The sequence below is a fragment of the Eutrigla gurnardus genome (assembly GCF_963514095.1).
Source record: "Eutrigla gurnardus genome assembly, chromosome: 2".
NCBI classification, from domain to species: domain Eukaryota; kingdom Metazoa; phylum Chordata; class Actinopteri; order Perciformes; family Triglidae; genus Eutrigla; species Eutrigla gurnardus.
Window position 1 is genome coordinate 30,225,897 of NC_139916.1, and position 144,179 is coordinate 30,370,075.

A 144,179-nucleotide genomic window follows, 5' to 3' on the forward strand; every position below is an offset into this window, starting at 1 on the left:
CACACACATACATGTGGAAGGCATTATTTTTTCCCAGTATATTTGTATGTGTGTGTGTGTGTGTGTGTGTGTGTATGTGATATGTTTTATATATATATATATATATATATGTGTGTGTGTGTGTGTGTATGTGATATGTTTTAAAACTTGTTCCCGCGATGTTTTGGGTCACGTGATATGGTCGCGACCCTGTGACGTCTTTGCAGTCGGCTGCTAAGTCGGACACAATTCTAGCCATCATGCATCGCTTTCAACCCACAATACATCACGTTAGGTAGCGCGCTGCAGGCGGCTACATCAAGTCGAATTCGCCTAATACACCGGATCAATAAACACACATAAGATGACAATTTTGCATTTTTTTGCACGTTGTGATGTATTAATTAGAAAGATAAAGGTGACATTCCTGGGACGTTGGCTAGCATAAATGCCGGTTGGCCGTTAGCATCGTAACCTACCGCTATCTTAGCCAAACCACCCAATCAACAAACACCCATAAGATGACAATTTGTCCCATGTAAAATTAACCAACAATAACCATCATCAGCCATCACCCTGAGGACCGCAAAGCGTTGTCACACGTTGGGATGGATTAATTAGAAAGATAAAAGCGACATTAATGGGAAGTTAGCTAGCATAAATGCCGGTTGTTAGCAACGTAATAAACTTGCAAATTTGCTAGTTTTAAAGTCGCGAATTTGCCACCTTAAAACTAGCAAATGGGCCACTTTAAACTAGCAAATTTGCGACTTTTAATCTCAGAATATTGCCCACCTCTCTCGGCTCCGTTTTTTTTTTTTCGACAGTGGCACTAATACGCCGTCGTATTTAGGGTGGGAAGAAACGAGAAAGTAGATATATTGTCTAAACAAACATTAAAACGACAGGTAAGTGACATACATATACCATAAGACAGAGGATACAAATATTACAAAGGATGAAGGAAGGAATACATTACATATACATATACATTATTCAAAACATGGAGGCATTGGTGGAGAACCCAAGGGAAGAGATGGCCATTACCTGTCTGAGGGTAATGGCCATCAATGACACACAGGACTGAACCCAACATACACTCACACAGTTAGGGATATTTGGCTTTCGGGTGAAATTTATGGAAAATGTAAAGAGTTCACGCTAGAGTGATATGATATCAGGAAAGTAGGGCATTTAAGTAGAAGCATGCAATGGTGATTTCATCATCAAACTATTTATTGAAACAAAAGCGAGCAGCAGTGGTGGGTATACCACAACAAAAAATGTCAATAGGCGAATTCGACTTGATGTAGCCGCCTGCAGCGCGCTACCTAACGTGATGAATTGTGTCCAACTGCAAAGACGTCACAGGGTCGCGACCATATCACGTGACCCAAAACATCGCGGGAACAAGTTTTTAAGAGCCGCTTCTTGCAGCGCTTGGCAGCGCGGTCTACGACGGCTGCAACCGGCTTGTCCACACCTCCGCTACAGTGGAATGGTTCTCATTGGTTAAAAGTTCAATGACGTGTGTTCAGGTCCGCACTCGGCGGCCACCTTGTGGTGAAATTATACTTTTTATTTTGGTCGCATTGATCTCATGCCTTGATCTAAAGTTCTGTGCATTGTGTTGTGAGTAGGCCTATTATATGTGAGGTCTGGTTAATACAAACATAGAATGAAAATACAAATATACTGGAAAAAAAACACATCTCTTTGGTTTGCTGCTGTGTTCTATCGCTTGAGCACTATAGTCACGTTGATTTTGTTGTCCGACTTGACGGCGTTTGGCTGCCGTCTCTTTTAGAGCCCGCCCCCTCAGACACCTGCAGCTCTCGTCGGCGTGATAAGTCAAGTCAAGTCAAGCCAAGACCATCCCGAACAAGCCTAATGGGCGCGTTTTGGATCGCATGCATTTGTGCCGATGCATGCACGAGACTTGAGAGGATCCGCCGGAACTCGTCATAAACACGCCAAGTTCTCACCACGTCAAGTCGGACACAGGTGCACTTCACGGACCTTTTTTTATTTTTTTTTATTTAAACTTTATTAATAATTGTATACATAACAAAAACTATCGCGCCAGGGGAAACTTCACGGACTTTGCACAGAGAATATGGCCTGCCCAGTGGCGCTGGCTTTCTTCGTCGCTGACGAACTCGAGCCGAGGCATTTGAAGTCCCCTTGTTGACGGAGGCTGAGGAATTTTCTCACGTGGGAAATACCACGTGATAATTCTAACCAACTAGGGCAACGTTGAGGGGAGTGTCTTATGTCCGCACTTATTTCAGACCATCTGCAGAGAAAAGCATGCGAAGGGAGGTACCTGGAGATACCGCGAGTTTTTAAAGTCATGTGACATGTCGCAAAGGGAAGTTATCACCAGCATTTGTGACGTTTTTTTCCCAGAATGCCTTGTTTTGCGAGGCAAATGCATGCGCATGCTTGATTCGAAACAAGCCTAATGTCTTAATAACTTGTCATGTGACCAAAGGAGCTCCACTTCTCTGCTTTCTGGAACTCTTCCAGTCTCTGGGTGCAGTCGAATAGTCTTTTTTGCTTAGGAACTGAAGAAGTGACCCGGAAGTAAACAAGTGGCCGCCATGATAAGAGCTGTTCGAATTCTCTAAATGCAAAGGAAAGGAGCTCCAATGCTTCCTTTCAGAGCTCCTTTAGCATAGGATGCAACGGACCTTCCTATGCGAAAGGAAAGGAGATTACGCCGACCCACAATTCTTTGCGAGAGCAACATTTAAAGTGACGCACACCTCGGCCGTTCATGAAAACAAACGCGCATTTACATATTTAACAATGACTTTCATGCAGACATATAGTAATTGGAATTGTGTTGATAAATGTGTATGAACAGTGATAATAATTGAATGGTATTTTTTTCAATCATGTTACAAACTTGACAAAAACGAAACTAAAACCACAAATGAAACGTAAATAAAGCAACCGGTCAAACAGGAAGGAGGAGCTGCTGGACCTGAAGCCGGTCAGTGAACCAGCTGCTTATAAAACCATCATGTGGAGAAGTGGACGATGCGCTTTTTGTAGTCCATTATTGTAGTTTCTCCAGCGCAGACGCACGTCAATCGCAGGTGCCGATCATCAGCTGTCAATCATCAGCGGCCGCGTTATAATGACGTAGCTTAGTGAAAGTCCGGTCGGATTCTCTGAGCACCGCGGTCGACTATTCCTAAGTCCTTTTGTGTTCTCCTATCGCCTATCCTTAACCCTGTGACGTCCCCAGAGGTCAAGGAATAGGAGTTAGGACCTTATTTTTTGACTATTCGGGTGCAGTCGAATAGTCTTTTTTGCTTAGGAAGGTTCCTAACTGAAGAAGTGACCCGGAAGTAAACAAGTGGCCGCCATGATAAGAGCCATTCGAATTCTCTAAATGCAAAGGAAAGGAGCTCCAATGCTTCCTTTCAGAGCTCCTTTAGTTTAGGATGCAACGGACCTTCCTATGCGAAAGGAAAGGAGATTACGCCGACCCACAATTCTTAGCGAGAGCAACATTTAAAGTGCCGCACAACTCGGCCGTTCATGAAAACAAACGATATGTGTATTTGCATATTTAACAATGACTTTCATGCAGACATGTAGTAATTGGAATAGTGTTGATAAATGTGTGTGGACAGTGATAATAATTGAATGGTATTTTTTTATTTATTTCAATCATGTTACAAACTTGACAAAAACGAAACTAAAACCACAAATGAAATGTAAATAAAGCAAACGGTCAAACAGGAAGGAGGAGCTGCTGGACCTGAAGCCGGTCAGTGAACCAGCTGTTTATAAAACCAACATGTGGAGAAGTGGACGACGCGTTTTTTGTAGTCCATTATTGTAGTTTCTCCAGCGCAGACGCACGTCAATCGCCGGTGCCGATCATCAGCTGTCAATCATCAGCGGCCGCGATATAATGACGTAGTTTAGTGAAAGTCCGGTCGGATTCTCTGAACCCCGCGGTCGACTTTTCCTAAGTCCTTTTGAGTTCTCCTATCGCCTTTCCTTAACCCCGTGACGTTTTCTCCAGAGGTCAAGGAATAGGAGATAGGAATAGGAGTTAGGACCTTATTTTTTGACTATTCGACTGCACCCGCGGTATCTCCAGGTACCTCCCTTCGCATGCTTTTCTCTGCAGATGGTCTGAAATAAGTGCGGACATAAGACACTCCCCTCAACGTTGCCCTAGTTGGTTAGAATTATCACGTGGTATTTCCCACGTGAGAAAATTCCTCAGCCTCCGTCAACAACGGGACTTCAAATGCTTCGGCTCGAATTCATCAGCGACGAAGAAAGCCAGCGCCACTGGGCAGGCCATATTCTTTGTGCAAAGTCCGTGAAGTTTCCCCTGGCGCGATAGTTTGTGTCATGTATACAATTATTAATAAAGTTTAAATTAAAAAAAAAAAAAAAAAAAGTCCGTTAAGTGCACCTGTGTCCGACTTGACGTGGTGAGAACTTGGCGTGTTTATGACGAGTTCCGGCGGATCCTCTCAAGTCTCGTGCATGCATCGGCGCAAATGCATGCGATCCCAAACGCGCCCAGTGTCTCCGTAGCAACTTGCTGATGACACTCTGTGACTCTCTAAGCTCATTGGCCACTTCCCTCTGACAACATCCTGTTTGATGCCTCACATGTTAGGTGTCGTCTTGGTCTCATGATGATGAAGAGGACTGTTTAAATACCAATTATAACTGAACCAGGACATTGATTGGTCGATTCGAGGATCAAACAGTTTTTGTGAAATTTGCCGTTCAGCAAGTTGTGCAAAAAGTACTGAAACATTGAACAGTTAGACATTCAAAAGTTTAGAGAAGGTCAAATTAAGTTAACCTGAAAGGTTATAGTGCATTTTATTTTCATCCTGAAATTTCACCTGAAAGCCAAATATCCCTAACTTTTTGTGAGTAGTCTATATTAGGCGAGCACCCTACGGGATTATGCACGACTGTAATAAACCAGAAACTTTTATACATGTTCTTATCGAATAAAGCAGATACACTATATTGCCAAATGTATTCGCTCACTTGCCTTGATGTTGGACGGGAAGGCCTGCTCTCAGTCCAGTGGCGGCATGCTTTACACCACTGCATCAGACGCTTTGCATTGCACTTGCAGATATGGCTTGGATGCAGCTGCTCGGCTACAAAACGGCATGTAAACGTAAACGTGGATAAACTTATTTACAGGTGCTTAAACGCCATTTCCAAAATTCCAGAGGTGCGTAAACGTGCGTTTATGTGCATTTAGCCTCCACTACAGCCCTGATTTGTCCCACTTGAGAGCGCAAATTGCTCACCTTCGATGGTGTCTGACATTGTGGATAGAATAGTCCATGGTGGCGGTGGGGTTATGGTCTGGGCAGGCTGACCACAAACACAGGTGATCATTCTCAATAGGTGTGGATGTCGAATTGGGTATTTGTCTTCACTGGACTGAAATCATCCCAATGCCACAGAGTTACTCTAATTAACAGTGTATCACCAATACTACCTTCTATTCAGCAATTTATTGACTCAAATAATGAACATGTCTGGACAGGGTGCTTTGAAAATAACTTTATTGTCCATAAGAAATAACAGTGAAAAGAACAGGACATATAACTGCTTGCGATTCGGTTCTTATTTCTATCTCTCAAGGTTTTGCCGTGCTGAAACGTCTACAGGGATCAGCTGCTATACATACTGTGTAGCTATGTATCTCTAAATGTCACATGGGGTATATGGATATAGATTTGCTGTAGAGGTAATAAATGTTCTAACATTTAAGAGCAGTTATATTTGTAATACTTGACAGTTACTCGTGCACTCTTGACAAACCTGAAAACTGCAGTGAGAAGACAGCTTCAAAAGCTTCAACGTAACAGAAAGAAAAAACATTTTTTCCACCATTATTTAACAGTCAAAAACAAAGGGCGTTTTCTTGATCAACAGTGGAACTTCCTTTATAGCTTCCTCAAGCAGGATCTATTAGTAAGGTAGAAGCACTACCACACAGTCCTTCAGAATGATTAGGAATTTTAAATATCAAAGGCCAGCTATCCTTACGCAGAGAAAAACAGCAGCTTTGCAACAAAGTCACAGTTTTATTAAAGAAAGCCTACTCAAGACATACAAATCAAATTAAAGCACTTATTTATATATGGACACATGACAAATTCAAGCATAGCTACAGCACAGCTTTCCTCAGTGCCCGAGAAGCCCAGTGCCTGCAGTGAGGAACAGGAATTATTAGATCAAATAGCAAAACACACTTTCCTTCTACTAAATAACTCATAATGAGTAATCAGCTTTAACATCTGGTGCACTTTCAGTGCTTGTTTTATCAAAACTCTGGAACATGGAAACAGTTTGGTCAGCATTAAAAAAACTATTTGACTTCAATACCAAGTAGTACCAATTTAATCATTTCTCCAATAATGTTTGTGAATAAAAACCTCATATCCTAATTAGTAGTCCAACTATGTTTCTATAAATGAATACAGCTCATTTCTCGACTATATGTAAAATAGTTAATGTAAACGTGAAATGACAGTTGATAATAAACCGTCTGTCATTGTGAATGACAATGAATAAAATAAATGAAACACTCATTCCACCACCCCACCAAACGCTGGTCCGTAATTTAATTCTTTACACTTTCTTTAAATATTTATCAGTTGATTTTCCAAATATTTATTATCAGTGTCTTTTCTAAATAAGAGCACTTATTTAAAAAAGAAAATACCTCACTTTTAAAACTGGTTCAGCACCGTTGCCGTCATTGCTGACAAGCAATCTAGCATATAAAAGGCTGTTTTTCTTAAATGGAGTCTGGTGCAGCACTCACTCACGCAAAATTCACAGAGAACAGTGAGGATCTATTTCAACTGAATATTCGCTGGTCACTCAGATAAAAACACTGAATCTAAAGTCTAATGTCTAGTGTGTGTGTGTAAAATCTCCACCTCGCTTGGTGAAACGTGAGAGCAGATCATATGAATGATTGTGTGAAATGTTATCAGTGGTGCAGGGAGATAGATGAAAGTTCGGACCATGTGTTGAAATGTTTCTGATTGCTGATTGGTTGCTAGCAGGTTAATGTTTCTCTTGTTTTCTCTGCTTCGAAGGCTATGACACAACTATCGTGAAGCACTGACTTCTGGCACCTTAAAAAAATTAGATACTGGGTAGGACCGTTAAATTCGGTCAGTGCCATACACCAAGCCCTAAACATAAGGTCAAATCCTTCACAAAACTACATTATTATAAATTCTGTGATGAGAAAAAAGTAAGTAAATGTGCTCACCTTTAAATCCCTCTTCAGGCATTCTCACTGTAAAAGAAGAAGATGAGAAACATCAGAATTTAGCTTTTTTTCCCCCCAAACAAAGTAAATGCAATACAAAGCATGTACCAATACTGATACCAGTATCTAGTCTCATAATGTATTATTAAGTACTCCTATTAGAACTTGGTATCGCCAAGAACTAAAATGGAAGTTACTGTACTTGGTAGGGTTGGGCCGATTTCCGGTTTCACCGGTCTGGTTCGGTGTACGGGCTAAACCGGTTTAATTTATGCACAAACCGGTTGAACCGGCATTTGTCCTTATGACATGTTCTGGAAAATTAAAAACATCATTGACCTGTGCCGACGGCGTCACAGCACTACATCAACGTGTCTTTCATTCAAGCAAAGTTATTTATAAACGTACGATCGCGGCATATTTTTGACTCTCCCTTCTGTGATTACGCCACAATCTTCAGTGTAAAAAAACAAATGTATCACTCGGGAAGGTCTGCTGTGGCAAGTGCGATGCCTAGAGGGAAAGGTCGGTATCACCAGTTCAGTCTGGTCTTTGGCTTTGTATCGGACCGGTTTGAAGATGTTTAAACCGGCACAAGCCTAGTACTTGGTCTGAAAACAAGAGGTATCAGTACATCCCTAAAGGGTCGTGAAAATAATGCAACTTACCCTGATAGACATCATCCATTGCAGCGTAGTCTGCTATTGGCTCATCAGCCTGTAAGGAAACAGTTTTTTTAATTAAAAATGTCTTTATTCACCATCAAGATGGTCTGATGAGAGGTGAGATTTAAGCGGCAGTGATGAAGATTTCTATGTAAAAATCGAAGTACCTTTAGGCAGATGATACTTTCGGGGATGACGCCCAGACTACCCAGCGTGGCCGAGTCGTCTGTCAGACTTTTCCCATCGATGGAGAGGTTCTGGTCAAACGGAGCCACAGAGAAGGCGTGCATAATCTACAGGGTGGGAAGCACAGCAAAGTTAGATACAAGATGACTCATCACAAAACATCTATTACAAATAGTTCTGGTTGACCTTTTGTAGGATTACCCATACTACGAGAAACCTCACTCAGCCCATTCTCTTTCATTGGGAGCTCTCACCTGTATCTTCAGCTCTTTAAGCGTCTGATTGGCTGAAACTATGAGTGCTTTCTCTCCCCGGAGTTTCCTGTGCCTGGTGCTTCTCCTGATTCCACCCAGTTTGGTCATGTTGCTCACAGGAACCGCAGCTACCAAAGCTGAGCTGCAGTCATTCATCTTTAGCCGCTTGGCACCATCTTGTGACTGAAAGAAAGTATTATGATCTGTTGTTAAAAGCCGTTGGAGCTGACAACGTCTCTATTCCTCATCTTTCCAAACAAAGTGGCTAAACTATCAAGACAGTCCCAAGAAAGAAGTTTGACAAAAAGAAAGACAAAACGATCAAACTCAAGCGTGTCTGTGTGGATTGTGCTACTTTTACTTCTACTGCTTATTTCACTCCAACTCTTAATTACGGCTGGCTATCGTTAAGGAATTAAACATAAATGTAATAAAGCCCTGGTGCATTTCATGTGGAGTGAGCACTGTGCCGAACTCCTTTTTTAACAAATATTATACGCTCTACTGTGACTGTAGCTACAGTGTAGTAACGAACTTACCTGACTGAAGTCTGGGTCTTTCTCTCCATCCACCTTCGGTTGCTCTTCCTTCTCCTCCTCTGCCTCAGAGCTGCTGGCGTTCAGCTCCGGAGCCGCCTCCTTTATCATCTATGCAAAAGACAAACATTGTAATTCTGTGGATCACATTTTAGACTTTATGTGAAAATATACAGTTGTCACTGTTTGGACGACTTGCTTTCATACCCTCTGGTCTTCGACGACTTTGCGGATGTAGATGGTAGCTTGGGTATACTCTCTGAGGTCCCTTTGCTGCTGGAAGAGGAAGCTCTCTCTGCACTCCCAACAGATATCTGAACATATAAACACCCACCCACATCAAAACTGAGGGTGTTGACCAGCAAAAGGTCAAGCAGCCCTCCACCTAACACCTAACATATCAAACTGAAGAGGTGTTATGATCACACCAAACGTGAAGCAAATTTTAATGCTGCGTTGCTCACCCGAGTTTGACCACGGAATAATTTGCGTTAATTCGCGTCCACTAGCGCAAGACGTGCCAGAGAAGAGGCAGGGCTTACCTTCATGTAGACACAAACCAGGTTTCATCTATCACGGCTGAAATAACCACTAATGTTGCTCTGTGCATGTTGAAGTCCCAGATCCACCAGGAGTTCATGACATCACCCAGAGGTGCTCAGTGAATTCCACCAAGCTGGATTCACTGAATAGACACAGTGGTTTACCACAGCTGGATGAACCCAAAATAAACTATTAAGTTGTGATTTAATAGCAATAAATTGATTAAAAAAAAGGATGCTGAAAAAACAAAGCAAAATACTTTAAAAATGCTTGTTTTCTGAATGGAGTCTGGTTGATGGGTGCTGCTAGGCTATGCTAACATTGTAGCTGCTCCATCAACACTCCAAATAAGGTCATCTAGACATAAATACAGCAGAGACCTTGTTGTTTGGACCACAGACAGTCTCTGGTTTCTCCACATAGTCTGGTCTGGTCTCTGGACTAATGTGAGCTACTATCTAGACCTCTGGGGGACCACAGACAGTCTCTGGTTTCTCCACATGGTCTGGTCTGGTCTCTGGACTAATGTGAGCTACTATCTAGACCTCTGGGGGACCACAGACACAGGAGAAGACAACATCAAGATGACAGGAGGACAATCTCAACACTGATAGGCATTCAAGACACAACATGGTATGAATTTCTCTTGCATCATTTGTGCCACCCGTTGCAAATTTGCAACTAATTAACTAACGTCTTTGAAATTACTATGCAACCATGCCACATGAAAAATTTGCTTTGCGTTTGGTGTGAACACAGCATTACAAAATGAATAATTTGAATCCTTTAGAACAGCTGTGAACAGTGTTTGACATTCAAGTGTATGAACAAAAGTGCATTAGAATTAACATTTTAAAGCTGAGCAGATAATATGTGAGCTGTTTTCCCTAAATGTGTGCTCTTACCAGGCTGAGTAGTGTACTGCATGGTGGGCCCATTTAGTGTGGTCTGTTTGAAGCAGTGGATGGAGATTGGCTGGTCCACAATGAAGAGTCTGCTGATCACTTCCCATTCACTGGGCCAGAGCACAGCTACACTGTGCAGGACAAATAGCACAACATGAGACCACAGCAGTGTTCAATAAGCAACACAATGCTTCAGGATATCAGGGCTCCGTGTGTCGGTCCATGCGTCCTGGGAAAGTCGGGCCGTAGCCAGGTCTACACCTTTGTGTGTACAATATTTGTGAACTATCTTCCCTCACATATTTACACTGCTGTACGTGTCATGTCATCAGAGGCCTGGAAGTTAAACATGAGTCATGAATATAGACTTTTATTATCCATCCATCATCTGTAACCATCTATCCTCTTCAGGGTGGTGGGGGGCTGGAGCCGATCCCAGCTGACATAAGGTAAAAGCAGGATACACCTGGACAATCTCCAGACTATCACAGGGTCGACACAGACAAACAACTACCCACACTCACACCAACGGGACTTTAGTCATTAATTAACTGATAACAAGCATGTCTTTGGACTGTGGGAGAGAGCCAGAGTACCGTAGAGAAGCTGGGACCCTCTTGCTGTGAGGTGTTAGTGCTAACCATTACACCACACTTATTATTGTTTTTAATTTCCTCATATGTATTAAAAGGGGCAGGGGGAAGTGGCATGAAGGAGCATGGAGTGGGAGGACAGGTGAAGACTCTCCAACAAACAACTTGTGGATTATATGTTGGAAAACTACCGTGTACTACTGCAAGACAAGACCCACCATTTGCACACACCACAGTGTGATTGTGTGAGTTTAACAGCTTACTGAACAATAGCATCTGAATATTCTTTCACCTGTTGTTAATATTATTTTAACTAGAGACGATTGAGGTCGAATTCAGAAACTTTGCGGCTGATGAGACACTGGGCTTGGGGTCAAATGTGTGAATATTGAGTGGATACCTCCGTTCTAATTTGATTTATTTTAATATATGGACAGTGAAGTATAATTGCTGATCCAGTTATTCTTCATCTGGTCAAAAGTATAATTCTCACGGAAACACAATTTATCTGAAATGTTTTCAGGATTTTGTTTTTGTGGGTGGTATAAATAAGCAGAACTCACTGTTGTGCATCTCCGTTGATGAGGGAGTCGTAGGTGAACATGAAGCCTCCGTGTGGACAGAGGAGCAGAGTGTTTCCCACATTAGACACCGGAGAGGATTTAGTGGGTCTCCTACAAAAAGATCAGAGAAAAACTTACATTTGGCCGACTTGCCAAACCAAATCTCCTTTTTTTGTTACTGAGTGCATAGAGTCAAACATTATTTCAACAATATAATTTTGTTAATTTCATTTTTTTTTTTTAAATAAACATACCTGATGAATTTTCTCCACTCATCCACAAAAAATAGAGGGACTATGTAAAGTACATCGGAGTCCTGGAGAGCAGACGAGAGGACAGTTTATAATTATCTGCCATGATATTTGTATGATTTAATTTAACGTTCTCCCCAGAAGATCTTTGCGTCTACCTGAGGCCACTTGGCGAGTGTTGGCCGATTCTTCTCATGGAAGAGGTTGAGCAGTTGGTTCTTCTGGTCCAGGGCCATCATCTTACTCACCGCCTCATTGTCCTTTTCCTCCTGCTCTAATGTCTGGACACACAAGAAGGACGTTGAATTTCACAATTTTATTAAGATGCATCAACTAACTGTGGATGTCATGACGCGGTGTGCCTGCTGTTGGACTAAAGCTTTCATCAATTTGGGTTAGTGTTGTCACAATACCAAAGTTGTGACTTTGATACGATACCCTGCCTAAAAAATATCTCAATACAGATACTGAAACAACACCAAGGCAATAATCTAAAACATCAGGTAAAGCAGCAGAGTAATAAATGACACGGAACTTAAAATAGGGTCATTCCATGTGAAAACAGCCAATATAGGGGTACCATGTACATGGTACCTCTCAGATTTTGATGAAAAGCGGTGAAAATATGCCTTATGTTACCAAACGAGGGAATCTAAAGTTTCAGGTCAATATCTCAAACGGTTTGCCCATGGCGTCCATTTGAATTTCAAGTGCCACGCCCCTTTTTGACACATTGGAATTTCGCATTTCATTTTTTGGCATTTTATAGTCAAAGGTTTTATTTAATTAAAAGAAAGAACAAATATGTATCTTTATCTGGTATAAATCCCATTAGGATCATCAAGTGCCCACGTGGTCATTTGGGGGTCCAAATATGGGGCTCCAAAACATTCACCTCTTTTTTTAGGACTTTGGTGCCCCACCTCTCACCCAAACAGTAAGGAATAGTGATTCTGCCTTCAGAATTGTGAAACTTCAGATTTCCTTGTTTGGTAAGACGAGGCATATTTTCACCGCTTTTCAGCAAAATCTGAGAGGTACCATGTACATGGGTGGCTGAGTTGGCATCGAATGACCCAATACACTTTCCTATTCATTTAAAATATATGAATACAAAAATGTACATGGGCTGCAGTAATTTGATGTCCCCTATACTAAGTGACAGTTCAGGTGGAGAGTGGTACTACTAATCTGTTCTGAGATGCCCCTTATGTGCAGAACAGAAGGATACATGGGTCATTCCGTGTCATTTCATAAAATTTCTGAAAATCTTCCCACCTGACCATCTCAGAATGTCCTGAAAAAATTCAAGTACAAAGACACACTTGTTAATAGGACAAATCCAAAATATTAGGTATTTACGGTCAATAGTTTTCTCATGAAACATCATTGAATGAAGGGTAGTTTAGACGGTTTTTGGCATCATGCTCTGAAAAGCAATTTTTAAACAGCGATATCTGGAAAACTATCTCACCTGTGGCCTTCAAATTTTCTACAGTGTATAAAAGTCTTTTATCTGCAAAAATGGGAGCTCAGCCACTCTTCAAATGTACTACTTTATTTCAACAAGCCACATTTTAAGTACCTACCATACTATGTTATCATTGAGCTACATCCCTGATATTCCATGTCTGGAGGCTATTAGTAACGGATATACACTGTAGAAATTTTATAGGCCACAGGTGAGATAGTTTTCCAGATATTGCTGTTTAAAAATGGCTTTTCAGAGCATGATGCCAAAAACCGTGTAAACTACCCTTCATTCAATGATGTTTCATGAGAAAACTGTTGACAGTAGAGACCTAATATTTTGGATTTGTCCTATTAACAAGTGTGTCTTTGTACTTGAATTTTTTCAGGACATTCTGAGATGGTCAGGTGGGAGGCATTTGATGAAATGACACGGAATGACCCACATGTGCACACGCCAGCCCCGTCACACACACACACACACACACGCACGCACGCACGCACGCACGCACGCACGCACGCACGCACGCACGCACGCACGCACGCACGCACGCACGCACACACACACGCACACACACCTCCGTGACTCTGCATCACAGAGATTGGTTACCATACGACCCTATGTGAGAAAGTAATTGCTCCCTTGGTTGAACCAAATGACCAAATCTAATAATAATTGGGTTCAATTTCACAAGACACTCCCAGGAATGATTACTGCCAGACCTTAATCTGAACATCACTCAAATAGAACCTGTCTGGCGATGTGAAGCTAAAAGGTCTCAAACAGCAGAACATGATGCTGCGATCAAAAGTACAAATGAGGAAAGAAATCATTGCCATTCATCAGTCTGGAAAGAGTTACATTTCTAACGCTCTGGGACTCCAGCGAACCAGTGAGAGCCATTATTAATAGGGTTGAGCACCGGTTCCAACGTAAGCGGTAGTAACGAGATCGAATCAGAATGCAAATTTCGGTGCCTCATTTCGATGCCTGACTTTTTTAAACGCCCCCTGGTGTTGCGGCGTCAACTTGCGTGACGTCAGTGCCGCTACGCTGCACACTTCAGATCAGATCATCAGAACAGAACTGATAGTGAGAGGATCAATGAAGATGCCGAAGGCATAACGATCCAAGGTTTGTCTACATTTCACATCCAAGAATTCAGACTCTGCGATATGCAACAGATGCAATAAAAGTATATCGTGCAAAGGAGGTAATACGTCAAATTTAAGTAAACATCTGACGACTCATGGTATTTATTTAAAAGCCGACTCCCGGCCCTGCTGGTGTGGTGGTGGACATCAGAGAGGATGATGATGACGACAGTCAGAGCACTCACAGCAGCCTTTCCTCTTCGGCTAAGTCCAGTTATTTAATGCCAACCGCAAACCTTGCATATAATTAGGGTAGCAAACACCGTTGCCATTCAACAGCATGTGTGACAACTAGGGGTGTAACGGTACATGTATTTGTATTGAACCGTTTCGGTACGGGGTGCTCGGTTCGGAACGGAGGCGTACCGAACGAGTTTCCATACGGACATATTAAGTAGAGGACCGCATTTGTGGAGCGTGCTGCAGCCGCACATGCGCAGTTGCGCACACCGCGACACAATAAACAGCAGTCGTAGCGGACGTCATGGCTAATGCCGCTAGCGTTGGCAACACGCCAGAGTTGGAGGACCCTCCCGCGACATTAAGGTCTCCCGTTTGGGAACACTTCGGCAAAGCGGTTTGCCGACATTGTTCATGTGAGGTCGGGTATGTTTCTGGCAACACGTCAAACCTGTTGACGCATTTTAAACGGCACCACCCCCACGTGAACATCGCTACAACGAGGAGAAAGACGAGCGTAACGTTCAAACACAGCTCCCCACCGCATTTAAACAGCCTCTCCCTGCCCTGTTCAATTTTGCACATCAGATGGAGAAAAGATTTGTTTTTAAAAAAACAGTCTGAGCCTTATTCATGTTATTTAATCTGAGCAACAACTTGAAACTATTTAGTGTTGCAACTGTTCAATTTTGCACATCAGATGGAGAAAATAATAAAAATTTTTAAAGAAACAGTCTGTTATTTTTATTTATTTTTATTTTTTAAATAAATATTTTAAATACTTGTATTTATATTTTTGAGCAGCATTCTAGCTCCAGTGCATGTTCCTACTGTTAAAAGCACAAAAGTAATAAACAACTAGCACATTTATATTTTGCATTTTGTTTTCTTACTGTACCGAAAATGAACCGAACCGTGACCTCAAAACCGAGGTACGTACCGAACCGAGATTTTTGTGTACCGTTACACCCCTAGTGACAACGTGTGCTATGTCCTAAAACTAATGTTAAGTGTCCTCTCCAGTCACAAAAGCTTCTTTAAATGTGCAATACTGTTGTGCAATATTTGTGTTTCATATATGTTTCTATTTTAATATTAAAGGTGTTGCACTGTTAGTTTAGGTCATTAGGAGGAGAAAATGGAGATTAGATTACCCTGGTAGTAATCTCTATTAATCTCCAGTAGCTATATCTGATACAATATGGTTTTATTTGATATGACCTAAATGTGAATTCTTATTTTATATTGCTTTATTTATTATTACCACAATTACTTGTATTTATATTGTTTCAATATTTAAGGTAATATTGTGTTTAATTTGGCCCTGGAAATAAAGGGGTATTATTTTTTGCGGTTTCCTGGAACCGTTTAAAAAGTATCGAGTAGGCACAGGTATCGGATACAACCCAAATGATACCCAACCCTCATTATTAACAAATTGAGAAAACATGGAACAATGGTGAACCTTCCGACTGGCAACCAAATCTCTACCAAAATCACATCCGCAACTCATCCACGAGGTCCCAAAAGAGCCCAGAATAACATCTAAAGGACTGCAGGCCTCACTTGTCTCAGTTAAGGTCAGTGTTCATGATTTCACAAGGACACAGGGCAAAGATGGCACCCATGGGAGAGGCGTGAGATGAAAACCACTGCTGTCCATGAAGAACACAAAGGCTCGTCTCACATTTACAATAAACATCTTGGACTGATGAATCAAAGATGGAACCTTTTGGAAGACAAGACATGGGTCCCGTTACAGCATCATATCAACAGTAAAACATGCCGGTGGAAGTGTGATGGTCTGGGACTGCTTTGCTGCTTCAGGACCTGAACAACTTTTATATGATTATTGATGGAACCATGAATTCTGCTCTTCAAGAAAACTCTGAAAGAAAATATCCGTCCTCGGTTTGTGACCTGAAGCTCAAGTGCAGTTGAGTTCTGCAGCAGGATAATGATCAAAAGCACACATGCAAGTCCACCTCTGGATGGCTCAAAAAACATAAATGTGAACTGAAGGTTTTGGAATGGCCTTGTCAAAGTCTGGACTTAAATCCCACCGAGATGCTGCGGCGTGACCATAAAACGGTCGAATTGTCTGCAAAGAGGAATGGGCCAAAATTCCTCCACACCGATCTAAAACACTCATTGCTTGTTACTGCAAACGTTTGATTGCAGTTGTGGCTGCCGAGGGAGGTGCAAACAGCTGTTAGGTTAAAGGTACAATATGTAAGAAATCTAAAGCAACTGGCCGTAAAATCATCCTAATATGTCATAGAGACTCAGGAATAATGATTATATAACATAATGAACTCACCAACAACAACAGTACAGCCAAAATATTCGCATTTAAAAAAATCTTTTGCGGACCGCAAATCATGTTTATGTTTGGAAAACATGTTTTGGTACGTGGCGCCACCCACTGGCGTCTACAAATCATTGCAGTCAGTAGAGTCTCAGCTGCCGAGCAACCACGGGTTGCCAGTTTCGACTGAGCTACAATGGCGGAGGCAACGAAACCCAAAAGAGCTCGTTATGATTGACAAAAACGCCAAGATAAAAACCGAGGCAAAGCGAGGGTCTATATAGGGGATGCATTTGAACGGTGGAGACAGTTGAAAGTGGAGAGGAATTTGAAATCGGATGCAGAATTGGCTACACTTCTCCTAGACAGATAAGTCCCCCGCCCCCCATCAGCCTCCCCGCGGCATCCGAGCGCTCTTTCCCAGCCTTGCGCAGGTTGAAAATCTGGCTGCGCAATACTAGGAAGCAGGAAAGACTTACGCATTACGCTAATCATAACTCTACACTTTGTTAATTAATCGCTGTTGTTAGCAGGCTCCATGAGCTGGATACCGACTCACGGAGCGGCTCCCGGTCGTCAGAGCGCAGCCGACCCCGGCAGTCACACCGACGATCAACAGCTGAGTGGCGGCGGCGAAGAGGCGGAGGCTCCGCTTTTATGTCCTCGTCATAACGCTTTTGGTGTGTGTTTAAAACAGTAGGTTTACTTCAAAATGCGAGCGTCAGACGCTGTCAGAGCGTTTATGAACAGTGTTTCAGAGCTCCCCCTAAATGTCTCAGGTAGGCTTTCAGGTAATTTCGCGGCATAACACAGCGCCTTTCGGGTAAAAAAGACGTACGGCAAGAAAAATGGCACTGTTATTTCATCCCCGAATCCCATTCATAAACACAATATCTAATATCAGTTAACGAGTCGTTTTCCGTTTTTAAAACGAATAACGGGATACGAGTAATTTTTCCGTTTTTCGTTTTATTTTGAAGCGAAAAACGGGAAACGACTCGTTATCCGGCCGCCGTCCAGCTTGCTGACGGAGGATACGCCAACAGCTCTGGCAACCTCGAGTCTGGAGGGGAGGGGGTGGAGCGGGAGGCGGATACGACTCGCCGCAGTGTTTTGAATTTGAGTGTCATACCGTTTTTGGCCACATTCTTACATATGGCGCCTTTAAGGGGGTAATACCATTTTCACATGGGTGATATAGGTTTGGAATAACCCTTTACCTTCAATAAATGGAACAATCCTATAAAAACTGTCTCACATTGTCTTTGTCTTACCAGGCACTGCTGACAGGACTCTTGGATCTGGGTAAATTCTGGGGCTTTGGGGAAGTATTCCCTCAGCTTGGTCCACACTTCAGAGGACACCAGCTTCCGTTCAGTCTCCAAAATACTCAGAGCCCCTACAGAGGAACAAACAGATATTCAAGAGCCAACATATATAAGATTAAACTATAATAATGTGTTTGATAGGGATTGGACGATATAGGATACTATTACTTATCCGGATAAAAAACAAGAAGTCATAAATATGAATAAGTTGATTGTGGTGAATTTCCATCATCGAGATAATCCTAAATAGAGTCACAAGTGACTTGCAAAAGCTGTTTTGCTCACTATAATGATCGGGAAATGATAAATAGAGCCTAATTAAAAAAAATAAAGGATACAAAAATAAATAAATTGTAATAAATGGTATTGTTTATTTATGTAAGGATACCTAATTATTTATGATAATCCTTTTTAAGATTATTTGATTGCATTCCATTAAAAAGTACTTCACAAACAACATGTGAAGTGATCCCAGTATGTTTAAGCATATCTTAATAATTATGGGGATAATATCGTGAATCACAAGGATAATTAGGACATTTTCATATCATCCCATGTCTAAGTGAGGTTACAATTAATCTTAGTGATTTCTTTTCTTCAAAGTTGTACAATATCACTGTTAAAAACATGTCAAAAACATAATTCTGGATGCTAGGACAGTACCGTGACAGCAGACAATGTCTTCATTGAAAGTCTTCATCTCGTCCTCGTTGCCCTCTGACAGCTCTGGGCCAAACTCTACAATCAAACAACCAAGAATGTTCACCATCCATGTGAGTTGACTTAAGTAATAAAATAATCACCCAGCATTTAAATTAAGGCCAACTTAGCTCGCTAACGTTGAAAGTAGGTTATCTGGACCATTATTTCACAATAACTATAATTAGTTGTTAATTAATTAATGAATAATTAATTTATAATTATCAATAAGGAAGAAGGTTCATGGAAACACACACACATACACATACATACATACACATACTCAACATATGTCTGTATATATTTCCACATTTAAGCAAAGATCAATATAACCAGAGAGACTTCAAAAATCAAGCTGAAATGATGCTGGTTAAAGATGTTGTACTAGGCTAGGACAGATTAAAACAGAAACTAGAAGGCAGACACAGGAGGAGAAACAAGCTCCCGTCCATTACTCCTACCTTTGCTGTTGTTGTGTGGTCCCTGTCCATTGGTCTGGCCATTGCTATGTTTGGTTTCGTGTTCGTCCTCCTCCAGCTGTTCTAAAGCCAACTGCCTCCAGCTACGCAGAGATGCTTTGCCAACCCAGTAGCCTTCACCACTGAGAGAGACGAACAGTGTGAAATACCCACAATTATATTGGATTATAGGAAGTCTGTATTAGACCTCAAGGCCATTCCAGCATTTATTCATGAACAATATAGAAATATTTAAATAGAATTGCGCATCATGTTCATGACACCATGTCCTAACTGGTTGCGAGCGACAGCAATGTGGAGCACTTCTGACAGACGCCCTCTTTCTAGTTATTCCTGATGCTCCTGAACAACTGACTGGTGAAGTTCAAATGAGGAGTTATCATGATACCTCCTCATTTCATGACAAAAACCTAAATAATAAGGGAGATCTTCACCACACAGTTCCCTACTTGCTCTTGGCAAAATGATCTGTGACTTCAAGTTAAAGTATTCCAAGTTTCTGTTTTAAAGGTAGAGATGTCAGTACACAGCAGGTTCTACACACCCATCTGTATTGAAAGATAGCAGTAAAAAAAGCCTCTCTATGTCCCGCCCCTACCGGTGTCCTCCACGGGACAAGCTGGTGAGACAAATAATGTTTTTGATCCCATTTGAATGTACCATGAATATGTTTGTCCATTCAAAAGATCAGTTTTCAAGACCAGAATGTTGCAGTTTGTCGTAGTATTCTTTAGTGTTATGTGAAACCGCTCAATGACCTCCATGTCTCGGTTCACACAATGTACATCACCCACAGGGCTGTTAGCGTGGCTTGCTAGTTAGCTAGCTACGATGCATCACAAATGTAACAGTATATTCTCTCTCAACACAAGAGAAAGAAGGAGAGAGACCTGTTGTTATAGTAACGTTACATCCTGGTACCCAACATACAGGGAGACCTGTTGTTATAGTAACGTTACATCCTGGTACTGAACACACGGAGAGACCTGCTGTTATAGTAACGTTACATCCTGGTACCCAACATACAGGGAGACCTGTTGTTATAGTAACGTTACATCCTGGTACTGAACACACAGAGAGACCTGTTGTTATAGTAACGTTACATCCTGGTACCCAACATACAGGGAGACCTGTTGTTATAGTAACATTACATCCTGGTACCCAACACACAGACAGACCTGGGGCCTGTACTACGAAGCAGGATTTGTGCTTAGCGAGGTAACTTAAGCGTTAACTCTGGGTTTTCCGTCCTACGACGCTGGTTCACTTCTTACCGGGGTAGATCGCCATGGTAACTTACGCTGTGGAGCTAACCTGCTCCGGAGCAGGTTATGTTCCTGATAAGAGATCAACGTGGAGAAACACACCGCCTACTGACCAATCAGCTGTCTTGGTGCGCGGATATAAAAAAAAAAAGAAGCTTGGTGGATTGTGAGAGGGTCTCGTAGGTGAACTATAGAGTGTACAGAGACCGGCAAAACCCTTTTTCTGTCAATTGACAATGTTTTATATGAGAGATACAGATTTTCATCGGAGGGAAAGACTTTTCTTTGTCAGCGTACAGCCTACTTACCACTTTGAATTATGTTTTTATATTTATTTGATTTGCTCCCAAGTCCGTTTTACACCGCCGGGATTGCAGCTGAAAGAATGAGGCTGATATTGTCATAAACCACGTTATAAGAATACATCCAAGCAACACATTCACTGTTTTAAAGTTATATGTTTGGCCTTTTATTGCGGAAGGACATCATAAGAGTTAAAGGGACGAGAGAGAGCGAAGACATGATTTAAAAGACAGCCGAAGGGTGGATTCGAACCGGGGCCGCTGCAAGGAGCCTCGGTTCATGGGGCGGTAACGCTAACACTAAGCTATCAGGGAAGTTAAAGTGATCATGTAATCAGTCAGATCTAGTAGTGTCCTTATGATGGGGTAGTCCTATTATACTACTAATACTATTAATACGACTTCCGCATTCACACAGTGGGCGAGTTTTTGCCAGCTGTCCTGTATGATATGTTTAACTTCTTCGTATTTCTGACTGTAAGATTATGGTTTGCTCCTCGTACGTGAAATGCCGCTCCGCTGCCGTAGACTGATCCATGTTTGTGATTGGTCAAATGCTGCAAACGCCGCCTCTTTCATGTGCACGCGCTCATAGCTGGACAGGTAAACCCTGGGTTGAGTTAACGAGTTGATAACCAGCTTGTGACCGCTTATCTCCGATTGCCTTTGTTAGGGTTACTTAAGCAGGATCTCTGAAAGATACCCTGGGTATGTTGAACTTGCGTCGTAGTACAGGCCCATGTTGTTATAGTAACGTTACATCCTGGTACCCAACACACAGAGAGACCTGTTGTTATAGTAACGTTACATCCTGGTACCCAACACACAGAGAGACCTGTTGTTATAGTAACGTTACATCCTGGTACCCAACACACAGAGAGACCTGTTGTTATAGTAACGTTACATCCTGGTACCCAACACACAGAGAGACCTGTTGTTATAGTAACGTTACATCCTGGTACCCAACACACAGAGAGACCTGTTGTTATAGTAACGTTACATCCTGGTACCCAACACACAGAGAGACCTGTTGTTATAGTAACGTTACATCCTGGTACCCAACACACAGAGAGACCTGTTGTTATAGTAACGTTACATCCTGGTACCCAACACACAGAGAGACCTGTTGTTATAGTAACGTTACATCCTGGTACCCAACACACAGAGAGACCTGTTGTTATAGTAACGTTACATCCTGGTACCCAACACACAGAGAGACCTGTTGTTATAGTAACGTTACATCCTGGTACCCAACACACAGAGAGACCTGTTGTTATAGTAACGTTACATCCTGGTACCCAACACACAGAGAGACCTGTTGTTATAGTAACGTTACATCCTGGTACCCAACACACAGAGAGACCTGTTGATATAGTAACGTTACATCCTGGTACCCAACACACAGAGAGACCTGTTGTTATAGTAACGTTACATCCTGGTACCCAACACAAAGAGAGACCTGTTGTTATAGTAACGTTACATCCTGGTACCCAACACACAGAGAGACCTGTTGTTATAGTAACGTTACATCCTGGTACCCAACACACAGAGAGACCTGTTAGTGTGAGTGACGTTACATCCTGGTACCCAACACACAGAGAGACCTGTTAGTGTGAGTGACGTTACATCCTCCCAATTCAAATGGGATCAAAACTGTCTCTTGCCATTGATTACCATACACATTTGTTTGTTATAAGGTTCCATGGAGACCACCAGAAGGGTCGTGATTTGGTCTCTATATTGCTGCCATCATTTTACATAAAAGCCTTTTACCTGAGTGTGCGTTTGACTAGGTTGGTGACTTCCTTGTAGTCTTCACTGAGCTGGTTCTTCAGCCGCAACACTCTGCATCGCTGACCAACACATTCTCTACACAGAGAGGAGCCTGAAGAAAACACACAAATGGGATGCGTAAAAATGTTTCTATCTGAGTGCAAACATAAAAAAAGTATTTCCTAAAATGACAGAAATACAGGCAAGCAATTTTATCCACTAGCATGTTGTTTTTCATTGAGAAAAGGGATTTGTAGGCTTTGAATTAACTGGATAGGCTTTTAATAGTACTCAAACTTCAAGTGCAAGCAACCTGTTCTATTCAATGTTCCAAAACATGCAAAGTGCTATAATACAGGCTCACATAAGGATGTTTTCAAATCTAGTCCTTGTTTAAAGGACCCAACCTCAGTCCGCTTAAAGTGGACCAACAGAAAAGGGACTCAGTTTTATTTGTGATCACATTGTTGGATAATTTGAAACAGGACTCCATTTCAGTCACTTTTCTGTTCACACTAGTTCCTGTTTTTGTGATCTTCCACACAAAAAGCTGAGCTTTTTCTCATTCATTCCCTCTTAAATATCTACCGGTATTTAATACTAAATACTTCTAATACTTCTAATACTAAGTTTCTCTCTAAAAAAACCCCCCTAATTTTTCAAAACTACATTTGAACACATCATGATAATGGTATCGTTTTCACTAGGGTTGAACATCTCTTTGTGATAAACGGTTCGATATGCATCTAGATACACAGGTTACGATTCGATTCAAAAATGATATCCTTTTATTACAGACAGAGATTTGATTCGAATCGATTCCATACAGTGTAAGAATGATACGATTCGATTCTACGGTTAATATTTGTTGTAGATATTTTATAAAATAAAGAAGCCGATTCTATGAAAGTGACAGTACAATAGTTTCCTTTCAAATATGTAAAATACCACAAATCCCCAAGCATTGTGGCTGTATTGCACTGGCAAAAAAAAAAAAAACAGAACAACAAAATCACATGTCAATGTATTTATTTTTAGACATGGACCAAAAAAAGCCTGGCTGAATCGTTGGATGGCGGTCACAGGACAGTGTCGTGGACGCTACCCGTACTGCGGTCGCCTCTTGTGGCGCAAGTTGAGACACAAGCGATTGACATTCAAAGCCTTCCGTCTCTCACGTGCGGTCGTGGAGTGCCTGCGGTCACACGGCAGCGTCGCAGCCGCCTACCTGTGCTGCGCCCGCCTCTCCACCTCCACCTCCTCCATGTTCCGTGTTGTCCCTTGTTTATAACTCATACCAGCTAGCCAGCTACGGCGTTTCACGGGTAGCTTCAGCTCTTGCGTTGTTTTAGAGACGCTGGTGTAATGCCGCCAACCGCTTCAAAGTCTCGCGATACCCGATGCATGACTCTGTAACCGATTCATCTAGGAATTCATTGATAATTTGTATCGATTGAGGAGGCTGCTACCGATGCAGCCGTATCTCTCACTTGTTGAACCAAAAATCCGGTCGCATCGGTTTATCGTTTACAACCCTAGTTTTCACCCAGTCCTACTTGGTACTCAATAGAGCCTGAACATATCAAAATATAAAATACTAAAATACCTAATAATAACGGCAGAGGGCAAATAAAACCCGGAGCACGTTTTGTTCACTCGGAGCACCTTCCAAGTAGGAGAAGTCTCAAGCACACCTCATACAACTACAGTGCATTCAGGGTGTTTTCACATATAGTCCTCTTTAAACAAACCAAACTGAGTCCTCTTAGGGTGTTTTCACACTTGGTCCGTTTCAGCTCAACAAGCCTTTTCTCATTCATTACCTCAAAAATAATTATTTTATATTTACGTGAAAACATCTCCTTCGAACAACTGGGTTCATCTTTGCCACAAACTTCATTTTAGTGTGAAAACACCTTCAGAAAGTATTCAGACCCCTTCACTTTGTTTCCCATTTTGTTATGTTGCAGCAGTATGTTTTAATCATTTACATTCATTTCAAGTGTCATAGCAAAGGGTCTGAATACTTATGTCAATGTATATATTTATATATACATTGACATAAGTATAATATATAATATTTTAGTTTTTTCTTTTGAATTAATTTGTCTAAAATTCTGTTTCCACTTTGTCATTATGGTGTATTGAGTGTTGCTTGATGAGGGGGGACAATTTATTTAAACTATTTTAGCATAAGGATAAGGATGCAACATAACAAAATGTGGAAAAAAGTGAAGCGGTATAAATACTTTCTAAATGCACTGTATGAGCATGTTTAAAACTACGCAAAATTGATTACACGTACATATTTGGTTAGAAAGGTTTAGAGTTTAAGAATAGATATCAGTGTGATAACTACTGAGTAACTAATGAACTGGAAGCACTAACAGTCTTGATGATTTGAGATGAGACTTACCGTCCATCCTTGGCCCTCCACTGTAGCGCTCATAGAGGAGCTCAGCAGCTTGCAGGGAAACCCTCTTGGAATCTCCCACCTTGTCTGGATGCAGTTTGCCATGAGAACAAAGGAAGAGAGAGTTGTCTATCTCTTTTGTGGCAGTGGAGTCTTCTAGCCACTTCTTCAACCAGTCTAGGGGGATAAACTCATACGGTTCACCTGGGGAAAGAAAGCAGAGAAACACGTCAAACATGGGATTTATTAAATGCAGACTCAATCTGTGACAACATCTGACTTTCTGTGTATTATATCTCACATATCCATACATACAAATATGTTGAGTAAGGAATCAAAACCCAACTATTTATTTTGCAACTAACACAGGAGAAATGAAGACACATCCTTTTGGCAAACGTCCCAAATGGTCCTGGTTCAAAGTGCTGTATTGTACTTACTACATACTGCAGTATTACAGACAGCGGAGTTGCTGTACACTTTGACTGTTTAGCTTCATACTGCAGCTGGAGATAAATGATGGATTTAACATAGTTGTACATCATTATTGTTGCAGCTGGGTGGATTATTAGGCTCAGCTGATGAGAGGTGAACATCACGGTGCTGCAGTGGTGTCGGGTGTGGATGTTTCAGAGTAGTTTTATGAGTACATGAGCACAGTATTAGACCACTGGTATCGATGCATCCATAGTCCCCATTATCCTTCATATATCCATGTATACACACGTTAAGTAAGGAATCAAGAAACCATTTGTTTCTTCATTTGTAACTAAGGGTGGAAACGGTTGGTATCATCCTCAGGCACAACATCAAGACATTTCCTTTTAGCAAAAATCCCAAATGGTCCTGGTTCAGTAGAGTGTTGTGTTGCACTTGCAGTATAACTACAGACAGGGGAGCTGTTGTACAAGCACTTTGATGACCCTTTGTTACACTGTCAGTAATGAAATTCACAACAAACATTTACACTTGCTCTAGTGTTTCTGTGAAGTGGACTGTGGGTGATTAGGAAATGTTTTTACCGACCGTCTCTTGCGGGTAAAAGCTCGTAGAGCTCCTTCACCTCCTCATGCTTGGCTTTGCCCTTATCCACGCTCTGTTTTCTCATGTCCGCCATCTCATTGCACCACTCCTCGAATTTATGGTTGTCTTGGTCCACCAACCTCTGAAGGAAGGCTAAGAGACAGGACAGAGGCGAAAGAAACCATCAGACAAGGTGACTGGTCCGGTTTAGGTATTAAACCACATCTGTCTAGAAAGACATGTCTTAATTCCTTGATGCCACCAGAAAGGATCGCTGTTTCCTTGTCCGGCTGCCATCTTTGATTGTGTCAAGGAATAAGGACTCATTACACACAAACACAGGAAATGCCAACCTGACCACTTTGGCGACACAAATGCACCAGGCGTGAATTGCTGCTGTCTGGATATAAAATGTAATTTACGACGGCATCACCTGAATATGTCGATTAGTGTAATGAAACAAAAACGGACAGGACAGCGACGAGTCCTTCTCCTCACAGCAATCAGAACAGAAGTATATTATCAAAGTACTACAATGTGTCTTCACATGTGTATCGTTGGAATTATTAACAGGTCAGAGTGTTATGATGGAGGATGACACAATCAGAAGTATTTTTTGATCCCCACGGGAAAATTGGGTTACGTTTTATTTTTTACGTTCACATTTCTGTGGTTTATTCATTTTATGACAATATGTATGTATTTGAGTGCTTAATTGTTAAAGTAACAACTATGGCCAATAAGCAACTGTTGAATATTAATGATTTTCAAAATAAATGAACCAAAAAAATAAAACATGTTCTGTTTTTCCCACTGTACCGAACCCTTACTTCTCTAGTCTACGATTTTTCACTTGAGCCAAACTTTAGCCAATAGTAGCCATCCGGTCCGCATGGCTACTATGTGGCGAGGGATCGCCGAGCAGTTTGGGATCGGGGACGTACTGCGGTCGGGGTGAGAGAGAAATGCGACCGGCACCCGCTGCATTTACACCGATAATGTTTCATCATTCATGGCCGTAATAAACACTATTACTGCTTTGTACATGTTGTGGAAGTCCCTGACACACCGGGAAACTAAACAGCGTCCTGCCTGAGTTCATAGCGGAGGGAATGTTCCCATTCATTGTCTATGTAAGAAGCCGTGTTATGCCGTCGCGGAGCGGCGAATTTGTGATGTTATTCGTGATGAATGTTATGTACTGTTCCAGCCCTAGTAGACACAGACACAGACAGCTGTTTGGGTCACAGAGTGTACCATCGATATATGTATCATACTGAAATGGGCCATTCTGCATGATTATACTTTCATATTTAATACCTTAAGTTTATTTTCATACATTTTTTAAGACAGACATAATTTTACTTGCAACAGTCTTTTTACACTGGTATTCAATTGTAAAAAATGTAATCATAAGCACATTGGTTGTATAGATTAGATAGATTAATCTTCCTTCCTGCAAGAACTTCTAGGTCCTCACAGTGTAGCATCATGACATTAAAATCAATTGCACCAGATAAAATGTCATTGGTCAGTTTCAATTGGTATAGAGCTTATTCCATGTCTCTTAACAATATTTTGTATCCATTGCAACTCATACTAGCGTATGTTGATGTCAAAATGTGTGCATGCTACGCGACATGGGCACAGGTTAGCAGCAACAATTCTACTTCTCACCTGGCACCTCGACATTGGTCAAGGAGGGATCTAAATTCTCCTCCTCCTGGATCTTATACACAAGCATGTAGGCATTTCTGGAGCAGTGGTAGCCTTTACCGCACTTTGGTTTTCGCGTTTGGGACTTCACTGTCTCAGCTGTGAACCAAAAATACATATATTTAGAAGAGCAACAACTTTGAGAAAGGGTTTACATTTACAGACATGATCCGAAGGTTAGGAAGGAAGGTAACAAAGAAAGGGAAAGTGGACAAGAAAAGACAGAAAGATAGAATCATCTACTCAAATAGATAAAGTCCTATACACATTAGTAAAAATCAAATAGGTATTAAAGTATAAAATAATGACCTATAAAATATATGTAAAGTATGTACATAATATGTATATAAAAAACACTATACAGTATAGTTGTGAATCCGCTTATAATTCATTTTCAACAAATAAACTTGTTAACTGTAGTTTAAAGTAAATAACATCCCAATAAATTGAATACAATTGGAAAAAAGCCATAACACAAACATAACACGAATGTGTTATGTTTGTGTTAATGTATATTAAGTAGCTAAAGATATCAGGAAGGTGGAATTATACAGTGTCCATTTGCTACTACTCACCAATGTCCTCCTCAATGCCAAGCTGCAGCTTCTTGCCCTCCATCTTCTCAATTTCCTCATCATTGAATTTGTACCAGTCCCCGGTACGAGCGTCCTTCACATGGGCAATGTAGTGGCCGGAGTAGGCACTGATGCCCCGATGGATCAGCACTGCACTCAGTTCATAAACACACTTCTGGTCTGGAGATATGAACATTTAATGGCAATTATTCTGGCCAAAGTAATTACAATTCACAATATTATCCTGATAATCATCAAAATATGTTAACCCTTAAAAATGATCATACACCCTCGCTGACACGTCATTAAGCAGTGATTGTTCAGGGAAAGTGCAACAGTCATAGTGCTAATACCTTCTTTTCCTTCCAAGAAAGGCCCCATGTCCAGCTGCTCTGGAAAACTGATAAAGGTGTTGAGCTTCTTCTTGTGGCCCGTTTGTCTGAGGAACACACAGATCATCATACATCATATCATAGCTCAGTCTGTAGGAATTGGCACTGCCAAGGTGTCCTTGAGCAACACTAAACCCCTGACTGGTTGTAAGAAAATAACATTTCCTTGATGAGGGCTTAATGAAGTACTACAAAGACTGACCTATCAAAGACGAAGCGCATGAGCTGCAGGTTGAGGGTCGGAGGAATGCTGTGCAGTCTGATCCTTCGGGTGGCGCTCTGTTTAGTCTGACAGCTTTCACAGAAGTAGCGGTTCTCTCCATCCAGCTTCTCCTCCTGTAGGGAGGAGGGGAAAGCACAGCAACAACACAGACACATGTTACAACTGGTTTGGTTCTCTCCGATAACAGCAACTAAACGGCTAATACATTTTTTTTAATTGATAGAAATAAAAGGGGGAGTTTCTGTTCTTCATTGGCTCGGTGAGCTCTGTAGCAGCATTTCAAAGCATTATATCCATCCATTTGAAATGTTTTGAGAAAGGTCTTTAATTCTATTTTCTGTTGGCTTAACTGACGTTTGTTGCTACATTGTGATCAAGTTATGGGTTCGGCAATTGATCAGCTGATATTAGGCGTTTTTACGCAGAGATTCACCGTTTATGAAGAACTTTGGTTTGCGGCATAATGCCGCAACAGTGTCTCTTTCAACTTTATTGGAAATTTGTCTTGGGCACTTCACCCATGGTGCAGCCATAAAAAACAACATATACAACATGATACAGATACAATACAACAAATATTTAAATGACCCTAGTGGTGTATAATACACAACATGATGCCACACAGTGCATTCTCAACACATTTCTGATGAATAAATAAATATCCACGAGGTGACAACAACTGTTAAAAATAATAATAAATATAAATAAACTATCGTCACTAACTTGAGTGCAACAATAGCCTTGACGAACGCTAACCCGGCCCTATTCTGGCTTTTATGCCACTATTTAGAAGCTTAATAGACACAGGAATAAATGAGTTTTTGAATCGGTTTAGTCTGCAGCGAGGAACTCTAAACCTCCTACCAGAGGGCAGCAGCTCATACTCTGTGAGCAGAATGTGACTCGTGTCACTAACGATCCTATTGGCTTGTCTCAAAGTAGCCTGTTTCTTAAATACTCTACATGGATAAGTGCTCCTCGACACCAATAATTTTCCATGCAGTATGAATCAATTGAAACAGTTTGTTTTTTAACTGCACAGAGAGGTTGCCAAACCAAGCCGTTATACTGTACCTGATTAGGCACTCTAGAACGGCGGTGTTTTACATTTGTGCTGTACATTTTAAATTGACGGGCCCATTATTCTAAGGGAAAGCATCTAAATAAAAGTAGAACATGTTTAATGCAATCAATATCTTCTCCAGACAGGACAAGTAATATACAGGTCATTTCGTGTCATTTCATCAAATTTCTGAAAATCTTCCCACCTGACCATCTCAGAATGTCCTGAAATTCAAGAACAAAGACACACTTGTTAATAGGACAAATACAAAATATTAGGTCTCTACTGTCAACAGTTTTCTCATGAAACATCATTGAATGAAGGGTAGTTTAGACGGTTTTTGGCATCATACTCTGAAAAGCCATTTTTAAACAGCAATATCTGGAAAACTATCTCACCTGTAGCCTTCAAATTTTCTACAGTGTATATCTGTTAATAATAGCCTCCAGACATGGAATATCAGGGGTGTAGCTCAATGATAACCTAGTAAGGTAGGTACTTAAAATGTGGCTTGTTGAAATAAAGTAGTACATTTGAAGAGTGGCTGAGCTCCCATTTTTGCAGATAAAAGACTTCTATCACTTCTGCCTCTATCTCTGGTGTTAGCTTAAACATTCTACAAAATATGGTTTCTCTCAGATGATTAGTTTCACAGATATTAAGGCTCAAAAATGGAAGTCAACACATCTTTGCCCAACTTCAGAGCCATATTCCAAAAAACTGACAACAAGTATCAGGTCCAAACTTACTTTTTTTGAAAGATCATATTCTTGTTAAAATCATATTAAAAAAATCGGGAGGGTGTTTTGCCTCATTTTGTCGCAGTGATTTTTTAAAATCCTGATATTGGTGGGGTTTTTGTGGCCGGTTTTGGTACTGCCCTAATGTCCTAATATTCTACTAGTAAACATCACAGCAGGGCAATTCAATTGTGTTTTTTACCATTTACCAAAGACTTACATGTGACTAAATGCTACTGATAAATTTAGCCTCATGAAAACATTAAAATGTAGCACAGTTGTAGTTACAGAGGCAATAAGTCCTTGAATGTGAGTTAAACATGGTGAAAGCAGCTTTTAATGTCTTAAACCATGAACAAACAGCATAATATTGAAGACTGTACATTTTGTCATACTTTAAGTATATAAATTACACAACCAAATCAAATAATAATCTTAATTTCAGCATAAAGATTTTACATTACAGTAGAAAAGTCTCAAAAGTTTGATATTGAATAACAGTTTGTCTCTATGCTCACTATTACCCCTTTTCCACCAACGCGAACCTAGTTCAAGAGCCGGGCCGGTGCCGTGCTGGTTCGCAATTGGTTCAACTAGCGAACCGTTCGAGAACCTGTTTGCGTTTCCACCGGCTAGAGAGCCCAGAGAGCCACGTCATTACGTCACTGAATACGTCTGAGGTTTCCCCGCAGCGCTAATTTCAAGCATAGCAGACATGTCTCTTCAGAAAAAGTGTTTATTTTGGCAAATAATACAATAACAATAAAATACACAAAATACTAAAATCACAAACATTTTTAAAGTGTAGAACAGTGTGTGATCAATAGATCGGAGTGTTTGATGTTTAGTCATCTGCAGGTTGGACCTCCGTTCAATATCGCCGATGTCCGACAGCTCTACAAACACAAACCAGAGATCAGCGGTTTAATCACAAACGTCTCCACGACGCTGCAAACACAGATGTTAAGTCACGTTGGTAGTTGGTAACGTTTAGTGAGCCAACGGCAGTCAGAAAGTGGCATGCTAACGTTGTTGTTAGCAATATCACGCTAGCTGGCTAGCTAGCCGGTCAGCTTACATTACCCGAGGAAGCAAAGCCACTAGTTGCTGCTGTTACGAACGTAATCACTAGCTTGGTCAACTAAACAGAAATGTGTCGTTGGTTAGCAACGAGGTGAAACATTTTAAAAGTGAAACTTACCGGGAACAGTAACGTTAGTAAAACTCCGCACTCCGCAGCGGCGTATTTTCCCCCGTTGCCTCGAGCGTTAACCCCGCCCCCACCCCCTAACGTAAGCCGGGCCCAGTTCCAGCCCAGCAAAGAGTTGGGGCCGCTCGGGAACCAGTTTTCCAGGCCGAGAGCCGGCTCTTTGTCTGTGGAAACAGGAAGAACTGGTTCGCGATTGGGCACCGGCTCCGAACCGGCCCTCAAAATGCCTCGGTGGATGGGAAGTATCAGAGATGTTCAAGATGAAGATGAAGATGTACTGGTTCAGTTCATGCACCCACATGACCCTGCCAAGAGTTTCTACTGGCCAAGAAGAGAAGACATGTGCAATGTCCCACTGCAGCATAGAATTGCAAGGATTGACGTTCCCTCTACAGAAACTGGGTGCATGTATGCCATCAAAAAAGATGAGCACAACAGAGCAGAGATGTGCATTAGACAATTTGTAAAGTGACTGCCAAATGTTGTGGAAAAATGAATCTGCCCAATAAAGATCAACAACCAGGATCTGCTTTTTCTCCGAGGTTTATTCCACTAAGTATTCTAATCTGCAGAGGAGGTTCACCCCTGCCTTCTGATGCAAAGGTTCAGACTCAGCAGGAACGACCCTGAGTCCAACAACAATCTCCCTTTTAAGGAGGAGGAACCAAAGGACGGATCATGTCCTATCTTACAAAGACAAGATGTACAGGCAAGGTCAAGATTTACAGAACACAGGCGTCATAGTCCTGAAATTATTTTATGTCAATGTGGCACTCATGTTCATATCATCTACAAACAGGCATTCATTTTCGTCATAGCATAACAGTCAGATCAGGAGATGCGGATCGAGTCAGCCTGACAAATATTCTGATTATAAAGTACAAACATCCAAAATTCCCATTACACAAATTAATGAATGTGACGAAGGAATTGGATCTAAAAGATGAAAAATGTGTGATCCCTCATAGCGAGCATAGAGACAAACTGTTATTCAATATCAAACTTTGGAGATCATTATTTTATTTTGGTTGTGTAATTTATATACTAGTATGACAAAATGTACACTCTTCAATATTATGCTATCATGTTTGTTCATGGTTTAAGACATTAAAAGCTGCTTTCACCATGTTTAACTTACATTCAAGGACTTATTGCCTCTGTAACTACAACTGTGCTACATTTTAATGTTTGCATGAGGCTAAATTTATCAGTAGCATTTAGTCACATGTAAGTCTTTGGTAAATGGTAAAAAACACAATTGAATTGCCCTCCTGTGATGTTTACTAGTGGGCTGTTAGGACATGCAGTACCAAAACCGGCCACAAAAACCCCACCAATATCAGGATCTTTAAAAAATCACTGCGACAAAATGAGGCAAAACACCCTCCCGATTTTTTAATATGATTTTAACAAGAATATGATCTTTCAAAAAAAGTAAGTTTGGACCCGATACTTGTTGTCAGTTTTTTGGAATATGGCTCTGAAGTTGGGCAAAGATGTGTTGACTTCCATTTTTGAGCCTTAATATCTGTGAAACTAATCATCTCAGAGAGACCATATTTTGTAGAATGTTTAAGCTAACACCAGAGATAGAGGCAGAAGTGATAGAAGTCTTTTATCTGCAAAAATGGGAGCTCAGCCACTCTTCAAATGTACTACTTTATTTCAACAAGCCACATTTTAAGTACCTAACATACTAGGTTATCATTGAGCTACATCCCTGATATTTCATGTCTGGAGGCGTTTAGTAACAGATATACACTGTAGAAATTTTGAAGGCCACAGGTGAGATAGTTTTCCAGATATTGCTGTTTAAAAATGGCTTTTCAGAGTATGATGCCAAAAACCGTCTAAACTACCCTTCATTCAATGATGTTTCATGAGAAAACTGTTGACAGTAGAGACCTAATATTTTGGATTTGTCCTATTAACAAGTGTGTCTTTGTACTTGAATTTTTTCAGGACATTCTGAGATGGTCAGGTGGGAGGCATTTGATGAAATGACACGGAATGACCCATACGCTTTAGCTGCTGTAAAAGGAAACGGCATTCTTTTTGTCTTAAAAATAAATGAGAATAATCACTAAGTGTAGTCTCTCCTCCTTAAATACTTTTGAAAATGTTTTCTTTTTTGTGTGTGTCTGATTAGCATTCACAAGATCCATTGTTTTTTCTGCCTCCAAACTCCAACAGGTGAAAGTCTCATTCAGTCTCGTCGCAATGAGTGGCTGATCGCCTCGAGGCCTGAGTGGAGGGAATGAAATCTACCTTCAGGAACTCCGTGACGCACTCTGTGAGGTTCTTGTGGCCCTGGATGTTCAGCTCCAGCTCGTAGAACCGGGACGGCAGGGCAGATGATCGTCCGCACTGGTTACAGCTGGAAAACAGCCAAACCAAGATATCAGATTCCACCAGAGCATAGACAATTACTTTTTGTATTGGCTAAAATAATTTTTTCCAGTAATGATAAATTAAAATGCATTTTTCAATTGGATTTATTTCAATTCAGTATGGTGTGTGTCTGAATCCTTGTATTTAGTTTAATACATAAGATTACTACATCTATTATAGAAGTTAAGTCAAACCAAAAAAAATAAATAAATAAAATAAACTGGATACCACTGCATGATTCTGGATCGATGACTCATAAAACTTTACTAAAGTAAGCCTAATATAAATACCTAATATCTAGCTTGCTCAGTTACTTAACAACAAGGTTTCAATCTCCCTTAAGAAATGTTAATTAATTGGCTGTTGACCATTTTCCCAGACAGCATGACTTTGACCTCTCTTCCCTCCACAAAGTTTACACGTTCCTATTTAATATTCAAGTCAAATGTAGAAGAGGAACCTGTAATGTAATATATATATATATATATATATATATATATATATATATATATATATATATATATATATATATATATATATATACACACACACACACACACACACACACAAAAGTAAATGCCCAAATAGTTATTAACTTATTTTATGTGAGAACAGAAAGACCAAAAAACACCTTGTATTTTTGTGATGCTGCCAAATTGCCAGACTAATGCCTTTTGATACTTCGGCAAAGACGAGTAATGCAACAAGAAGATAGTTTTGACACAAAGCCTTGTGCATCTGCAATAGATGTAAAATCCAACAAGGCAGGATGCTCAGAAACATCCTTAGTGGGGGTGAGTATCACAAGAGATACACCACAGGTGTATAAAAGCAGCTCCTAGGCATGCAGACTGTTTCTACAAACATTTGTGAAAGAATGGGTCGCTCTCAGGAGCTCAGTGAATTCCAGCGTGGTACTGTGATAGGATGCCACCTGTGCAACAAGTCCAGTCGTGAAATTTCCTCGCTCTTAAATATTCCAGTCAACTGTCAGTGGGATTAGAACAAAGTGGAAGTGATTGGGAACGACAGCAACTCAGCCAAGAAGTGGTAGACCACGTAAAATGACGGAGCGGGGTCAGCGGATGCTGAGGCACATAGGTCACAGAGGTCACCAACTTTCTGCAGAGTCAATCACTACAGACATCCAAACTTCATGTGGCCTTCAGATTAGATCAAGAACAGTATAGAGAACTTCATGGAATGGGTGGTGTGGGAACAGTTTGGGGATGACCCTTCCTGTTCCAACATGACTGTGCACCAGTGCACAAAGCAAGTTCATAAAGACATGGAGGAGAGATTTTGGTGTGGATGAACTTGACTGGCCTGCACAGAGTCCTGACCTCAACCCGATAGAACACCTTTGGGATGAATTAGAGTGGAGACTGAGAGCCAGGCCTTCCCGTCCAACATCAGTGTGTGACCTCACAAATACACTTCTGGAAGAATGGTCGAAAAGTCCATAAACACACTCCTAAACCTTGTGGAAAGCCTTCCAGAAGAGTTGAAGCTGTTATAGCTGCAAAGGGTGGACCGACGTCATATTAAACCCTATGGATTAAGAATGGGATGTCACTTAAGTTCATATGGGAGTCAAGGCAGGTGAGCCAATACTTTTGGCAATATAGTGTATTTCCCTCACCTGCTTGACAAGCCAGTATTATCTTTTCATCTCCGACGTGGATAAAAAGATGGACATGCCTGCTGGCAACCTTCTGCTTCTCTCAATTCTTCCAGAAAACAGAGCTGAATATTGCGACATCTGCCACAATATCATTCACTTTTGCCGATTTATTCAGAAATGCCTGAAACATCTTCAGACTTCAGCAGCAACAGCACACAGTTAACAAAAATACAAATTGTGACATTCTGAAGAGTTCTGATGTCCGACACTTTATCATGTCACTTTTTCACTTTGGTTAAAACTTGTGTCAGGGTTGAGTGGTCTTACACAGTAACGTAGGAGAACTGTCCACAGAATTGCCGCTGGATGACGTTCTGTAGGTTAGGGTTCTTCTGCTTCGACAGCGTGTCCTCCAATAGAGACAGGAAGAGCTTTGAAAACTCCTGGGCATCCTGAAAATCAGACCCAGTCAGCAGATAAGGAACAATTCTGTTTGAATTCAATGCACTGTAAGCAGGTCTCCAAAACCATCCACTAGTAAACATGCTGGTGTTCCCATTCTGTGTGTCAAATCTGCTGCCTAATCCTGAAACTAATAGTTTGTTAACCATCGAATTGATCACCTGAAATTCTGTTTTGACAGTTGGATCAATTTCAAGACATCACTTTGGACTCTGATAGCTGCTGATGGCTATTTATTTATTGAGGCGATATCATACAACGTTGGACAGTCAGACGTGAAGAAATACTGAACACAAGTCTTCCAAATAGAGGAAAAAAGAAAGGATACCAGTGAAATGCACATAAGCATTTAAGTGAGCATGTATGCGTGACTGAAATGATTTATACAAAACCAAACTCACCCTGAAACGAATCCAAACCCTCTGTTTATTTTTATTTCTTTTCTCACTCCTCTTCCTATTTTCTTCATGCTGTCCAATTACTTCTATGTGTCCTTGTATATGATTTGTTAATCAATCATCTGTTATCCCCTTTGTATTCATTATGTCATTATTGTCTATAGGTGATGTGTATGCTGGTGAATGAAGGGTAAATAATGATCATTGTAGGTTTTCATGTTGTGATTTACCTGCTGCTGTCCCGTGTCCAGGCCCAGTGCTTTGACCAGCCCTGAGGGGTCGATGTATTTTCTGTTGCTGTTCTGCAGAAGTGCAAACAGATACTGCAGATGCTCACAGATGGATTCAGGCTCGTAATCTGGAAAAGAGAGAGATGTCTGTCTGAGACAATGAAATGCTTCTTGAACACTAGCTTATATGTAAGTGGGCTGTCAAATAATAATGACAATATTTGAGAAAAACTTGAGATTGCCAATTCCCATGTGCAAACAAATTAATTTAGCCATCAACAATATGGTGATCTTTATGTTTAGTTCACTTGTATTACTTCCAACAAGACAGATATTATTGCTCTGTTAGTTGCATGTCTGTTAGCAAATTTGATCAAAAGCATATGAATGAGAAAAAATGTTTGTGTAGCGGTAGTATTTGGCACAAAGCTCAATAATAATAATGTCAAACAATCTCAATGAATATTATATTTGTTTGGGTTATTCTAGTTGGACCCAATTAGGATCCTTTCAAAACTTTAAAAATTGCATTATCCTGATTTGGTATCCTGTCAAGATACAAGAGATCAGCATATTGGTAAAGGATTTAATAAAGTCTAGCTTCGGCTTGTTTAGACTAGTTATGTCTAAAGTCTTGAACTTTCCCACCTATCGGTACTGAGCACAGGGCAAGCCTGAGTCTCCCTGACGGTGACAGTGAAACCCAAGGATAACACTGGAAGCAGTCGCTACATGCACTACTCAAAGTGTATGCACAAAAATCTGCCTACAATGTGCTGACTTAAAATCAGGATATGCACAAATATAAAGAAGCATTACCAGTATTTAGTTTTCAGTTATACCAGATTCAATATTGTGTTCCTGTGCTCTGGAATTGTGGCACTGATAGAGGCTCCTACGCAGCTCCAGGTTGTGGAACCACACTTGCAGGAATGTGTTGACGTAACATGTAGCACCCAGATTGGTCAGGCCAACAAATGTGTTCTGGAAGAGGACAGAGAGAGAGAGAGAGAGAGAGAGAGAGAGAGAGAGAGAGAGAGAGAGAGAGAGAGAGAGAGATGATGAACTGGCTCTTATTGTCCCATCTTTGGCCTTTCGACAGCTTCCACACAGGACTTTGGTAGTTCACCAACAACAGATTTGTGATCTGAGACAAGACAAGCGAGGATTTTTTGCAGTATGTGTGGCTGATTAAAGAAATACCTTGTCTCGACGCTCTGTATTTGGGTCGTCAATATTGTGGAAAGCATTTTCATCAATATCCCCAAGCCAAGCCTGTTCACCAATACCCACAAGACAGTTGGGATTCCCTTTACAGTTCCTCCTGCAAGAGCAAGTCATCATTATTAGCCTTACCACTCTTAACACATACTTTTGAAGAATGCAACTGCATCCGTGTCTTAAGTAAAGACGAAGGTCATGTCAAACTCCTTCTGAAGATATTACAGATTAATTATGTTCTGCATACAAGCCCTAAACACCCAATCCCAACGAGCCTGTTACATACAGTTAGGAGCCCCAGCGTAAGATAAAGTTCAGAAATCCTTTTAACTGTAAGTAATACGTGCTCGCTGTTGTGCTTCCTTTCTACCAGTAGAACGTTATAGCAGAGATATTTTGTGGTATGGCGAGTTGAAGTGTGCCGCGGATCTTCATGACCTCTGAGACTAAATCCACGGAGCTGCCCTGCATGCTACGAACGCTTGTCCACAAGCAATCAAACAAATCAGACGCCTGATGCACATAAGCATCCTTCTGCGGAACTGGTCGCTTAGCCCTCAACTTTAAAATAAAATAAAAATATCTGCTTGTGGCATTCTTTACTGACACATACCAGCACAACAAATAATCATTTTCTAAACATTTGTAAGATTGTAAGTACACGTTACCTGCAGGTTCCTCTCTTGCAGGCCGGGAGATTGACGCGATATGCTAGCTCGATATGCTCCAGCCTTATTTCTTCTGGTTTCACCGTCTCCACCCAACGCCAAGCCGCTTTCTCCAGCTGTAAGCGGGGCGCCATAATCCTACGATGTAACGTTAACCACAGTCAAGTATACGAGTCGAAAAAGCAACAATGCTACGGCCTAAGGTTAGCCAAACTGTTTCCAGGAATGCTAATATAGCCGGCTAACAAGTAAGTTCTTGCAGGCCATAGCTTGGTTCTTACAAAGTAACCTACCGTTAGCTATGTGGTGCTACGTAACCTAGCCAGCTAATATTAGCTCACTAGTACAACCACTACGCTATTGCATTTAAAAGTGAGCATTACACACCACATATCGCAACCACAGTGCGCTGAAATACAACAAATCCCGACAACGGTATTTACGGAGTAACGCCAGGAGTAAGGACTACCTTCGTGCTAACGTTAGCTAGCTAGCTAAAATGTAGCTAGCCCGACCGGCAGTGTTAGCAAGTCATTTCCCCTGCATTTTCCATTTAACGCTACCTGACGCTAACGTGACGAGTTTATTGTGTTAAGGTCAAATATTATCGAACCTTTCATGCGTGCAGCTGCTTCACCAAAAATATTTAATGTGTTTTCACATTTTATTCACGGTTTATTTTAGATTTAGCGCCCTTGCGTCAATTTATAAATAAATTATTTCTCCGCTCAAAATCAACACGACGTCTACAAGTGACGTAACCGACGTCTCTTTGTTGTGACTGGAGAGGAACGTAAGGATTCATGTGGAGCCTTCAGAGGCCTCCTGTCCGTGTTAGACTTCAATGCTTTGCTGTCTGTGCTCTCGACATAAAACATGTTATTGTTTCAAATGTGTCAGTTCTGTTCACATTTTGTGATCTCAATACTTTTTTTTTATCTTTGGCTGCTTTTGAATAAAAAAGGACACAATTTAGTTACATTTCAAACTATAATAATGATTCTATAATAAAATAATAATACCGTACTTAATATTAATAAAACTGTGATAACTAAAAAACACAGTTTTTTAAATCCGTAGCCTAAAGTGGAGCTTTCCCTGCTATAGTGCGTTTATCCATAGCAATTTCTAAATGTGCATTTTGTGTTTGCATTGAGTTTATAATTGGAAAGGAGACCAACGTTGATATTGGTATGGATCATGATAAAAGTGAACATGTGAGTTATTTTCAAGCTGGTGACTAACTTTGTTGTTAAATGTGAATGACACAAACTCATTTCACAACATTGTTAAAGTGATATTAAAATATATGTAGCCTATTTAACCCTCCTGTCATCCTTGTGGTCAATTTCACCCCATGTTTAACGTCTCTAAAAAGAGGGTTAACATACATTATTTGCATGATATTAAGTGACCTATTTTAATGGGGGCAAATAGGCTTGAATTTGAATTATAAATAACAATCAATACTTAATTTAATTTTGTTTGTAGCTTGTTACTTTGTGTACTTCCTGCTACTTGGTTCAATCCGCAGAGAGTCTGTAGGCGACTCACTTTCTTTGGCCACATACTGTACCTGATGACTGATTTTTTTCCCCTTATTTAATAAGGAAAAAAAACATTTTTTTTTCAAATTCATTTAAAACAATCTGCTCATGATTTACCCCAGTAATGTAGAACAAGACTAAAACTCCTGTCACTGAGGCTTCCATTCAGAAAATGTGTTGTTTATGTCCTGGTCTGCTCTCGCATATTGGCTATAGGCCTAAACATATTAATCTAATTGTGACAGTTAATGAAGCAGTTAAATGGAGTGTTGGCCTTCTCTTTGCATCAGCTGCTGATATAATCAGCTTAGCTGTCCTATCAATCATTGAGGGACGTGTGTCTGCGCTGCAGCATTGCACATCTTCTGAAGAGGGCAGTTTGATATTACCTTTAAGGATTGCCTTTGGCTCACAATACAGTTGTTATACCATTTACAGCAACTTGCTTGATCCATTACTGATAAATCAAACAGGGTTTTCTAGCACAAAATAATGGAGTGCTCATTTCTTAATGATTACAAATGCTGATCTATGGTCAACAGTAACGAGTAAAAAGTGATTCATAAGGATACTTGCAGTGATTCCTGTCAGGTCTGTTGCAAATATCAGCAATGTACTGCCTATAGTGAAAGGGAAACAATTTAATAGACTGATTTAGCAAATGAATGCATGACCATTTTCATAACACCCTTTGATATAATCCAGCATTCACACATTACTTCTTCTCCAACATGAGGATTGCTGCCTGTTCCTTTATCATTGCTGCGATTAAATGCCTCTCAGTCTCTGGACTGTTTATCACATCATAAGATGTGTAGATAATACAATCTTCCATATTGTTCCAAATGTCCAGCCTTTGCTGAATCAGTGGCATATTACTAAAACGTGTTGATGAAAATATGCAATGTACATGGGGTGACACAGTCGGCAACACTCCCGTTCTGAAAAGTGAAGCCAAGGGCCAGGGTTGCCTAAGGGAAACAACTTCGCAACTGGCACGAGGCGGATTGTCTGTGAATGCAGCACGTTGTCTGACCGCCGAGGCTGAGGAGATGAATGGACTAGGCCCCGCCCCCCTGCTCGCGGAGACTCACAGCCTGCCGCAATAGTCAGGTTCGCGCGCGGATCCCTCAGCTCAACCACGTCTCCACCGCTCCTCAGGTAAAAACGCCTTTATTACACTTATTACACTATTATATGTATTACATTTGTTACACTATTATATTTATTGCACTTATTACACTATTATATGTATAACACTTATTACACTATTATATGCATTACACTTATTACACTATTATGTTTTACACTTGTTACACTATTATTATGTATTACACTTATTACACTATTATATGTATAACACTTATTACACTATTATATGTATTACACTTATTACACTATATATTACACTTATTACACTATTATATGTATTACACTTATTACACTATTATATGAATTACATTTATTACACTATATGTATTACACTTATTACACTATTATATGTATTACACAACGAGACAACGTTACTTTGTTTAAACATTTAGTTGCGTGGGTTCAGATATTGATCATATGCCTTATGTTCACATCCAGAGTGGTAATATTTAAAACGGACCCCAACAAATTCCTACAAGAATTACCCGGTGATGTCACGCCAAACTCCGTCAAGTAATCTATGAAAATAATATCTTTACAGGAAGTTAACATTACACGCTTCATTACAGACCAATCACATGCATAATGGAGTTTGACATTATACTTTTTTTCTGAATAATGTCTCAACGTTTAAACGTCTCAGAGCCGTCAGTAACAATTCAAACGAAACACACGAACGAGTAAAATGGCATGAATACAAGTTGTGAGTCTGTACTTGGATGTTTTCTGATTCAACTTTCAAATCGTCTTATAAACATTAAGTTGATCATTTAGGATATGAAGGAATCAGTCATCGTACAAACCTTGTTAAACATGATTCTATCAAGTTTTAGTCTGAAAGAAATGTGTCCAAGATAGTAACTGATGAATGTCACGATTGAGTATAACGTTTGGATGTACTACCTAATAGTGGTGCATTTCTGTGAATATTACATATTGAAAGGCCAGAGTTGCTCCTTCAAGGCAGGATCATAAACTGAGACAGTTTTTGTTCTGTCAGGGAATCAGCCACTAATCTGTCCCACAAACGACGGCAGGAGATGAGAAGGAGGTATGGCTGGGAAGATTAACGAAGATGAACGCTTTTTACCTCTCTAATCCTCTGCCTTTTCAATCCTGTGTAAGTGATAGGCACAAATAGGCTTTACCCAGCAAGGACTGACCTCAGTCATGGACATGCAACTTATGTAAACAGAACAGAGGGGAAGGTGGGGGGCATCTTAAAAGGTTGAGGAACAGGGGGGGTCATGGTCGGGGAAGGACTCAGGACCCCCCCCCCCCCCCCCCCCCCCCCCCCCCCGCCCAGAATAATAATTTCATGATTATTCTGGCCCGGCCACAATAATTGTGATTAATGATCCCTAAATAGCAGGGTGTCTTTCTGGCGTGGCTGCCTTGTGATTGACAGGTCGTTATTGTGGCATCGCTGCTGCAACTGTGCTACCATGCTGCCTTGCTGCCATGCTGCCAATGCAGTTCCACGCGTCGCTCCTCCACAATCTAAATATGGTCACTTCTTTGCGGAAATTCAATATGGCGACGGACATAATTCTGAACTCGAGGCTTCAAAGCCGTAGTCCACAAATCACATCTACTTCTTATATACAGTCTGTGATGTAAACTGCAACTTGACTGCTTGGTGGTGGTACACAACAATGATCAATTTAGTTTAACCCATACAAACTGTATTTATATCCTCTGTGCTTCAGGAGTCTACGGCAACGTTAGAGCCAAGATGGGGCGGAAGGATATCATCTGCAGCTGGAAGAAAAGCATCAGTAATATCAAGGATGTTTTTGACTTCAAGGGGAAAATGGGATCGTAAGTACTGTTCTTTTAACAGCATTTGTGCATGAAGAGAAGGTCTGGTGTTGGAGGTCACTGATTTCTTTTTGGTAACCAGTTAAGACAATGACAGAAAAAACTGCAAATTGCAAAACAAACTTAAGCCTCGGTTATGCTTCTGCGTAGTGATCACGCAATGGCCATGCAGCTGCTTGGACGCAGTCGTGAGACCGTGATGGTTCTGCGTGGGGTTTACGTGTTGAAATGCAATTCAATGCCCCACCGGTAGAGGGCGCTATGATTTTTTGTAAAGACTCACCGACCGACCGAGACTCTTGTGACTTATCGTCGTTAGCCTTGTTATAGCCTATTTGTTTACCTTCCGGCTTTAAACATCCACAATTTTTCAGAACTTGGTGTTTTATTTCTTTGTGCAAAAGCGACAAGGTGCAAACAATAAAAGTATTAAAAGTTTAACTGGTGGTGATTTTTGGGAGGTGCACGTCAGGCCCTTGCGGTGGACATAAGGGGGGTCCGCAAGGACGTAATGGGTCCTTAAAGCCTTGGTTATGCTAGTGATCACGCAACGGCCATGCAGTTGCTTGGAGACCGTGATGGTTCTGCGTTGGGTTTACATGACGAAATGCAATTCAATGCCACACCGGTAGAGGGTGCTATGTTTTTTGTAAAGACTGACCGACCGACCGAGACTCTTGACGTATATCGTCGTTAGCCTCGTTATAGCCTATTTGTTTACCTTCCGGCTTTAAACAGCCACAATTTTTCAGTGTTTTATTTCTTTGTGCAAAAGCGACAAGGTGCAAACAATAAAAGTATTAAAAGTTTCAATGGCGGTGTTTATGAGTGGAAACCGGAAAAGCGGTCTCCAGCGGATGTAGTTAGCGGACCAATCACAGCCAATGCCGCTGCATTGGTGCTACATCGCCTCAACGCACGTCTAGGATTTTTGGGAGGTGCACGTCAGGCCCTTGGGGTGGACGTAAAGGGGGTCCGCAAGGACGTAATGGGTCCGTAAGCCCCCTTGCGTTGCGTCAACGTGGAAGCATAACTTGGTCTTAAGCCCCCTTGCGTTGTGTCAACGCGGAAGCATAACTTGGGCTTTATACATCATATATGCCTGGGAGTGGCCTTCATGGTCTATGTCGGATGTCAGTGACCTCCATCTGCAATCATGAGGGTGTTCAGACCGTCAGCTGATATGCTTGTTCCTCCAGGCTGTGTCATGGCGTGGATGGCAGGATAGTCAACTTTCTACTTGTTTCTCCTGAACTACTATTTGACATCAGTTTGTAAATCATAGCTCTTTTTTGTCACACTATGAATTTCATAATTTGGTGAAAAATGTTGTTAACGTGAATCGTTAATTTCGATATTCTCGTTTCTCAGTCATGTGAGTCGTGAGTCAAGTTAATAATAATAATAAATAATAGATTGGATTTGTATGGCGCTTTTTTCCAGGAGACCCAAAGCACTCTGACAGGGTTCCAGGTTCCATTCATTCACACACAGTCATACTGGTGGTGGTAAACTATGATAGTAGCCACAGCTGCCCTGGGGCAGACTGACAGAAGCGTGGCTGCCATTCAGCGCCTACAGCGCCTCCGACCACCACCTCAAACATACAGCAGTCATACACATTCACACGAGGCAAGCTGGGTGAATTGCCTTGCCCAAGGACACAACTACCATGACACAGTGACAAAGGCGGGGATCGAATCACTGACCCTCAGAACATTGGCCAACCCGCTCTACCACCTGAGCCACAGTCGCCCAAGTTAACGCCAACCATGCTCCTTTCCTATTTTGAAATGAAACTATGTATGTAACAAGCCAGTAATGACCGGCCGTCAGCCCGTCAACGACACAAGAAAACGTGCCACTCGAGGGGAACGTAGAGTGTCGCAGTTTGAAGCTTTGTAGGTAAACAAACTTCGATCAGGGTCAATATTTATATGAACACAAAGCTCCAAACAGCTGTTTTGATACATGTGCCCATAATGACTACGACCAAATGATGCTTACCTTACACCTTAGTTAGCTAAGTATAAACTTATTTTTCAAAATTCAAATTACCAGCCATGAGAGACATCACTCAGTGAAAGTGTTTACTGTTTTCTGATATGGCACAGGCAGGAAGGGTCTAACAAAAGACGCTGCCAAGTTGCATCATGGGAAATCCTTGATTTCGCTGCATGGATTTGAAGTCCACCCACTTTATGGAAGAGCAATACTAAACCGCTGAAGTGCCCCTTTTTTTTCATCCAAATTTTTATTGAAATCGAAATTGGAATATATTATTTCTAAAATAGGTTGAAAAAAAAACAGACCACAAGATGCATTACCCTTTTAACAAAATCCCCAAATGTTGCAAATTAATTTCAACAAAAACAACTCAACTTTAAATGCATTAATTCCAGCATAACATTGTGATTGAAATCACCAAATATTGAATCAAAGAGTAGGAATACGTTAACAAGACTGAACAAGCATTCATTGCAAATTCATATTCAACACTCTCATATGTGATTTATAGCAAGTAGTTATGGGACGATGTGAAGGTTTCATGATTATCCTATAAATAACTGCAGTTCATGGTTTCATCCAGATTATCATCAACATATGCTTAGAACTCTTAAAATGGCTCTACAACATGCTGGAATCACTTTACATTTGGTTAAGAAACATGTTTTTTATTGTTTCACAGATAAGAGTCACATCTTATTTTCAGTGAAAATCCTTTGTGGTGAAAAATAATCAAATAGTCTTAAAAATGATGATCATTAATCATAGGGTCTCCCTGGATAATAAGGATAATACGTTGTATTTTTGTATCCTGTATTTATTTTTTTATCCGGATCTATTTCTCACTCCACTACCATGATAATGAAAGATATATCATATTGGAGGAATGTATCGGGTTATACCGATAATGGAAAATAGCAAGTGACCTCAAACTTCCAAAAGCCCTGGTAATGTCCTTGAAATAAATGTGGTTAGTGGTCAAAAGCAAGTAGTTTTTGTCCTGCACAGAAAGAGTTCTTGGTTTTTTTTATCCATCATGAGCAGACATAGCGAGAGCCGGTTGACTTGCTCTCCCCGGGCAGCACAGTGACCTGTAACAAAGGAGGATTGTTAAGTTAATTGTAGGTGTTGCTTCCTGAGAGCTTTCCTGCAATATCAAAGCTGCTTAAAGTCCTCCGTCCTCCACTGGCTGTCAATGAGTTAGGCTGTGGGCGCTGACGTCAGAGCAGCAGTGCTGGTACATCCTAGCACCACTTAATTATAGGATTAAGAGTCTGGCTGACTATGTTGGAGGATGAGTGTGCCGGAGGTAAAGGAAGGTGGTTTAAGCAGTCGCAGGTGTGTGTGTTTGTGCCAACCTGAGACACAAACGTGTCTTCTCATGTGTTACCTTGTAAATCAGGTAGTGATGATGTCCATCATCCACTTTGCAAAGGTGCATGCCCTTTTTAATTTAAGAACTAAATAAGATGCTTGTTTTTTTCTTTCAAAATGTTTCAAGACACTCAACTATAGGTTATGGAAATTGATCAGATTATTTAATTGTGCATGAATTTAGAATTCATTTTTATTATTATTTGCTTCAATATTAGAATTGTGGATGTGTAAACGTTCCAAAAAAAAAAAAAAAATGACCGCCTCAAATGTAACTTGCAAAGAATGGTGAAGTATCAGGAGGCTGTATGAGGCCCACCCTAATTCAGTTTAAATAGCAAAAGTGCATTCATGATGTGTGTATTTAAGTCTCCCTTGTTGGGTTTGAGGCATTTAATGTCAGAGCTGCAGCATCAGAACAGACAACCAGGACAGATGCTTGACTCAGGGGATTACACCCTGCTGAGCCCACAGCAAGAGATGCAGGACCACAGGGACAGCATGGAGCAGAGATTTTGGGTTGTAGGCATTTTTTTTTACGTTTAAAGATATTATACACTTGTGTTTTCTTGAGAGAAAAAAATCCCGTTCTCATGTCCTCTCCGTGTCATCATTTTTATTCGGTGAGGCTCTCCAGCTCCGTCGCACAGTCCGAACACATGCAGGTTAATTGATGACTCTAAATTGTGTATGTGCACTTCCTTATTGGGCGACAAATGAGAAGCTCTGTCTCAGTGTGCCGAGGTGGAGCCTTGATGGGGGAACCAACACCGGATCCTGTTAGCGGGCGTAGCACATGCAAATGAGAACTTCCTGAAGGTTTTAAACTGTGGTTCAATTACCAAGATGCACTTCTACATCAATGCGCCACCCTGTGTCCAACGTCAGAATGACCTTTACCTCATTGTTTCCAAACTTAAAATAAAACAACAAAGAAACATTATGGCTCCAACATGGGATCCATGGGGTTGTTACGAGGGACAAAAGTTGAATATTACGCTCATCTAGGGTGACTGTATTATTGTTTAAGTATTTGTAGATAACTGTCCATCATCCTGGAAACATGTTACATGTTAATACTACTAATAATACTACCAACACCAAATGCAGGTGGCGCTGTAACGCTTGCTCCTGGTGATGTTGGGACTTTGAACATGTATTGAAATCCTGAGCATATTCTAGTCCTACTCAAAGTGTCCTGAGATGACTTTTGTTGTGATATGACACCAGAAATAAAATTTAATTAAATTGAATGTCTTAAAGTAAAGGAATATAGGCCCTTTACACAGCAGCCGTCTGACACGTCATAGAAGGTTAAACACAGGTGTTATTAATACATGATTAATGTCCCATTCTATCTCGTGTTTAGTGTGGGCCAGGATTCACAATACAAGGGAACTTAATATTATTAATGGTTAAACGTGCAATGATATGTCAAAACGACTGCTGTGAAAAGATCTAGTGAACCAGAACACAAACAACAGTTAGTTTTTGTCCTCTGTAGTTTGATATGTTTGAGCATTTCTATGGACGAGTTTCCCTCCATGACCCCTCCCTCTTTAATGTGTAATCCTACTGTTTGTGTACAGGGGCTCTTTTTCAGAAGTATTCATGGTGAGAGAGAAGACCACAGGAAACCTGTACGCCCTGAAATGTCTGAAGAAGAAACACCTCGCTCATTCCAACCTCGAAAATGAGATAAATGTACTGAGGAGGTAAAATACATACACACACACACACACACACACCCACACACACACACACACACACACACACACACACACACACACACACACACACACACACACACACACACACACACACAGGTCTCCATTAATACAACCGCTGAAAGTTGGTTTTATTCTTGCAAAAAATTTACAGCCTTTAGATATATATTTAGATAGAATTTACGAAGATGTAGGAATCATCAAGATAAGAACAGAGATGAGAACTTTTCAGCGGTTTAAGAAGACGTCTTGAATCTGGCGTAGGTATTTCTCAGGACCTCTCTTAGAACAAATTTAAGAAAAAACTTAAGACGACGTTATGGTCACTATGTCAGATCAGGTGAGGTCTTGTGGTGACTTGGACCCCAATCACGGCTGCTCTTCTTTCCCCATATGTGTGATGTCATCCCTACTCACCGGGTTGCTGAAGTACCCCTACTCTTTCTCCAATTGTTTTGTGGACTAGTTTTGAAGCCTAAAGTTTGTCATTTTGGCCATTCTGGATTTTGGCCTTCGCTTTCTTGGATTTTTGCAAATGGGCAAGAGGAGTCGCCCCCTGATGGACAGAAGAGAGAATACAAGTTTCAGGCACTTCAGCTGTGGCATCACTTTTCGGAAGTGGAGGTTGCTGCCTGGTGTGGACGTTGAGGCATCCCAGACGAGGTGTTGCTTGTTGTATGACACACTCGTTATGGTTGTGATCTGAGCCGACACATCGGCCTAGAATCACTCATCACATACTCTGAACAAGGCATTACTCTTTAAACGTGTATCAACTTCTTACCTGTAACAACACATATACAACATACATGTACACACACATCCACATGTGCAGAATGAAGCTGAGGATCACGGCCAGCAACAATGTCATCGTGCAACATGTTGACATTTTTCCCCCGAGAGTGATGTGCCTTTCTTCCTATTCCCAGGATACGGCATGAGAACGTGGTGGGACTGGAAGATTTCTATGAGAGTCGAACGCACTATTACCTTGTCATGCAACTGTAAGTGGACTCATTGTTATTATCACATTCTTCTCAAAGTATTACCTTGCTAGAAGAAAAATATTGACGCATATTGAGTGTGACGAAATCTGACAATAACAACAACAACATATGGTGGGTTTCTTTGATATATGAATGCCTGAAGAGGTCATTTCTCACTGTGAAGTTAGAAAGTTTTCATTTTGAAAAAACGTATGACATACTTGGGAACTGTGGGAAAGGATCTTGTCCAACAGAGCCCTTTGACCGAGTGATTGAACAACAAAATCCCGAAACAATGATGATTTCTTCTGTGGTGTGTGTGTGTGTGTGTGTGTGTGTGTGCGTGTGTGTGTGTTTGCAGCGTGTCAGGTGGTGAGCTGTTCGATCGTATTTTAGACAAGGGGGTTTACACAGAGAAGGACGCCAGCACCGTGATCAAACAGGTGCTGCAGGCGGTCAGCTACCTGCATGAAAACAGCATCGTACACAGGGACCTTAAGGTAACACACACACACATACACACACACACACACACACACACACACACACACACACACACACACACACACACACACACACACACACACACACACACACACACGCACATGAATGAATGATTACCAACCAGAAGAAAGGAATGACCTAAACCCATTACAACAAATGAAGTTTCTGAAGCATTCACTGTAAAAAAAGAAATTGCATTAATTGCATACACATTTATGTAAAATGACAATAATGTAATCTGTAATTAAATATGTAGCTCATTGTATAAATGTTTATTTGCTTTAATTACATTACACTTTAGGTTTAAATAATGACAATCCTATTATAAAATTAATGTACATCCCTGTCTCTCCGTGCAGCCTGAGAACCTGCTGTACTACAACACCGATGAGTATGCTAAGATCATGGTCAGTGACTTCGGTCTGTCTAAGACCATGGAGCACGGCGTGATGTCCACGGCCTGCGGTACACCAGGATATGTTGGTGAGTTATCGGGGCGGGAGCAGACACAAACACTTCCTCACATATACTTGTGTCCTTTTAAATAACACAACAAAAAAGGATATTTTTTATTTTCAATGTAGTTCAAGAGGAAATTACAATCCACTGTAATTAAAGTGGTGTATTTTATATGTATAATGGGCTTTTGGAGACCCAGCCAAGAGCTGTTGTCCCCAAACAACACAGGTCCCTGGTTGACTCACCACTTCACCACAATAAAGGTGGGTCAATGAAGCTTTCATCAAAACCTTTCAAAGTAAGTCAGTGGAAATATTTCAACTTGTGTGATGCTGTGATGCAAAAGCCAGCCAGCGTTGAGATCCTCCTCCTGCCTGATGTTGAATTACAAATGGAGGAAACTTAAAGGAGACGACAAAATCCTGTCTCCTGTGTCTGTGGTCCCCCAGAGGTCTAGATAGTAGCTCACATTAGTCCAGAGACCAGACCAGACCATGTGGAGAAACCAGAGACTGTCTGTGGTCCCCCAGAGGTCTAGATAGTAGTTCACATTAGTCCAGAGACCAGACCAGACTATGTGGAGGAACCAGAGACTGTCTGTGGTCCCCCAGAGGTCTAGATAGTAGTTCACATTAGTCCAGAGACCAGACCAGACTATGTGGAGGAACCAGAGACTGTCTGTGGTCCCCCAGAGGTCTAGATAGTAGCTCACATTAGTCCAGAGACCAGACCAGACCATGTGGAGAAACCAGAGACTGTCTGTGGTCCCCCAGAGGTCTAGATAGTAGTTCACATTAGTCCAGAGACCAGACCAGACTATGTGGAGGAACCAGAGACTGTCTGTGGTCCCCCAGAGGTCTAGATAGTAGCTCACATTAGTCCAGAGACCAGACCAGACTATGTGGAGAAACCAGAGACTGTCTGTCGTCCAAACACAAGGTCTCTGCTGTATTTATGTCTAGATGACCTTATTTGGAGTGTTGATGGAGCAGCTACAATGTTAGCATAGCCTAGCACCCATCAACCAGACTCCATTCAGAAAACAAGCATTTTAAATGTTGTTGGCTTGTTGTCTTCCAGACAGACCTAACAAAGCATGACTTTAGACTTTTTACTGATCACCATCATTGTGGAGTTATTTCAGCATCCTTTTTATCTGGTTATTGATATTAAATCACAGATAAAAAGTTTATTTTGGGTTCATCCAGCTGTAGTAAACCAGCCCGCGTGGATCTTGCTAGATCCAGTGAATCCAGCTTGGTGAAACTCTCAGGAGGGACTATTTACACTAATATAAACATTGATATTATAGGCAATCCATGGTCACCTTTTCACTCTTGTGTCATTCTGCAGCCCCTGAGGTTTTGGCTCAGAAACCTTACAGCAAAGCAGTGGACTGCTGGTCCATTGGAGTTATCACTTACATCCTGTGAGTACATTTTTGTTCTCAAACAGTAACACAGCACATTACATGAGAGGAATAGTCATTACAAACTGGAGAACCGGGGATCTGTTAATTCCCCCACAGCTTACATTTAAACGTTTCAGGTCGGAGGTTATGCATTAAAAAAAGCACCTTCTTTTTGTTGTGTAATCATAATTCTTCCATCAGTTTGATAAAGGGATTGCTGAGTTAGCTGGTTGTGTGTGTGCGTGTGTGTGTGTGTGTGTGTGTGTGTTGCAGGCTATGCGGCTACCCTCCATTCTTTGAAGATAACGAGACTCGTCTGTTTTCAAAGATTATGAGAGCTGAGTACGCCTTTCATTCACCTTTCTGGGACAACATCTCTGAATCAGGTATGAAAACATGCTCAATCTTCACAAACATCTGGTCTGGAATTGTATTCATTGTTATGAATTGCTTTGATGCTGATTTAAAAGACTGTGACTATAATATTAAAACCCAATAACAATAGTGACACGAAGTCCAGCCCATTCTAGTTTTCTCATGGGTCCTTACTTAAAAAAAATGTACAGTAGTAAAAGGTGAGATCCAAATAATAATAATTCATCCATTTGACCATCCAGAAAGTCTGTATATATATATATATATATATATATATATATCCTTTAAGCCCCGATTATCTGCTCGCACCAGATCAGGAATAGCGTGTGTCAGAGCCATGGGTGAACTGTGTGAAAAAGCATGTAGCACACAATATCCTGACCTGTCGGAGCTGCAGCCAATCAGAGTGTGAGACGAGTCTCTTGTGTGCTGTGTTGCATCTGCAACATCGGCCAAAATTGTTGTTGCACCTCAGGTGTGTGCTGTTGGAAACATCAACAGTATGGCAACGTGTCACTGCTTGTGTGTTTTTGTGATATTTGGCAGACATAGTGCCATTGCTAGGCGGTAACTAAGTATAGGTCAGGATGTGTTTAGAGCTTAACTTAATATAGAGCAGTATACCTGCTTACATCATAATTACACCACACACTGCTAGTGGGTTGACCTGTTTGGATTAGAGCAGATAGAAATACTGTATATGCTGATTGGACGAGGACAGCTCTTGCTCGCATGAGGAATTAAATAATCTGGCATCAAGAGACATGTCTCTTCCAAAAAGAAAAAAAAGAATTACTTGTTTGAGCAGTGATCATACCAATGGAGTTGAGATGTAAAAGTAATAGCCATGTTCGGTGTGAAGCATTTGTGGTCGGTGATGTGACTTTTGTACAAACATTAAACTGAAGACCAATTGACTACAGAAGGACACGTCATCACATTAAGGTCACGGATGAGACACTAGCTAGTGTCCCAGTTCTATTTATGGATCATGATCATATCACTTTTGTACTTAAAGCGGCAGTCCGTAAGACTTGAGATTGTTGCTTCTAGCAGCCTCTGTGGCGGTAGATGGAACTGCAGGCGAGCCTCTGGGACTCCTCTCCCTCACCCAACAGTGTGACTGTCTCTCAGCTGGGTGATGCCTTCAAATGCTCCACACTGAAAGGAGGTCCGTGGTTTTCCCTCGTTGGCGGTCACTTTGCTTCTTGATGACTTTCCTTCTTTACTTCCATTAGTTTGTTGTTTCTTTTTCTTGGACTGGAAGTTGAATGGTCTTCTTTCTCTGCCTGTTGATCCTCCATTGTAAGTCAGCAGTAATGAAATGTACCCGGTCAAACACTTTAGACTAGAGGGAGCCTGACTCAGCAGTTGGAAGTTACCAATTTCCCATTCCAAGTAAATGCAGCATACTTCCGTGAGTAGCTCCACCTGCAGACCAACCGCTGCTGACTGATGTAAAAAGATCAAACTCATTTAGAGTTTAGTGGGAATGTGGCCACAGACACGGAGATCCTATTTCTGGACAAAGCAGCAAGTACAAGTACTTTCATTAGTGGTCACATGATCAACCGCCATTGTTTTAACTCACTCTGTGATAGAGAGGAACTTAAAAGACAATTTAATAGATGAAAATGTTACGGACTGCCACTTTAAGGTATCCTTGCTGAACAGCTACTACTTTACTCAGATGAGGAACACTTGTTTCTATTTTTTTAGCTCTTACTTTATCGGCAATGATATGCTGTAGTTTCTTTCTTTCCACAAATTTACACAAAAAGCGTCTGCTAAATGCCCGAAATGTAAATGTGAATGTGAATTTAAATGATATGGATTTAAGGATACGTGACGATTGATGTGACACTTCAAATGAAAGGAGGAGTATTCTCTCTCCAAACAGATTATCTCGTTGCCTATCTCAAAGCATGGTTTGCTTGCGTGTCTCTCCATGCATGTACTAAGATGGAGTCAGGATGCACCCTTTATCTTCTGCTGTCATTATCTTTAGGATGAAGTGATAGGAGAGTCATATTGCATAAAGTTTCCATGGAATGGATAGATGGGAGGTGACTGGATATGTGTATGATTGCATGTGTGTTTGTATGTGTGAACAGGAAACTAACAGTGATCATGTGTCAACAGCCAAAGACTTCATCAGGAATATGATGGAGAAAAACCCCACAAAACGCTTCCTCACTGATCAGGCACTCAGACACCCATGGTGAGTTCTCCCACACACACACACATACACACACACACACACACACACACACACACACACACACACACACACACACACACACACATACACACACACACACACATACACGTACACACATCAACACACACACACACACACACACACACACACACACACACACACACACACACACACATACACACACACACACATACACATCAACACACACACACACACACACACACACACACACACATCAACACACACACACACACACACATACACACACAAACACACACACACACGCACAAATGAGCTAATGTCGGTGCCTTGATTGCAGGATTGATGGAAACACAGCTAAAGACATGGACATTTATCAGTCTGTCTGTGAACAGATGGAGAGAAACTTTGCCAAATCCAAATGGAAGGTAAGTGACTGCTGTTGGATCAACCACTTCTATTGCCTATGTTTGTTTTGGTCAACCAACATAAGCTGAGTGAACTCAGCAAGACAAACAAATACAGTGTGCGTATGTCAGTGAGAGAATCCATTCAGCATTCATCCAGCATTGTAACTGTCATAAATGTACTTGAAAAATATTTGAACCTGCCTTAATACAATGTTTACATTTCTGTTCTGGAAATGAACCTATATTTGATGAGATAATGCCTCATTTGCATATTTTAACATTAGTGCAGCGGATTAATTGCAAATTTCAAGAGAATCGTTCACTTTGGTATAAAAGCATGACATTTGGCACAGATACTCTCTAAGGGTCACTTTTTGGGAAAAAGTCGACTAAAAATTCAAAATGGCGGCCATTTTTTTCAATATGGCCGCTACTTCTGTCAAATGCTCATTATGTCGATCGTTCAAACTGTGATGTAGGCATAACATTTTGTTGACAACCATATTTCAAGATGGCCGCCATTTCTCTTTAATCCTTACATCAATTTATCAAATGGTGCTGCTATCATCCAGACTGGTACAAATTTTCTTAAAGGAACATTCTCATGGAAAAAGGTGTGTGCCACTCAAAAATTCAAGATGCCGTCCATTTTCAAGATGGCCACCTTTTCTGTCAGAGCTCAATGTAATGTGTTAAGGAAGGTTTTGTTTAATAGAGGGAACATCATTACACAACCAGGGCACACTGGGGACTTCACTGCTGTGGAACTCAGCATGGGGTTCAGTGTCCGCTGATCTAGTTTTACTTAGACTGTTTAGTTTCCCAAATGCTGTCTAACAGCCCCTCATCAATTAGCTAGTCATTTATGTAGTTAGATAGCCGCATCTGAATTGAAAGGTTGTGCCAGTGCGGGAGAGCCGAGCCAAGGGTAAGAGGGGCAAGACTTGTTCATGTATGCTTACCTGGAAAGTGTACTGATCACACAGGACTTAAATAGCACTGAATGAATGATCGGGCTAGGTGTAGGTTACCCGAACCTAGTTGTATCCCATACATAAATGTGTACTATGTCTATGATTCAGGTGGTAAAAGGATAACCCCTCGGCCTTAATCATACAACAAACCCCCAAAATGTTAAATGAAAGTCGCAACTGTTGCAGTACAACTGCTTCTCCTGGTACAAAGAGGGAGCAGCTGCCCACAGGTATTCAAAAGACAGAGAAACTCCATTCCCAGTATACATTGGTATGTCTGTGTTCGCCAAAACCAGGAAGAGAAGTCTGTTTGAAATGCTGCATGAGTATCTCATATGATCGGGTGCTAGAGATATCAGCTCAACTGGGAGATGCCACAGTAAGCAAGTATGTTGAGGAGGGTGTGGTCTGTCCACCGGTGCTACGGAAAGGGCTGTTCACCACTGCTGTCATGGACAACATTGACCACAATCCTTCTGCAACAACTGCTACAACATCATTCCATGGCACCAGTGTCTCTGTAGTTAAAATGGTCCTCATTTATCCAAAGCGCTTTACATTGTTGACTGACATTCACGCACACATTCACACACCTATCCAGACGGCAGAGTCAACCATGCAGGGTGACAGCCAGCTCGTCAGGAGCAATTAGGGTGAGGTGTCTTGCTCAGGGACACCAGACACACAGCTTGGAGGAGCCGGGGATCGAACCAGCAATCTTGCGGTCACCAGCCAACCCGCTCTACCTCCTGAGCTAATGCCCCCCGTTAATGTAGTTCAGCATCCGACAAAAGAAAGCAGTGGTGAGGAGCATCGGCAGCTTAGGTTTGGGCCAGAAAAAGTCAAGTCTGTGACAGAATTTCCAGACTTTTTCACCAACATCCACCCTGCATTTTTCAAAGAATCCTTTACCACCAAATATCCCAATGCCAAGCCCAGACACCAATGTTTTCAGGCCACAACTTGCCCTTGAGTATGAGTGGCTAGAGAAAGTAACAGTTGTGGAAGAAATCAATGATGCAGTGAACCTTACACGGTCAGCCCCCCCACAACCCTGAAGGGGTAGACAATGGATGGATGGATGATGGATGGATGGGTGACCATCTAGAAAATGGTTGCCATCCTGAATTTTTGAGTGGCACATACCTTTTTCCAAAAGAGACATCCTTGAAGAGTATTTCTGCCTAATTTTATGCTTGCATCACCATTGGGACAATTGAAATAATTAATATTCTACAGGACCGGTGGCCATCTTTAAAAATGGCAGCCATCTTGAATTTGGGACAAGCATCTTTTCCCAAATTTCATGCTTTTATACCAAAGTGAACGATTGTCTCACTAACCTGCTCTACTACATACATTTAAAGAAAAGTTGTAATCCTGTCAGGAATGACCTGGGGAAGTGTCATGGTGATATACATTATACAAGTCTTTTACCCTATTCACCTGTAATTATGGCAGTGTTATCAACCCGGAGCGATTTCAATGACTCACTCCACAGTATCTGATTATATAAAAGCAGCCATGTTCACGCCAGCATGTTGTGTTGTATGTAGGCCACAGCATTATAACCCTCTCTGTTTCTGTGGGTACCTCCAACAGCAAGCCTTCAACGCAGCCTCAGTGGTCAACCACATGAAGAAGCTGCAGATGTCACACACTGAGCCCTGTCCCTCACACCTCTTCATGCCCACCATCGTAGTAGAGCCCTCCCACAATGACCAGGAAGCGCTGGGACCCTGTCCTGATCACGCCGATGCCCTCTATCCAAACGGGAACTCGGTTCACGCGGCCAATCATCTCTGCTGCAGTAACGCTGAGTCAGGCCGAGGTCTCTGTCCACCACTGAGAACCTGCAACAGTGAGCCTGGCAACACCATCACTGCTGATGGATCTAAAGAGGCTAATAACTTCCTCTCAGAGACAAACACTCCTTTCAGGCCATCGAAGAGGTGAGAGCAAATCTGGCATGTCAGCTTTAACAGAAATATAAGAAACACAATGGTACAATATTTGAGTCATTTAAATATGGATAGATAAAGCTATAAATTGCCAGGAGTAAATTGCCCAAGAGATCTCTTCACTATATTTTAATAATCTCCAGTCATAAGTCATACACACACAGGACAAGAGGCAAGAGACTTCAAAATAAAGCAGGGAAATTAACTTAACACAACCCAAGATAATGATTACTTGTCACATTTGGAAGATCATTAATGCAAATGAGAGGCTCCAAGAATGGAGCTCTGAGGTACCCCACAAGTGGTTATTACTGTAGCTGATGTGTTTGAACAGTACTGTTACTGTATGGTAAGAAATACTTAACATTACCTTTTGGTGATGGATAACACATCAACACAAGCTAGATTTAATGGCTATTGGTTCTGAAGGTTTTTCAAGAAATATTCTAAAAGTATTTATTACTTTCAGATGATTTGTATTATATAATATATATATAATATAGTTACATTATCCACTGCATTTAATAATACTTTCATAGAGGTTGAATATTTTGAGGAAAATGTGTATTGGCAGTATATTTGAGCCAGAAATATGTCGTAATGGTGCTTGTGTGTGATGTGTTGCAGCCTGGAAGCTGTGTCTCAGCCGCTTCAGTCTGGAGTGTGTTCTGTCATGTGATTGGCTGGCTCACCTGAGATGACTCTCATGCAGGTAAAGTCATCTCTCTCACTCACTGTACACATTGCTGACTTAAACCAGCCTATAATTCATAACAAATGTACAAACCTCTCTCTTTTTAGTTGGACGGCACTCTGTGGCATCCACCCTGACATGAAGGTGGTCCTCATGTCTGCTGTGGTTCCATAGTATCTGCACTATAAAAACACTTTACAAGGAATGGCTGTCTACATGTAGTTAACACTACACTCAAACAGACACAAATAAGAATTCATCATTTAGAATTCACACATGTATCCTCTTTTATCTATTATATCTCACTGTCAACATCTTATGAAATACCAAATGTTGTTTTGAATACATTTAGGTGACACATGCAACATGAATTTTTTAGTTCTTTTGACTGACATGGCTGTACTTGAATATCAATGGCTCAAGCTATTAGCTTTATAAAACCTGCTTTTTAAGACTCTGAAACTTCAGAGTTGTGTCATGTGTATGCTCTGTATGTCTTTTTTAAGATACTGAATGTAAACTCACAGTTGGACCTGTAACCAAATCTCAGATGGACTTTTAACTGTAGTGTTTGGACCGATTTTTGGACAAGCATTGTTACTGTTTCCATTTATTCTGTGTTACATTGATGGACTTTAAATCCACTTTACACAAAATGTGATGGATTGTTCTATTTACACTGCTCAAAAAAGTGAAGGGAACACTTAAATCACACATCAGATATTGATGAACAAATTAATTTAAGTTGAAAATCTTTACTGATGTTCTTTGTATACTTTGTTGAGAACAAACGTAACAACGGTCGATGGAAACCAAAATCATCAACCCACTGAGGGCTGGATTCATAATCACACCTGAAATCAAAATAAATTGATATCACAGGTTGATCCAACGATGTGGATTTCGTTACAGCAGCTCGTCATGTGACTCAGTCATGTGTTTGGCCCCCGAGTGCCTGTATGAACTCCTGGTGAACCCTCTCACACTACACCAGTTTACGGTACCTAACAGCAGCCATGACATGGAGGTCTGTGTGACCCAACAAGGATTTACCTCCCCAGACCATCACTGACCCACCACCAAACTGGTCCTGCTGGGAGATGTTACAGGCAGCATAAGGTTCACCAGGGAGTCTCCAGACTCTTTCACACTTGTGTTCAGTGTGAACCTGCTCTCATCTGTGAAGAGAACAGGGCTCCAATGGTGGACTGGCCAGTTCTGGTAAGACAAGGTCCTACTAGAGCATAACAGGCCTCATAGAGTCTGTTTGGTCTAGTGGCCTGCTGGACTACCTGTGAACCTGATGCCTGATGCGGTACCTGTGCAGGTACCGCCTCATGCTACAAGCAGTGACAAGAACACTAGCAGAACACAAAACTACAGAAGAATCAGTCAGGAAGGAGAAGGGAAACCATTCCCTTGTTGGGGCTTGTCTTGCTTTTGCCTCCTGTTTTCACTTTCATTTGCACCAAAGCAGCTGAAACTGCTTCACAAACACTTGTGTTTCCTAAATGGACAGATTGATCTCCCTGAAGTTTAACTGACTTGGTGCTAGACTGAGATGATTGAAGTGTTCCCTTCATTAGTGAATGAGATTAAACTTGACTGTGAGGTGGAGTCATGGACACAGCAGCCTGCTGTTTGCTGTGCTTTGTACATAAACTACTCTATTGTTAAACACCTGAACTCAACAAGTGCCACAAGCTGGTGTCAAGATGCTGTCAACACGAGTGACTTCAGAGAGGATTCTGATTTCACAAACATAGTGACACACGTTTTCTTAGTATCAAAGTATTAACAGGCTTTTATTTAAATACTGTGGATCATGCACAAACAATAGATGCAAAACAGAAAATAAATAAGCAAACATTCACCCTTTTCAGTTGTGAAACATACAATAAATGCAGTGGAGTGTATTCCTGTTGAAAAATAAAAGTGTGTGTTGGCTCTTTGCTTCCATAAAGTAGTCATAAAGTTTTTTTTAATTTTTTTTTTTTACAAAGAATAGGAGCAACATAGAAGAAATATTGGCCAACCATGGGATAGGCCTATGTTTAATGTCCACATTCATGATCAAAAATATGCTTCATCATTCATTCAAATTCTCAATGCCACATTGTGAAACGATTGGTTACGTTTAGACAACGAAAGGTTAGCAAAAACATCATAGTTTAAATAATAATGCATCAAGGTCAAATAACAGTGCCACTAGCATAAATACATAACTCAGCAGAATGTCTTGTTACGTTACATAACAAGTGTAAAGTCCACGGTTACATTAGGTCTTACACGGGACACAAACAGCAGTCTCCTGGGTGAAAGTCATCCATCACCCTTCCATCAGGCTCTTATGGATTTTCTCACTTGTTATACTCGTTATTATAGCACTCAACTTTCATTAACAGTCGTTTGATATACCGCCGCGTGCCTAGAACTGTACGACATCACTAATAACGCCAACTTATCTGTGGTTTGCACAAATGTACGATGCCAACCTTCTGTAATCCTGGCGACTGGGCTGACCCCCAAATAATTACTTCCTACATTTCCCACAATTCTTTGACAACTGCCAGAGAAGAGGTGCAGTGCTATAGAGGAGAGTTCTAGCAAAGTGTTCCAGAGTGAGTAAAGTGACAGTGTTGTTAAACAGTAGAAGGGCTGAATGTGTGAAGGCTTGCAGGGGACGGCAGCAGCGCGGGGATGTTCAGCCCTGGCAGGTGCTCAGGTCTTTGCCTTTCTTTCGAAGTTGTGTCAAAAGGTTTTGAAGCTTGGCATCAAGTCCTTCGAGCTTTGTTGACTTCTGAAGGATCTCGTCCTGAAGCCCCCTGAGGGAATCTGCTTTACCTGGAGAAGTACAGGGAGTGAGTTGGGATCTAATGAAACCACTGCAGACCTCCAAAACATCCCACTGATGACAGGGTCACCTCCTCTGTGTTCAAAATTGTATTCAAAAATAACTTTTCTGTTATATTTGCACAAATTAGCACATGAGAGATGCAAAAACAAAGTTCTCTGCCTCATTATAGTGCTTGTGATGGCATTTGCAAGATTAAACTGCAAGAAAAACAACCAATCCGGGCAGAGGAGGCTCAAACAGCTGTCTGATTGTGAACTCAAACTCAAATGTGTTCAGAAACATATTTAAGTTATTGTTTAACTGTAAAATGAGAAGAATCGTGACCCGTCTGCCATGTTAAAAACAGTTGAGCTGAAACGAATCCCCGCCCACTGAAAAAAGTAGACAATCATGTGGGTCATATTTGGGACGAACTGCCTTTAACTCAATAGTAAAACGTCACAGCAAATGCAATGAACATATAATGTAAATTCGAAATATTAAATATATTTGGTGTATTTTTCTGTCTGTCAAACAGCCTGTCTTCTCAGAATGTTAATTCTGTATCATAGGCCCCTCGATCAGCAGGGAACCTGAACAAGCCGATCTGAGAGTGAGTGAGTGAGTGAGTCTAGTGTAGTTCTGCTGTCTTACCTTCCAGAGCATTTAACATGTTTTGGGTGGTGTTGGTCAAAACTCCGGCATCCTGCTGCAGCTTCGCCAGTCGATCCCCCAGTGGCCCCGCCTCGCCACCCGCCCCGCCGGCTGGAGCCTTGTCTTTAAGATCCTCCAGCTGCTTCTCCAAAGACAGCAGGTCCTACAAACACACACACACATGCATTTTATGCCGGCGTAATGCAAGTTTCGACCCGCGCAGCCTTGCGCACGGTCAGTTTGGCAGTTTGGTGGATCGCTTGCGCCAAGATGGGTGTGGCGGCGCAGCAGGGGGAGGCGTCACAGATTCAGCTTGGTGCAGCGGAAGTTTCGTGGCAAAAAGCTTCGCCGAGACTTCGCCGCAAGCTCGCCAGCTCCAACCTAGTCTACTCTCGGTGCAAGGCGCAAATAAAGTCCATTAATTCAAGGCGAATTACAGGGCGCGTTTTGGATCGCATGCATTTGCGCCGATGCATGCACGAGACTTGAGAGGATCCGCCGGAACTCGTCATAAACACGCCAAGTTCTCACCACGTCAAGTCGGACACAGGTGCACTTCACGGGTTTTTTTTATTATTTTTTTTATTTAAACTTTATTAATAATTGTATACATAACAAAAACTATCGCGCCAGGGGAAACTTCACAAGGTTGCACAAAGAATATGGCCTGCCCAGTGGCGCTGGCTTTCTTCGTCGCTGACGAACTCGAGCCGAGGCATTTGAACTCCCCTTGTTGACGGAGGCTGAGGAATTTTCTCACGTGGGAAATACCACCAATACCGCACTTATTTCAGACCATCTGCAGAGAAAAGCATGCGAAGGGAGGTACCCTGGAGATACCGCGAGTTTTTAAAGTCATGTGACATGTCGCAAAGGGAAGTTATCACCAGCATTTGTGACGTTTTTTTCCCAGAATGCCTTGTTTTGCGAGGCAAATGCATATGCATGCTTGATTCGAAACAAGCCTACAGCTAGCGGAGTGGAAGTTTGGCTGACCGGCGGGCAGTGCGTACACGTCACCGAGACCTCACAGGCAGGTTTCCACAGTTCCAGGCACATTTAAATGGAATAAATAATCACAACAAACACTATTTAATGCAACTAATTGAATCAACACGTGAATTTATATCTATATAGATTGTCCCGTCACATCTGACGTCAGATCAAAGGCGGATGGCACGCGTAACGGAAACTCAGCCTCTCGGACCAAAACATCTCCCTCTCTCTCTCTCTCCTGTTTTTTATAATATCGGCATTGTTATTAGGCGCGTTTCGAATCATGCATGCGCATGCATTTGCCTCGCAAAACCAGGCATTCTGGGAAAAAAACATCAGAAATGCTGGCGATAACTTCCCTTTGCGACATGTCACATGACTTTAAAAACTCGCGGTATCTCCTGGGTACCTCCCTCCACATGCTTTTCTGTGCAGTTGGTCTCAAATAAGTGCGGACATAAGACACTCCCCTCAACGTTGCCCTAGTTGGTTAGAATTATCACGTGGTATTTCCCACGTGAGAAAATTCCTCAGCCTCCGTCAACAACGGGAGTTTAAATGCCTCGGCTCGAATAGAAAGAAAGCCAGCGTCACTGAGCAGGCCATATTCTTTGTGCAAAGTCCGTGAAGTTTCCCCTGGAGACAGTTTTTGTTATGTATATAATTATTAATAAAGTTTAAAAAAAAAAAAAAAAAAAAAAAAGTCTGTGAAGTGCACCTGTGTCCGACTTGACGTGGTGATAAGTTGACGTGTTTATGACGAGTTCCGGCGGATCCTCTCAAGTCTCGTGCATGCATAGACGCAAATGCATGCGATCCGAAACGCAGCCAATCCCACTCACGCCTTCTCCTCCTCCCTCTTTCCCACTTGCGCAGGTGGGAGTGACGGGAGGCGTGCCTGCGCGAGCCTGCGCGGTGCACAAAACTTGCAAAGTTCAGGCAGACACACCCCGTTGGCGTGGCGCACGTGCGCTGCGCACTGACTACTACGCCAAGTCTACGACACTAGGGCCCTCAGTCTTTAATATGAAAATGTCATGTCATGATTATCTCAGCCAAAATAATTACAATTCAAGATATTATCCAGAAAATCATAAAAATAAGATTTTTTAATTGGAGATCATAAAAGACAAATAGAAAATAATGTAACATAAGAGCAACATTGTAAGTCTGTCCTTTCTTGCTTTTTTTCACGTCTCTACCATGATAGTGAGCTTGACATCTTTATTAATTCCAGATATTCCCGATATTCACGATTATCCCAATAATGAAAATTCCCCATGATGCCTGATATAATCCTGTATGATCCCATCCCTGTCTCCCACAAACCCTTTGTAACTACTTACCCTAAAAGGCAGTCATTTGGTCATGACTTACTTTGGTTTATATTGACTTATAAGGATAACTCACCATTTCAATGTTTCAGCTAGTTTAAATCTTTATAGTCTGCTGCTGATATTAAATAGTGCGAGCTGAACAAACGCCCCCTGAAGACCACCATTAGCTGGAGCGTGTCTCCCACCTTGTTGGCCTGATCTGCTTCTCCCTCAGCTCCATCTGCGTTGTCCTTAGCGACCTGGCTCCGCTGCTTTGTGTTCTGCAGCAGGTCTCTGATCTCATCCAGTTGAGGCTTCAGTGGCGGGATCTGTGTCGCTACGTCGTCCAGAGTCTTCTCAGCCGGCCTCAGCTGCTCTTTGGCCTGCGTGAGGAGAAAGTTGAAAAGCTCAGCAGCGCTCAGCAAGCAGCTTTCATTCTCATCCAGTGTGTGATGTATCTGTGCTTCCTACCTCAGTCAGGTTGTTGTGCAGGTCGTTAATGACAGCCACGCTGTCCTGCAGTTTGTCCTCCAGATCATTAAGGGTGAGCTCTTCCGAGTCGAGGCCTGCCAGCAAGCCATCCACGTCGGCCTTCACACCCAGCGCCGTGTCCCTGTCAGAGGGAATGAGAGGGAAGCCGCTCAGGATCTGCCCTTCTATTCCATAGAACTCCAGATTAACTCAGAGATGCTTGATATTAGGGGCCAGCCTGCACCCATGTCTGTGTCATTTTGAAATGTTGATTTATACAATAGCATGTCGGCTGTGTCTCTGCCTGCGTGTGGTTCACAGCAAATACATCTGTCGACAGTATATTGACATTGAACATGTCACAGACATGAAAAAGCTTAATAATTTAAACGTTTGTTAAAGATAACACCCTCAGCCATATTGTTCACCTATTTAACCTATTCTTTCAGTAATCAATACTATCTGTGAGCTTCTTATGCTGCACTGTATTTTCTATTCCTTGATATTCTTGTTTTTAATGATTCATTTTTATTTTATTTTATTTTATTATTATTAAATTTTAAACTTTATTTTATTATTGGCTGGTTTTAATGAGGAGTTTTCTATGCATTTCAATTTTGCCTTTATTTTCTTTTAATTCTTCAATTTTGTATCACTTTATTGTCTATGAAATGTGCCTTGGCTTAACAATGTATGCTGAAAAAATAAAAGAATAAATGTCCTTGTATTTTATATCAAAATTCAACATATTTTTCTCCCTTGAAAAACAAAATATGATTTATGTGCTTTCATCAGCTACCAACCAATTTCAACCAATAATATCATGACATCTATCCATCAATCAAGCTAGAGAAGGTGGTAAGCTAATCTTTTCAACCATCCAATCAAATTCCTCCCAACGTTATGTCCTCACTGTTTTTGGAAATGTTGAAGATTTGCATGCCAAATTAACATTGCATTACCAAATGACCATCATTTTTCACAGCCGTTGACTGTTGCGCTGCCTGTTTTTTAAGGTCGTTTAGTCGATTACACTACACTGCCTCTGATTGGCTCGTGCTCATTGCCTTTCTTAACACAATTTGGTCCATTGATAACTGATGAACCAGACAGGTGGAAGGAGGGAAGGGTTCATGATTTCAACTCAGATGTGGATGTTTTCATCAGGATGTTCTCTTATGATGACTATGTCCTGATTATGGGAGAAAAAGGGTTTTTCCTTTAAAATGTTTCTATTCCGTCGCCTTTATGGATGTAAAATTATAACAATTTTAATTAAATTAGTGTTAACCTTATAACACTTACCCTAATAACACTTAACACTTGCTGACCCCTTGTTACATATATTATTATTATTATTATTATTATTATTATTATTATTATATGATCAATTGAAATAAAACATCAATATATCATGTATAATGAAACATTGTGGCCATGATGAAAGGCAAACTCGATGTGAAACAGTAGTGTGAAGGCCCACCTGGCATCCTGGGCTTCCTGCAGCAGTTTCCTGGCCGTTTCCAGCTGCGGCTCGGCCATGTTCAGCACCGCCGAGCTGTCCGGTAAACTCGCCGCCAGATCCTTCAGCTCCTCCAGCTTCCTCTTCAGAGCAGCCAGGCTGAGAGGCAGCTTGGCTTTCAGGATCCAGTCGCTCACCTCCTGGATGTGGGACAGGTTGGAGGACGGGTCTGCACACACACATGCACACACACACACACACACACACACACACACACACACACACACACACACACACACACACACACACACACACACACACACACACACACAGGTTGGAGGCAATGATGTTGTAAGGCCTAATTTATTTATTTTGTATTTAATTATTTATTTTTTTTCAGAAAAATTCATACTGATGAAAGGGTATACATAGAGTTTTAGGATTATAGTCTGGAGAAAGAATATAATTTAGAAAGAAGTATTTCTGTAAAGCCTATTTGTCTTTTTGTTTTTATATACACTGTATCCTCATTTAGCTGGAATAAATACAGAATCAATACATATAAATACAGTTATATGGGTAAAGTTCATATGTATATTGTCAGATTTCACTGTGACCTTTAAACCCAGTCTTGGTTTATTCTACTGTATACTTTATGACAGAATCACACTCTGATTGAACCAATCAGAGGACAGTAACTGTGTAAGTAAAGTACATTCTTTAGACCTGCAGCTGATCTAATGGAGAGAGGAATTAGATACGCTATTACTTTAAGACACATTTACATCATCAGGCTCTAAGCTTGCACCTTTAATGTGTCTAAAAGTTAACATGACAGTAACTCTTGTTCAACACAAGAGATGGAAGAGACCATGTGTGTTGCCTTAAACTTGTTACTAGCTGGACTTCTTCACTGGTTGTAGTTGTAATACAGTAGTACAAAGATGTTGTATGGTTCTCCTGGGGGCTAAGCCCCCCTGTCTTTAAATCCTAGTGACATGGAAGCATGATGGCAAAGGAACGACCTTAGCGCGACCTTCTGGTGAATCCATTCCAAAGCAGCCATTATAAGTGAAAGTAAGTCAAGCTCTCTACTCTCTGCATCAGAGCCATCTTTACCTGACAGGTAATCTTTGAGGTCTTTGACAACGTCACGCATCTCTTTCAAATCGTCCTCCAGCTCGTCTCTGGTCTGCTTCATCTTATTGGACAGCTTCTCTGCAGACTCCCTCACCTGGTTGGTTGTCTCCTGTGTTTCCTGGAGCTGGAAGGAAGGGAAGTTCACTTCACTTTCATCTTTGGACTCTTCATGAGAAGTACCTAAATAGCCTACAAACGGGATCAGGGTGTGGTGTACCTTCTCTGCAGCGTCTGTGATCTTCCCCGTGAGCTTTTCCAGTCGCTCCTTCACGTCCTGGGCATCGGTGTCGGCCCTCTTGCTCAGAGGCAGAGCGCCCACACACTTTGCACCCTTTTCACATGGCGGGGTCCCGGCTGGTGGACACAACGGCCCCCCTTCACACTGGAGAGGGGTGCAGGACTTTGAGCGAACGCTGCCACATACCTGAAAACACACACAGAGAGCTGTTTAACTAGTGCTGCGCCATGCGTGTGAATGTGTAAACAGACTGAATGTAGTGCAAAATGCCTAGTAAGGTAGAAAAGCGCTATATAAGTGCATGTCCATTTACTATTCCCAATAGGAACTCAGTATAATCTCATATCCGCATCGTGAGGCCTGAACCTTGTTAGTTAGTCATGTGAATGGTTCTCGTCGATAGTCACGTGACCCGCTAGTCAGTCAAGTGAACGTCAACCAAGCTCTTTTCCTCAACTAAGTTGTTTTTGCCTAAACCTAGCTAGACATGCTGAATGTAACCAGCAGGGTGTTGATGACATGAGGCTGCTCACCTGTTTGGCAGCAGGAGTGAGGTCCGGTCGCAAGGCCATGCTCTGGTTCAGTTTGTCCAGGTTTCTCGTGTTGGCTGGCTGAACTTGGTCTTGAAGGTCTGTCGCCTCCTTTCTGATGTCAGCTGACTCCTTCACGAGCTTTCCACTGTCATCCACGTTCTTAGCCGCGTCGGTGGACTCATCGTAGGCGTTCTTGATGGCAGTAAATGATCCTGAAGGAAGCAACGACTCAGCATATAAGAAGTCATCATATCATGTCATGTGTGAGAAACACAGTGGTGAGATGTTCTTTTGATCAACCATGACTAAAAGAGTAGTGGGTAGTCTGGGAACAGAATAGCAGTAGAATGGAGACTGAACAGTTTTCTGTGACTACTTCAGAAGAAAATGGAGATTGTTGATGGTTGCCATGGTGACTGTAAAGCGATGTCACGCCTCACCATGAAGAGAGATGACTTCGCCTCTATTGCAGCAGTAGCCTATAGATAAAAATGGTCGCTGCTCCGAGCATCCTGCACGTTGATTTGAATACTCCTGCTTTATTTTTTATTATTTCTATGCTGATTGGTGCCTGACCTGCATTGTTTTGACTGACTGAGTTATCCTTTGCGTCTTTCTTGGCTTTGTATTCCAGAGTGAGGCTGTCCAGCAGAGTCTGCAGTCTGTCCAGCTCTGAGTCCAGACCAGGAGTTCTTGTCATGGGTGAAAGGTCATCGTCAACCTTGTCCAGTTGGTCCCTGGAAGAAGAAATGACATCCATCTATAGACATTTTTCCCCACAACAAGCTTTGTAAAGAGCTGTAAATGTGTGCTATATTTTCTCATCCCCTCACCTGAGCTTGTTCAGTTGGGATAGAGCATCATCGACCTTTGTGACAATATTGGGTGGAAGGGAGATGGTGTCCTGGATCAGCTTCAGGCTGGCCAGCAGGTTGCGGATGCGAGGTCCAAAGTTTCCCAGATCGCCAGCACCTCCGGGGCGAGGCAGTCTGGGGGCGAGTCTATCCAGAGCCGAGCTGAGGTTCTGTCTCTGGGCGTCCAGCGTGAAGAAGCAGGAGGGACACGTCTCGCAGCCAGGGAAGGAGTCGCAGTGTCCGGGGCTGCAGGAGTCACAGCGAGTTCCCGTGACGCCCGGCCGACACAAACAGGCTCCCGTCTGCTTAACGCACATGTCTGGGAGCGTTCCTTCAGCATCACAGCGACATGCTACCAAGGAGGAGAAACACTCAGTCAAACCTGCACACACACTTATTCATGGGAAGTTATAGAATATGTAGAGTTGTTTGTTTTGACAATAAGAATCAAAATTTCATATTTTTGGTGGAGCTTACAACAGAGTGAATGTTAATGTGTTGAAAGGTCTAATCTAACTGCTGAGTAATAACCTTTTTATTTTGTCATAACTGAGGCAGCAAACTAATCTGGAGCTATTACATCCCACTAGTGATAGCATGATACACGATTTTAACAAAACTCACAATTGGCTGATTGTGGTGAATTTTCTATTATCAGGATAATCATCACATGAGTGAAGTGAAAAACCCATCCAGCTCACTATCATAGAAAGGTAGTGTAACACACAGCGTGATTAAAAAAAAAGGCCTCCGGCAATAATTAGAAACAACAGACTCACTATACACGAATGTTATATTAAAATGTATGTTACATTATTTTTTGATTTGCAGCCATTTGAATAGTTTTGAAGCATATTTTATTATTCTGGATAATATTGTGAATTGCAAATATTTTGTCCAGGATGATCATGAGATGAAATTTTCATATTGTCCCATATCTATAGCCACAAATCCAACAAATGGAGTGATGGAAAGCTGGGACTCACATTGGCAGCCTATGAGAGGGTCTCCGTACGTCTTCTCTGGACACTCGATGCAAGTCTGGCCTCCAAAACCTGGTCTACACTGACACTGGCCCGTCACCTGGAACCGGGGAAAAAGGGTGTCATTACTGGTGAAGTGGATACAAACTCTAAAAATCATCATCATCATCATATCCTTATACTTATGGACTGGTTATAGTGGGACAGAGAGGTGGATAATCAGTCGTATGCACAGGCTGCAAAGTGCCATTTATAGAAAAAAAGTTCTATATTGTTGGACATAAGGGCTATGTGATGTATATACGTCGTTGCCATGGTAATGTCATTAAATAGGTCTATCATCACTCCTTCCACCCCCTCACTTCCCCTTTATCAATGCAGCGCAGAGTACATTTTGTTTGTATGTGTGTGGAGGGCATACCTGGTCACACGTATCGCTGTGTGACCTGGTGGGGTCACAGCCGCAGGGTGTGCAGCGTCCCGTCAACGCCGGTTTCCAGTAGCCTCTTGAACACGCTTCACAGGTCCGGCCGTGGAAGTGGGGACGGCAGGGACACTGGCCGGTCATTGGGTCACACACGCCAGACAGCGAGCCGTCGGGAGAACAGGAACACTCTGGACAGCAGAGACATCAGAGTTAGGGAGGAGAGCTGGACAGATTCCACACAGCCATTAGAGGCAGTAACAGCAGCATCTAGTGGTGACGCTCAGATTGCAACCAACCAAAAAACTCACTGTTTGGACTCACAGTTTGGATCAGTGGAAAAGAAAAAGGGAATCATTTATAACTTTTAGATATGCCTCAATCACGTTGGTTTTCTGCCACCAATTAGCAATCGTCAATGATCGTTCGCTTGTTTCGTTATAGCAGCAGCTCCACCATCCAATAAATTACCCCAGAGATGGTGTAAACCATCAACAATTCTAAATGTTATCCTTTTAATAAATAGCCATCCATCTGTAAAAAAATATCAAATGATTAAGAAATCAAAGATTCTATTTTAATAGATAAAAAATATTGATACTGATATTGTCATTCAAATGACTGTACCAAAATAAAATAAATAATTGAAAAAACATCAAAACCAAAGATAAATACATTAATTAGTAACACTTTCAGATCAGACACCTTTGATTTAACAAATATTAGAATGAGTATCTGTCTTCCAAAACCTACACAGATCAACCAGTACCACAGGAAGCAGTACTGGTGTACGTGTGGTTTCAACATTGATGTGGGGAACCCTGACAACAGAAGAGTGTGGTGTTTATGACTCACTGGAGCAGCCCAGAGGGTTGGAGGCACTCAGGTCGTAGTAGCCGGTCTGGCAGTGGTCACAGCGAGGACCTTCAACGTTCTGTTTACACTGACACAAGCCCGTGGTGTCGCCACACTGGCCTTCATCCACCGCCCCCTCAGGGCTGCAGATGCAACCTGGCAACACAAACATCACACACTCGTCAAACATCGTGTCTACAGCAGGGGTATCAAACTCATTTTCCTTCGGGGGCCGCATACAGCCAAATGTTATTTCAAGTGGGCCAGATCAGTAAAATCCTGGCATAATAACCTATAAATAACGACGATATGACAATATGATACATACTGAAACCTGCTGTGAACACACCAGACAGACAGGTTCCCCATTCACCTCCGTGAATAAATAAGAAAAGGCCCATTTTTCTTGAAAGACTGCACTATGTGTCCACTTCTCTCTTTTTCGACAAAGCCCTTTTGTGTAATGAGGGGGCACAGAGTGGCAGAAGAGCACATCCAAAAAAAAGAGGCTGCAGCAGAACGCATCAATGCAGCTAGAATTAAGCATGGCGAAAGACAAATAAAGATATGTCTGTTTGTTGTGTTTATGACACATATATATTGTATATCCATGCTGGTCAGCTCCAGCATGAACAGTAATTTTTACTCTTAGCAGAATGATCTTGCGGGCTGGATTAAACCCTCCATAAGCCTGACACCCCTGGTCTACAGCTTAAGAGGCTGCACATTTTAGAAGTTCAAGTTTGAAGATTTTGAATGCGTTGCTCCGAGTGCTTCATGTCACTAAAGAGCCACTTACGTGTGCAGGCGTCAGGCTGGTCCATCCGGCTGCGAGGGTTGGGCTGGTAGCCGGGGGCACACTGGTCACACTTTGGCCCTGTGGTATGATGCAAGCACCCCTCACACACGCCGCCGCTCCTCCGTCCGCTGGCCTCGAACACGGCCTGGTCGAAGCGACAGCGCTGGGCGTGGTTGTTACACTCACAGCCTGAGGAGAGATCGTATACGCTTAATACAGCATGGCTTTGTATGTAGAATAATATTACATATCCCAATGTAATCTTTCATACATTTTCAACTAATACAAAGGGGGGGGGGGCATCAGAGGCAATATACTGTTGTAATTATTATTACATTTTTAAAACTGCAACAATGCAGTTTGGCAATATCTGTTTCATCTCAACAGATAAACTGACATGATATCATCTGATTCTATCCCGGCCGCCATATCAGCTCCAGTTAGAACCATGAGTGACAATCGATCGCTTTATGCCATGTAGGGTTATCACATTAGTCTAGAATGTTTCTGTTAATTTTGCCTCTTGATGTTTCCTGGAGGGAAAAGAAAAGAGCTGGAGAGAAAGCAGCGTGGGGATGACATCACACATGGTGAAAGACGAGCTGCCATGATTGGTGGGGGGACCGGCGTGTAGTGTTGTCATGTCTCTGGGCCAATCACCACAAGGCTTTATGACTCTATAATCACCTGATCTGACATAGAGCCCATGGTACCGACATTAATATCCTGGAGTCTGAACATTACAGGGATGTGAAGTCTTACGTTTGCAGGTATGAGTGTTGCCCTCCTCTGCAGGTCTCCAGGGCAGATCGTTGTAGAGATCAGCACAGCGCTCACAGTTCACACCTGCTGTGTTGTGTTGGCAGTCACACTGAGGGTTTACCTGCAGAGAGAAAAAGAGATTGGTCATCGAAGGTCAGCTGCTTCGCAGGGTACCAGAGACAGGGCTGTCTACTCATTAAGCAGCACACTAACATGTTTGGATATGCGTATGGCTCTCTGGGCTAGAGGTGCCGCTCAATCACGGGGTTGACAAGCATCACGCCCACATGCATGCCTGAAGCCAGTGAAGCCCAGCTGCATGTCTTTGTAGCTGAGCAGACATGGGAGAACACACATTGTGTTTGTAGTCCAAAATGACTGCCCCATATAGCGTAACATGAATCCATAAAAATACATATATTATCACAGAATGTGTTAGATCTTTCTTATAAACTTAAGTTCTATAAGTTTGAAACTTCTAACTGCTAGTCATGGCCTCATTGATCTGAACTCACGCAACTCTAAAATGAAACATATTGACTTAACAAGGGCATTTCTTTTGGAATAGTTTCAAATTTTCAAATTGTGTTTCCAGTCCAAAAATGTTTTCATTATTAAAGAAAAGACATTGTTAAGTGTTTGTTTCTTGGTTGGTATCAGATGCTGTATTATTATCTTCATAACTTCCTGACGTCCTCTAATAAATCTTCACTTTCAGTTTGCTGGCGTCTCTCCACTGCCGCGTCCTGATCAAAGATGTGATCAAAACCTCACAAACCGTCTATCAGCTGTGCTGCCACACAATCAATGATGAGCCTCCAGAGTCCTACAGCCTGGAAATGAGTTGGCACTTCCTGGGTCGGGGGTTGACATGAAAACCAATCCAGCCATCATCTAGTCTAGCCTACCTATTAATTTCTAATGACCAGTCATTTCTGAGCTGGGACACCACAGGTATACAAACGTGAATGAAATAATATTGTAATATACATCTAGAGTGTTTTGCTGCAAATTTTGAGATGTCTGCCGTCTCTCCAATATAATGGGAATACATGACACTTGGTTTGTGGTGCTCAAAGGCCCCCAAAGAACCCTAACCTCCACGGCCACTAAACACCTGTTACGTACCTGTATGCTGTTGGCCAGCGGGTTGTCTTCGGCCTCTGGCAGGCATTGGTTGGCGTGTCCGTGGCACATACAGCTGCCCATCACCCTCATCTCCTTCAGGGCGTAGAATCTGCTGAGAGCTCTGCCCGGTGAGCGCGGCACGTCGCCGAGCTCCGTCATTCTCACCCTCAGCCCCGTCAACCCAGACGCATCTGTGGGGGGAGACAGCTGCGAGTCAGCGGGCTGCTACCTACACACTGGGGGGAGTTATGTCTGCCAGACAGAAACTTACCTTCAATTTTCTGGCTTTTGGGAGCTGGGACATACCCATACTGATGCAGAGGACTGAACTGGATCTGGAGAAGAGGAATGTGCATGTTATCATACTTTATATTCCATCATTGTTTCCTCCATCACGGCATTCATACTCTTATTTCACAAACAATATTTGTTGATGCATTCCCATTCCATGTGTGGTGTGTGTGTGTCCTCATCTATACTAAACAGTATGTTTAGATTCTTGCACTGAAATGACATCCTCTTGTGTTGAAGAGACCTCAGAATAAAGTTCAAGTAATAGCAAAACATGAGAATATAAGAAGGCAAAAATAAGAGATGCTGGTTATATTAAATCATATAATAAAAGCTATAACAGTCTTTAACAGTATCATTATACAATCTGACAAAACAAAACACTTGAGTGAAGAAAAGTGAGGCCGTCTGTCCTTACTGTGTGATCTTGGTACGGGTCTGCTGCAGTAGGGGGCAGTGTGTAGCAGTATGTGTCATCCAGGGTCAGAGGCGTTGTTGTGGGGACACCAGGAAACGCTCTGCGACAGTCTGCAGCCAAGTAGAGAGCCGGCTGCCACGTCCTGCCTTCATCTAGTGTCCTCTCGATAACAAAAGCATTGGGACGAGGACCCTGCACAATAACAAGACATGCACTTGTACTGAGATCAACAAGATGAAATACAATACAATATTTCTAAAAAGGAGATGATTGCACACTGTGTCGTACCTTGAAGCTGAGCACTAGGTTGTCGAGCTGGAAGAGGTTGTCCAGGTCCAACTGGAGAGTGACTGGATTCAGCTCTACGGGACAAACCAGCATGGCACAATTATTTATCATATATATATATTTGTTTCCTACAGCTCCAGCCTAGATATATCTCTATATATATATCTTTCTACATATGAATCTTTCTCTCTTCTTTCTTTCTTTGCCCACCTTTCTTGGACTGCCACCATCTCCGTGGTCCAGAAGAGGACAGGACATCCTGGACAGTGTGGGCCAGCGGACTGTTTGGGTTCCTGGAGTCACATGGACAACACTTCATCTGCCTCTAAGAAACAAAAAGAAACAAAAAACAAAAAGAATTAACAATGGTTTACTGCAGGGTTCCATTGCAGTATTTGGTGCATGGAGCCCGTGTATAGTTACTGTGTCACAGTTTGTCAGGTGTTTGTCCTGAAACGGACCCATGGACCAGCTGCTAAATCGGTCTCTTTTCCTCCGCTGTGCCAGGTAGATAAGCTTGTGTCACTGAGCAGGTCACAGAAAATCAATCCACCACAGATTGAACTAGCAGCTTTACATTGTCGTAAACACTTCAGCTGCCAACAACTATGTGGAGAACTTTGGCCCAGTAACAGATGAGGGAGGACGAATGTGCCGCTCGAGGTAAAATCTCAACATCTTTCGCACAAGTTCAGTTTTGTGACACCTGCAGAGCTTGTGAACACAGAGGAAACACATGTATTGTGAAATACAAACAGTGTCTTGCAGAATTTGTCCATCTGTTTTTAAAATCAATACCAATACCAATCAAAAATCAGAGAAAAGTAGTAATAGTAGCAGTAGTAAGTCGTTTTAGATGATGCCTTGTCTACTGACCCTGAGTCAGTCAAAGCACCTGTGAAGTCTGCATGTACAAATACTGTATTCATGCATTGAATGTGAGAAGATGGTGTTTCTCCCCCTTTGATAAGCTACCTGCTGTTTACACATACCCACTATGTTTTTAGGAATTAATATATTTGATAACCCAGACACAAGTACCAGTCATTATTTAACTGCTGCCCCTTTATGCTGGGTACTCTGGACATGGTTGCTTGCCCTGTAGGGAAAAGTTCCCTATGATTGTTACAACATGAAGGCCTCGCTCATGTTTTCCCTCCAGCTATGGGTCTGAGCTCACTCACCCACATCAGGACGCACATTTACAGTGTTTTCCAACGAGGGAGAATCAGGTTGTCAGAGGTTAAGTTTCCTTGGAGCACCTAATGCTTAGGATGGGTGAAATGCAGAGGTAAAATTGTATGTATGTGACTCTCTCTGAAGCTACTATGTCTGTGTGTTCAGTACCAGGATGTAACTAACAACAGTGCATTAGCAACTTGTTAAAAACAGTTCTGAGATCCAGTAATACCAATACTGTAGGTTTTGATGCATCATTGTTAAAATGTATGTCATTAAAAAAAAAACCTGCTTTGGATTAAACCAGTTTCCCCTATATGCTAAGCTAGGTTTAACATAATGCACGTGAGGAAATTCAGATAGGTAGGTAGGTCAAAAGGGATTCAACGTTGGGGCTTTTCCCCCAAGGTTTGTGTCTTTTGGCACTGCAGTGTGTCACCTCAAACACACATGCAAACACTCTGTTTGCATTAATCATTGCCAGCTCAATGTTGCATCAACTGTACTTGTGTCTAGTTGGTAGTTATAGTATAAAGTCTACAGTGGACACTGATACATCTAAATCTGGATCTGTACTGGAACCATGGTAACACTCCTGCTATCTGCACTATACTCATCTTCACATTTGAAAAAAGACAGTAAGGATGACAGGTGTCGGTTACAGGTATATATTAGATATATACTGTATAGTGTAGATATACTCGTATCAACAGCAGAAACTCTAAAATATACCAACAATTCTATTTCCAGGAGTCTGCAAAATCCCAGGTTATTCCAGGATATGGAGAAACAGTTAGCTCCTTCATACTTTTATTGCCACACTATAAAAATTTCAAGGTTCTGGTAACTCCAAGACACAAGATCAGACTAAAATGTGTCTGTAGGGAGTTGATTGTATTCATTGATTTATTACACATTATTCATTACAAAATGTGGTATTGCAGCAGTGAGGTGAGCAGTGTCTGATATGTAAGGAAAAAGTGGCAGTTCTAAAGGAATACAACACAAAACATCATTACTGGTGTGATGAGAAGTATGTTGACATGGCCCTCCTATGAGATGACACGACCATCAGCAGCCCTACGCAGGTTTGAGTTTGAGACCCCTGCTGTAAGGGCTTCATTGTCATCATTGTCTGTGTTCGTTGGTCATGAATGTGTCTATGTGTCAGCTCTGAGATAAGCAGAGTGTTCGTGCCCCTCCCTGTCTGGACGAGGTGAGGCTCAGGTATTACCAAAAAAAAGGGAAAGTATTGAACAATGAGAGGGAGTCCACACCTAACGCAGCTATCCATTCCCTGAGGCAGGTTAAACACACAACTCATACACTGTAAGGTATGAAGGTTATGTAACGCCAACAGAAGGCTTGCTCTCTCTTTTAGGTGGGATTAAGTTTAGTTTTGCCTTGAACATAAATACATAAATAGTACATTGCTTATATATTAGCAAGACACTCATTTTTTGCATGTACTCATAACACAATCAAAGCAAACTTGAATTAATCCAGCATGTATATTAGTAAATACACGGCCATGTACTAAAGTGTACTAAGCAGAGCCGGCCCGAGGCATAAGCAAACTAAGCGGCTGCTTGGGGCCCCCAATCATGTTTTTTTTTTACATTAAATAAATGAAACAGGTGACATAAACATTAAAGTATGTACACAAAAGAAAGATAATTCTGATTGAATATGCCCCTTAATCCTACAAAATGGGTTATGATGTCTGAATGGGGCCCCTCAGTTAAATATCACAGGATATGTGATTTGTGCTATATCTAATAATTTATGCAATTTATAATGTAACATAGTGTGACATATAGTGTGACATTTGTGTGAATAATTGTCAAGCACAGGTGGCTCTGCGGTGGTGGGAGGGGGGCCAAATCAAATTCTGCTTAGGGCCCCCAAAAGGCTTGGGCTGGTCCTGGTAGAATACTTGTTCCAGTGTAGTACATAAAAGTACACTAAATGCACTTGAAATTCTGCTTTCCTACAATTTAAATTAAACTAAAATACACAAATGAGTTGTTCCAAACTAGCAAACTTCAAACGAACTATCCATTAACACACTTGAATTATATTGATGATTAGTGTGTCTGCAAGTTCTTTCAAGTATACTACAATTGAATGTACTTAATATATATTAATGTATATGTATATTTTTCACAATACAAAATGAAAATACAGCACATATTAAATACATTTTAGTGTTTCTATTTAAACACAGGTTTATACTTAGTTAAAGTACAGTTCACTTAGGTTTAGTGGATTTTTATAAAAACAACATGATACGTGATTTTTGTCTCGTATTTGAGGTGATTTTCTCCAATTTTTATGCAATAATTAAAATTGCAACATCACAGCCTTGGTTCTTGCTCAATGTACCACTTATTTCAAAATCAGCATTAAAATTCAGTAAGGGGAGGTTTGTGCTGAGTCTGCTTTGGTCAAATAGTACAGTTGCAACATGAGCCTCTGGCACTGGAATCACACTCTTTCACAAATGGACAGTCTAGTCCAAACCACCACAGCCTCCAATGCTGTCTGTCTGCTCCCCATGACCTCTGCACCACCTGGCGAGGTAAAGCCCACGTACAGACCCATGCGTGCACGTGTGAGCACAGCCGGCTGAGACGTTGGCTGACATGGACTGTTAGAAAGCCAGTATCCTGACTGTGTTCATGCCTTTGCTTTCTCCCAGGCATATGTCTTTTCCACACTTTTCTAACTGTAAGAGGTTGAAACTCAAAACATCTTTGATCTGCAGAAATGAAATCCTACCTGTTGGTATGGGGTGCAGTAGACCTCGGAGCCCGTGAGGCCGCAGGTTGAGGAGGCATGGAGCCGGTGAGCCCGGCCCAGGAGCAGATCTTTGCTGGGCGGGTAACAAGCCCCCCAAGAGCAATCAGTCAGGGCCTGTGATGCTGCAGCCACGGCTGTCAGGAGGAAGGCAGCATGTTAAAATGTGTTGGAACCGCATAGATGACAAAAACCAGTCCTAAAAACATCACATTTCACAATCAGTACGATAATAATACTACTACTACTAATAAGAATAATACTAATAGGCCTACTACTAATACTATACTAATAATAAGAAGAATAAGAAGAAGAATACAGTTTTTTAAAGTTGTATGTGCTTTTCCAGGTGCTCAAAGATGCTTTAAAAAAAAAAATCATAACAAAAGAGAACAGAACAAAGCAAACAAGTTTAAACAAGTTTAAAGATTAAAAGCAAGAGTGAAAAGGTGAGTTTTGAGGGCTGTTTTGAAGGATTGAAGACGGTTGGCATTGAGGATATAGCCGGTACTGCTATTAACATGACATACCGTCCAAAACAGGAATTCAGGACACAGCATTTGAACCTCACTGTGTAAAGACATTTGTTTTTCTGATGTGAGCTGTATAGACCTCTCGAATTTGTTCAATCATTTTCATTTTTTTTCATGACGATAGACTGGCGTCCTGTCCAGGTGTACCCTGCCTTCACCCAATGACAGCGGTAGACGATGGATGGATGGATGGATGGATGGATGGATGGATGGATGTTTTCATGACTTTTGGAACCATTTCACTGACTTTCATTTCCTGGAGATTTACCATAATCTAACCAGAACTGCCAACACCCTCATCCTCACCCTAACCTTAAACCAAGTCTTCACACTAAAATGTAATCGTTTACGGTATGGGGGCGTGCAATAGTCCCCATTTGATCTTAAAAGAAGCTCATCCCCACATGACCGGTAGATCACACTAGTCAACATCGCCTTGTTCGCTCATCCCCAAACATATTTTGTTAACTGGTGTGTGTATACACTGTTGTTGTGTCATATCTATGGACAGAGATAAATAGTAAGTAAGTAATTAAATACATAAGTAAGTAAGTAAGAAAGAAAGTAAGTAAGTAAGTAAATAAGTAAGTAAGTAAGTAAGTAGCCTATGTAAGTAAGTAAGTAAGTAAGTAAGTAAGTAAGTAAATCAGTACGTAAGTAAGTAAGTAACTAAGTACGTAAGTAAGTAACTAAGTAAGAAAGTACATAAGTAAGTAAGTACGTAAGTAACTAACTAAGTAAGTAAGTAAGTAAGTAAGTAATCTCAATCTCATGGATTTTTTACCAAATCTTCTGAAAGTACCCCGAGCATAAACATATTTCAAATCATCTGCCTAAAGCGTCTAGACTGATGCCATTTTCCATTCCTCAGACAGTGCTGCAAAGATTTGTGGAGTTTCCTATTTCTACCTAAAGCCTCACAGTCCATATCATGGCGACAAAAGAAGCCTGAATAAAAAGTAGAAGAATAGGTTTTATCTACAGTACTCCAAAAGGAAGCTTTCCAAAGTCACAGTAAAACGTTCTGGTTCTAAAGCTCTGTCTGGATGGTCCTCCTCTCTGCTAGAACAGAGTGAGATAAGATAATCAGCTGCTGCAGTTTTGCTGGATGAAACCCTGCATACTGTCAAGCCCATTAGAATGTAAACATCTGGTGTGGTAAGTTGAGTCAGTGAACGTTTCAGCACAAACTTGAAACAGAAAGGAGACAAATCGAGATTGAAAAGAAGAAAAAAAAGACATCTTACCAGCTAGGAGTAAAAGTATTCTCATGTTGTGTTCCTCCTATGAAAATGTCTGAAACTGACGAGAAAGCAAAAAAGAAAAAAATTCAGCAAGCAGAAACAACCACGTACAATCAAAAGCCAGGTGTGCTTCCTGACGTGAGACTCACCTGGCGATCGGTGTCCTGTCAGCTCTGTTATCTGCTCTATTTAACTGGGTGTTGCTGCCAAGACTGCTTTATAAACACTGTCTCACCTGGACGCTATGATACAGTGTGTGTCAGAGTCACACCCTTCACCTCCACTCCCTTCACTCCATGAGTCAACTCACACACACAAACACACACACAAAGGCAGACGTAGACACATAGTCAACATTAACAAAGCTCAAATAAAAAAAGATTTGTAGAACTTAAAAAACCTAAATTGTTTTGTTTGTTCCTAATGTGCAAGCTAAAAAAAAAAAGAGTCTTCCAAAAGATATATCTAACTAATTTTCACGTTGCTTCACGGGGTCAAAATGTAAATGTGTTGAATATTTTGATTTATGAACAAATACCTGCAGAACGAATGACATTCCTATCAACCTCTGCTGGACTTTGTGTTTACTGCTAATATGCTAATGTTAGCATGATAACATTCTAAACTAAGACCCCATTTTTTTGTCTAACTGTTGAAGTTTCACACTGAATATACATAATTCTAAAAAATGTCCACAAAGGTGGTAAGTGATGTCTCTCTCTGAAGCTACGATGTCTGTGTGTTGGGTACCAGGATGTAACATTACTATAACAGGTCTCTCTGTGTGTTCGGTACCAGGATGTAACGTTACTATAACAACAGGTCTCTGTGTGTGTTGGGTACCAGGATGTAACGTTACTATAACAACAGGTCTCTCTGTGTGTTGGGTACCAGGATTTAACGTTACTATAACAACAGGTCTCTCTGTGTGTTGGGTACCAGGATGTAACATTACTATCACAACAGGTCTCTCTGTGTGTTGGGTACCAGGATGTAATGTAACTATAACAACAGGTCTCTCTGAGTTCCGTACCAGGATGTAGGATCCATGTGTGATGTCACAGCCTGGTCCCCCAAAAATGATGTCCCCACACAATGAAACAACATCATGAACTAGAGAAGGCAAGTTCTGAAGAAGTTGCGGTTGTGAATGTTCCCTGTTGACAAGCTGAAGCCAAATGCAGATGCTGAACAGATTGATTGAATTCATGTGAGAAAGTCCTAATCTTTATGAACGTTTCACAGTTTAAATGGAGTTTCTAACTGGAAGTGTGAATGACTAGCTTTGAAAATGTTTGAAAAGTGTGAATATTGAGGATTTTTGGAAGATTCCGTAATCTGCTTGAATGGGAAAAAATGGAAGAAAAACCTCAAATATCTCTTAAATCAGGGGCTGCACGGTGGTGTAGTGGGTAGCACTGTCGCCTTACAGCACTGTCGCCTCACAGCGGGTTCGATTCCAGGTTTGGGTGTGGAATTTGCATGTTCTTCCTGTGTTAGTGTGGATTCTCTCCGGCTTCCTCCCACAGTCCAAAGACATGCAGGATGAATATCAATTAGAAAGATAGACGCAGTCGATTCCAAATTGAGTTAAATATTCTGTGTTTGAATGGAGTGAATATGTTGAAAAGCATTGAAGGAGTTGAGGGCCAAGCGTTCTGACCCGGAAGATATAATAAGTAGAGAAATAAAGAATTTGTGCGCAGTAGAAGACGATGGCACTGGCCATTGTTGTGGTAAAATGAATCTGCCCAATAAAGATCAACAACCAGGATCAGCTTTTTCTCCGAGGTTTATTCCACTAAGTATTCTCATCTGCAGAAGAAAGTACTGTTCACCCCTGCCTTCTGATGCAAAGGTTCAGAATCAGCAGGAACGACCCTGAGTCTAACAACAATCTCCCTTTTAAGGAGGAGGAACCATGGACAAAGGACGGATCATGTCCTATCTTACAAAGACAAGATGTACAGGCAAGGTCAAGATTTACAGAACACAGGCGTCATAGTCCTGAAATTATCTTATGTCAATGTGACACTCATGCTCATATCATCTACAAACAGGCATTCATTTTCGTCATAGCATAACAGTCAGATGAGGAGATGCGGATCGACGTCTGGCCTGACAAATATTCTGATTATAAATTACAAACATCCAAAATTCCCATTACACCTTCAAGGCCATCAATGGAACGGCGCCCATCTACCTTCAAACACTGGTCAAACCACACGCCCCGAAGCGAGCACTTTGCTCCTCTACTTCAGCTGGCCGGTTGGTACCACCATCGCTGAAATCAAACAAATGTCGCTCAGCAAAGTCCAGACTCTTCTCTGTTCTGGCGCCTCAGTGGTGGAATGAACTCCCGACCAATGTCAAGACAGCAGAGTCATTTGCCATCTTCCTAAAAAGGCTCAAGACTCACCTGTTCAGACTTCACCTCAACTCTGCATAGCATGACCCACTAATGTATGTTTGCTGAACAGCTACTACTTTACTCAGACGAGGACATAACACTTGTTTCTATTTTTAGCTCTTTGTCTTTTTCTTTCGACAAATGTACTTATTGTAAGTCCCTTTGGACAAAAGCGTCTGCTAAATGCCCTAAATGTAAATGTAAATGTAAGAACATATGTTGTGAATGCCTCCTGCATTCAGAACCAATTACTTCTCAAATTAAACATATTTCGTATATTAAGTATCACAAGTTTCAGTCTGTGGTAGTTCACGTAGGTGTGATGGACGGATGCAAATACACAGCGCTTTCATCAAGGAGACTGATGTTAGTGCTTTTGTTTTGTTTCAAAAGTAGTTTTGTTGTCTAAACCTAACTATGAAGTTTTGTAGTGTGTTTTGTTCCATAACCGTTTCAAACTGTACAGTACTGTGACTGTTTGGCTTGGAAAATCATGTTTCCTTGAAACGTTTTGCGGTTTAGTTGTATGGGAATGACATTTTGTAGACAGGCACCATACATCTCATTCATAAAGAACAGCAAAGTATTAATTTTGTACTAACTGCCAAACACAAGATTTGTATATTTTATAGCAGGAGGTAAGAAAGAAATTGACAGAGTGTTTATTTTTCCTCAGATTCTTTTCCTCTGTTGCTGACAGACACAGAGTGAAATCCTTAAATACCTTGAATGCCAGAATATTAAACTAGCATGTCTCGACAAAGTTCAACCGTGTCATAAAGACATAATGCATAATGACCTGGAATTATTTTTTTATTTATGTATTTAAAAAAATATGACATAATACTGTTAAACACTGTTTCGTGGACTTTTCCATCCAGAAAAGAGCATAGTTCCACGGGGGAACACCGCCACACGGTCAGGATCAGTCCTCCCTCCCAGACACTACACATGCCCTGTAGGCAGAGTTTGCCAGGCAGTGTGGTAATCCTACCGTGTGCTGGAGTGCTGCTGATCTGAAATGGTAGCCTGAGGGCCAGCTGAACATGCACGTCGTGTTTTTTCCCGTTCTCCACAGACACACTGACTAAGTTCAAGCACAGGGTGTGTCTTTTGACTCAACTAACACAAACACACACACTGAGGCTACTGTGTATACACTTCTAGACAAGTACCATCATGCATTCAGTCACTCGAGGAGCTGAAGCTGTGTTTCCTTTTCTCTTGGTAACAGCCTGCTCTTTCCTCTCTATCAGGACTGTCCTCTGCTTACAGTAAAATGGAGTCTTTATTGAAGTTAGTGGAAAGTGATAATTTGTTGACTGACAATATTTCCATCTGGCTTGGTCAGGTAAAAATGTTTTAACATAGGAAATGATTACAATCAGAAAACAAGTTGAATGACAGGCGAAGTTTATCCAAGACACTTAAATTAAAGTACTTAAAGGTTGAGTAGGTGATTCTATTCAGAAACACTTTCTGTTATATTACTTGAAATCCTTGTAACATGCCGATAGCAATGAATACAATACATGATAATTTGGTGTTCTGGGGGCTTTGAATTTTGGCAACCAGTGAAGGAAGTGACCAAATTTGGACTCTGGAGGAGCGACGGGTGGATTTGAACACAAGTGGCAGAGCAGCACCCTTACTGGATCTGGATCCATCTGGCTTCTGATGTGAAGCTGCTAACAAAGTTAGCTTCATAATTCAACTTTACAGCTAAGTGTTAGAGTCAACTAGTGTTGTAGTCAAGACCGCATCAACCGAGACCAAGACATTACCGAGACCAGAGAGTGCCGAGACCGAGACAAGACCAAGACTTTTAGAGGTTGAGACCGAGACAAGACCAAGACTTTTAGAGGTCGAGACCGAGACAAGACCAAGACCATATAGATCAAAGGAAAAACAACAAAATGGGAGTTTTTTAAAAATAAATTTAATTTAAGTTTGCTCTTAAATAAATGCAACAACAAAAACAATCTTTGTGCTGTTGTTTTCATAGCAGCACAATGAATGAAATAAATCTAAAGTCATAGGCTGTGTCCGAAATCACTCCCTACTCCCTATATAGTGCACTATATAGGGAGTTCGCCATTTTGTAGGGGTGTCCGAATGTGTAGTGAGCATTACTATTCCCTATATAGTGCACTCAAAGTTTCCCACAATGCATCGTGAAAAGTAGTGTACAGCCGATGGTCACTAGCCGAGCAAATTTTACCATCATGCATTGCGCTGAAAGACAAATCGCGAAGGGACGAGAGGAGAGAGAGCAGGAAAAAGCGGAGGAAATATGAATAATCGTACAATAATAAATGTTAATATTTAATATATGTATTGCAGAGCAGATCAAGACGACACAAACGGCCAAAGTGTGATGTTTTCCTTTATTTACTTTAAAAAAAACGCGATATATATTAATTATTTATATATGACTTTGGGCGAGCGGCGGCGGCCGGCGACAGGCTGGAGGGGCCGGCGACAGTTGGCGCTGGCCGGCGGCGGTGGTGGCCGCGGCGGCCGGTGATAGGCGGCGGTTGGCGGCGACAGTTGGCGGTGGCCGTGGCGATAAGCTACATTAGCCGGCGACAGGCGGCGACGGCAGTGGCGGCCGGCCGGCCGGCGATAAGCTGCAGTGGCCGGCGACAGGCTGCGGTGGCTGGCCGGCCGACGAGAGGCGGCGGCGGGGTATTCGTCCGTCAAAAACCGTCACTCAAACCAAAGCGCCGTATGACAGTCTGAACACTATAAAGATGCGGAGATGAGGGACAGATTGTGGCGAGCGATCGCCGAGGAGTTTGGGATCGGGGACGGACTGCAGCCTGCTCAGGTCTGGTGGATCGCGGAGATGTGGGGTGCCGGTAGTGCTGCAACCTGGTCCTGAAGTCCACCTGGACCCGATCGGGATCGTTGAAAATAAAAATAGCAGTGAGGACGATGTAGTGATCGTCTCATTATTGAAAATTATTTTTTTCTCAAGAAATGAGACGGCCACGGAATCCCCTTATTGCTGGAGGACTCGTTCTTTTGGTTTTGTAAATTTTCGCAACGAATATGTAGCTATTAAAAAATAATTATCCTGGTAATTTCTCTGCGTGAGCGGAATCTGACACGTATTAATTATGCGTCAGGACAGGAAAAAAACTCTTATCAGTAAAGCATGGACAAAAAGCCTATCAGCAATGGTCTCGACCGGTCTCGTTCAAAAAACCCGAGGCCGCCCGGTCCGAGACCGAGACAAGACCGAGTAAAAATGCCGTCGATACCAAGACGAGACCAAGAACCTAAAAAAATGGTCTCGAGACCGGTCTCGAGACCAAGACCGATCTCGAGTACTACAACACTAGAGTCAACTTAGTAACTAACTAGCATTGGTATCATGGTAGTGTGGTAAATGGACCATAATGTACTAAAGGAACATCATGCTGGATTGAAGAAGACTTGAGACTAGAGATTGAGACCATAAACTCATCTTTACAATGTTTACTGAGATAATACATCAGGTAATAATTAGGGGCAGAGAGCTGCCTCTCTGATTACATGGAAGTCTATGAGATAGCCAGCAGAGAGAATGACAGTTTAAGGCACTCTTCAGAAATGCTGTACAGCTAGCCTCGTGATCATGTGCTGTAAGCAAGTAAAACACCCAGAAAGTATGAAAAAGGAGCGAGTCTAAACACAATGACATAATAACTTTTACGTTTTTTAAAAGCGTTTAAATACAAAAAAACATACATATCATCTGTTTCATTAGAATACATTAGAAATGAATGTAAAATGTTCTCTTTGGCAGGTATCGAAGGTCTTAATTTATGTTTTTTTTCCTTTTGTGAAACAGTAAAGAAAATTACAAGAGAACAAAACAGCTAAAGGCTTGAACCAAAGCGTTAGCTGGTGAGGGCAAAAAGCACCAAATAAGTCACTGGTTTGATTCATCATACACACAGGTAGCCTATGACTAATAATGATGATTATAATGACACCGCCATTTCATTATATGTGTGTCAGTAACTCATCCCAGTGAGTCAGTGAGAACACAGCTCTCAAATGTGTTAAGAGTTGTGGCTTTCCACAATGGAAAAAAAGTATTTTATAGCTTCCAATAATGCTATGAATAGATACAATTTGGTTGACCCTCTAAACCAGTCTAGGTCGAGAAAATACTGAATATTTTAGGTATGAAGTTAAAATGGTATTTTTCAATAACAGAGAGGTTTTAATGATTTCAATGACAATCAAACAACAACCAACAAACAAATAACACCTTTCTGTTAGTGTTTTAAGTAGATGTGATATAATCATGCAGTCTTGGTACTTTCTGTGCTGTTCTGTGTTAGTCACCATCATGAGTATGTATGGGACGTGTGTGATCCACTCTGACCACAGTTCACAGCAGCAGCAGGAACACTACAGGGGAACTGGGTTTACACAACCTTTCCCCTGATTTGGTGACTGTTGATGTGGAAGATTCACATGGACCCCCTAGTCCCCTTTTAGCCTTGCTTCCCCCCTCCCCTTTGCACCAACTGACAACAAATGACATCACGTTTGATATAATTTGTCTTTGACCGAATAGACAGGCAAAGTCTGGCTATTCAGGTGGCCCCATTGGTGTTTGAATTGTACCATTGTTACATTTAAAAGGTCATTTTTCAAGTTCAGAAAGTTTCAGCATGTCATAGGTTTGTCATTGTATCATTTAGTTTAGTTGGAAACCGTTGTTAGTGTGAGTAACGTTACATCCTGGTACTTACACACAGAGAGACCTGTTGTTATAGTAACGTTACATCCTGGTACCCAACACACAGAGACCTGTTGTTATTAACATTATAGCGTGTCAGCCTATTAGCCAACGCAGTTTCTATCCCCTCTGAGATACACAACACCAGACTGAAATGAGTTTGCAACTTTTACTGGAAGGGCCAGCAGCCACACGCACACAAACACAGAATGAGCAATGCCTCAGTACCCCATACAATGGCTAACGCCCATCCCCCCATGTACCCACCCAGGGTTGCTTAAAGTGGCATAGGCTAGTTGATAGTAATCAGCATTTAGGGACAACTCACAAGACAAGTAGAGCATTCAGCATAAAGCAAAACAGAAGAAAACACACCAATTAGGCTACAAAATAAACCAAACCAAATCACACAATCACTGCACCCCACTCAGGGCAAACTCCAGGAGTTACGTAGCAATTGCAACCCACCACCCAATTTACTGACACACTGTCCTGCCCCTGCACGCCCTCCCAAATGCAGACACCCCACAGCAATGTACACAAATAAAGGGGGCATGTGAGGTCCTCGCCCACCCTCCCAGGTAGGTGTGCTGTCTGGCCAGGTAGGGGGAAATAAGTCCAATTTGGTCGGCGGCCTTTCCCCACATGCCGACCAAAGCAAACTTGCATCGTCTTCACTCCCAAAATCCCAATAGCACAGAATAACTAAGAATCCCCTACAAAACCCACTACTACCAAAATACCCGGCACCACATTAGAAAACTATAAAGCCCAACCTCTAAATCCTACACTTCCCAGTACGACCAGCCAGCGTCCAATCCACGATCTGTCCGTTCCCAAGTGGGCGGGGAAAGACGCTGCAGTCGCCTATGTGTCCCGATCGGCGCTCCACTGTTCGCGTAGCTTTCCTCTGGTGGATGTTTGCGTTGCCTCTTAAGTCCGCCTCAAACACAGTCCCGAACGCCAGTCTGCTCTCCCGTAGCCCCTCTCTCCTCCTCCGCTGCCGCTTCCGGGTTCGTTGATCGCCGCCACCAGATCCACACCTCCCGGACAAATAAACAAGCAATCAAACACAGGACACCCGCCGATGTCCCACTCACGGTTTGAGATAGAACTTTCCTTCAATTGGAGTATGATCAGACATCTCTCATCACAACCGGCAGCCGGCGTGTCGTTGTCCGCGCTTCCGGCTCAGACGCAGCATGTCATCACGCCTCTCCTCTCGGGGTGCCTGGGGGGAAATTCCCACCCCAGCACGGGATGTCCTGTATAAAGGATTACTCCCACCACAGTCACAATCACTCAATTAGCTAGTTAGCGTGCCGCAGTCCATGTAAGGAGTTCCTGTCACAGTCCACACAGCCAGCCAGAAATTACACTGATTGCTTAAATCACACAGAATACACTGGACTCCTTCCCCCCCGTTGGATAACCAATTCACCCAACTTCCCATACTTAAAAACCCAACATACGACATTCCCCCCCACTTTGTCCGTGGTCACTCATTTTTCACATCAGTTACAACATCCCATTGCTCTAGTCGACATATACCCACACATGACTAGGTTCCCCCTCATTTTGTCAGCAGTCGCCTAATCACCATACCTTGCTGGGGGAACCCCCAAATTAGGTCGCTGGGACCGCCTAGGCTCAAGCCCTGCTGCTGCAGCTCTACCGACAGGTTCCCCTCCCCCAGCTCCACCCTGGCCACCCACCCCTTGTTGCCCTGGTACAGCCGAGAAACCTACCGGCCACCAACCTCTTTCCGGTTCTCCCTCTGGCTCACTGTGGGCTACAGCTTGATCCCCTGCCAAGTCACCTACACCTTCATGAGCCCCACGTGGCCAGCTGATGGGTTGAACACACAAGTTGTTCTGGTGGATGGTGCATAGCGGCCCATGTTGCCCCTCTGGCCGGATCACATAGACTGGTCGATCCCTCCTGGGTTGGCTCTGGACTACGTATGGACGGGGATCCCAGTAGTAACCCAACTTCCCGCGAGCCCTCTGGCGGAAGTCCCGTACTAGGACTTTTTCTCCAGGCAATAGGGGTTGCGCCCGTCGACCACGATTCAGTCGACCTTGGTCGATTGCATGCCGTCCAAACAGCACAAAGAAGGGGGCCAGTCCAGTCACGCTGTGCGGTGTGTTGTTGTACCCATGCACGAGGCCTGGAAGATGCTGCCTCCACCGAGGATGCTCCCTGGTCTAAGGTGTTCAACAACCTGATGATGGTCTGATTCATCCTCTCGCAGGTGCCGTTTCCTTGAGGATGATAAGGTGTCGTCCTCACTTTCTGACATCCATACAGGGAACATAACTGACGTAGCAAGTCTGCTTCAAACGAGGGCCCCTGGTCTGTCAGAATGCGTTCTGGACATCCAAAGGGCTGTAGTACAGTATTCCAGAGCACCCTTGCTGTGGTGGCTGCAGTCTGATCAGTCGTGGGCACAGCAAAGGCAAATCTAGAAAAGAGATCAACCATTACAAGTATGTAAGGATGACTGTCCCCTGGGCATCGAAGGGATAGATAGTCCATGGCCAAGGTTTCCCAAGGGTAACCTGTCTCAACGGAACACAGTGGGGCCCTTGGTCCGGCCCCGGCTCGGCCCAGGACACATTGAGGGCACTCCTGTACCCATTGGTGACTGTCCTTAGCCATCCCGATCCAGAAGAGGCGTTCTCGCAGTGCTGTTAGGAGACGGAAGCCCTTTGCATGGCCCAGGGCAAGATGATACTGCTCCCACAACGATTTCCTTCCCTCCACTGGGACCACGATTGCCGTTTGGTTGTGCTCCGCAGGTGGAGAGCATCGCTTCACCAGTCTCCTTCTTGCACACCCAGTTTCTCCCAGCAACTGTCTTCCAGCGGCCGTTAAGATCCGACGTTCTCCTGGAGTTGGTCTACTGTTCTTCTGTCGCCACTGTCGGATCCTGGCCAGCTCTGGGTCCCGGTCTTGACGCTCCACCCATGAGTCCTGTTCTGAAACCTCAGGTCCTGGCTCAGGCGTCTCCACGCGCCTCACAACTGCGGCCTCTGGGAACCGGGATAGCGCATCCACATTAAGATGGTCAGCCCCTGGCTTGTGATGCAGAGTGAAGTCATAGTTAGCCAGCTGGGCCTGCCACCTTTGCTCCACCGCCCCCAGCTTTGCCGTCTGCAGGTGAAGCAAGGGCCTGTGGTCTGTGAAGACTTGAAACGTAGACCCCACAAATAGTCCTTGAATTTTTCCGTCACCGACCACTTCAATGCCAAGAGGTCCAGCTTGAATTTCGTTCAGCATCATGGAGCCCACGGCTGGCATATGCAATCATGCGCTCCCGGCCCTCCTGGACCTGAGCCAGTACCGCCCCCAGTCCATGCAGGCTGGCATCAGTGTAGAGGCGGAATGGGAGTGAAAAATCTGCATACGCCAGGACCGGGGCTCTCAATAAGGACTCCTTAAGGTCCTGGAAGGCCTTCTCACAATCCGGACTCCAGTGGATTGCTCGGGTCTTACCCACTCCGGTTCCCCTCAGCAACGCATGTAGTGGTCCTGCCCTCCATGCAAAGGCTGGGATGAAACGGCGGTAGTAGCAGACGAAACCCAGGAACGAGCGCACTTCCCGTACATTGGTGGGTGTGGGCCAGTTCTGGACAGCTTCAGTCTTTTCGGGATCAGTGGCCACGCCCCCTGGAGTCACCACATGGCCGAGATATTGCACTGAGCGCTGGAATAGCTGGCACTTCGCAGGCTGTAGCTTTAAACCATGTCCGTGTAGTTTGGCGAAGACCTACTCCAGGTGGCCTACATGGGAAGATATCATCCAAATAAATTAACAAAAACTCATGCACCTGCCCTCCAAGACAACGCTGCATCAGCCGTTGAAAGGTTGCCGGTTGCGTTGCACAACCCGAAAGGCATCCTTTCAAACTCGTAGAGACCGAGTGGGGTTGCAAAGGCAGTCTTTTCCTTGTCTGCAGGATGGACTCCCACCTGCCAGTAGCCACTGGCAAGGTCCAGCGTGGAATACCATTCAGCTTTCTTCAGGGTGGTCAGGGACTCCTCCACCCTAGGGAGAGGACAAGCATCTTTATGTGTGACTGCGTTTAATTTCCTATAGTCCACACAAAATCTCCAAGACTGGTCTTTCTTCTTGACCAGGACTACTGGACTTGCCCAAGGGCTGGCACTTTCACATATGACTCCTCCCTCTAGCATGTCACGCAGAAGGGTTCGCAGTTCATCATAGAGGCTGGGAGGGACAGGTCGATAACGCTGGCGAATCGGTGCGGCGTCCCCTGTGGGAATGGTGTGGTAGACAGCATCTGTACAGCCGTGGTCCTCCTCACTTTGGGCGAACACTTTCTACCACCGCTCTAGCAGCCCACGAAGCTGGCTGGACTGGGACGGGTTCAGCCCGTCAGTCCGTTGAAGCAGAGTGGCAAGACAGGTAGGAAGGGAGCTACTCACTGGCCTTACATCAACCTCTACCACTGCATCAGTCTCTTGCCGGAGGACCAGCTGGTTTGGGGCTTGGACGTCATCCCTCCCCAGGTGCAGGAAACGGGCCAAAGGTCGCCGGGGGGGAAGTACCACCGGGAAACACCGCTGCCTGTGGACATGCACCTTTAGCGCTGCGAGAAGCGGCTCTTGAAAACTATTACCGCGATGTTTTAGGTCACGTGATATGGTCCCTGTGACATATTTGTAGTCAGCTGCTAAGCAAAAACAAATTCTAGCCATCATGCATCGCTTCAACCCACATACAATGCGTTTGGTACATCGGGTCGAATTCGCCTACTGAAATCAGAGCGCAGCAGGATTTGACTAAATTGACATCATTACCTGCGACTGCGGGGATCTGGCTTCTCAGGTTGCCAGAGATGGCAGCAGCGGGAGGGTAGAATGGGACGCCGGTGGAGGTTGGGACTGCACTTCCCAGAGTTCTGCGCGGGATAGAGACGCCGTCGGGGGCTGTCGGAGTGACGTCTTCGGCCCGCGTCGAGGAGGAAGCGGCAGGTTCCCGGGATGTAAACACGGCGGCCTGGAGAGAAGAGCTGGAAGGTGAAGCGGTAGCGGCCTCTAAGCTTTGGATCCTGGAATTCATGCTGGAAATGGATGACTGGGTGGAAGACAGCGCTGCCATGATGGCGTCGTTTCCCGGAGCTGCAGAGGCGACTGCTGGAGTCGGGGCTCTAGCTCTTTTGGCCAGCTGGGCAGCAGCTGGAGTCGGAGCGAATGCTGAGTTCCGGGAGCTGTGTTTGCGTTTGCTGAAGCTTTCCGAGGAGCGGAGACAGGAGCTGATCGGCGGGTGGAGGTTGAGACCCAGCGAAATTTAAAATAAAGCTAACAGTTCTTGGTGTGACGCTCCGACCTGAGCGGTTACATCGTTGGTAAACAGAAACTCCAGCGGCTTGGAATCGGCCAGTCATCGAGCAATGGGACATCTGTGGCGTTACCTTGCCTGCCGGGCGAGAGCTTCGACGGAGAGATGGAGCCCTCTCATCGTCGTAGATTCGTCGGCTTCCTCTGTTTCGGGGTTTTGCTGAGGCTCCGTACCGTCATATTGCCGCGGGTCCTCGTCATGGACGGAGGGCGACGACATCAGCAGCAGCAGGGTGAGTACGAACGTGAATAGCGAATTCTCTTCGAACGGGAGCTCGTCTGAAAACGCCGGCAGAGGAAGCAACGAGGGAAGTCAGGCTAGAACAGTTTAAATAGCGCGCTCTGAATGCAATTTCCCAATAGGAAGCGAGCACGGGGAGTCAGCTGGGCCGTCAGCTGATCTCCTCGGTTTTGACAGCTACGCTGTTGCTGCTGATTTAGAGCTTGACGTCGTGGCCTGCCAGAACTAACGCTACGCTTGATTTTTCTCGATTGTTTACACACATTTTCTGAAAGCATGCCTCATACTCTCAGAACTCTACACACAAATCAAAAAACACACACACAATGGGCAAAACCCCTCAATTCTCCTGCAAAATGAAACTTTACATTCAAAACAATGTTATTTCTTCTCAAAATGGTATTTTGTTTTCAAATGACACACACAAACCATCATATGAATAGACATTTATAAGAACCAGTTGAACACTGATGTGCTCAATGTAAAACACGATGAACACTTCTTCTCCATTGAACTGACTTAGGCCTTTTTTTGTTCAGTGTTACACTCACTACAGACAGTACATACATACATGTGTTGTAAAATATTTTTAGAATATTGTTTTTATATATTTTATTTATCCCACAAGAATACTGTAATGTACACAGTTTTCATCCCAACCAACACAAAGTTGCATACATACAAAACCAGAAGAATTTACTGTATACAGTTACAAAAAACAACAACAACTATCCCGCATCCTCTCTTCTGTTTCAGTCTGGCCACAGCACCTCATCCACATCACAGGCAATGTAAGCGATGGCCAAGCAGCGGGGGAAATAGCATGGCAAATCCATGCTAGGCTCCTCCTCGTACCTCACTCCTCTGGCTCTGCCTCTGTTGCCAATGTTGGCATCCATTGCTCCAAAACAGAAGAGCTCACCTGTTGCACTTTTATGCTAATGCTCTGATTGCAAATTGTAAAACTGTGTTGCAGGTGTTTTCCAATGAAATGAGTCAGTGTGCATAGTAGGGAAATTAACTTTAGAATTTTGAATGGCAGTGTGTTCCTTGTGAAAACAAGAGATTTTCTTCATGAAAATTGTGCCAAATGCAGAGAATTGTGTGTAGTGTTTTGAAAAAAGTGTGTTTTAGAACTGCAATTTGAGTGTAAAGCAGGAATCGTGCTTGCAGTTTAGCAGAGTTAGTTCAGGGTGTTGGTGCATGAGTTACATGTTGTGGTCATTGTGTCTCAAGTACCAGTATTTGTGTGTAAACAATTGATAAAAACTGTAAACTGCAGTTCATTTTGAAGCCTCTCTACATTATTGTTTCATTGGGTTTAGTAAATGTTACTTTTTTGTTACTTTTGCTGGCGCACTTCAATACAAATTATGAATGACCCATCTCAGAGTATCTATATAGAAGTACGGTTTATGAAAATACGAAGACAGAGATTAGTGCAAGATATCATGGTACTTGTCTTACTCTTCCTTGTGTTACAGGGGAGGAAGAAAAAAGCCATTGTTTTGGTCTTGGTTGAGCTTGAAAAAGAAGTTCAAGCATTGTAATTGTGTGTTAACTGTATGTATTTTGTGTCAAAGCAAAAAGAAACACGTGAATTGTATAGTTTACACAAACGGATGTTGTGCTAACTGTGTTAAGAGTTTAGGAAAAGTGTTAAAAGTATTGAAAAAATTGTCATAGCAATCTGTAATGTTTTGTGCTGAAGTTAGCTCAACTGCAGTTTGAAAAACGCATGCAGATAGACAAAACACAAATTGATAAAGAAAACAGGTCCAAGGCATACAGGAGACAATGGAATTTCCAGTGGACACAAAACGTTTCAAAATGAATATTGTTTAATGTAATATTGTTTTCAACCTGTGAGTCTACAAAGGGGCCATCATGGTAACTTGTGGTCCTGGAGACACCGAGTCTTTGCCAGGTGTTAAGATTTCTGTCTGTGGACTGATTTTGTCACGTATTATCATTGCAACTGTGGAAGATGCAGTTATTCAACTTTATGTCTCATGGTACTTTGTGAAATAGTCACAAAATGTAATCTATTGGGTTTTTTAGCGTCACTTTGCACAACTTCTTAAATCCGTCAGTCTTGATGACATAAACACAAAATGAAAGTTTGTTTTAGACAACAAAACCTCTTCGTTAGGTTTAAAAATGTCACAAAGGTTTGAAGATGGCTGTCATGAGGGTGCCATAAGTATGGAAGTGGGGCCATTTCCTTTACTAAAGCCTCACTTTACATCTACATTATTGGTTATTATACACTATTATTGCATTGGTTTTTTTAATGTCATATTCTACAGTGATAAATCTGATGTACAGTGTTGACCAAGTGGTGGAAATGTTTTTTTCCCCATTTGCTTGTGGTTCTCAACAATTAATGCGGTATGAGACTATGAATGTGACTGTGACTTTTAAATGAACTCAAAATTACAGCAGCATTGACTGTAAACTCACATTTGAACACTGCAGATGCTCTAGTGGAGTATTAGTAAGAACATTAGTGATTGTGTAAGAAGTCTAACACAACTGGGTCAAAGGTTCTGGCTTCCTGAATATTTAGCAGCTGTCAGTGTGTGGGTGGAGAGTGGGGCTATAAATGACCACAGCACCAAGTAAAGGTGTGTTCTTATCACAAACTGGAACTCACATGTAGGTTCAACCTGAGACTGGAACAAACCTCAAACCAGATCACAGTAAGTTATTGTGCTCGCTTTTGAAACATTGGTAGTGTGCTTTCAAAAAGCTGTGATTGCACACAGCCAACCAGGTGTAGAATTGTTTTTTTAGGATACATTTAAATATAGTATTTGTCGTATTTTTAGTCATGTGTAAATCCATGAAAGGTTAGTTTCAGAGTTGATATGTGACCTGGACAAATGGCTGTAGAATTCCCTGAACCCAAAGTGAAAAATGCCAAAGGCGTTGCATTTACAATGATTATGAAAAAGGGTGTATTGGAACATTTGAAACCATCTAACATTGCTTATTTTTTTGCCAGGTCTACGTATAACCTTCAGCGCACCAGAAATGGAAAGCATACAGGAGTTGATCCCCTTCGCCAAAGAGATGCTGAGCCAGAAACCCAGCTGTGGTTTGCTGAAGGTCTACCTGGTGGGTTCAGTGTTTGCAGTGTTGGGGACGGTCATCGGCCTGGTTGAGACCGTTTGTTACCCTTTCTCCTCTGGTGAGCCCATGGACGCGGAGATGGTCCTCATGTTGGCCCGGGAGCAGAGAACTGTTGATGCCCGCATGCAGCATAATGTGGAGGGTGAGGAGGAAGAGGGAGCGGCTGATCAAGATGGGGCTTTGACCCAGAGCATGAACCTCCACAAGACCCAGAGACACAGCCAACGGATCATGGCCAACCGGCTGCACGCTTCCTAAAGCCAAAAGGCCCCCAGAGACTTGAAATATTTATTATCTGTCGTGCAACACGTGCATAATATGAAGCTTTATAGACAGAAATGTCTGAGGTGCCTGCCATTCTGTACTGCTTATTGATGATGCCTTCAAGTGCTGTCAGAAATGTTTCCAAGTAGGCCTTTATGCATTGGATACACATGCATTGGAAAGACCCCTGAAGGTTCCATGACAGCCTACCTGGGAGAGTTGAGACCATAAAAGTAGAATATGAGTAGAATGGACATTGAATTGTTTTCAGTTGTCACTTGACAAGTACAAAAGAAAATGGTGGTTGTTGAGAAGGATTACTGGCTCGGTATCTAGTTATCTAGCTATCTAAGCGCTATGTATCTAGTTAGTTAGGTAGCTAGTGAGCTAGGTATCCAGTGAGCTAGGTATCTAGTCCTTCAGTGCAGCAGGCAGTGAGGAAGGGCGACAGTTAGACAGCTGTTCACCAGCCTGAAGCTAAATTTACTTGAAAAACAGTCATTGTATATGCAAATCGTAGACAGTTACAGTTCAAGCAGAACAAGCAAACAACAGACACAACCAAATCAATGTTAGGGGGTTGTAGTTAGGAGTTTCTGAGGAGTACCTGAAGGCAGCATGGTGTTGACAGACTGCCTGGTTGTGGTAAGCTGCTATGTAGCGCTGCCTGGTGGATGAACCTGATCTGCTGATCCACAAGACCACAACTGTGATCAATGTTGTAATTATGCTATGTGTAAATACTGTAAATATACTACATTTTTAATGTAAATAAAGTTGATTTTATTTATATTCTGCTTTCCCTCTGATTGGATTATTTTTTCAATCAAATTATTCTCTCTCTTTCTTTAGTTGAGAAACTATAATAGCAATAGCGATTAAAGTAAAATATAGCACATCAAATGATAAAGGACCCGTCCCACATTCTACACACCAAGTATGAGCTCTACCATCTGGGAGAAGGTTCAAGGCCATGAGTTACAAAAGCAACCGTTTTAAGCTATCCTTTCTCCCAACGTCAGTAACTCTCCTGAACAAAAATAACTTATCACCAAGAATAGGAGAATGTTGTACTGAGCAAACTGTTGTGTGTGTCTCCATTGCACTGTCAGTACATTTGTTATGGAAAGTCTTGCATGTGTATGATGTATAGATACAGTGATGGCACTCTTCTAGCTCAAGACAAATTTCTCACACGTAGGACAAAGTATATCAGACAGAACATCAGATGGAATTACAGAAACTGCATTATTGTATTTTGTGTCAGGTCTGCCCTTATACAATAGACAGTATATTGTAGAGATCGTACATTGTGATTTGAACTGCAGTGTCTTTTGAAGCCTCTCTACATTATTGTTTTGTTGGGTTTAGTAGATGCATGCATTTCGTTACTTTTGCTGAAGAAATTCAATACAAAAAACTAATGATCCATCTCAGAGTATCTGTGATGGCCACACAGCCATATTTGAAAGCGATAACCTCATACCCTTACACTTTCCTTAGTTCAGGCTGTTTTTCCTTAAGATTGGTTTGTATACCTTTTCAGATACATAATATATTTTGTTGCAAATATTTATTTCGTTTTAAATAACATACAGGACACTTGCTTTGTTTTACATACTTTATTTAGTTGTTTTGGATTGTTTTTTTTCTAAAACAGTTTCTTTCGAGCTTACCAGTGTTGTGGATTCTACACCCTGGAAGGATGCAGGCAGTCAGCTGGATCAAAGGGGTGGTGCTGTACAGCTTTATAGGGGAGGTGGCCAAATTGGACACTACCACTACTTGTTGTGTCTGGGGGGTAGCTTAATTTTCTCCCAAGATGTTTGACTTTTGATTTATATTTGATTTATATAAATGTATTTGGTGAATGTTAATTAATATATATATATATATATATAATTTTTATTTTTTTGTGAAAGAATCTTTGGTGGTTTTTTTTTTAGGTATTAGTGTTATTGTAAGTCTCCCCCTGTTTGTCAAACCTGGTCTTGTCAGCCAGTATATAAGTCCCCTTTGTTTGGCTAATGGGAGGTCAAAAACAGGAACAGAACAAAGCATCTTGTTCATGAATATTACAGCCATATGGAAAATAACTACAGAGAACATTTGTAGATATTTACAGATGGGTCTAAAGATCCACAATCAGAAGCAACAGGCGCAGGAGTAGTGATCCCCAGTCTCAAGATTGTGATTTCTAAAAGAACATCAGACCATCTTAGTGTATATGCGGTTGAGATGTATGCAATAGTGATGGTGAGATGAAGCCTCATGAAACATCAAAGCCTCTCATCCAGATGAACCACCAAAGTGGTTTGACACCAAGGGCCCTAGTTTCGTGGCGCAGCGCAGGGCGGCGCAGGGTGGCGGAGCCGGCGCAATGCAAGTTTCGACCCGCGCAGCCTTGCGCACGGTCAGTTTGGCAGTTTGGTGGATCGCCTGCGCCAAGATGGGTGTGGCGGCGCAGCAGGGGGAGGCGTCACAGATTCAGCTTGGCGTAGCGGAAGTTTCGTGGCAAAAAGCCTCGCCGAGACTGCGCTGAAAGCTCGCCAGCTCCAACCTGGTCTACTCTCGGCGCAAGGCGCAAGGCGTAAATAAAGTCCATTCATTCAAGGCGAATCACAGCTGGCGGATCGGAAGTTTGGTTGACGGCGCGCAGTGCGCACACGTCACCGAGACCTCACAGGCAGGTTTCCACAGTTCCAGGCACATTTAAATGCAACAAACAATCACAACAAACACTATTTAATGCAACTAATTGAATCAACACGTGAATTTATATCTACCGTATATAGATTGTCCCGTCACATCTGACGTCAAAGGCGGATGGCACACGTAACGGAAACTCAGCCTCTCGGACCAAAACATCTCCCTCTCTCTCTCCTGTTTTTTATAATATCGGCATTGTTATTATTATGATACGTGCGCACAGCGCGTGATGCGCGTGGTGGGAGCGGCGGCGCTGCTTCTGTCATCGGGTTGTCAAGTGACGAAACTTGCACTGAACCTCCCCTAACGCATTAAAGGTGAGGAGAGCAGCTCATTTGATTGGTGAAGATCTGAATTGGCTGTATTAATCCCAGTCCACGCCTCGTCTCCTCCTCGTCTCCCACTCACGCCTTCTTCTCCTCCCTCTTTCCCACTTGCGCGGGTGGGCGAGACGGGAGGTGTGCCTGCGCGAGCCTGCGCGGTGCACGGAACTTGCAAAGTCCAGGCGGACACACCCCGTCGGCGTGGCGCAGGTGCGCTGAGAGCTGACTGCGCCTGGTCTACGAAACTAGGGCCCAAAAGCTTCAAATAAGTACGCTAGGGACACCTAGTGGTGAATGAAATTATGATGACAGGAAAAGAGTTTCCAGCCAACCCAACCCAATACTTGATGTTTGCTTTGTGTGCTGCTACCAGTGTTGGGCAAGTTACTTCAAAAGCGTAATGCATTATTTATTACTTGTTACTGTCATTTCAAAGTAATTAGTTACATTACAATATTACTGTCTTTGAATTGTAAGGCATTACACTACTGTGATGTGAATATGCTGGGGGACACAATCGGTGACGTAATTAGCATCACCTGTGTATCAAGGGAATTGAGTACAGGTGTGTGTGTGTGATTGCGGGGGGGGGGGGGGGGGGGGTAGGTCGTCTGGAAGGTGACAAAGGACAGAGCAGACGGGGCACGTGGAGAGCATCTGACTGCTGCGGTTCGGCACTCTTGGGAGGGAGGGTGTCGTTCGAAGCCGTTTAGGACTGCCGGCGATGAAGATAGTTAGAGAGGGGGTCAGAGGTTCCTGTGTGAGGAGGGGAGGTTTGCTGCCTCCTGTAGGAAGTTAGGGCCGGGCTTAAAGGCCCCCACACACCACCCAGACGTCCAACTGCCTTATCCGACCACTCTCCGCCCACTCTGTTGCCTCTCGTCTGACCCGTTCGGCAGAAAAGTTGCGTTGTACACACCGCTTCGACGTGCTTCCGACAGCACAGCAGCGTGTACGTTCTGCGCCTGCGCGAGATGCAATAAGCCTCCTTAACAGCGGGTGGCGCTAGTCTCGTGCCAGTACTCCAAAACAGGAAAACAGGAAATGACAGAACGGAGTGCAGATAAAAACAATGCACACACAGTCTTGGTTCAGTATTCGTTCGACTCGAGAAGACCTTTGTGGACTAAATACTTAGCATTTCTGGAAAGATGACTCTGGCTAGGGTGACACTCGCGTTGTGTGCTCTCGGGCTCATTATTTTACGAATACGTCGTGAAGTCGTGGATCGTCACTTCCGCCCCGCACACACACCGACATTGGATACTCTGATCACCGCCAATCAGAGTATCCAATGGCTCAGACGTCCAACGGTTGGGCCGGTGTGTTCCTGCCTTTAAATAGCGGCGAGTGGATCTACACATGCGCAGACTTAAGACACGGTGAAAGTCCTTGTGGGGATTTGATTTGTGGGTGGTATGTTGTGACTCCTCCATAAATGATTGAACATACACTTACATATTTTATGCACATTTGTCTGTGAATCACAAGGGATAAGGACTACTAGAATTTTTCTTCAAAACATTTCTCATATTTTCTTATTGATTTATTGCATTTTTAGTCATCAACCACATGATTACACACCATTTGATGGAAAGAATGCTCATTTTAAGACACAGAATTAAGAAAAAATAAAACAGAAAACACGAAACTTGGGAAAAAATAAACACAGAATCTGGAAAAAATGAAAACAGATTTCATAGTTCATAGGGGGTGGAGCTCGGATCTCGCCCTGTTCAGCCTACTCTTTGGTTGGAACCAATATGGTCAGAATTTAATTCAATCTTATTTATGGTGTCATATCACAACAGAAGTCATCTTAGGACACTTAACACATTGAGCAGGACTAGAATACGCTCATGATGTTCAGAGTCAATATATTTTCAGTCCCAACATCACCCAGGGGCAAGCGTTACAGCGACAGTGGCCAGAAAAAACTGCCTTAATAGGCTTTTAGGCAGAAATCTGGTGCAGCCCTTGGGTTCCAACTGCATTTGGTGTTGGAAGTAGTATAGTAGTAGTAGCATTAGCAGTAGTGGTAGTATTAAAAGAAGCAATAGAGCAGAGACCAGAACAAGTACAGAAGTACAACAGAGCACACAGCTCTCAAGGACTTGATTTTGGTATTTGATTACTTTATTTTTTATACAGAATCCCAAAGTAAACATGCACAAAATGAGCCATGTTGTGTCTTGTATCTTACTGTTGGGTCAATAGGTTCTATTTGTACTCTGAGTTAGGCTAATACATTGAGAACCACTGATCAACGGTATTAAAAAATGTTTTTGCTGTATGGTAATGATGCTGGATGGGCCAAACAAAATATGGCCGTGTATGTGGTAAAATCTTGGTTGGCCCACCAAATCTCACTCCAAGGTTTGTTGAAAAGTTGGCAGCCCTGATGTGTGTGTGTTTTATATAGGCCGTTGTGTAGTGCAGAGGGGGAGGAGGTTACAGGTGGGAGAGCTATCGGCATAAGCGGGACATCCATACGGTTCACTTTAAACGGTGAGTGGATTGCTGTGATTTCTCAAGTTGCTGTGATTGATAAATTGCAGTGCCTCCTGCGTTGAGGGTGTTACATGCTGTGATTTGAAATGGTGTGCCTTAAGCTAGAAACTAGCCCTGTGTGTGCTGTGTAGTGGTTCTTCACCTAGATGAAACGTGCAGTGATCGTCCTGTGGTGACTGGTGACCTCTAGTCATTTGTAGTCCTCCTTACCTCTATGCAATAGTTTTATATATTCAATGTGTGATCATTTAATAAAGATTGTATATTTTCCTATACCGTTGTGATTATTTAAAGGCTCTGACACTGGCAGTATTTTCCTGCCAAAGGATAAAACCCATATTTACTACACTACTTTTACATTACTTTTCGCCAAAATAAAAGGAAATATGGATTTTTTGTTCTCAATAGATCTTCTTGTGTTCAATGCAGCTAATTACACAGCAGGATGTGATGTTTTTCGCTTCAAAATAAAAGAACGAAAAACGGAAAATGACTCGTATCCCGTTATTCGTTTAAAAAAAAAAAAAAAACGACTCGTTCATGAATCATGAATGGGATTCGGGGATGAAATAACAGTGCCATTTTTCATTCCAGATTGTCCGTACGTCTTTTTAATGACCCGGAAGGCGCTGTGTTATGCTGCGAAATTACCTGAAAGCCTACCTGAGACATTTAGGGGGAGCTCTTAAACACTGTTCATAAACGCTCTGACAGCGTCTGACGCTCGCGTTTTGAAGTAAACCTACTGTTTTAAACACGCACCAAAAGCGTTATGATGCCGATATAAAAGCGGTTCAAAACCGCCGCCCCTCAGCTGTTGATCCTCGGTGTGACTGCAGGGGTCGGATGCGCTCTGACCGACCGGGAGCCGCTCCATGAGTCGGTGTCCAGCTCATGGAGCCTGCTAACAACAGCGCTTAATTAACATACACTGCAAAATTTTACGCTGTGAATTCACAATAAATTATTGGATAAATTTTGCATGACTTTCACAGTAAGGATTACAACAATATATTGTAAATTAAGTCACAGCAATTTACTGTGATTTCAGTATTGTGATATTACAATGCATTGTTGTAAAAGCACAACTGTATACTGTAACTTTACAGCTTCTATGGCAACGCAATTACTGTGATATTACAGTACATTACTGGGGAATTACAACCTTTTGCTGTACATCATTACAACAAGGCCCTGTACTTTTACTGTGAATTCACAATAAATTATTGGATAAATTTTGCATGACTTTCACGGTAAGGATTACAGCAATTTACTGTGATTTCAGTCTTGTGATATTACAATGCATTGTTGTAAAAGAACAAACAACTCTGAGGTAAAGTCAATGTTAGCCCAATGGCATATTTATTAACAAATAAATATTTTTCAACATACAGCAAATGTCAAGAAATTCAAGAATACAAGAAATTCAACTTCCTAGTCAAACTTTCCAAAGCAATCTTAAAATGCAGATAAATTGTGCAGAAACTTGCGAGTGAACTACCTGTCTCACTATGATGGCCACTCAAAGTCAATAGGTTTCCTCAAAAGGGCGTTTGCATGAGGGTTCATTGTTGTCCGCTTCTTGGTCTTTGAGCCTCTTCCAGGATTGATGCCCAGGAAGCACCTGTTAATAAGCAAAGATAGTTTCAGTTTTAAATAGATTTATGGATGAGTTCGCGAGATCAGGATGGTCTCACCAGGCTAGCCTCAGGTACCTCCATTGTCAGCAATTTAGAACTCAAGATAATCATTGAGTTGGAAGCCTGTACTATAATGTGAATTACAAGGTTAAAAGAGATCTTTATACAATACCTTTGAATGAACTCCAGCGTCGCCGATCCAGCAGCAGGATACTCGAGGTTGAAGACTGAATAGCTGCTGAAGAAAGCAGCTACTCCGTGTAAAAACAAAGGGTGTGGGCCCATCACGACATGTCCCTCGATGGATATCAGCCATCCAGAGGGCTTCATCATGTCACCTGAAAATGAATAGATACAACATCATGTGTTATGAGCACTTTGAGATCTGCTTCAGATACAAAGGGCTATACAAATGTAATTTGTTATCATTATTTATTGTGGTGATGTAGATTTCTAGAATCAAAACAAAATACTGAGTTAGAAATGTTGATACTAGATCCAAGTAACATTACCTTGAATGATCAAGCAGGAGGTGCTGGGGCATTCTGGAGTACTGATGTCCACAGCAGTGGCACATGGCTGTAACATAGTAACACACAATAGCATGGATTTAACATTAAAGGATAAATATTGTTCATTGGTCAGAGGTAGTAAATCATACAAGGTAATAAATGGCGTCTAATGTAATCACTCATTTTACATTTTAAATATTTGAATAAAAAATCTTTACATTTCAAGGATGCGTCAGGTGGTAGAGCTGATGGGTCAGGTGGTAGAGCTGATGGGTCAGCTGGTAGAGCTGATGGGTCAGGTTGGTAGAGCTGATGGGTCAGGTTGGTAGAGCTGATGGGTCAGGTTGGTAGAGCTGGTGGTATAGGCCCAGCAGCCTGCAGGTAGGACCTCTGCTTCCTAAACATGAATTTGCAGTCCTGTGTGTTTTCTGTAGCAGTCAGGCACCCCACACTAGTAATAATAGGGGGCATTAGTATGCTGTTTTGTGTGCTGAACGAAGTTATACACATTCTCATACACATGCTCACATCCAACCAATTTACAGTGGAACATTGTGGTGCATTTTAACTCGTCACCTACCTGATCTATTTACCTGATAGCCTGACACTGAACAGGATGGTTAGCCTGGCCATCTGATGACCTGGAAAAAAGAAAAAGGAGAAATTACACAAAGGCAACCAACAATATGAATTTCAGTTTGAATGCAGATTATGATCATGAGTATGTTGTAAAAAAACATGATCTGTACATAAATGTAATGGACATTTTTGGAGTTACATCACCTGTGTACGGCAATATTATCCCTAGCTGAAACTTGACCAAGAGCAAAAGCGTTTTTGCAGAATAGTAGCCTATCCATGCATGGCGAGCAGCTGGTCTATGTGGAATATCTCTAACGATGCAGGGAGCCGCTATATTCCCCATAGACTAGCTAGTCATTAGCCTGCTTAGATCGGCTACCGTTCGGCAAAACCGCTTTTGCTCTGGAGTCAAAAACGAACGCGAAAGTAAGTGAAAAAGTTCGTGCTTAATGTCGCTACGTGTACTCTACAGTGCGTTATGTTCGGCCACGTAGCCCCGGTTTGATATGAAGCTGAACTGGAGGATGCGGGTGTATTGTTAGCTTCGGCTAACACGGGTAACCCACTGTCTCGGTGCGGAAAGACCACTCATGAGAGGAGAATAGTGACGGCGACGTTACGCTAATATGCAGCAAAACACTTCCATGTACCCCCGCACACGCTAACCCAGAACAGACCAGCCCCGCGAGCGAACATGACGACAACAGTACCAGTAACAGTCCGGAACGAAAAGACATCCGAGTGGAAACAACGGCCCGCTACGGACCAGTTCGGCTTCAAATCAAACCTGGGCTACATGGTCTAACCATATAACACACTGAAAAGTACACGTAGCGACATTAAACACGAACTTCTTCACTTCCTTTCCCGTTCGTTTTCCTTCTTATTTCTCTCTCGTCTTATTGTTCTTATTTCACGTAGCAAATCGTTGCTAATCGTGCTAGCAGCCGTTTGCTAGCTAGTATTATTACTACTGCTATTAGCAAATGCTGTGAGATAACGTTCAACAATTTCGGGCACTTGCTAACAAAATATGAACTGTGTCATGCGAATAACGTTCATGTGAAAGTAAATATTATCATCATATTAAATAACATGGGTGTAAGTGCTGCAAACAGAGTTATGCATGCTGCTCACCTTCTCCATTCAGCCGGGATGAGAAGAGGGAAACCGCCGCGTCTTCAGTTCAAACCAAGTTCGGTTATGTCATGTGACTTCCCAGGATAGTTCATACAGTATTTCACTGTTGAATGCTGTGAAATCCTTGCATTTTTTTACTGTGTTGCTGTGATATTACAAATCTTGTTGTGATATAACAGGGGTTTTTTGATTGCAGGATTTTACTGTAACATTAGAGTTAGATGCTGTAAAATCCAAAGATACTGTAGTTTTTACAGGTATTCATTGGGATATTACAGGGGAACTAAATTACAACAAGTTACTGTAAAATAATACTGTTAATTATTGTGAAATGCTGGTAATTTCTAACAGTGTAGTGTAGAGTTACACGGACCGGCTTTCACACTTTTCCAAAAGTGGAGCGTATGCCCATCTCGCGATCGCGAATGTAGAGTCAATTGATTTCGGGTTTAAAATGCATTGTAACGCACGTTATTGAGATTTGTACCGAGTAAAATATTACCAGTTTTTTTTTGTAATGCCTTACATTACTGTTTTAAACACGCACCCCCCCGTAACCTTCGCTCCTCCGACACAAACCTCCTCTCCCCACCTGTCAGGACCAAACACCGTACCTGGGGCGACAGAGCCTTCTCAATTGCTGCCCCCTCCCTCTGGAACTCACTACCCCCACACATCCGAGCCTGCACGGACCAGACCACCTTCAAATCACTCATCAAAACCCACCTCTTCAGAATCGCCTTCAACCCCCAATAATCCACTACCTCATCTGTACTGCATCACTAACTTGTTCTTAAATGTGCCTGCTCTTCAACCGTTTTATAACTTTATATTACTGTTTTTAACCGTTTTATAACTTCACAGCACATCTTTTTAACTTATCTACTTAAGAATAACCTGCTTGTTTTAATGCACTCACTTGTAGCCTCCCTGTGTTTAATAGTACTTGTTTAAATGTATTGATTTTTTAACTGTATATGTAAAGTGTCTTTGAGATCCCTTGAAAAGCGCTATACAAATAAAATGTATTATTATTATTATTATTATTATTATTACCGCGTTACAGCAAAACGTAATGCATTACAGTAATGCATTACTTTTGTAACGCGTTACTCCCAACACTGGCTGCTACAGCGTCAAGTCAGTTGAGAATAAACCATTTTTGAACCATGTTTGAGTCTGCCTTTCGAAAGTAGAGGTGAAAGATAACAGCGCATTCTTTCAACACTTCATAAAATACAAACACATACACACAAATAAAAAATACAGGAGTTGAAACAGCAATCTACCACTTGCTGGGTTAGAACACTAACCACTGACCCAACTTTGACTGTAATTTCATGGGATCTGAGTTTCAATTTGACCTAAAGTCAAAAGTTTTGGGCCCAGGGGGTTTCTCTTTTTAGAAACAACCTCCCGTGCTTTGGAAAAAATCAGCTCGCAGGGGACAGAGGATGCAGGGGTAAAATCCCACAGAGAGACTATAGAGGTTTAGATAAAGTAGTTTGTGAGTTTCCTACTATTGCAGTGGATCTTCGGATCTATGTAGGTGAGGTTCTTTGAGGTAGCGCTGGACTTCAACAATAGCTGAGGCTGTTGTATTTTGAGTCTCTCTACTCCTTTGGACTGTCAGTCACAGTCCCCATAGGGAAAATGGACAGAAAATGAATTACACATCATAACTAAATGGCAACAAAATCAAAGTCACTATGAATTTACTAGAAGAGGTGGAAGGAAGGTTGTCTTCTTGGACCGCTGCTGATGGAGCCACGTGTGGCATTTGGCCTATAATATGACCACACTCACTAGTCCGCCTTTTCACAGCCTCGTCCACCTTGGATGCTGTGAGGAAGCCTAGTGTCTTGCGTTGGTCCACAAGAGTAGGGATTGAGGTTTTCCATGAGCTGTAACTGTATTGTTTTGGAAAGTTGTTTGGCCATGTCAGTGGTGATGGTGGAAAGCTGTTCCCTAAGAGTTATATAAACCATTTTTAACAATGGCAATATCTTTGAGGCAGACACCCTCTTCTCGGCTGATAGTTCTACTGTTGCCTCATTAAATGGCCCAAGCACACCAAGGCACTCCTTAATGACTGAAAGTTCTGATGAAGTCAGCATAGTGACTTCAGTATTCAGGGAAGCCATAGCTGCACCTACAGCATCTCTCTGAGTGCTGCCGCTCAAACACTGCAAAGGTGCTGTTCCACCTAGTATCCACCTCTTGGAGCAGCTTGAGGTGTGGTCTTCCCATCCGCTCCTGCATATGGGCAAGCCTTTCCTGTACACACAAAATAACACATTAGTTGCATTAACAGTGCTACAACAGTCACAACAGTATGCTGATATTATAAAGAGAAACAAAGAATATGAAGCACAAGCCAATACCTTAGCAGTGGTACTAGACTGAAATAGTTCAACAATCCTCCTAGCACTTGCACGCAGATTTTGAAGCCCAGGGGTCTCATCCATTGATTTTATAACCTTATGGTTAATGGCATGAGCTACACAGACTGCCTGTTTGAGGTGCAACTCCCTGCCACAGGCAAACATATTTGCAGGTCACCTTGTTGATAGATGAATAGATAGATAAAAGTTAAACAAACTACAAAAAAATGCACGCAATGGACAAGCTGCCACACGCTCAGGCGCTGGAATACACACCTTGTGCCTAATGCCCCACTCCTCCATAATGGCACCCGTAGCTTCAGGGGCTGTCCATACGAAGCAAAACAAACTTTTTTTCTCCGTTTTGCCTTGGCGTCGTTTCAAGAAAATCTGCATCCAGACGAATCCACTGAAAACGACTCAGCGCGCTGTAGTACATATTCCAGGCCTATATGTGGCACTGTTTCTGCTACAAAAATGCAGAAGAAGAGACGGAGCTTGACTGGATGTTTGCCATTGCTATGGCAACACATGAGAGTTACGGCTAATCTCCGCCCGACCACCCGATCAAACACCCATAAAACACCCATAAGATGACAATTTGGCCCGTATAAATAAAACCAACAATAAGCATCAACAGCCGTCACCCTAAGGACCCTGACGAGGCGTTGTCACACGTTGGGATGGATTAACTAGACAAATAAATGCCTACATTCATGGGAAGTTAGCTAGCGGTTGTTTGTTAGCAGTGTTGGGAACGTTACTTTAAAAAAGTAATTAGTTATAGTTACTCACTACTTGTTCCAAAAAGTAACTGAGTTAGTAACTGAATTACTTTATAATAAAAGTAACTAGTTACCAGGGAAAGTAACTATTTGCGTTACTGTAAAAAAAAAAGTTGCTTTATGTCAAAGAATTTGGATTTTTCTTGTAATCCTATAGTCGCGTAGCGTTGTAGGAAGGTAAGGGTTAATACCTAATGGTACCTACGTAAACTGTGTATGTAAGGAAATTACGATATTAAAATATGTATATCAATGTATATTAATCTACAATTTCAATACCTGCTCTCGTAAAAGGGGCACCATCTGTTGGTCAGACAGAACTTTATAGAATTCACGTTAATGACTCTAATGACCACTTATTCATTAATTAAATCAGTCTCATTTCCTTAGATCATAAGTTCTTGAAATAGGGATCTTTGTGTTCTGCACAGAAGAAATATCCACGGACAACGACTTTATGCTTTAGGGGAATTTATTGATTAACTAGGGATTAAACAAAAGTGAATAAAACAATAACAGATGTAATAAACAAAACACCAATACAACGCCAGAAATATAACTGGAAATGTGATTAACAGCTCATCTAGCACGTTTGGCGATAAAGGCGAGTGAGTTCTTCCTAAGAATTTGGACTCCTTAGTAAGAGGAAAAAGTGAATAATGGGATAAGTGACCTCACAGATATTAGATATTAACAGACGCTATACTTAGTTTCACCCTGCAACTCGGTCATTACTGTTGAATGCGGATTCGGTCTTACTTTGGGACGCTTCTTCTCGGCTTACTGAAACTCCAAGCGGTCGCTATTCCGTCGGTGACGTAGACCCGGAGGGATCTTCCTTGCCGTGGACCGAGGGAACCGTTGCGGTAGTTTCGTAGCGGGCGTCCGTCTTTGCCGTAATCCGTCTTAGTTAAACAGCTGTCTTCTCCTTGATTTCGGCCTTGGGTGGCTTAGGTATAAGCGTCAATATGCCAAATCTTGCGGCCGCTGGTTGAATTAGCATTGATCAAAAAGGCTTGCGGAAAAAGAAAAGCTAAAAATGCAAAATTGAAGAATCTAACGTCGAAAGAACTATTCCAATAAAAGGAGTAAAAATTGGGAACTAAGAAAAGTACGAAACTTGAAGAGGGTAAAAAGAGAGAAGAGCCTCTGGATGCAAGAGTGCCGGGAGGCCAGCCGGGAGGGGCAAAGCCAGGAGGGCAGAGCGCCCGGACGCCAGAAGCTTGGAGGGAAGAACGCGCAAAGCTCGCTGTAACACGCAGCTTTTATGCTGACCGAGGGGGCGTGTCCAGGAGGGACCCGTTCGAGTTACAGTCCGAAATCTTTGTGATTTAAACTGTTAAACAAAACGAAATGCAATCCTATAACTATACATGTGAACACCATCTCGCCGTTATGGTCAAGCTGATCTCCAATAGTAGGCTGCATTTCGCGTCATTACGTAACATGGCACATTTGTAATGACGCTGAAAGTACGTCCAAGATCCTTTACCATATTATTAAATGAATGTCCTCACGTTTTCCTAAAAGAAAATGGCATTGATATGGATTAACATAATACGCTGGAGTCACTATAGTTCCATGGAAGCTGGTTTACACATTCTCGTATATTGATAGGTATACATCGGAATTCAACACCTATTGATTTTCTTTCTGATCTGCTTAACGATGACTGGGAGATGATCCATTTTACCTCTGGCCACTTGAGGGCAGTAGAGGTCTACATACATTTTGTGGATGAATCACAGTTTCTGAGCTGCATACTTCTGGGTCGCAGAAACTTCGGGTTTGAACAGACAGTCAACCCGTTACAACCCAAGTTACAGTCCAAAATCTTTGTGATTTAAACTGTTAAACAAAACGAAATGCAATCCTATAACTATACATGTGAACACCATCTCGCCGTTATGGTCAAACTGATCTCCAATAGTAGGCTGCATTTCGCGTCATTACGTAACATGGCACATTTGTAATGACGCTGAAAGTACGTCCAAGATCCTTTACCATATTATTAAATGAATGTCCTCACGTTTTCCTAAAAGAAAATGACATTGATATGGATTAACATAATACGCTGGAGTCACTATAGTTCCATGGAAGCTGGTTTACACATTCTCGTATATTGATAGGTATACATCGGAATTCAACACCTATTGATTTTCTTTCTGATCTGCCTAACGATGACTGGGAGATGATCCATTTTACCTCTGGCCACTTGAGGGCAGTAGAGGTCTACATAAATTTTGTGGATGAATCGCAGTTTCTGAGCTGCGTACTTCTGGGTCGCAGAAACTTCGGGTTTGAACAGACAGTCACAATTATCAACTGATACGTAACCATAATGAATCTAGACTGTAATTCGGAGTGTCCATGAGCATTTCGTAGTCTTGCTCTAAAAGTGGTCTCGACTGAGGAAATGTCTACCATTACTTCAAAGGAACAACATATGGTGTTCCTTATCTACATATGTGGCTTCAAGTGTCAAAGGTATTTATATGACCCACACAGCAGACTCCCACTGGTATCTAACCAGACCTTATATCTCTGAGAAGGTCCGGAGAGGGGGACAGGAGGTCGTAATCTGTTAACCCGACCAGGTTTCTCTGTACAAATAATTTTTGGTAGAGTTGAAAGGAACTTTGATCAAACACATACAATGCAAACCTATCAAGCTAGCCCAAACAAGTTTGGTAACTTAGTAAGCATTTTGTCCTTGGTGATGCGGGCAGATTAATGAGCAAACATATTTTCGTCTGACTGCGTGAGTGCAGTAGTTAAATCCCTTACAATGACAATGTTAATTTTTAGCAATTTTTGGTAACTTCTCTGTTCTTCGTCGTAGAGCAACGGGAAGTTCGCCAGTATGCTTATAATTCCTCAATGATTATTATGGATGGTTTTAAACTAATGTTGAACATATATCTCATCATTTTCTTGGATTGGTCAAAATGTGAACATGTTTTCTTGCCGAGTTCATGTGACCTCTCTCTGCATGCCAGCAGACCAGGTCATTAGTTTATGACTCCCAGAGGGGAGGAAGGGGTCTTCAACATGACTTAGGAGCAAATGGTGCGGAAGAGATAAGGGGCCCTAGTTTCGTGGCGCAGCGCAGGGTGGCGGAGCCGGCGCAATGCAAGTTTCGACCCGCGCAGCCTTGCGCACCGTCAGTTTGGCAGTTTGGTGGATCGCCTGCGCCAAGATGGGTGTGGCGACGCAGCAGGGGGAGGCGTCACAGATTCAGCTTGGCGTAGCGGAAGTTTCGTGGCAAAAAGCGTCGCCGAGACTGCGCTGAAAGCTCGCCAGCTCCAACCTGGTCTACTTTCGGCGCAAGGCGTAAATAAAGTCCATTCATTCAATGCGAATCACAGCTGGCGGAGTGGAAGTTTGGCTGACGGCGCGCAGTGCGCACACGTCACCGAGACCTCACAGGCAGGTTTCCACAGTTCCAGGCACATTTAAATGCAATAAATAATCACAACAAACACTATTTAATGCAACTAATTGAATCAACACGTGAATTTATATCTATATAGATTGTCCCGTCACATCTGACGTCAGATCAAAGGCGGATGGTACGCGTAACGGAAACTCAGCCTCTCGGACCAAAACATCTCCCTCTCTCTCTCCTGTTTTTTATAATATCGGCATTGTTATTATTGTGATATGCGCGCACAGCGCGTGATGCGCGTGGTGGGAGCGGCGGCGCTGCTTCTGTCATCGGGTTGTCAGTGACGGAACTTGCACTGAACCTCCCCTAACGCATTAAAGGAGAGGAGAGGAGCTCATTTGATTGGTGAAGATCTGAATCGGCTGTATTAATCCCAGTCCACGCCTCGTCTCCTCCTCGTCTCCCACTCACGCCTTCTTCTCCTCCCTCTTTCCCACTTGCGCTGGTGGGGGAGACGGGAGGTGTGCCTGCGCAAGTCCAGGTGGACACACCCCGTCGGCGCGGCACAGGTGCGCTGAAAGCTGACTGCGCCTGGTCTACGAAACTAGGGCCCAAGGTGTTTATCCTTATACTTCAATCGAGGCTCTCTGTCAAACAAAGGTGTTAATCAGTTTCTAATGTGTTAATGGTGCCACAAAGTCTGGTGTTTCTGAAGGTTTTGCCCCCCCCCTCTTCTCATCCGGGGTGCGTGGGGAACTCGTTGATGCTCTGACTTCGGGGTTCGTAAATCCTTTAACCGAGCCTTAAAGTGGCCTCCATTTCCTCCAGGTCGGTCCATTTGACCTGAAGGAGAATGTTTACTCATCTGCTGCGAGGGACCTTTGTCTGTATATCTTTTAAAGGTGAATAGTTCATCTTTCGTTCGTTGAGAAGTCACATCCGAGAATCGTGGGCTGTGGCCCCTACAGCGTGTAGTCTTGTGTATAATAATTGAGATTGCATTCTCCGCACCTCGCATGCGGGAATAATTAAAACTTGAGGAGAAATTATACAGTGGGAGACGCTGGAATATTGCCCCCTCTCTAGGTTCCCTTTTTTTTTTTCATACAATGGCCCTGATACGCCGTCTTACAGACGAGCAGAATATCTGCTACGAGCTCGGAGGCTGCCATTGTTGTTGTTGTTACGAGACGTCGCGGGGAAAGAAGTCAGGCTCGAGGGTCGAGGGGCGGGCCTATGACGTCGCCGTCTACACGAAACGGAGGGGTGTCGTTTTTTTCTTTTCCACCCTCAGAGCTGGTTTCAAAAAAGTGCGTTTTCAGGCAGCGAAAACGCCAGATCCGTATGGACGGCAGGGCGAAATGCGAAAGACTTCTGCGTTTACTCACTAAAAACGTTTTCGTGTGGACAGGCCCTCAGCCAAGTTAAGGGCTGTATGGCACTGAGGGAAGTGCTGAACCCCTAGCAGCGTGGTGTTTATCACACCATCCGCAATATAATGGCAGGTCACTGCCAGATAGGCCTCCATGTTCATTGAAGTCCACATGTCAGCTGTAAGGCTGACAGCAGTAGCCTGCAGAATACGTGCCTTGTAAATACGATCCCACGTGTAAAGTTTGGTGGAGGGGGATTATGGTGTGGGGTCATCTTGTCAATATGGTAACCTGACGGACTTTGCTGACAAGCGGATGTGAAGTGGATGAGCAACAAACTGGACTGGTGTCGAACGGGCCGCCGACTGAAGGCCACTGGCAGGTGTCGACCGGGCCGCCGACTGAAGGCCACTGGCAGGTGTCGACCGGGCCGCCGACTGAAGACCACTGGCAGGTGTCGACCGGGCCGCCGACTGAAGACCAATGGCTGAGACATGGCCTAGTGGCTCGGCTGTGACTGAGGCATGAGCTGGCAGCTTTGCTGGAACTGTGGCATGGGCTGGTAGCATGGCTGGAACTGTGGCATGGGCTGGTAGCTTGGCTGTGGCTGAGGCATGGGCTGGTAGCATGGCTGGAGCTGAGGCCTGGGCTGGTAGCTTGGCTGGAACTGTGGCCTGGGCTGGTAGCTTGGCTGGAACTGTGGCCTGGGCTGGTAGCTTGGCTGGAACTGTGGCCTGGGCTGGAAGCTTGGCTGTGACTGTGGCCTTTGTGAGCAGCATCGGGGAGGCTCGCTTCCTCGAGCTGCACCTCCTCCTAGAGGCCAGCAGCCGACGAGCCGTCTGCCGGTTAGCCAGCTGGATACTCCTTGGCCCTCCCAGGGCCAGGCGAGTACCCCAAAATGGGTTCGGGCAGGAGCTGGGAAGCTGTGCTGTGGCTGAGGCATGGTCTGGTGGCATGGCTGTGATTGCGGCATGAGCTGCTAGCATGGCTGTGACTGAGACATGGGCTGATGGCTTAGCTGCGGCTGAGGCTTGAAAAAAAGAGTCTGCTTGCAGCAATTTGGTGAGCCCTGCTAGCAGGATTGGTCATGAAGTCCTGAACCCAACGTATAATTTTATGTCCATTGACTGCTGGGTCCTCTTTTGGTCGGTTCATTATGTCAGGTTCGGGCAAGACGGAGACTCTGAAAAAGGGGAGGTGAGGACCAAAATGCAGTTAAAAAAAGAAAGATTTATTTAAATAATAAACTAAATACAAAACAAGAACTAAGACAAGAACAAAGTATCAACCAAAAAAACCACAACGGCAAAAACGACCATTAAAGAAACTTACAAAAAAAGGAACCAAAACACGAAGGGACACAGGAGGCAGGACAAGGTACAAAAATATCCAGAGACAAGACGTGGTACAAAAATCCAGCGACAAGACGTGGTGCAGCATGCAGGGGAAGACAAAACAGCGACAATGAACTGACAACAAGACAGGGGAAACACACAGACTATATACACAGGGAGGCAGGGAGCTGACGAGGAACAGGTGAAACACATTAGGGCAGGCATGGTAATCAACACAAGAGGGTGGGGGAGTCAGGACAGCGGAAACAACAAGGACCAGGAAGTACGAGACAGGAAATCACACTGAGGAAAAAATTACAAAATAAAACAGTAAATCAAAACCAGGGAAACACAGAACATGACAAAAACACAGATCATGACATGTCACTAATGCTGCTTTCTTAGCAGGGTCAATAGGGTCAGGTTACCCTATTGACAAGATGACCCCACGCCATAATCCCCCTCCACCAAACTTTACACGTGGCACAATGCAGTCAGACAAGTACCGTTGTCCTGGCAACCGCCAAACCCAGACTCGTCCATCAGATTGCCAGATGGAGAAGCATGATTGGTCACTCCAGAGAACGCGTCTCCACTGCTCTAGAGTCCAGTGGCGGCGTGCTTTACACCACTGCATCCAACGCTTTGCATTGCACTTGCTGATGTATGGCTTGGATGCAGCTGATCGCCATGGAAACACATTCCATGAAGCTCTCTACACTGTTCTTGAGATAATCTGAAGGCCACATGATGTTTGGAGGTCTGTAGAGATTGACTCTGCAGAAAGTTGGTGACCTCTGTGCACTGTGTGCTTCAGCATCCGCTGAGCCCGCTCCGTCATTTTACGTGGTATACCACTTCTTGGCTGAGTTGCTGTCGTTCCCAATCTCTTCCACTTTGTTCTAATCCCACTGACAGATGACTGGAATATTTAGGAGTGAGGACATTTTTAACGACTGGACTTGTTGCACAGGTGGCATCCTATCACAGTACCACACTGGAATTCACTGAGTTCCTGAGAGCGACCCATTCTTTCACTAATGTTTGTAGAAACAGTCTGCATGCCGAGGTGCTGCTTTTATACACCTGTGGCCACGGAAGTGATTGAACACCTGATTTCAATTATTTGGATGGGTGAGTGAATACTTTTGGCAATATAGTGTATAAGGGTGAATATGTATGTATGTGAATGTGTATTTGCATGTATATTAGGATATATTTTAGTATCTTATTCAAAATGCTTTGTTTACATCAAAAAAGATATCTTCAAGCAAAAAAGAGAGTATTGAGGCAAAGATGTTCGAATACATTCATTGTAATTGTGTATACGATTTGGTTGTTGATGTAGATTACAATCACTCTCTCCTCATTGCAATCAATTTAAAGAGACACGATGTGGACACTTTATTAAGAGTTTTAGATGTAGAGACTGCCATTAAGTTTGCTGAATTTAGCTCAGTCGTTATGTGTTAAAGAGAAATCAGGTTATGCAGAAATTCAGACAAAATGTTAACATAATCAGACAAAATGTTAACTTGCTGAGCACCTTGGTAGCCAAATGATTAAAGCCACATAACTAGTGTCATGGGTTCGATTCCAGCCATGGGACCTTTGTTGCAGTTTTATTTTAACACTTACGATCAGTGATTATACAAATACATGATCTTGTATTGCCATCTAACAACACCCATACCTTCTAATGAGAATACTAAATGTGGACTTATTCATGGCATGCAGTTTATTCTCCACACTGCCGACTAATACTGCATGTGTCTAATGCATCAGTTGACCCCCACCCCAGGTCTTTAAATAGACCTGCTTGATCTGTGAGCTGCAGCTGCCTGTGTGTATCTACCATGGTTTGACCCATATAAGCCTTTAAAGGCAACTACCTTATGGACATTTTTAGATTGAAGCTGCTTATTGACAATACTGTAGGCTGAGTTTAATTGACTTTAAATCTTACAAATCATGTGCCAATAAACAATATAAAGTATTGTGGATCTTGAAACTAAAACTTACCTTAAGTGTGAATAAAGTTTTCGCCTCCACAGTAAAGAGACATCTAAGTGCTAGCTAAGTGACCCTTTATACCAGCCTGATTTATGGACTGGTTTAATCCAAGCATCTCTCTTTCTTCCCTCCCCCTCTCTCTCCCCCCCCCCTCTCTCTCCCTCCCCCCCCCCCCCTCTCTCCCCCCTCTCCCCCCCCTCTCTCTATCACCCAGCCCCCTCTACCATTCCACTTTTCAGTTGGTCTCCTGTCCTTTCTGCTTGTCTCCTGTTAAGTAATTTATTTCAGGTCTTTCCTATTGTGTTTATTTGTATATTTATCTTTTCTGAACCCACAAATTTTTTTCACCATGGCTGACAAAAGTCGTATGTCAATGAGAAGAAAAGAAAAAAAAGAAGAAGTGTTAACTGAAATGACCAAGAATGGAAAGAAAGTGAAAAATGAAGGGGAGCAAGGAAAGGCAGTGGATAACGGAGAGGTCCCTTCAGCTTCTAATGGTGCAGCAGCTACTGGTCAGAATGGAGATTGTCAGGTTGAGCCCATGGAATTACCTCCATTTGAAATCATCAAAGGGTAGGTCTATAGCATGTTTGGTTTATAAGATAAGGATTAGCTCATTTTCATGCTAATTTAGCTTTATTGCCAAAGTTTGTCTGCTGCTGACGCTTGTCCACTGTCTGAATTAGATTCTATGATTTCAACACTGACAACAATTACTCAGTCATATTTCACTATTATTCCGAATATAACAATATTCTCATTTGATCATATAGACATCATATACTGTCAGGATTGAGGAGCATTCTTTGGACATTTAAAGCAATTCACAATATGTTCCATGACCTCTTTCCTGTTTATGTCCAGCACAATCAACAGGTTTTTGGATATGAATAAATATCACAACGCCAACCTCTACAAGAAGGTGGTTGAAGGTATGACAGAGGGAAGCTGTCTAACACATTTTAACACAAAGAAACTAAATGTGACAAGCAGCTCCTGCCATTTCATTCCATTTCCATGTTTTTATGTAATAAACAACATGTTAGGGCATCAACTCGTCAAACACAGCAGAGAATAGCGTTGAGGTGGAATTCTTTATATGTTGAAGTGAGCTAATCAAATGGACCAGATGATTCTGGTAAGAATAGGAAAAAGAATATGCATGTTAATGCAGCCGTATATATTTGTGGAATATTCATATTCATTAGCAATGTTACACAGTAGTAGGAATAAGGGCAAAAAACTGAATATTGGGTGTATGTAAACTGAGACAGTGAAAGACAAGAAAGAACCCACTTACCCCACATGCTTGCACTGAGAAGCACTTGGAGTTGACTCGAGTGAACTGTGACATTTAAAAGTGAATCTTAACCTTTTCATTCCCAAGGTGGAAACATTTGAGCTGTGTGACATACTGAACTTAAGTACCTCGCAGAAATGAATAATGTGACAAACTTACCCAATGTAATGTCTAATATGTTAGAATATATTCTGTAAGCAAAAACAAAATCAACTATACCAAACTGTATTGATTGCATGAATTACACATTTCAATGATTTGCTCGTGATTGCCAATCAAATCAAATAACACAAACCACACGACAGACAGATACACAATCAACCTCTATCCTGCTACAGTATTTTTATTGTTAAGATGTCGGGTATTTTATGTCTGTTCAACAGTTTTCAATAGCTTTGTCGGTCCTCAAGTGATGTCACATTGCCAAACCCCAGGGTTTTGCTGAAACAGCATGACAATTATAGATAGTTATAATAGAAGACATATTCGTCATTTTATTTGGTTTTAAGTGAAACATTTTTGGGGGGCTGGACCGTAGAGGGCCAGCCCTATAAGTGGAAGTACGTCTTGACTGATCAAGCTGCACCATTGGTCAGTCGAGTGTAGACCTACTACATCACCAAGGGACGTAGCATCGCAAACTTCATCAACATGTTTACTTAATTAATTGGCTGGTTGCATATGCTGTTGTTGTTGGAGATAACTGGGCTGTTTACTGTGATAATGGTCTTGGTTGGCTTAACATTTTAACTAGCACTGGCCAACTTTCAGCCACGCGCTGTTCCTGAAACTCCTCACCAACCTGATATTTAGTCACCACAACACTATGTGAGATTTGTTAGTATGTCTGACACTTTAGTATGTTACCTGTATTTGTGAATTGCAAATTCGCAAATTGACTATTAAAGGGGAAATATCACAATATGACATAAAGCGGTGCTAACACAGCGGTGCTGCTAACACCACAATAACAAAACAGGAAGGAAATCACGCGCTTCTTTCGCATCATCAACAACAGTGTTGCCCTGGTGACCGACTGACAGGCTGCAGGTTGTAGAGACGGTTTGGGTCGAGAGAAAGACGGAATTTATTTTGTGTGGTGTTGAACAAAATAATAATTGAGGTTGAGAAGTTTAGCTTTTCTGCAATTAAGCACATTGACCACACATGTTTCAGCCAGATACTAAGTTTTCTGCTAGACAAGTGCAGATGTCCAACAGATGCGTCTGAATGACCACTGCTGTATTGTGTGATTGAATGAATACCAACTCCTGTCCAGACACTTGTAAGGCTAAAACACAAACTCAGAAAACACACTTTATTCAAACTCAAAAACAAGTGGCAATGATTAAAAATAATTAAACAGTAGTGTGGGCACTAGTAGTTCCGCTCACACACACCACCCATTCCTTTAGCTGTTAGCCAATTCTGTGGCCGCAGAATTGCCGATATGTACTCAGCTGTGTAATCACTAGTTATCACCCCTACTAGCCAGGGGCTGGTATTAGGTATTAGGTGAGAAGTCAGGAGGCAGTCAATCACAGTATAAAACAATAATATTAAAAGGTATATTTTAAAGTTGTTTTGAAAAAGTATGAGTATCTGAAACAACAATAAGTCCTTAAGCAGGCAGCCATAACCAGCCACTCACATTCCTTGAGATTAGCTTAGGATAGAGCTCACTTAAGGATGCACACACAAGAGGGATCCATGATCTTCCTGGCAGAGATATTAACAATCCCATATTGGTTTTGCATCACGTCAGAATATGAAATCTAACATACCATTTATTTTGTTCTACACAGGGACCGGATTGATCCTTTTGCCTTTAAGTTCCAGTTTAAGAATGTGGAATACTCTTCGGGCCGCAACAAGACCTTCCTGTGTTACCTGGTAGATAAAGGCAACACAGATGATGGGCTGCTGAGGGGCTATCTGGAAGACGAGCATACCGGACCTCATGCTGAGGAGGCCTTCTTCATCCAGTGCCTGCCAGACTACGACCCGGCACTCAAATACAGAGTAACCTGGTACATATGTCTCTTAAACTGTCAGAGAGTATGTGGAGAATGACGCTCATTTTAAAGATGACTTGTTTTCTGACTGGACATTACTTTCCTTGTTGTTTCCATGACAACTTTGAATATGTTATAACTTGTGTTTCTATAGTTGCTCTTGTGCTCTTGAATGCGCAAATGCACCTCATAACTTAAAATCATTATTGCGTCATCTACACCGTAAACTAACAAATGTCAAATTTAACAATAGCTATAGAACGTTCACTATCTATTTGTTGTAACTAGAAAATGCATTTCCTGCAAAAAATGTGTGGGAATGCTAATAGCTAAAATGAATTGCAAAGCTATAATGAAAATGCAGAAATGTGTATGCCTGAAAGGTGTTCAAGGCCAAAGGCATTGAACTACACTGCTGAAAAACCTGGTCACTGAAACTGGCAGAATTGGAATCTGAACTTTTTCCTTTCTTGTGTTTATTGTGCATCTGGATAACAGCTGGTTGTAAAGGCTGGTACTCACATATCACCCCTTAAACTGTTGTTACTCATATGCAAATAGTTAGTCATTATTGTAATTTGAGTATAAACCTTTAATATTGAGATTGAATTCAAGGTTCAGTTATCTTTCCCTGACTCCAGGGTGGTCCAGGGTGGTGCCCCTTCGATTCTCATCAATAGTCCTGTTATTTTCAATAATTGTATTGATATTAATAATTATCTATTAATAAATGAATATACTCCTACCTGTGCACAACAGTGCCGAAACTAAATTTAAGTGTAATATCATCCCGAAATCCCGAATAATATGTTGTGCCGAGCAACACAAACAAAATTGATAATTTTTTTGGCTCAACATTAAATCAATAGATTCAATTTCATGACTGTTTCACTAACGTGTGAGAGTGAGTGATTTAGTACATTGTTTCCATAAACTCGGGGGACTTGTGAGGGGCAGAATATCAAAACGGTATTGGACAAGATTTTGCAATTTTAGTCCTTAGAAGTACGAGCCCTTACTCAGTTGAACTGCTAAAACACTTGGTCCTTGCATTTTCAATAACACAACTGAATAGCATCATTCAGTATACACTACCTTGTTAAATGCCTGTGTTTTTAAACTCTTTCTTTTGGTTGGAAATGTATTATCTCCATATCCAAAGTGAGATTACTCAAATTATTTCACTTATTCCATTCTCTCAGATTTGACAAAGCTCTTTTAGAGCCAAAGGGCATCATGGTCTTTGTCCACATGGCGTCTTTTTATGGCAGAAAGCATCCGCAGGGTGCCTGGGATTGCTTTATCCTCAGCGTTTATTAAAGAAAGAACTCTGAGCACTTTTTAAATGTTTCTATGACAACAGTATTTTGACAATATAGCCGCGACCTGATCTACTTCTACCTTGGATTTTGTTCTGAAAATGTCTGTCTGACATATTTAAGTCAGGACAGACAGACATGGACAAAACCAGCTCTGTCCTGGGGTGCTCGGTCCACCCAGTGGAGGTAGTAGGTGACATGTTGGAGAACACGTCCCATCCCCTTCACGAGACACTTACATCACTGAGCAGCTCCTTCAGTGATAGGCTGAGACACCCGTGGTGCGTGAAGGAGATGTGGCCACATACACTCGCTGCTCATTGGGAAACATTTTTAAAAAATGCCATGTGGACACATGTAATAGTTTGCACAGGCTGAGTAGTTCTCCTCAAGATCAGTAAACCGAGAGTGATATGGAAAATTGGTGGAATGCCCCTTTAGTAAGGCACTTCTATGTCCATATCCAAAATGACATCTTAATCTAATTATCCTTATAATATAATGATTGTCAGATATGTGTAAAATTGTTTCCTCACTTCTGACACCTTTGTTTCAGGTATGTGTCTTCCAGTCCATGCTCTGCTTGTGCAGCAAAGACAGCTGAAGTGCTGAAGGCCAGGAAAAATGTCCAGCTGAGCATCTATGCTGCTCGGCTGTTTGAGTGGGAGGAACCAGAGATCCAGAGCGGACTGAAGGCCCTACACGCGGCTGGCTGTAAGCTGAGGGTGATGAAGCCTCTTGACTTCTCCTACACATGGGATACATTTGTGGAGAATGAGGATCAACCTCTGAACCTGTGGGAGGACTGCAAAGACAACTATGAGTATTACCATGATAACCTGGCTGACATCCTGCAGTGACCATAGTACGGGTTGTTACACTGCTGTGTTTTTATGTGCTTCTGTGGGTACGTGTCAGTCACTCTGCCATGCGTTGCTGAGCAAAAACAGACAGAGAGAGCAGACAGGCCACAGCAGGATGAAGCCAATGGTTTATAAAAATCGGTTTTCATAAACCATTGGCATATTATAAAGCCTGGGCTAATCCAGATTTTTAATTATCTGCATCTTTATGTCATTAGTTCATGCTTTTATACATCATAAGCTCACGCAATTTATGCAAAAGAGCCGATGCACTTGACTTATAAAAAAGTGGCTGATGCAACCTTTGAAAAAGAGGCTGATGCACCAACGAAACCTATAAAAGAGTCTCACGCAACCAAGACCTGAGACCTGCACATGCAGTCAATGCAAAAGAGGCTGATGCAACACACATTCTGTGAAAAAAGGCTGACACACAATAACGTAATGAATATGAGTCCATGTTGACCTCACATTGATGCCAAGCCTATCATATTCTCTATGTATTTGATTGTAATAGAGCATCTTTGTTATTTATATCTTACCACTATCAAACTGTTTGATATTTAAAAATATTGAGCAGGGCTACAGATCTCCATCCCTCTATAATGTTTTACTATTATTGTCAGGGGGTGGCGCTACATTTTGGCCTTTATAGCCTTCATAACGGTACTTGTTACATGGTTTGTCAGAGAATTGAATTAGCATTTGTTGTGAAAAAAATATATTATCTTTGTATCACCAGAGATAAACTGTTAATAAAAAGCTCTGAGAAAAGAACTGAATTGTTTTTATTCTACTACGTAGAGAAGTTCATCGACATACAGACTGCAAGCAGTCTGAGGGAGGAAGAACAAAATTACAAAATGAGAGCCATCTTTATAGTGCTTTGATAGAAAGTTGAAAGAGTGGGGGTCATACATGGGTCAACCATTATCAACACGATTTAATTCGCTTGTGGTTACCATTACCACCTGGGTCGATAGTTTTCTTTGCTTATAAGTTTGCGGTCATCATGTACATCCTGGCTCAACTACTATCTGTGCTTTCTGATACGCTTGTGGGAAACAGAAACCAAACAGAACAATACCCAAGAAGCATTAGTTATAGAGGTTATAGAAATACAATTTTCCATTGCCTGCTTTGTGTTTGGATAAAGATGAGCTAGACCAGAGGTCTTCAATGTTTTTCAGGCCAAGGACCCCCTGACTGATAGTAACATGGTGGAGGGACCCCCTATTACATGTCATATAACATTGTGTTGCTTATTAAACCGGGCCAATAATAATATATAATGTAGTGCAGCCTATAGTGCCATGTATAGGTACTTTGTATGATGTATTTACAATGCTAAGCCATTAAAATAATAATTGTTGACTGATTCATTGATAGAACATATTGTGATTCTATAGTGTTTGGCTGCCGAACTTGAGAACAAGGGCCCTAGTTCGTACACCAGGCGCAGTCAGCGTGCAGCGCACCTGCGCCACGCTGACGGGGTGTGACCACCTGGACTTTGCAAGTTTCGTGCACCGCGCAGGCTAGCGCAGGCACACCTCCCGTCACTCCCACCCACGCAAGTGGGAAAGAGGGAGGAGAAGAAGGCGTGAGTGGGAGACGAGGAGGAGACAAGGCGTGGACTGGGATTAACACAGCCGATTCAGATCTTCACCAATCAAAGTAGCTCCTCTCCTCACCTTTAATGCACCAAGGCGAGGTGCAGTGCAAGTTTCGTCACTTGACAACCCAATGACAGAAGCAGCGCCGCCGCTCCCACCACGAGCATCACGCGCTGTGTGTGCGTATAGTCATGATAATTATAATGCCGATATTGTATCATTATAGAAACTATAGGCACATTTTAGGCATGTCTATCACAAAACAGTGTCAGGGCGCACAGCAGTAGACATAATGCGAGAACCCGGTGCCTGCGAGCCGGCAAGGCCATTCATCATCATCATCACCACCGTCTTCATCATCTGCGCTCCACAGCTGCACTGGATTCCCCGTCCAACACCAGAACGGCGGGACACCAGGACTAAATACAACGACCGCATTACTGCAGCCGCTGCACCGATCCGCCTGTCAATCTCACGTTCCATCCTTCCCTCACTCGTGAACAAGACCCCAAGATACTTAAACTCCTCCACTTGAGGCAGGAACTCCCCCCCAACCTGGAGGGAGCAAGCCACCTTTTTCTGGTCGAGAACCATGGCCTCAGATTTGGAGGTGCTAATCCTCATCCCGGCTGCTTCACACTCGGCTGCAAACCGCCCCAGGACATGCTGGAGGTCCTGGCTCGAAGGAGCCAACAAGACCACATCGTCCGCAAAAAGCAGGGATGAAATCCAGTGGCTCCCGAACCAGATCCCCTCCGGCCCACGGCTGCGCCTAGAAATCCTGTCCATAAAAATAATGAACAGAACCGGTGACAAAGGGCAGCCCTGCCGGAGTCCAACATGCACCTGGAACAGGTCTGACTTACTGCCGGCAATGCGAACCAAGCTCCTGCTCCGCTCATACAGGGACCGAACAGCCCTTAGCAGAGGGCCCCCGACCCCGTACTCCCGAAGTACCTCACACAGAATGCCACGAGGGACACGGTCGAATGCCTTCTCCAAGTCCACAAAACACATGTGGACTGGTTGGGCAAACTCCCATGAACCCTCGAGCACCCTGCAGAGGGTATAGAGCTGGTCCAGTGTTCCACGGCCAGGACGAAAACAGCATTGTTCCTCCTGAATCCGAGGTTCGACTATCGGCCGAATTCTCCTCTCCAGTACCCTGGAATAGACTTTCCCGGGGAGGCTGAGAAGTGTGATCCCCCGATAGTTGGAACACACCCTCCGGTCCCCCTTTTTGAATAGAGGGACCACCACCCCGGTCTGCCAGTCCAGAGGCACTGTCCCCGACTGCCACGCGATGTTGCAGAGACGTGTCAACCAAGACAGCCCCACAACATCCAGAGACTTGAGGTACTCAGGGCGGATCTCATCCACCCCCGGTGCCTTGCCACCGGGGAGCTTCTTAACTACCTCAGTGACTTCAGCCCGGGTAATGGGTGGATGAACCTCCGAGTCTCCAGCCTCTGCTTCCTCAATGGAAGACGTGTCAGTGGGATTGAGGAGATCCTCGAAGTATTCCTTCCACCGCCCGACGATATCCCCAGTCGAAGTCAGCAGCTCCCCACCTCCACCGTAAACAGTGTTGGTGGAGGGCTGCTTCCCCTTCCTAAGGCGCCGGATGGTTTGCCAGAATTTCCTCGAGGCCGACCGATAGTCCTCCTCCATGGCCTCCAACTCTTCCCAGACCCGAACCTTTGCTTCAGCGACCGCCCGCGCTGCAGCACGCTTGGCCTGCCGGTACATGTCAGCTGCCTCGGGAGTCCCCCGAGCCAACCAGGTTCGGTAGGACTCCTTCTTCAGCTTGACAGCATCCCTTACTTCCGGTGTCCACCACCGGGTTCGGGGATTGCCACCACGACAGGCACCGGAGACCTTACGGCCACAGCTTCGAACAGCCGCGTCCACAATGGAAGCAGAGAACAAGGTCCATTCAGACTCAACGTCCCCAGCTTCCCTCGGGATCTGGTCAAAGCTCTCCCGGAGGTGGGAGTTGAAGACCTCCCAGACAGAGGGTTCCACCAGACGTTCCCAGCAGACCCTCACAACACGTTTAGGTCTGCCAAGTCTGTCCAGCTTCCTCCCCTGCCAGCGGATCCAACTCACCACTAGGTGGTGATCAGTTGACAGCTCAGCCCCTCTCTTCACCCGAGTATCCAAGACATACGGCCGGAGGTCAGATGACACAACCACGAAGTCGATCATTGACCTCCGGCCTAGGGTGTCCTGGTGCCACGTGCACTGATGGACACCCTTATGCTTGAACATGGTGTTCGTTATGGACAAACCGTGACTAGCACAGAAGTCCAATAACAGAACCCCACTCGGGTTCTGATCGGGGAGGCCGTTCCTCCCAATCACGCCCCTCCAGGTAACACTGTCGTTGCCCACGTGAGCGTTGAAGTCCCCCAGTAAAACAATGGAGTCCCCGGTTGGAGCACTCTCAAGTACCCCTCCCAAGGACTCCAAGAAGGCCGGGTACTCTGCACTGCCGTTTGGCCCGTAGGCTGAAACAACAGTGAGAGACCTATCCCCGACCCGAAGGCGCAGGGAAACGACCCTCTCGTTCACTGGGGAAAACTCCAATGCATGGCGGCTGAGCTGGGGGGCTATAAGCAAGCCCACACCAGCTCGGCGCCTTTCACCGCGGGCAACTCCAGAGTAGAAGAGAGTCCAGCCTCTCTCAAGGAGTTGGGTTCCAGAGCCCAGACTGTGCGTGGAGGTGAGCCCGACTACCTGTAGCCGGTAGCGCTCTACCTCCCGCACTAGCTCAGGCTCTTTCCCCCCCAGTGAGGTGACATTCCATGTCCCCATGGCTAGAGTCACCGTCCGGGGATTGGGTCGCCGGGGCACCCGCCCAGGACAGCCACCCAAATCGCACCGCACTGGCCCCTTCTGAACCCTCCTGCGGGTGGTGGGCCTACAGGAGGGCGGGCCCACGTCGCTCCTTCGGGCTGCGCCCGGCTGGGTCCCGTGGGCACAGACCCAGCCACCAGGCGCTCGCCTGCGAGCCCCAACCCCGGGCCTGGCTCCAGGGTGGGGCCCCGGTGACGCCAATCCGGGCGACGTAAACTTCCTTGTGTGTTTTTTCTTCATAGGGGGCTTCACAGTTCATTCCATTTGGGGAAAAATCCGTTCCAATATTCCACATTACCACAGTTCAGTCCAGCACATGCGCCACCACAAAACAACAACTCAAAACTCCGCTCCGGATTTTACCGCGGGCTCCAACACAAAATAAGGAAATAAACTCAAAATAACCAGCGTCTCTCGTCGCGGTGTAGCAAAACAACATACACAAAACAAAAATGCCACCGGGTACTCACGGTACTGAAGTTTTTTAAGTTAGTCAGTCAGTCAGAGTCGGACTTTGCTCCACGGGAACTGGCATCTCCCGACTCCTGAGACAGCTGATCCGACAGGGAAATAACATCCACCAGGCAATCGCAATCGCGCCGACGGAACTCCCGCGACGAGGATTTCAGACACAAGACGGCTATATCGCGGACTTCAAAACGCGCTTAATTCCGCTGTCACACTTCTCCTTCACAGACTCTCCTTGTCACTCTTCTTCTTTCACCGGTGACTTGCACTCATTTTAAATTCATTCAAAACTGCGCGGGGATCGGTGGATTATTTCCATTGGAGTAGGAGATGAATGTGGGTGGATGACGGAGAAAGCCATGAATGGAGGTGTGTTTTAATGGATTGGTGTGTAGCAATAGGGGGCGGGCGCTACAGTATACACGGCACTATAGGCTGCACCACACATTATTATTGGCCCGGTTTGTAATAGGGGGTCCCTCCACCGTGTCACTATAAACCAAGGGGTTCTTGGAGACCTCTGACCCAAAGGAACAAAAATATGGATGCGAAAATAATGTGTTGTTATAAATAACATTTAATTTATCTTGAATATTAAATAATATCTCTGCCTCTTCTAGAATGTGGCTTCCGGCTTTGCTACAGTGCAGACGCTTTTCCTCTTTGCTCTCACCCCTGCCTGCGATTTTCTGCTATTTTTTGCTATCTGCTTCTCCTCAATAAGAAACAAAGAGCAGCAGCTCCTGGATATTTACAAAACCAGTGGGATTATGTTTTCTTTGAGATAAAACGGGCATTTTTCAATATTTTTACGACTTCCTCAACGCTACGCGAGGAGGCCTACCAAACAAGATAAGCCTGAGCCTGCTAAACGTAATTAGCAGAAGATGCCTCCCTTCTCTACGGAAGATTACCATAAACTCCTACAGAAGATTTTACTGCTGGAAACAAAAATGAATCGGTTAGAAGTAAATAGTAGAAGTGAATGGACTTTGTGGGAACAACACCACTCTAGCACTGACTCAAAACAGTGGACAGGAGCATGCTAGAACCCAGCTAAGTAGCAATAATGAAGCTATGAAGAAACGGGAGGATCCTGTACACGGTAATAAATCTACCAGCGATAATCCTCCCTGGAACACACTTGGTGCGAAGCCAAAGAGAAGACCATTTCCCCGTGACATGGGAGAACGGATATCTGGCAGGACCCAGCGCCCCGATATCTGTGATCTGACCGGCTGGCCTGCGTTACCATCTCCATCCAGGCACAGCGCCTCCTCAACCCCACTGCCTCGTAGGACACAGCAGCGGACAGCTGGGGAGAGGAGAGCTACCAAGAAACCTCCCCAGCAAACAACTGTTCAACTAAAGAACAGGTTTGCTCCACTGCTGCAGGACCATGGATCCCCCTCTGACTGCCTGGATAACCCCCCACCACCACGCAGCAGGGTAAGACCTGCTAACTTAAAGCCACAGAGAAAGCTAACGACAGGGCCTGAAAATCTGATTGTGGGTGACTTTTCTGTAAAAGATATGAAAAGCAGTAATAACATCAAAGTACTCTGCTTTCCGAAGGATATGGTGTCTGACTTGGAAAAACGAATCCTGGAAATTGTGGCTGCACACCCAACTGTGAAAAATATCATTCTGCACATTGGATTTAATGACATTGAAAAACAACAATCAACAGAGTTGAGAGAGGACTTCAATAAACTCTTTGAAACAGTCAGCTCTGTGAATGCTGAGGTTTTCATCAGTGGCCCTCTGCCCCCGACCGGGAGAGGAGCGGAGACATTCAGTAGACTGTTCTGGCTCAACAAATGGCTCTCAACTGCATCTCTTGCTCGCCCAATGCATTTTATTGACAATTTCCGCTTTTTCTGGGACCGCAGGCATCTTTTTAAGACAAACAGACTTTGCCTAAATAAGCTAGGGGCAAAGCTATTCATCACCAACATGTCTTACTGCCTGCGTCATCCATCTGTCGCCAAGGACAAGAGACGAGAGGAACCAACAAAGAGGGAAGACGAAACACAGATTATCAGAAACGTCGAAGGAGGACTGAATGTGGATCCCTCCCCCACCCCCCCAAATCTCCATCCAGGTCTTCATCATTCTCCCTCCCTCCAATAAACCTTTCTCTCCCCTCCTCCCCCTTGGAGTTCCAAGAGCTACCCCCACCTACCCCCCGCCCTTCTCAGATTATCAACAACGTCGAAGGAGGACTGAATGTGGATCCCTCCCCCACCCCTCCCAAATCCTAATCCAGGTCTTCGTCATTCTCCCTCCCTCCAATAAACCTTTCTCTCCCCTCCTCCCCCTTGGAATTCCAGGAGCTACCCCCACCTACCCCCCGCCCTACTCAGACCCCCTCTCCCAAGGCTGCAACTAAGTCACCAAAACCCAAGACCCCCTCTTCCAAGGCTGCAACGAAGTCACCAAAATCCAAGACCCCCTCTTCCAAAGCTGCAACTAAGTCACTAAAACCCAAGACCCCCTCTTCCAAAGCTGCAACTAAGTCACTAAAATCCAAGACTCCCTCCTCCAAGACTCTTCCCTTATGGCCACCTCTTCCCTTTTGGCCACCCCCTCCCCACCCTGACAGCAGCCCTGAATATTACTGAGACAGAAAAGGGTTCAGCAGTAGACCGCATTATCAGCTGGACCCAAGGTCGCCTACATCAAAACATGGCACCTTCTGCATTCCTGTTGTGACTACTAAGAGAGTAAACATTGGGAAACTTGAACACACTGCTAACCTAAACAATCTCATTCCTGTTCTCTCAAAATCAAAGTCAACCTCAAAGCCTGTCAATAACACCATCAGGATGGGTCTGCTAAATGTTAGGTCTCTTAATAACAAATCATTTTTAGTCAATGATTTTATTACCACTTCTAAACTTGATTTTATGTTTTTAACTGAAACATGGCTAGAACAAAATAACAGTGCAAGCATTCTGATCGAGACAGCACCCCCCAACTATAATTTTATTGATGTTTGTAGATCTGGGAAAAGAGGTGGAGGGGTTGCTGCTATATTTAAAAAAACATTTAAGGGGAAACAGATGTCACTTGGTGTTTTTCCATCATTCGAATATCTTTGTGCTGTGTTGAAATGCTCTCCCAGAATTCTCCTGTTAATTATTTACACGCCACCTAAATATTCGTCAAATTTTTTCGATGATTTTACTGAATTATTGTCTAGCATCTCCACTGATTTTGACTGCCTAGTTATAACTGGTGACTTTAATTTTCATATTGATGATTTGAATGACAAGGGTGCAAAATAACTTTTTAATATTCTAGACACATTTGACCTTTCTCAACATGTGAAAGAGGCTACTCATTGTAAGGGACACACCCTGGACCTGATTATCACAACAGGTCTCCATGTTTCTGATGTTTTTGTGACTGATCCTTCATTGTCTGATCACTTCTGTGTTTTCTTTAATATTTCTTTCATTCCTGACACACAAACAGAATCAAATAAGGTCAAAAAGCGGTACATCAATGAACATGCCAATGTACTCTTTAAAAATGCCATCTCCTCGTTACCACCTCTAAACCCATGTCATGCTGATGATCTTGTAAACATCTTTAATTCCAAAATTCTGAATGTTATAGATGTCATTGCACCTGCTACGGTTAAAACAATTTCTGGTAAGCAAAAGGCACCCTGGAGAAAAGCTGCTGTTGTGACAGCCCAGAGAAGAGAGTGCAGGAAGGCTGAACGAATCTGGCGGAGTACTAAACTTCATATTCACCATGACATCTATAAAGAGAGCCTTCGGGCCTACAATTTAGTCTTAAAAAGTGCGAGAGAAACATACTTCTCCAATATCATAAACAACAACACTAATAAGGCGAAAACCCTATTTGCAACTGTTGACAGACTGACCAACCCCCCAACACAAATACCAGCTAAACTCCACTCCACACAGAAATGCAATGAGTTTGCATTCTTTTATACTAATAAAATTGAAGGCATCAGACGCGCCATCAATATCTCAAAGAAAAAAGTTCACCACCCTGTTCAGGCAAAAGTAACACAGCAATGATGGCAAGCTGTAATGCCATAGACTCTAAGGGCCCTAGTTTCGTAGACCAGACGCAGTCAGCTTTCAGCGCACCTGCGCCGCGCCGACGGGGTGTGTCCGCCTGGACTTTGCAAGTTTCGTGCACCGCGCAGGCTCGCGCAGGCTCGCGCAGCTCGCGCAGGCTCGCCTCGCGCAGGCACACCTCCCGTCTCGCCCACCGGCGCAAGTGGGAAAGAGGGAGGAGAAGAAGGCGTGAGTGGGAGACGAGGAGGAGACGAGGCGTGGACTGGGATTAATACAGCCGATTCAGATCTTCACCAATCAAATGAGCTCCTCTCCTCTCCTTTAATGCATTAGGGGAGGTTCAGTGCAAGTTCCGTCACTTGACAATCCGATGACAGAAGCAGCGCCGGCGCTCCCACCACGCTCATCACGCGCTGTGCGCGCGTATCATAATAATAACAATGCCCATATTATAAAAAACAGGAGAGAGAGAGGGAGATGTTTTGGTCCGAGAGGCTGAGTTTCCGTTACGCGTGCCATCCGCCTTTGATCTGACGTCAGATGTGACGGGACAATCTATATAGATATAAATTCACGTGTTGATTCAATGAGTTGCATTAAATAGTGTTTGTTGTGATTATTTTTTGCATTTAAATGTGCCTGGAACTGTGGAAACCTGCCTGTGAGGTCTCGGTGACGTGTACGCACTGCGCGCCGGTGAGCCAAACTTCCACTCCGCCAGCTGTGATTCGCATTGAATGAATGGACTTTATTTACGCCTTGCGCCGAAAGTAGACCAGGTAGGAGCTGGCGAGCTTTCAGCGCAGTCTCGGCGAGGCTTTTTGCCACGAAACTTCCGCTACGCCAAGCTGAATCTGTGATGCCTCCCCCTGCTGCACCGCCACACCCATCTTGGCGCAGGCGATCCACCAAACTGCCTAACTGACGGTGCGCAAGGCTGCGCGGGTCGAAACTTGCATTGCGCCGGCTCCGCCACCCTGCGCTGCGCCACGAAACTAGGGCCCTAAAACTCTAGTGGAAACGGTGACAAATCTAAAATCATCCACCTGCTGCCTTGATGCTTTACCTACCAACTTTTTTAAGAATGTTTTTGACTGCCTATCAATAGACGTATTGCAAATAGTTAATAACTCCATTCAATCAGGCAATTTCCCAAAGGCCTTCAAAACTGCAGTCATTAAACCTCTTCTAAAAAAGCAGAGCCTACATGCCTCTATTATCAACAACTACAGACCAATTTCAAATCTACCCTTCATAAGTAAAATAATTGAGAAAGTTGTCCTCAAACAACTAAATCACTTCCTGGCTTCAACTGGCTGCCACAACAACTTCCAGTCAGGATTTCGACCTTTTCATAGCACCGAGACGGCCCTTATTAAAGTTGTAAATGACATCCGTCTTAACACAGACTCTGGCAAAACTTCAATATTAATGCTATTAGACCTCAGTGCTGCATTTGACACTGTCGACCACTCAATACTCTTGGACAGGTTGGAAAACTGGGTGGGGCTCTCAGGCACAGTCTTAAGCTGGTTCAAGTCATATCTACAAGATAGGAACTATTTTGTTTCCATTGGCGACTTTGTATCAGAACCTACCAATGTAACGTGTGGAGTCCCCCAAGGTTCAATCTTGGGGCCAACTTTATTCAACATCTACATGCTCCCACTAGGACAAATCATGCAAAATAATAACATTGACCACCATTGCTATGCCGATGACACCCAAATCTATGTAGCACTATCACCAAACGACTATCGCCCCATAGATCTTCTGTGCCAGTGCATTGAGCAAGTCAAAGACTGGATGTGCCAAAACTTCCTACAACTAAATGAGGATAAAACTGAGATAATTGTTTTTGGTGCTAAAAAAGAAAGGTTTAAAGTAATTCAACACCTTCACTCTCTGTCCCTGAAAACCTCAAACAAAGCCAGAAATCTTGGGGTTATTATGGATTCTGATTTACATTTCGACAGTCACGTTAAATCAGTAACAAAATCAGCCTACTATCACCTAAAAAATGTAGCAAGACTTAGAGGGCTCATGTCAGCTAAAGACTTAGAAAAACTTGTACATGCCTTTATTACTAGTAGGCTAGACTACTGTAATGGTCTCCTTGCAGGTCTTCCGAAAAAAACTGTCAGGCAGCTACAGCTTGTTCAGAACGCTGCTGCTAGAGTTCTTACAAAGACCAAAAAATGTGAGCACATTACACCAATTCTTAAATCCTTACATTGGCTCCCTGTATGTCAGAGGATTGATTTCAAAATCCTCCTACTCACATATAAATCACTACATGGTCTAGGACCGAAGTATATCACTGATATGCTCCCACTACATAAGACTTCTAGACCACTAAGATCTTCTGAGACCAATCTGTTAGTGATTCCCAGAGTAAACAACAATCACGGGAGAGCATCATTTAGTCACTATGCAACAAATGGCTGGAATAAACTTCCTGAAGATGTAAGACTTGCCCCAACAATTTTTTTTTCTTTTTCTTCTCACTTTGTTTTATGATGTGAAGCACTTTGAGTCTGCCTTGTGTATGAAATGTGCTATACAAATAAAGTTGCCTTGCCTTGCCTGGCCTAGAATTGACCTGCTAAATAATTTATGACAATCCGTGTTAAATAATCTACTTCACCTGAATTATTGTTCTTGTTACTTTTAAAATACTAATTGTAGGAGCCAAACATGTTTTCTACATTGTCGTTTGCACGTTATTCACATGTTATTCACATTTTGTCCATGGGGTGTCGCTGTGTTATTTCCTATTGCACAGGGAGGAACAAAGCTGTTGTTTGCAGTTGGTTTTACCCTGGAAGGGCAAATGTTGGCACTAAATGTTTGTCTGTATATCAATGGAAAACTCGGACTAGAACTTTGGTCACATTTATGCATGACTGGAACTAATTATAATGTCCTGTAAAGAATCATGTGTTTGATTCCTTCATCGTACAACACATGTACCACACAACTAACAATAGTGAAGCACATCAACCAGGTTAGTCCAAGTTAGACACCTCAGTAGCTTAAAGTCTGAGACTTAGTTCCTATACACTAATATTGTGATGTGCTCTATCATTCTCTTTGATGACAAGGCACATTATAGCTTTTACAGACTATTGGAAGTAAGCAACTCATTTTTCTATCAGCTCTATCAGCCAACAGTTATTTACCTTATCAGTAAATGTCATTACTTGAATCAGTAACTGGCTTAACTGCTCCATCGTCACAGAACTAAACTATGACAAGAACAGATTAGAAGATAATTTTCTATCATATTTAACACATTTTGCTGGCTGTATATGGAAATATGTTATACACACATACATTGTCAATTAATAAAATCTATAATTATCATCATCATCATCATCATCATCATTATTATTATTATTATTATTATTATCATTATTATTGTGTGTGTGGGGCCCAAGAATGGTGGCATCCAATGCCCTCTAATAGCCAGCCGCTTCCGTTTGCTTTTAAAGAACCTGGGCACCTAAATATTTGAATAATGAATCCATGAATCCATGTGATGTTATGAGATGTTCTCTGTGATGGTTATACCATTTATTTTGTGCTCATCTTAAATTGATTATTTTATCATATGGCTTTGTGATGCTGTATTTCATCTTTATAATTTTTTTCATAGATTTTTTTCTTTCTCTATTTCCACTCCTTTCTTCGCTTGTCTAAAGTTACAGATTTAACTTTGTATAGCATTTTTCTTTATTGAAAAGTTTTCTGTGCATTTTTAGTGAGAGAACATACTTTTTCTTTCTATGAGGTTATACTGTATATTGCTTCATGTTGATATTATAAGCCTATGATGCTATGATGGGATTATATATTGTACTTGATTGATTTAATGAGTAAAGTATGTAACAAATTCTCATACCCAACTCTTCAAATTCCAAGGCCTGGTCAGTGGGCTGAAATTCAAACTGATGCCCCTCGAGTGTCAGTTTTGCTTGCATCAGGGAAGGCATGTCAATATACACCAGAGTTTCCCACACATTGACGAGATTATGGCGCACCGCCATAGTCTAATTCAGGCCGCCATAGTCTCAACGTTTGCAAGGCAAATGGACTTAACTAGCGGCTCTAATGATAGGCCTACACAGGAGGGCAGCAGCGCGTATTATAAGGGGAATTCCTCGCGGCTGGTTTGGCTCATCAACGTTCTGTTTCTCCCGTTGCCATGGCAAGGCGTCCCCCGCGCCTACCCCCCCCCCCCCCCCCCCCACCCCCTCAGCTGTGCCAGTTTGACAGTGCGTGCACGTATGTCAAAACCGAAACACCAAGGAAGGCTGAGGCATAGTCACCCACTTATATTAATAATAATAATAATAATAATAATAATAATAATAATAATAATAATAATAATAATAATAATAGTCCTAATAAACTAATAGTATAAAGGCTCAGCACTGTGTTAAAATGAAATCTATTAAAAATGTTCTCCCAGGGGGTGGGGACGCATGCCCCCAGACCCCCCTAGAGGATCGCGAGCCCCCCCACCATATTCTCCAAAAATCCTGTGGGAAACAATGTATACACCCATTATATGCAGTGTCTTTTGAAAAATAAGCTACCATTTTTCCAGGAAGTGAGGTTTAGGCAATACACCACCTAGTTAGGATTAGGAAAACATTGTGGTTAAAGTGAGGTAAAGCACTGGTCAATATTGCCATTGTTCCTCCTCTATCTGACATCTTCGTGCTCAGCTGGTGAGACCACCGAGGCGAGGGCGGGTTCCAGAAGGGGGCCCCGGTCTCCCAAATGTTTGTGTGACTGAAGGCTAAGATCAGAGTCAAGGATAACACCAAGACGTGTAACCTCTGATTTAATCCAGGGAATCAATTTCCCCAGGTTACAAAAAAGCATTTCTCTTTTTGTTTTAGGGCCGACTAGTAGGATTTCAGTTTTGTCCTCATTTAGCTTTAAAAAATTATTGCTCATCCATTTATTTATTGCCAATAGACAGTTAGTAATGGAATCTATAGGTGCAGCATCATTTGGTTCAGCAGAAATGTACAGTTGCGTGTCATCTGCGTAACTATGGAAACAGACATTGTACTTCCTAATGATGTCACCAAGTGGGAGCATATATAACGAAAATAATAGCGGACCAAGGCAGCTCCCTTGTGCGACCCCAAAATGAATGTCATGTTTCTCAGACACATGATCTCCAAGACTGATGAAGAACTTTCTCCCTTTAATATATGTTTTAAACCAGTTTAGCACATAAAACCAACCAGCTTTTCAAGATGATTAATTAAGATATCATGGTCGTTTGTATCAAATGCCGCGCTTAGGTCTAAGAGGACAAGAATGGAGAGTTTATTTTTTATCAGAGTTTAGGCTGAGGTCACTGATTATTTTTGTGGGAGCAGTTTCGGTGCTGTGATGTATTCTGAAACCTGACTGAAATTCCTCCAGGATATTATTTTCCTTAAGAAAGGAGTTGATTTGCACTGAAACAACCCTCTCAAGTATCTTACTGATGAACGGGAGGTTGGATATCGGCCTATAGTTGGTTAGTGTATTACTGTCTAGTTTTGGTTTCTTTAGTAAGGGTTTTGCAACAGCTGTCTTGAAGGCATCTGGAAAGAAGCCTCGTTGGAGCGATTAAAATAAAAAATCTTGAGGATATATCCTGAGACACTATTGAATACCCTCTTTAGAAATGCTGTGGGCACAGGGTCAATACATGAGGTGGAGGAGTTACATTAAGTGACAATCTTACAAAGATCATGTGATGGAACACAGGTGAATTTTTCCATGGTTACATCTCTTTTGCGGGTTTTCTAAAGTCATCTGTGTTTACATCGGCAGCAATGTTAGCTCTAATTTAAGTTATTTTGTTGTTGAAAAACAATGCAAGTTATTTACAATGTGATGCAGAGAAATGTGGTCGGATGGGGGCAGTGTTGAGTAGGTGGTCAATAGTGGAGAATAATATTGTAGAGTTCCCATCGTTCTCTGCAATAATTTTGGAAAAGTAATCCTTCCTTGCCAGTCATAGCTTCTTTGTATATATTGCAGTGCACTGTGAGTTTTTCTTTCAGCTGCTTGACAGATTCTCTTAGCCACATTAACACTGGTATTGTTTAACCATGGGGAGATTCTGTCAGTCGACCTCTTTTTAACCTTAAGTGGTGCAACAGTATTTAAAACCGATGACAAGGTGTGGTTGAAATTTTCGACCATGTCGTTTAAAGGGCAGTCATGGTTGTTTGACTCAAAAGATCTCATAATATTACAGAGCTCTGCTTCAGCCTGGCTGTCACGAATCTCTTTTGAATTAAGAACTCTTGTTTAGTCTTTGTTAAAATTAGGTTAGCATCAAAAAGGATACAGTGATGATCAGAAATAGGCAATTCTAATACTGAGACATTTTCAATGTTTAACCCTGTTGTTATTACCAGATCTAGAATGTTACCATGGTGATGAGTGGCATTCTGTGAAGTCATGTGTGTATGGCCTGTTTATTTGCTTTGATTTCATGGTTTTGGTTTGCTTAGTTTAGGTTAAATAACACCAGAGGGCGACGGTGAGAGTGGGGAGAGAGAGAGAGAGAGGGAGAGAGGCACAGTGGCTCTGATTGATAAGTAGCATCACCTGAGCAGGTGAGGCCCTTTGTTCTTTCAGTTAGAGAGACAGGCCAGAGAGAAGCACTGATCAATGCTGAGGGGACTGCAGAGATGCCACTGGTATGTATTTGATTATTTAAATTATTTTGTGACAAAAGAACAAATGTAGAAGAAATGTTTATTAGCACATTTGGTAGGGGCATTGTTTGTTGTTGCATTTTGATATTGTTAAATTAAAATTGTCACTGGATATATTTGATTTAGATTTAGAGTGGTTGGTATGAGATATTGTAAGTTTGACTTGGAAAATGAAATTGGATTAAAAGTAATTTCACAGTTGGTTCAAATGCATAAATTAGTTAGATGTAAAACCGTAACAAAGTATAAATACTATCATTTAAGAGATTTTGTTATTGATTGCATTGATTTACTGATTTGATTGTAATGCTGTTTTTTTCTGTATTTTCAAGGTTATCAACCTATATCTATACCTATACCCATACCATTGGTTCAATAAAAGTAAAGGAACTGTATGAGTTGGTCAGCGTCCTCTGTGGTCCTCTATGCCGAGTGGAGTTCAGGCAGGCATTGATGGGAAGGCCAGTGACTCGACACATTCTTTACATGTTGAGTAAGTTCAAAGCTGTCCAGTAAATTCATGAACTCCTTTGCTTTGGAGTCATTCTTTTTGTTTACATGAATATTCAGGTCTCCATTCAGGATTACTCTATCATATCTAGTGATGTCAAGTGAGATCAGCTCTGAGAATTCTTGTAGAAACAGCAATGAATATCCTGGTGGCTGATATATTGTAATGGTAAGCACTGATAGTTCTGCTTTGAGCTGAAGAGCAAGATATTCAAATGATGTAAATTCACCCAGGTCAATGTCATGACATAGGAGCTGTGTAGAATAAATGGCAGCAATCCCTCCTCCTCTCCTGTTTAGCCTGACTGACTGAAAAAACGTATAATTTGGTGGACAAGCTTCTATTAGTGTTGCTACGACAGTAGTGCTGTTTAGCCATGTCTCAACTAGAAACATTAAGTGCAAATCCCTTTCAATTATCAGATCATTAACCAAAAAGGATTTGTTAGTCAATGATCTGACATTAAAGAGATCCAATTTCAACTGTAAGGATTCTGTGGCAGGGGAGGAGACAGGTTGTTGCTCAATATTGACAAATTTAAGATTACTAAGACAGCTACCAGATGATCTGTGGTTGCTAAGATGTGTATGACCATGCCACCGGCTGTTTAAGATCACCGGTATGTTCAATGAGGTGGTATGGGGACTAACAGAGGGAATAACAGAGCTAGATACAGATAAATGCCGTAGTGGCTGTAATGGTGCCAGGGGCCTGCAGGGGGAGCCAGAGGAGAAAGGAGTGTTGGGAAAACCTGTTACAGTGCCCGCAGAGGAAGGTGTTGGGGAGGAGGTGTGTCGTGTGAACGGTCAATCGGCAGGTGTTGCAGACTGGACGGCTAACAGAGTGAGGTTAATGTTCAGAGACAGAAGACGGGATCCTTTGTGATTCAAATGAAGACGGTCTCGTTTGAAAAGGTCCGGTCCATGGAGGAAAGTGGTGAAATTGTCGACGTATGGAATGCCAGCACTGATACAGTAGATTTTTAGCCAGACATGAAGCTGCCAGAGTCGGCTAAACTTTACGTTGCCACATGATGGAGGGGGGAGGGGCCCGGAGACGAGAGCTCCAGGCATGAGTTTGATCCAGGAGTCGATGATTTTGTTTTGGCACCTCGGATGACGTCAGTCCAGAGTGGCGATGGTGCTGGATGCCTCGGGGTGGAACAGTGGACCGGCGGGACCTTCGGTTTAGCCCCGGTTGTGATCCACTCAGCCTTGGAGATAGCCTGAGCGGCCATCTGTTGAGAGGGCGGCGAGCAACCGGATGGCCGTGGACAGGTGGAGGCCTCCCAGGGGATGGTGTTGTGGAGCACCGTAGAGAGCGAGGTGATCTTATGGGACTGCTCGTGGGCCAGATCCATGAACTGCGATAGTAGGAGCTCATTTTCTTCGAGCTTTGCAGCCAGCCGGCAAAATATATATAAATATTAGGGATGCAACAATACAATTAGCCCATGGTTCAATACGTACCTCGGTTCATGGGTTACGGTTTGGGTTCTGTTTCGGTACACATTTTGTGCGCAAGGAGAAAAGAAATTGCTTTTATATATTCAGATATATTCAAAAATTGTCTTTATTTTGCTAATAAGCTAAGAATTATTTTTACACATTCAAGTGTGTTGTATAATAAAATAAATATGTAAAAAAATGTAACACTTTAAAAAGCAAGTGCAAGAACAAGAAGCAACAAACATCAGGCTAAACCTGAGGGGTATTCCACCAAACTCGCTAATTAAAGCGGCGCTTACCTGGTTAAGCCTGGTTAGAACTAACGCCAACTTCCACTTGCAGCTAAACCCATTCCATTAACGCATTTCAGCCGCGCCTTGTTGAGGCTAATTCAAGCCAGGTTAACGTTGTCGTGTGATACGCCGTTCACGGGATATGAAGCCAGACCAGAACCGTGAATGTCGAATCATCGAGAAAATGGCAGAAAAGACCAGAGCAAAAAATATTGATGGAACTGTACGAGGAGTACAAACCCATCATAACCAAAAAAGGGAATACTGTAGTGATAAATAAAAATCTCGAGGCTGCTTGGGCAAGAATTGCCGAGCGATTAAATACAGAAGTACCGTTAAGAGTAACATGTTCTAATATAACACTGACTACGACTTCTCGAACGTGGGTATAGTGTAGAGGTAATGCGCCGGCTTTGCACACAGCCGGCCACGGTTCAATTCCCGACTATATCACTTTGTGAAACTTCTTTCTTTGGCCGGATCTCTCCTCTCTTTCTCTCTTTTTTTTAGATAGGCCAAGTAAATGCATAGATTGACCAACTCATTTATCTCAACAATTCAATGAACACATTCAATGAACCTATTAATGAACTCACCTGAAAGGAATTTATGTGGCTGAAAATTGCATGCAGCAATGCCTTTGTCATTTGGATCTATAACACGCTATTAATAATAACATCTTTATGCCTATCATGTTTTTGCAAATTATATTTGGGTTCTGGGGAAATTGTATGACATATTTCTTATAGTTAAGGTAAAATGTTGGTCTAATTCTCTGATCTAAAGACAATTATACAGGCAAAAAAAAAAAAAAAAACACACATGAGATGTCCTTGCCAGGATGTGAACCTGAGATGCCCACATTCGAGGGCAGGTGCATCACCACTCACCCAACTGGGGCTCTAGATAATGATATGGCCAGTCGGACTTAAACAAAATAAATGATTTATTCATATTTTTTTAATTGCAAGCATGTATTCTTAGATGCTTGATGAAAATATGGTCTGTTTGTACTTCATATATGTAATTTTGGTCATTTTTGGTCTTTCACGTGACGAAATCACGAGGACTAGGCTTGGCGGAACCTTCTGCTCGTATAGTTGTTTCCAACAGACGGACTTCTCTGAAACCCCCGCTAAAGTAAGCCTGATGGTTAGCCTGCCCCGGGGCAGGCTAGTTTGGTCGGATAAATTCCCATGGTTACTTAGCGGAGAGTGCCTCAAGTCACATTGATGGAACGCAACTCTTGCTAAAGGTAGCGAGGCTTATCGAAATTAGCCTGGCTTTGCGCTTAGCGAGTTTGATGGAATACCCCTCTGGGGTTTGGAGATCGAAGGGTTTTGTTGTTTGCAACAAAAGACAGAAAAACTTTTATAAATGTTTATTTTTTTTAAGTCTCCCCTTAACTCGTTTGATAACATCCACAGAAATTTGTTTAACAGAAAATTAAATTGCATGCAATCCTCTGAATTAGTCATGGAATCCATTTCTGTACTTTTTGCTTTTTAATATTTTCAAATACATGATTTGACAGGAGCCGACCACTTTACATGTACTGTGCTGTGTGAACAGGTGAATATATTTTTCTGAACACTTATCATCTTACCAATATATACTGTAGTTAGTATCATATGAGGGGATAACTACCTATTAATTGAGGCGTATTACAGAGATCTGTATACAAAGAGTTTAAATCATCAAAAATATTTTTTTTTCACAACACATATCAATGAGGGTGGACTAAATAAAAAAAAAATTATATATGACATAATTCCATTCCACCCCCCCGTTCAGTGATGAACATTCTGATGAGTGACATCACTGAGTGACTCTGCAGAATCTATAAATTCCAGAGAAGCACCTCCATTAGTTGTGGTGTTGCAGGAGAGTCCGATGTGGAGATACACTCTAGTATAGATACTATCTACGACGAAACAGTTAATACTTACAACTTATAGTTGTATACAACGATCCAGTTGGTACAACAACAGCCAGTACCATGGACAGAAGAATTCAGCAAGGGAACAGCAGAAGATTTGTTGGTGGTGCTGGGGGGTGTCCAGCACCACGTCAAAACAACAAAACTGACCAGACTGAAACGTCGGCTGTTGATCCCATCGTTAAGATGCTCACATCCAGGGTGAAATATCTGGAGGACCTTCTTGATAAGGAGAACGTTTTCGAGGTGAGGCGATGTCTTGCGATCGAGCAGGATAGGCTGGATCAGAGCTTTGACCTCCTAAACAAGCAGAAGCTTGAGATTTGCCAGCTGAAGGAACTTCTTCAAATTGAGCAAGAGAAGCCACAGAATAGCTCTGAACTCCTGAACAGGCAGGAGTGTGACATCAACGAGCTGAGGAAACTTCTTCAAAACGAGGAGGAGAAGACCAAGAAGAGCTCTGAAACCCTGTGTAACACTTGTGGGTCGGCACAATGAGGAGACAGGTTCTACAGTGTTCACAGCATTTATTTTCTCCAGTCCTGCGGGCGACAATCATGCACAAAATGTCGGCATCCGTCTTTTTTGGCTCACACCCTCAGCCATGGTAAACATTTCTGTGAGTTACACATTTTTTTTTAATACTTACCATCCTGTGGCAGAACAAAAACACGCAGAATTTACTACGTTTAAAACTTTAGAAAATAAAATAAAACCACAAACCTGCGGGCGACAATCATGCACAAAATGTCGGCATCCGTCTTTTTTGGCTCACGCCTAAACATACAGAAGAGCACTCATTACACACACACACACAGCACAACAGTCTCATGTAGCTTTAAGCGAGGCAGCCGAGTGGCGCCGATATTCGTAGCAAAATAGTATTTGGAATGATATCTGAACTTAAAAACTAGTGAAAAACACAGTTAAACATATTTACATCCTTCATGCACACTTTTCCTCACACATTCACTGACTTAAGACCACATTTTCATGGAAAACAA

The 144,179-nt window shown here is 42.7% G+C and overlaps 5 protein-coding genes and 1 long non-coding RNA gene across 8 annotated transcripts; 3 read left to right on the top strand and 3 right to left on the bottom strand.

Moving 5' to 3' along the window:
- Window positions 1-6,126: 6,126 nt before the first annotated feature.
- Window positions 6,127-39,851, bottom strand: usp48 (ubiquitin specific peptidase 48). Of its 3 annotated transcripts, XM_084025476.1 has the most exons (28): window positions 39,700-39,851; window positions 39,087-39,224; window positions 38,401-38,521; window positions 38,040-38,181; window positions 37,198-37,325; window positions 36,435-36,559; window positions 34,361-34,469; window positions 29,059-29,192; window positions 28,818-28,903; window positions 28,465-28,644; window positions 27,851-27,988; window positions 26,177-26,326; window positions 25,154-25,354; window positions 22,738-22,849; window positions 19,380-19,519; window positions 18,883-18,957; window positions 18,166-18,290; window positions 11,937-12,059; window positions 11,782-11,843; window positions 11,528-11,638; window positions 10,372-10,502; window positions 9,131-9,237; window positions 8,927-9,034; window positions 8,388-8,570; window positions 8,115-8,240; window positions 7,951-7,999; window positions 7,283-7,309; window positions 6,127-6,203 (listed from the first exon to the last, which is right to left on the bottom strand). In XM_084025476.1, exons 2-28 carry the CDS (start codon window positions 39,218-39,220, stop codon window positions 6,181-6,183), a joined length of 3,150 nt encoding a protein of 1,049 aa, XP_083881602.1. In that variant the 5' UTR covers window positions 39,221-39,224; window positions 39,700-39,851; the 3' UTR covers window positions 6,127-6,180. The 3 variants fall into 3 exon arrangements, 2 of the variants coding, with proteins under 2 accessions (XP_083881602.1, XP_083881601.1); XM_084025475.1 differs by lacking the exon at window positions 39,700-39,851 and having other exon boundaries at window positions 39,087-39,420; XR_014598219.1 differs by lacking the exons at window positions 6,127-6,203; window positions 7,283-7,309; window positions 7,951-7,999; ... (1 more) ...; window positions 8,388-8,570; window positions 39,700-39,851 and having other exon boundaries at window positions 8,955-9,034; window positions 10,372-10,497.
- Window positions 39,852-43,496: 3,645 nt separating this feature from the next.
- On the top strand, window positions 43,497-59,823 carry LOC311023742 (calcium/calmodulin-dependent protein kinase type 1D-like). The gene is made up of 12 exons (XM_084025747.1): window positions 43,497-43,606; window positions 48,577-48,702; window positions 49,644-49,718; window positions 50,062-50,200; window positions 50,564-50,687; window positions 52,017-52,092; window positions 52,348-52,460; window positions 54,592-54,670; window positions 54,990-55,077; window positions 57,636-57,985; window positions 58,622-58,706; window positions 58,796-59,823. The coding sequence occupies exons 1-11, from the start codon at window positions 43,521-43,523 to the stop codon at window positions 58,671-58,673; spliced, it is 1,308 nt and encodes a 435-aa protein (XP_083881873.1). The 5' UTR covers window positions 43,497-43,520; the 3' UTR covers window positions 58,674-58,706; window positions 58,796-59,823.
- Window positions 59,824-60,474: 651 nt separating this feature from the next.
- On the bottom strand, window positions 60,475-81,141 carry lamb3 (laminin subunit beta 3). The gene is made up of 23 exons (XM_084025464.1): window positions 81,041-81,141; window positions 80,895-80,949; window positions 79,097-79,251; window positions 75,347-75,461; window positions 75,137-75,210; window positions 74,849-75,040; window positions 74,411-74,474; window positions 74,140-74,330; window positions 73,012-73,132; window positions 72,250-72,438; window positions 71,451-71,606; window positions 70,593-70,786; window positions 70,175-70,271; window positions 69,168-69,540; window positions 68,911-69,071; window positions 68,335-68,546; window positions 67,781-67,987; window positions 67,543-67,687; window positions 66,445-66,652; window positions 64,962-65,103; window positions 64,697-64,873; window positions 62,179-62,341; window positions 60,475-61,532 (listed from the first exon to the last, which is right to left on the bottom strand). The coding sequence occupies exons 2-23, from the start codon at window positions 80,917-80,919 to the stop codon at window positions 61,393-61,395; spliced, it is 3,501 nt and encodes a 1,166-aa protein (XP_083881590.1). The 5' UTR covers window positions 80,920-80,949; window positions 81,041-81,141; the 3' UTR covers window positions 60,475-61,392.
- A 15,147-nt stretch (window positions 81,142-96,288) lies between these two features.
- On the top strand, window positions 96,289-97,824 carry LOC311026425 (G0/G1 switch protein 2-like). Its single transcript, XM_084029990.1, has 2 exons — window positions 96,289-96,352; window positions 96,658-97,824. Exon 2 carries the CDS (start codon window positions 96,687-96,689, stop codon window positions 97,041-97,043), a length of 357 nt encoding a protein of 118 aa, XP_083886116.1. The 5' UTR covers window positions 96,289-96,352; window positions 96,658-96,686; the 3' UTR covers window positions 97,044-97,824.
- A 5,729-nt stretch (window positions 97,825-103,553) lies between these two features.
- Window positions 103,554-105,048, bottom strand: LOC311023334. The gene is made up of 4 exons (XR_014598207.1): window positions 104,963-105,048; window positions 104,745-104,811; window positions 104,405-104,570; window positions 103,554-104,216 (listed from the first exon to the last, which is right to left on the bottom strand). It is a non-coding gene; the product is annotated as an uncharacterized lncRNA (long non-coding RNA).
- Window positions 105,049-117,991: 12,943 nt separating this feature from the next.
- apobec2a (apolipoprotein B mRNA editing enzyme, catalytic polypeptide-like 2a) lies at window positions 117,992-124,024 on the top strand. The gene is made up of 3 exons (XM_084030099.1): window positions 117,992-118,316; window positions 120,849-121,073; window positions 122,934-124,024. The coding sequence occupies exons 1-3, from the start codon at window positions 118,093-118,095 to the stop codon at window positions 123,235-123,237; spliced, it is 753 nt and encodes a 250-aa protein (XP_083886225.1). The 5' UTR covers window positions 117,992-118,092; the 3' UTR covers window positions 123,238-124,024.
- The last annotated feature ends 20,155 nt before the right edge of the window (window positions 124,025-144,179 follow it).

Coding starts and splice junctions, on each gene's coding strand:
- usp48 (XM_084025476.1), bottom strand. CDS start 39,220: ATGGCGCCCCGCTTACAGCTGGAGAAAGCGGCTTGGCGTTGGGTGGAG. Junction 36,560..37,197: donor TGGACACGGGACAGCAGCAG/GTAAATCACAAC, acceptor TCTGATTTTCAG/GATGCCCAGGAGTTTTCAAA. Junction 7,310..7,950: donor AATGGATGATGTCTATCAGG/GTAAGTTGCATT, acceptor CTTCTTTTACAG/TGAGAATGCCTGAAGAGGGA.
- LOC311023742 (XM_084025747.1), top strand. CDS start 43,521: ATGGGGCGGAAGGATATCATCTGCAGCTGGAAGAAAAGCATCAGTAAT. Junction 49,719..50,061: donor TATTACCTTGTCATGCAACT/GTAAGTGGACTC, acceptor GTGTGTTTGCAG/CGTGTCAGGTGGTGAGCTGT. Junction 50,688..52,016: donor CGGTACACCAGGATATGTTG/GTGAGTTATCGG, acceptor GTCATTCTGCAG/CCCCTGAGGTTTTGGCTCAG.
- lamb3 (XM_084025464.1), bottom strand. CDS start 80,919: ATGAGAATACTTTTACTCCTAGCTG. Junction 75,462..79,096: donor ACTGCACCCCATACCAACAG/GTAGGATTTCAT, acceptor TTTGTTTCTTAG/AGGCAGATGAAGTGTTGTCC. Junction 74,475..74,848: donor ACCCGTACCAAGATCACACA/GTAAGGACAGAC, acceptor CCTCTTCTCCAG/ATCCAGTTCAGTCCTCTGCA.
- LOC311026425 (XM_084029990.1), top strand. CDS start 96,687: ATGGAAAGCATACAGGAGTTGATCCCCTTCGCCAAAGAGATGCTGAGC.
- apobec2a (XM_084030099.1), top strand. CDS start 118,093: ATGGCTGACAAAAGTCGTATGTCAATGAGAAGAAAAGAAAAAAAAGAA. Junction 118,317..120,848: donor CCATTTGAAATCATCAAAGG/GTAGGTCTATAG, acceptor TGTTCTACACAG/GGACCGGATTGATCCTTTTG. Junction 121,074..122,933: donor CTCAAATACAGAGTAACCTG/GTACATATGTCT, acceptor CCTTTGTTTCAG/GTATGTGTCTTCCAGTCCAT.